A 144,179-nucleotide genomic window follows, 5' to 3' on the forward strand; every position below is an offset into this window, starting at 1 on the left:
CAGGAAAGAGTATTTGTTGTTTTTGTTTTTGGCCAAGTGTCCGCTCGAGGCAAATGTTATGATCCAGAAATAGTATTTGTTGTTGTAAGCTCGATTAATGTCTTACAGATGACGTCAAGTTAATGCATGTCTTTAGAGTTCGACAAGAATTGTGTCCAGGACACAGTTTAGATCAATCATGGCAGATGATGTCATGTTTGATTAATTGACAAGAAAGAATACTTAATTTGTAGTTTCTAAGGAAGATTGCTGATTTAATAAAGGGGAATTAATTTTTTGTTTCTATAGAGAATCGTTTTCGAGTTAATGTTTTGATCTTAGCGATGAAGTGATTAGCGCGCGAAAGGGTTTCTTTGTAATTTCAAATGTGAAAGCACAGGAAAGCCAAAAGCAAAAGGAACTCACTGAAATTGCGTTTAGGGATTATTTGGGCGAAACCGTTTTAGCCATTTCAGGGTATTATTTCGGCGAAACAGTTAGAGACATTTTAAAAGATGATTTTAGAAAAGGTTTTAGAAGAGAATTTGAGGGTAAAGCTCTGTGGTCGTTATAATACACAAGTTGTATTTTAACAGTGTCGTGAGGTCCCCTACCCCAACCCCCAAGGGTTCCGATCCCCCTACCCCAACCCCAAAGGGTTCCAATCCCCCTACCCCAACCCCGAAGGAAGCCCCCGGTCCTCAAAGGTCCCCCAAGCTCCCAAAGGGCCCTCCCGACCCCCAAAGGTCCACCGAGGCTCCCAAAGGACCAATTGACGCGCAAGGGCCCCCCAGACCCCCAAAGGCCCTCCCCCGGCCCCCAAAGGCCCCCCCCCGGTCTCCAAAGGCCCTCCCCGGGCTCCCAAAGGCCCTCCCCCAGTCTCCAAAGGTCCCCCGGGCTCCCAAAGGACCACCCAGCCCTCAAGGGCCCCCCAGACCCCCAAAGGCCCTCTCCGGTGCCCCAAAGGCCCCTGAGCCCCCATTTTTTTTAATAATTTTTTATTGATTTATTATATCTTTTCAGAACAAGTTATTTTCTTAATGTCCATCCTAAACCCATTTTACAAGTTGAAGTACCCACCCTTTTCACCCGCAACTTTACTATACTGCTTTTTTGAATGCTCCAACACTAAGAAATACTTTTCAAAGACCATTTCAGAACAAGTTTTTTTTCTTAATGTCCCTCCTAAACCCATTTTAGAAATTGAGGTAGCGATCCATTTTACACACAACTTTACTTTACAGCTTTTTGAATGCTCCAACACCAAGCAATATTTTTCAAAGACCATTTCAGAGCAAGTTACTTTCTTAATGTCCCTCCTAAACCCATTTTAAAACTTGAAGTACTTATCTTTTTTATCCACAATTTTACTTTAAAGATGTTTGGATACCTCAACACCAAGAAATACTTTTGAAAGACCATTTTAGAGCAAGTTACTTTCTTAATGTCCCTCCTAAACCCATTTTCCAACTTGGAGTACTTATCTTTTCCACCCACAACTATACTTTACTGCTTTTTGGATACCTCAACACCAAGAAATACTTTTCAAAGACCATTTCAGAGCAAGTTACTTTCTTAATGTCCCTCCTAAACCCATTTTACAACTTGAAGTACTTATCTTTTTTACCCAAAACTATCATTTACTGCTTTGTTGATACCACATCATAATAAAACTCTTTTCAAGAGATAAATTCAGGGAAAGTATCATTACTAATATCACTCCTACCCTCATTTTCCAGTATTTAGCTCATATTTCTTTAACTCCAAACTATACATCAAAGCTTTTTTGTCACATCATACCCAGGAAATACCTTTCAAAGACCATTTCAGAGCAAGTTACTTTCTTAATGTCCCTCGTAAACTCATATTCCAACTTGAAGTACTTATCTTTATCACCCACAACAATACATGACAGCTTTTTGTATACCTCAACACCAACAAATACATTTCGAAGACCATTTCAGAGCAAGTTGATTTCTTAATGTCCCTCCTAAACCCATTTTCCAACTTGAAGTACTTATCTTTTTCACCCACAACTATACTTTACAGCTCTTTGGTTGTTTCAACACCAATAAATACTTTTCAAAGAACATTTCAGAGCAATTTACTTTCTAAATGTCCCCCATAACCCCGTTTTCCAACTTGAAGTACTTATCTTTTTCTCACACAAATATAATTTACAGCTTTTTGTATACCTCAACACCAAGAAATACATTTCAAAGACCATTTCAGAGCAAGTTACTTTCTTAATGTCACTCCTAAACCCATTTTCCAACTTGAAGTACTTATCTTTTTCACCCACAACTATACTTTACAGCCTTTTGAGTGTCCCAACACCAAGAAATACCTTTCAAAGACCATTTCAGAGCAAGTTACTTTCTTACTGTTCCTCCTAAACCCATTTTCCAACTTGAACTACTTATCTTTTTCACCCACAACTATACTTTACAGCTTTTTGGATACCTCAACACCAAGAAATATCTTTCAAAGACCATTTCAGAGCAAGATACTTTCTTAATGTTCCTCCTAAACCCATTTTCCAACTTGAAGTACTTATCTTTTTCACCCATAACTGTACTTTACAGCTTTTTGAGTGTCCCAACACCAAGAAATACTTTTCAAATACCATTTTAGAGCAAGTTACTTTCTTACTGTTCCTCTTAAACACTTTTTTCAACTTGATGTACTTATTTTTTTCAGCCACAACTATACTTTACAGCTTTTTGGATACCTCAACTCAAAGAAATACTATTCAAACACCATTTAAGAGAAAGTTACTTTCTAAATGTCAAACCTAAACCCATTTTACAACTTAAAGTACTTATCTTTCTCATCACAACTATACTCTATAGCTTTTGGGTTACCTAAACACAAAGAAATACTTTTCAAAGACCATTTCAGTGAAAGTTCAATTCTTAATGTACCTTTTAAACCTATTTTGAGACATGAATTGCTTACATTATTCACCCAAAACTTTACTTTAAAGATTTTAGCATACATCAACACCAAGAAATACTTTTAAAAGACCATTTCAGAGCAAGTTATTTTCTTAATGTCCCTCCTAAAACCATTTTCCAACTTGAAGTAATTATCTCTTTTACACACAACTCTACTTTACAGCTTTTTGAATACCTCAACACCAAGAAATACTTTTCAAAGGCCATTTCAGAGCAAATTACTTTCTTAATGTCCCTCCAAAACCCATTTTCCAACTTGAAGTACTTATCTTTTTCACTCACAACTATACTTTACAGCTTTTTGGATACCTCAACATCAAGAAATACTTTTCAAAGACCATTTCAGAGCAAGTTTTTTTCTTAATGTACCTCCTAAACCCTTTTTACACCTTGAAGTACTTATCTTTTTCACAAACAACTATACTTTACAGAATTTTTTTTACCTCAACACCAAGAAATACTTTTCAAAGACCATTTCAGAGCAAGTTACTTTCTTAATGTCCCTCCTAAACCCATTTTCCAACTTGAAGTACTTATCTTTTTCATCCGAAACTATACTTTACAGCTTTTTAGATACCTCAACGCCAAGAAATACTTTTCAAAGACCATTTCAGAGCAAGTTACTTTCTTAATGTCCCTCCTAAACCCATTTTCCAACTTGAAGTACTTATCTTTTTCACCCTCAACTATACTTTACAGCTTTTTGGATACCTCAACACCGAAAAATACTTTTCAAAGACCGTTTCAGAGCAAGTTATTTTCTTAATGTCTCTCCTAAACCCATTTTCCAACTTGAAGTACTTATTTTTTTCACCACAACTAGACCTTACAGCTTTTTGGATACCTCAACGCCAAGAAATACTTTTCAAAAACCATTTCAGAGCAAGTTACTTTCTTAATGTCCCTCCTAAACCCATTTTCCGACTTGAAGTACTTATTTTTTTCACCCACAACTATACTTTACAGCTTTTTAGTTACCTCAACACTAAGAAATACTTTTCAGATAAAAAGTTCTAGTTCAATTTCAAATTTTCTGAAAAAATTGAAGAATAATTCAAGTTCCCTTCTGAACATTACCAAAGAACTCGCTTCAATTTTAATTTACTAATAGAAAACAAATATATAACAAATAACTTCATGATTTCACAATGTCACAAGGAAAATTAAAGTTCAAGTATAAATTTTCGATGGAAGATGGAAAAAGTAATACCATACTTGTGAATATTTTCACGGAAGATAAAAAGTTCTAGTTCAATTTTAAATTTTCTCAATGAAGTGAAGAAAAGTTCAAGTTCCCTTCTGAATTTTACCAGAGAACACAATTCAATTCTAATTTCACCAGAGAAAATCAAAATCTTCCACTTCAGTTCTTTATTTCCCAAAGACATAAAGAAATTTAAAGTTCAATTCTATTTTTCCAAATAATATAAAAATTTTCGACTTTAGTTCAGATTTGTCTCGAAGAGATGAAAAAGTTAAAATACAGTTCCAAATTTTTCACAGAAGATAAAAAAGTTTAAGTTCTCTTCGGAATTTTACCAAAGAATACAATTCAATTCTAATTTTTCCAAGAAAACAAAAATCTTCCACTTCAGTTCTTTATTTCACAAAGCCATAAAGAAATTTAAAGTTCAATTCTAAATTTTTCCGTGAAAGATAGAAAAAGTAATACCATACTTGTGAATATTTTCACGGAAGATAAAAAGTTCTAGTTCAATTTAAAATTTTCTCTACGAAGTGAAGAAAAGTTCAAGTTCTCTACTGAATTTTACCAAAGAACACAATTCAATTCTAATTTACCCAGAGTAAAATCAAAATCTTCCACTTCAGTTCTTTATTTCACAAAGCCATAAAGAAATTTAAAGTTCAATTCTAAATTTTTCGGTGGAAAATAGAAAAAGTAATACCACACTTGTGAATATTTTCCCAGAAGATAAAAAGTTCTAGTTCATTTTAAAATTTTCTCAACAAAGTGAAGAAAAATTCAAGGTCTCTTCTGAATTTTACAAAAGAACACAATTCAATTCTAATTTCACAAGAGAAAATTAAAATCTTCCACTTCATTTCTTTATTTCACAAAGACATAAAGAAATTTAAATTTCAATTCTAAATTTTTCGGTGGAAGATAGAAAAAGTAATACCATACTTGTGAATGTTTTCCCGGAAGATAAAAAGTTCTAGTTCCATTTTAAATTTTTTCAACGAAGTGAAGAAAAGTTCAAGTTCTCCTCTGAACTTTACCAAAGAATACACTTCAATTGTAATTTCTCCAGAGAAAAAAAAATCTTCCACTTCAGTTCGTTATTTTAATAAGACATAATGAAATTTAAAGTTCAATTCTAAATTTTTCGGTGGGAGATTGAAAAATTAATACCATACTTGCCATAAAGAAGCCATAAAGAAATATATATATATATATATATATATATATATATATATATATATATATATATATATATATATATATATATATATATGTTTATATATATATATATATATATATATATATATATATATATATATATATATATATATATATATATATATATATATATATATATATATATATATATATATATATATATATATATATATATATATATATATATATATATATATATATATATATATATAGATATATATATATATACTCATGATAAGACACCGGAACTTGTGTGTGGTTGTAAGTATGTCCTTGGGGCATATAAGTTTTTTATAGAAACATTGTCGTAAAAAAAACTTCAAAAAGAGTTCATTCGATTTTAAATTCAAAGGGCTAGTGGCCTTTTTAACTGTCGAGAGTGATTGGAGGTCAACTAACCCCCCTCTCACGCCCACCATTTCCCCAAACAAAACCAATCAAAATTTTGAGACATATATTTTGTTCAACGTAGTTGAAAGGTCCGGAAATTCTGTCTTTGAGGATTACACCCCCCCATAGCCCTCAGGGTAAGGGTTTTAAGTTATGCCCTGGGGGCATATAAGGTTTTTTTTATAGAAAGCGTTTCCGTAAATACTTCAAAAAGAGCTCACTCGATTGGAAATTGAAAGGGCTAGTGCCCTTTTTAATAGTTGTTTGTAATTGAAGGGCAACTACCCCCCCCCCTCATGCCCACCATTTCCCCAAGCACATGCAATCAAAATTTTGACATATCCATTTTGTTCGACGTAGTTTAAAGTTCTGGAAATTAGGTCTTTGGGGATGATAACCCCTTCAGAGCCCTGAGGGCAAGGGTTGTAAGTTTTGCCATGGGGGCATGTATGTTTTTTTATAGAAAGCGTTGTCGTAAAAACTTTAAAAACCTCATTTGATTGTATATTCAAAGGGCTAGTGCCATTTTTAATAGTCGAAAGTGATTGGAAGTAAACTAGCCCCCCTTTCACGCGCACCATTTCCCCAAACACATCCAATCAAAATTTTGAGATAGGCATTTTGTTCAACGTAGTTTAAAATTCTGCAAATTATGTCTTCGAGGATGAAAAACCCATGGGCACCCATATGGGGGGGAAGGGGAGGGGGCTCCCGCCGGGAGCCCCTGGCTGAATGATGCTGCCTTATTTTTATATTTTTGTTCTGAGATTTCTATTATATAGCATTAAAAGTACCAATTAGACGAGGTTTGCCCCCCCCTCCGGAATTCAGCTTATGGGCGCCCATGGACAAACCCCCACAACCCTCAGGGCAAGGGTTTTAAGTTATGTCCTGGGGGCATATAAGGTTTTTATAGGAGGCGTTGTCGTAGAAACTTCAAAAAGGGCTCATTCAATTGGAAATTGAAAGGGCTAGTGGTCTCTTTCATATTCGAAAGTGATTGGAGGGCAACTAATCCCCCTCTCACGCCCACCATTTCCACAAACACATCCAATCAAAATTTTGAGAGACATTTCGTTCTAATAAACAAAATGCTTAGCTTGTCGTAAGATATTTCTTCAGTAGTCTTAGAAAATTTCGCTTGTTGCTGTATTCTCAGACTGAGGCTGGAATTGAGTTCCAGATTTTTGGCCCAGTGTGACGGATGCTGAATCCCGCTCTCGATGTCGGGCGAATTTCGCACGAAAAGTCTGAACGATGCGTAGTAAGATAATTATGAAATATGGAATTAGTTGGAAAAACACCAGAGAAATTTACAGGTAAATTACTATCGATAATCGTGACAGTTACTAGAGATAGAAATTAAATGAAGTTGATCCAAAGAATAAATTCCTGAAGTCCCATATAGGTGTCTAACTGAAGATCTGCAATAAACATTAAAAATAATCCCATAGCTTTATATTGAAGTATTTGGAGAGATTTGAAAACAGAAGAAAAGGTAGATGCCCAAGTCGAAATGCAATAGAGAAAACATAGGTGGACGAAAGAATAATAAATAGGTTTTAGAATAGTTTTAGGAAAGAAATGACGAAGACAGGTTAGCATACCAATATTTTGGGAAGTTTTTAACGATAGTCTTTTACATATTTATGAAACAACAAATTTTCATCTAAAATAATCCCAAGATATTTAAACTGATCTACCGTTGTAATTCAAGACCATTCAAGAAAAGAGAGAAGCTATCTGACGCTACTGATCCAGTTCGCGAAAATAACATATATTGGCATTTTTTTTATTAAGAGCTAGTAAATTCCTTGAAGACCAATCAGATACAGTTAGTAATGTACTTTCGAGGTTCTGGAAAAGAACTGATAGGTCCCGGTGAGAAGCAAAAATTACTACATCATCAGCAAACATCATAATTTTACAAAGAAGCAAAACTTATGGCAAATCATTTATAAAAAGAAGAAATAGAATAGGCCCAAGGACAGAGCCCTGAGGTACTCCATAATTAATCGAAAAAGTTTCAGAACGGTGATCAAGAGATTTATCAACACAATCTAGTCGGCTCCCGGAAAGGTAAGATGCAAAAAAATTAACAGCTTGCGTTGAAAACCCATGAGACTTAAGTTTAGAAAAAAGCAACGGAGGATTTACACTGTCAAACACCTTAGCGACATCAAGAAAAATCCCCAAAGCGTGTTGACCTTCATCTAGTGAATCATTAATATTTAGTAAAAGCTCATGAATTGCCAGTTCAGTTGACTTTCCTTTCATAAAACCATATTGAGACGTGTGTAAAACCTTACTATCAAATAAATATTTTTGTAATTGACTATTTGCAAGTTTTTCCAAAATTTTGCTGAAAACAGAAAGTAGAGAAATGCCTCTATAATCTGAAGGGTCAGTTGAATTCCCCGCTTTAGGTAATGCTATAACATTTGCTTTTCTTAAAAGCTCATGAAAAACCCCATGCACAAGTGATAGATTAAAAACATATACCAACAAAGGTGAAATGCTTGTTTCTGCTTGCTTTACAGTTTGAGCCAAAAATCCAAATTCGTCCTTAGAAAAACTCTATTTAAGCTTCAGAATAACTTTCTCAATCTCCAAAAGCAGAATAATCTCTAAAAGCATTTAAAATTTCACTCGGCTTTGTGACATTTTCTCCAATTAAAACTAGTAACACTAGTTACTAGCTACTAGTTACTAGGTAAGTAACGCTAGTACTCTTATGACTATGAGGACGTATCTTTTCATTTATCAATTGCCATGTCTTTTTCATATCTGATTTATACTCCAAAAATTTCTGTGTATAATATTTTCTCTTCCCATGTCTGATATTTTATTTTTGCTTATTCCTATAAACTCTGTATTCTTCAAACGACTCAGGTGTCTGTAATTTCAAATAATTCTTAAACTTTCTATTTTCATGTTTTAACGACGTAAAAATACCTTCAGTAATCCATCGATCAAATTTCTGCGCAAACTTTTTTTCTGCACAAATTTCTGCACAAACGTCTTTCTCATATGTGATTTATACCCCAAAAATTTCTCTTATAATATTTTCTCTTCCCATGTCTGATAATTGAATTTACCTTATTCCTATAAACTCCGTATTATTCAAATGACTCAGGCGTCTGTAATTTTAAATAATTCTTAAACTTTCTATTTTTATGTTTTAACGATGTAAGAATACCTTCAGTAATCCATGGGTAAAATTTCTGCGCAAACTTTCCATACGAAACTCGTGTTGAAGAAGTCCGATCCCGCAGTCACATCATTTGATCCATAAAATCTGAAAACGCAGCATTCGCGTCATCTGAGCCATAAACCGAACTCCAATCATGGTCACCCATTGACTGACGTAGAACTTTACAATCAATCCATGTATATCGTTTTTTTGAATTATCCAGTGTTGAATCTCGATGTTGTTTATTACTATTATTTAAATTTAGAAGAACAGTCACCGGAAAATGATCTGACATATCAGACAAAATTACTGACGATTTTCAGCATCAAATAAAACAGGAGAGAAAAATGTTTTATCTAATAATGTAGCTGCGTTAGCTGTAACTTTTGTTGGCAGAGAAATATTTGGAAGAAAATTAGAACACAACATCATACTTAAAAACTCCTTATTATTTCCAACATCGAGATTCAAAAGATCAAAGTTAAAATCACCCGAAATAATAACCAGGTTTTTCAACGCTTCCAGATTTTTCAACAGCGGTTCAAAAACTTCCAAAAATCTTTTAGTTACCCGATTATTATTACCGATTAAAATGTGGTTTATTTCTATAATTTACATTTAGAAGAACCCTCACCGGAAAATGATCTGACATATCAAACAAAATTACTGACGATTTTCAGTACCAAATAAAACAGGAGAGAAAAATATTTTATCTAATAATGTAGCTGCGTTAGCTGTAACTTTTGTCAACAGAGAAATATTTGGAAGAAAACTATAATACAACATCATACTTAAAAACTCCTTATTATTTCCAACATCGAGATTCAAAAGATCAAAGTTAAAATCACTCGAAATAATAACCGGTTTTTTCAACGCTTCCAGGTTTTTAAACAGCGGTTCAAAAACAACTTCTGAAAATATTTTTGGGTTACCCGACAGAGGTCGATAAACAGACCCGAAAATAAATGGATTACAGCCCAAAGGTACAACTTCAACAAATTTAGTCTCACATAACCCTTCATCAAATACAGACAAATCACTGAGAACTCTAAAAAACCAGTCATCACGAATATGCATCATCTGACCTCCTCTCGCATTCTGACACCTTGTACGCGAAATATACTTCATCCCAGGCAGATCTAACATTGTCAGGGGTGTATTAGCAGACAAAAAGTTTCGCAAACTCCAAAAATATCAATAGGACTAAACCCAGGCAAGAGCTTCAGTTCATTGAATGCACTTTGTAACCCCTGGGCATTTACATGTAACGATCGGATCGAAGAATCACAATTTTAGTTTTATCAGATAGAAAGTCGCCTGAAGAATAATCACATTCAGTAAGATTATTTACATAAGGTATGTCTTCATCACTTCCGTTAGCTTAATTTAGAATAACATCTAATTTCAAACGAGAATTAAGAAAACACTGAAAACGATTCATAAGCCAAAAAAAGAAAAGAAAAATTCACCGCTTCTTAGTTTAAACGACAGGTTCATATGACACATTGCGAATCTGAATTACGTCAGAAATCGTTTTACACGGAATGATTTGCGAACCGCACTTGACATAAACCACATCTCGTGAGGTCCATACATTTTTCAATTCAAACTTATTGCGTGCAAGCTTGTAGATATCTTGCCTTTCTCTGGTTAGAGGCTCATTTACATGGATTGGGGAACCTTTCAAATTCTTGCGATTGCGTAGTATGTCAACTGCAGATGCCTCAGTAAAAAAGGTAAGTTCAATCGGAGTTTTTATTTCCGACGCAGCTCCCAAACGCCTTGCACCCTTGACAACGGATTCATCAAGATTGAGTCCCATTTCACTGTTAAGTCTAACTAATACTTTCTCACCAAGGTGAGGCAAATCACGCGCGGGAGAGTCTTACCCAGATACAATGACCTTAGTCAGAAGAGAAGACTGGTTTATATCATCCAGCTTAGTTTCAAGCTTTTGGAGCTTTGCGCCATTTTGAACAATTCTTGCCCGCAAATCACCAAGTGATTCCTCAATCAGTTCAAATTTACCCTTAAATTGCAGATCAATCGCCTCATAGACAGCTTGCGTAACAGTATCAAGAAAATCTGACCTAATCTGTGTCACCGAAGAGCTCCCTAATCTACAGCGCTGGTATTCCACTCTTCTACGAAATTCATCCTGTATACCGTCACGACAGTTTAAAATTTCTGACTGCATCAAGTTCACCGACTTAGATAAATCCCTGGCTAAACCTTCCGAGTCCTCCGTACACAGCCTTATCGCTCGCTGAACATTTTTTCTAGCATCTTTTAGCACTTCTTCATGTTTCTCCGCGTACGCCCATATATTCTCTGAAGTCACTATCTTAATTTCGTCAGTTCCGTAACAGCAAGATTCATAATTACTTCCATCATCTTTGACAGGTATCACCCGCGTAATCTTGCATGGACACAGCTTTAATATTTAGTGTGGACTATAAGGGTCAGATTCTTTCCAATTTTCTACTAAACTCCACCAACCCTGCTTCCACTCAGCATCTGCTTGCTTCCTGCATTTTGCTTGCTTTCTATATTCTGCTGTGCTTTGCTCATATTGCTCGTTTGAAATTTCTACCAGGAGCCAATCTGCTGCTGCTGCTACTTCTAGGCCTGCTAACTCAAGTAATCCTGTTGTTGCTACGCCTGAGATTCAGACAGATATTACTAATTTGAAGAAGATGGCGAAGTCCATTGAAGAAAATGTCTTTAAATCCCTGCTTACTTCAGTTACAAAGAGTATTTATTCACAAGTTCAATCCCTTGGTCTGCCTATGAAAGGTGACAAAGTTGATCTTGATTTGGCAGTAAAATACCTGATGTCAAGCTCCATCCAAGATGACATTAAACAGATAGTCAGTGCCCAGCTTCAAGAAACAAACTTTTCTTGCAAAATTGCAGATATTGAAAAGAAGCTTGCTGATCATGTTGTTGCTCAAACCGATCAACTTAAGCAGCAGGAATTAAAAAGTCCACTCATTGTTTTTGGATTACCGGAGGATGAGATATTTGAAAACCCTGAACCTAAGTTTTTGTCACTTTGTCAAGATAAGTTTCCTGGTATTAATCTTTTGAACAGTGACTTTGTGTTTGTGCAATGTATTGGAAAATGAGTAGGTAAAAAAAATCGACCTGTTATTATTGAGTACTACAACCTGAGAGTACGATTCCTGCTTCTCAAAAATAAAAAGGATCTGGTTTGTTCATTAATGAGCCTTTGTCTAAACCTAGGCTTACCTTACTTTTGCAAGCAAAACCCATTGTGGCAGGAATAATGCTTGGGCTGTGAATGGTGATATTCTTGTCAAAAGTGGAAGTAGGGTACTCAAAATCCCATCCCTTGGTGACATTAATGCCCTTCCTGCTTTGCAAGAATCTTTTGCCAGTATTGTTTCAGATTGACTAGTGCTGCTTAACATAATTCTTCTCTTTACAATAAAATTTCATCTGCTTGGTTATTTTTTGCCCATTCCTATTTTTTTTTCTTTTGCCCGTGCTTTTCCCATGTCATCAAAATTATTACATGCAATTCACTGGTTTTTTAACTTATTTTCCATACTGTATTCTTCTTGTCCGCACTACTTTAGCTCTATCTGTTTCACTACTTTTCCTACTATTTGATAATGAAAATGGATGATTCTCTAGATTCTTTTCTTTCCTTAATAAACTTTCTCTTCTTGATTCAGTGTGTTTTTATTCACCTTTTGTTTCTAGTGATCATAGTGAAAGAAAGTTGTTAAAATTTCTTCATCAGTCTGATTATTGTTACCATTCTTATCAACATTATTTTGAAAAAGTGCTGCCTTCAATGCCTTCTGCTAAAAACTTTAATGTGTTTACTTTGAATGTACAAGGTTTAAGGTGCAAATGGGATTATGCTGTGCAATATAATGGTGGTGATAATTGCCCTTGTGATGCAGTAGGTCTCACAGAGACCTGGCTGTCTTCAAGTGATGATATGTCTGTGTATGACATACCAGGTTCTACTGCATACCACACAGCTAGATCTCTAACTAAGTGTTCTGGGGAAATATATTTTTTTTGTCAGAAGTAATCTTAATGTTTCGAGACATCTAGATGTTTGGAAGATTTTTGATCCGGTTGTAAATAATAGAAGTGCGTATGCTTTGGTTGTTGACCTGTCATGGGATACAGTAAGTTGTGATACTATTTGTTTATTTTACAAGCCTCCACCTTTCCCAATAGCGACATTTTCTGAATTAATTGATGAACTTTGTTCAGTTGATAAGCTTGCTTTAAGAAATATTTATATGCTTGGAGACTTTAACTGCAATTTATTGAAAATTAGGTGTGATGATGAGTCTGAATGCAGATGGCTTCACGAATGCAGATGGCTCAACTATTGAAAAAGCCGCTGTACCTAATGCCTTCAACTCTTACTTTACCTCCCTACCATCCGCTTCGAAGTTCTGTTCACCAATTTTTTGCTGCCTAAAAGGGTATCCTCAGCAGCTCAGAGGTCACCAATTTATGGAGCAATTGCTCTTTGTAAGTCCATTCGCAGTGAACTTTCTCTTATTAAAAACTCTTCTTTCCTTTACAGAAAAATATTCTCGAAGTCTGGAAGTATTTTTGTTTTCTTTATTTGTTTATTGATTTTGTTTTAATCTTTTTCCACTTTACTTTATCTAGTTTTTTTCTTATTATGTTGAATCAGATTAGAACCCTGTTTTCTATATTATTATTAATGGTTTGGAATTTAAATAAAACACAGGAGATTTCAGTTTGGAGAAATTTAAGTTTAAGGTAATTGTATAGTGGTTGTTTGTCTCTTTTTTTTTGTTGGTTTTTCTCGTATTGTGGTTATAATTTCGAGGTATTGTTGTATTTTTTTTTTTTCTCTAATCTGTTTTGTGGGGATTTTGTGATTGATATGAGGTCATCCCCAAGCTATGTTTCTTGGGACCTTTGCCGCCCAAGTGTACCTATGTAATTGTTTTAGTAATTAATAAATTGACTTGATGGATTTATATATTTGGAATCAGTATAAAAATTCTTTTAATGCACATATTGCTATCAAAAATCCTTTTTTTAGAGTTATGATTACTAATATCCCAAGCGGCTGCTTATTAACATATTTCGCTGCCACGAGCTAAAATCAATTACAGCTACTTTAGATACGCAACGTTTCTATTGTTTGTTCCTAAGTGGCACAAAAATACCCGTTTTGAAAAGTTTGGGATAACGAATCCAGTTAAACAGTGGTCGAGAATTCGTGGAAAGTTTTTTATTACTTTTGGTTACGTTACACCTTACTTACAGTTCGTTAATACAAACTGTTTGATCTACAATTTCACATTGTAAGCTATTAAATACCGGTATCTAATCGACGCTCTCAATTAGGCTACATATAGAAAATCTTGTATCCAAAGAATCTAACACTTTCGTAGAATTATCTTATATTTAAAATATATTTAAGCATTTAATATTTAAATCATAAGCATTTAGCGTCAAATGTCGTACTATTTAGCATCATGGTAAATCTGATTTGTTTGAATCAACTTCAACTGATTACTGTTGTAATAGGTGCATATGTTTATTCACAAGCCAATTGGCCTCTAAACAACAATGTAGACGAGCTAGAAGTTCTCATCAAACAGACGAGTTGCCCGATTGGAGTTGCTACTGAATGCTAGAAAATTACTGACGAAACTGGCCGTATAAACGGTTATATAAACTTTTTAAATACAAGACGCGTTCGAGGCTTTCAGCGCTTTGGTGGAGGTTTTGGCGTGCATATTCGGCAAGGCATACCGCGCAAACTGTTAAGCCACTTGTCATGAAGTATATGACACTACTTCGGCTGAATGAAAGCGGAGCTTTCTCTCTAGACGATTTTTGTGTCTTATACTCGCAGTTGTGTACTATCCTGAAACTGCTAAGAGCAGTAAAGACCTGATACATTATTATTTATAAACGTTTATTGGCAATGTGTACTTTATTGGCAACGTTTATTGGCAATGTGTACTTTGTTGGCAACGTTTATTGGCAATGTTTATTGGAAATGTTTATTGGCAATACTCGGCTCCTGCGTTCGTAATTACCGGCGATTCCAATCAAACTCATAAACAATGGGTGTCCAGCATGCTTGACTTACAGCAAGCTGTGAAACTTCCCACACACCAGAGTGGTATTACACTGGATTTTATACTTACCAACTTTACGGACTTACCAACTAACCTCTCTAACTACTACCTCCCTCCCCGTTTCGTAGGTCATCTATAAAGCTTTGATGACTTCATCATTCTGAGGCAATCTAAGACTACTTTCCTCAGACCAAAGAAAAAGAAGTTTACAACTTGACCCCTGATTAAGGAGTGTGTCTATTTGTTTGGGAGATGGATAAGAAACTTCGACTTTGACGAAATTTGTTCATTAATAGATATCAACCTGAAAGTTGAGACGCTAACGTTGTCACTCCTGCAGAAATATTATGAACGGTTCCCCACTAAAATAGTTGTGGTAAGCGACAGTGACAAGTCTTGGATAACGAAGGAATTTAAACCCTAATCATGACCCGCTGTAAGCTGCCCGCGAGTAGTCAAACCGTTGCTGCGAAGAAACTTCGTGATGACATCGTTAAAGTAAACAGGGCGATACAGAAACCACACGTTTGCGATAAGGTGTCATCACTTCTGAAGACTGACCCCCGAAAATGGCACTCCCAGGCCAAGCGACTTTCTGGAAAGAGTGTTAGCAGTGACCTGAAGGTGCAAAAAGACGATGACACTTTTCTATCGTCAGCCAAAGTGAAAACATTCTTCGAAAATATAAGTTCGTCTTACTCATAAGTCACTGAACCATATGTCGAAAGTCTCGAAGACGACTTTTCGGACTACCAGTTTGTTGAAATACCTGAATATGTAGTATGTAGGGAACTGCAAAAGTTAAAAATGAACAATGTTTAATTTTTTTGAGAACTGCCAGTCAAACTTCTAATTGATTATGCACCATTCCTGGCCAATCCTTTGGCACCCGTAATAAATCAGTGCTTCAAAGATCAAATCTTCCCTCAAGCATGGAAGAAAGCCTATGTTCGGGATAAACCTATAGTCAAAAACCAAAAACAATGTAAACAGCTCCGTCCAATTTCCAAACGTTCGAACCTTACTAAGGTCACTAAATCTTTCATATACCGTGAACTCCTGAAGGAAATAAACTATTCTCTAGACCCTTTCCAGTATGGCTGTTTGAAAGGAAGCAGCCCCATCCATTATCCTCTGCGTCTCCATCACCTCATAACTGAATGGATAGGCAGGCGAAACATCATTAGTAGACCTTCTGCTCTTTGATTATAGTAAAGCGTTCGATTTAATCCGCCATATCACTGTTGTACAAAACCTGAAGCAAATGGGGGATATAGAAAGCACCAGTCACAAGTGTCTCTATGCACTTTTTACTAGACATTTCAACTCTAAATGGACTGAAATAATGTGTCGTGCTTCCCAAGGTACCAAGCTGACTGCCTCACTGTTCTTGGCTGTGATCAACTACGTTCTCGTTGACTTTGATGAATGCTTTGAATACGTCAATGATCCGTCCGCCTTGCTCAAATTCTCGTGGATAAATTCCAAGCAATATCCCAGTTCCAATATGAATTGAAAGACAGTTTCACTGATCCTTGCAGGAATAATGGACTTCAAATTAACGTCAATAAAACAAAAGTGATGCGTTTTAATCGGCTTAAAAGGGACATAGCTTGTCCTAGACCCTGGTTCCCTGCCACTTCAACTGCAATTGTTCTTGGTGCGACTTTCAGTACTGACTGTTCTTTCAGCTACCGTGTTTCTAACCATGTGAAAAAGGGCAACTATGCTTTGCGATGACTGAATATACTTCGACGATTAGGTTTCCAAGTGAATCAGTTATTACTAGCGTATATTTACAGTATATTTCCCTTGTTAGAATACACGTGCCCTGTTTGGGGACCAGGTGCACAATATTGACTGTTTAAGTGAGGATCTCGAGGCTGTTCAAAAGCGACGACAAAAATCATACTGGGCCCCAAATATGATACGTATGCAACTGCAACGTTAAAAATAGTAACGCTGAGAGAACAGAGATTGCATCTCATGTGCCAATTTGGATAGTCGCTCATCGCTAGTAAAAAACACAGTACGTTGTTGCCTCCTCGTATTGCCACCAAATCCAATAACACAATAACGCCAATAAAGCCAATACCGACAGACGGACTAGCTCGAGCCAATAAGATGCAGAAAGAATCGATTCAGCAATTCTTTTATTCCGTTCTATACAAGTGTCATTAATCATACTTTTTTTCCTGTGTTGTTAGAGATAGGTTAATTTAGTTGAGGCTTTTTCCAATACTACAAAAGCTGTTTTAAATAAATGAATCTTGATATTGCCTTAAGAATGGTTTTTAGTGGACCTGCCATAAATTGCACAGGAGAAATATCCTTCTCCGCCCTTCTTTTGGGTGAAAAACTACTTAAGATCTTTAACCAGCCACGAATAATTGATATCATTATCCCCACTCATTATTGAGGGATGGGTGACTTAAGAGGTGCCGGGAATTATATATCGGGGGAAATAGAGGTTGATGAAAAAGGATATGAAAAGTGTAATTTAACGTCACGATGGAAGGGGTGCCCTAAGGGGGAAGGACAGCCTGAGATATCGGATGAACCTAAAGGGTATAAGAAAATTGAAATGTAGTATACCTCTATTTTTATACCCTGATATATTTTGGAATGCTCAATTTTGTATAAATTTAATAATTTGAAATTTTTGAAGAACTTTTATTATTAAGAAAAAGTAAGTGACATTAGATAAATTATGAAATATTGTTTAAAGAAAATTTGAAAGTCACCGAGAGGAGAGGAGGTGGGATTATTAAAAAAAAGAAAAAAAAGAGGTGCCGTACAGTGACATCGTAGACACCTTCACACGAAAATCAGCAAGGAGGAAGGTTTTATCGATTGACTTTGGATATAAATAGACCTACTTACAAAATAATGTATAAAGCGTACACGAGTTTATGTGTTGCTATCTACCAATGGAATAATCTTATTTCCAACACCTTGTTGGTTTATTTAGTTTACATGATAACTTACCAATATAACTTACTTACCAATATAACAGAATAACTTACGCCCGTATCTTACCAATATTTGACTCTTAAATTATTATCATAAGTGATGTCATTTTGCAATAAAATAAAAACTGTAGTAATAAAGATTATTTTCTTAAGGAATATGACCTTTCCCCCGATGGTATGAATAAAGAGCAGTAAAAATTCTTGGGCCTAGAAGCGTCAAAGCTTTAAATCTGGTTCTGCTTGTACCTAGAGAGTCTCGAAGTATTTGAGAATAATTTAACATTTAAAATATCTTTAAAAAAGTTATATTTAAAGAATCAATATTTAGCGTTACACCAAAATTATAAATTATAAGATAGTGATTCTCTAAAAAAAATTGAGATTCTTGAATATAAATTACAAAAAAATTACTAAAAATTTTTGTAAGACTATAAGTTTTGACCTTTTACTGCTAGATATATTCCATGTAGATAGCAAAAAAAACTGTGTGACGACATTGAAAGGAAACAACTATATGTACTTACTACTAACCAGTGGCAGTTCTGGCATATCTTGCGCCTGGGGCAAAACCTCAATTAGTGCCCCCCTTTGCTCCCACAAAATTTTCAGGCCAATTTTTTGGCAAAATTTTCATTTATTAATGGAATTGTTTTTAATTAATTAATTGATTAATATTTACTACTAATTTTTATTTATTATTTATATTATTTAATTATCATTCTTTGTTTTAATTGTTATTATTTAATTTTCTTAAGTCATTTTATTTTTAACTATTTAGTTATTTATTAATTATTTTAACAAAAATGTAATTTAAAAGATTAAAAATGATTATAGCCGTTAGATTATTTATCTGAATTTTTTCGTCCCAAAAATTTTTGCGCCCGGGGCAAGTACCCCCTCCCCTAAAACTGCGAGCGGCGGTGCTCTCCACGCTCTTGTCATAATGCAATTCCTAATGACATACTCTGGCGAAGTTTCTCCACGTCGTTCCCTCCACACGTACTCTGGAGAAGTTGCTTCAGGTTGACAATGACGAGAAAATGGATCCACATTCTTGTCGATCCATTCTTGTGGATCCACAAGAAAGTATGATCAAAATATTTCATTCAAATTACTTCCCAAAGCATTTCAACCCGGATAACAATAAGGAAAAGGCTACTAAATACATCTATTCTGATACCACATGTCTTTCACTATGATATTTAATTCAGCGGTGCCAATTCATATTGAAGTGGTGGGGGGCAAAAGTATATATATAATTCTAGGGGAGCAATAGTTGTTTTTCAAATTGAAAATACCAAAAAAGTATTTTTCAGAATTTAGCAGGGGGGATAGCCCCTACGCCTCCAATCGACGCACACCTGCTGAGTAGCATATTTAGTGCACCACTCTTGCCATTTTGGACCCTCAGTTCTTAAACAGATGTGCAAAAAGTATCTTTTAATTTAAGAAAGCTTTCATGGGATTCTAATGCAGATTTTTAACGAAAATTAGAATATTTCTGTCTCCCCAACTACATAGAGTATTGCATTCCCTAGTAGATGTAGATGTTCTAAATGTCGGAAGTAAATGTTTGACAACCTTTTTGTAACTGCGAAATTCAACATCTACATCAGAACACCTTTATTAGATTTACAACATCTTCAGAACAGTACTGTTCTAAATGTCGAAAGTAAATCTTTGGGAAATCTATTTGTAACTACGATATTTAGAACATCTAAATCTACAGGGGAATAACATCTACAAGGGATATAGTACTCTATATAGGCGTGGTGACCGAAATATAATAATTTCCTTTAAAAATTGCCGCGAAAAAATTCAATCCTAAATGCGGAGAAGCTTATGCATATTTGTGTTTTGTCAGCCAACGTAACCATGGCGTCAGGCTAGAAAATAATTTTCAAAGGTACGAAATATTAGTTAAACAATAATTTATTAATCTTCGTTCGCATAAAATAACAATTTCCTATTTACAATCTGTTCAACAGTAAAAACCTTCATAAATTAAAACAACATTTCTCTGTTAGGAATCTGGACGGATCGTTTCAGTTGACAGCCCAAACAGAAGGCACATTTACATAGGTCTATCATATAATAATTGATTATTATGGCATTCCATAAGTCACGCAAGTTCGGTTAACACTCTGAAAACTCTTCTTCTACAACAAGTTGTTGGGTATCTTTTCCTGTATCTACTTCATTGACATCTAGCTCTCTTCGTTTTAAGTTGATTCGTGGGGATGATTTGTGCACCACACTAGATGGCGTCAGTACAGCAGTTTCAAAAACCGGGTTTACACTACCTGCTGGTATATCTTGCATTGCTTCATAAACTGGGTTGGTAAAATCTCTTGGTTTGTCTACTTCTGTAGCAGCTTCAGGGTTTTGAGGTGCGGTCGGACCAAGCTCAACATTTGTGCCCTGTCGGAACGCAACACTTGGGCTACTGAGAGGGCCAAAAGAGCTGCCCTTTCCCCTATATCTTTTCACATAAATGAAGCCACCAGCAACTCCTAGAGCTAATAGAATTATGACCAAAACAATTGGTATTGCAATGGCAGCGCTGATAGTAGACTCTTCTGGCACAAGTCTCTTCTGAACAAAAAATTCGCAGTATCTACCTTGGAAGTCAGTTGGACATTTGCACATCATATTGCCGTTCTCATCTACATCACATGTGCCACCGTTTTGACAGGTACAGCGGAAAGTCAGAGCTTTCACTTTCTCGTACGGTGCATCACATAATACTTCACTTGCCATCTGTGTTCCAGTACTGTCTGGGCAAACACATTTATGTCCTCCGGGTACTAGTAAGCACAAATGAGAACACTGGGCGTTTAAGCATGCATTGCTTAAGGTAGTGTTGTATCTGAAGTCTGTAAATATTTTCACAGAGCTGGGTGATGTTATATCTTTAGCCAAACGGACGTAAACTCCTCTTCCAAACTTATCTTGTTTTCTCAATTCTCCTTTGTCACGAGTCACCCAGAATACAGATAATTCATACACATCTAAAGCAATTGGATGATCTAAATAGTCACCTCGAAGAACCACAGTTCTGCCACTACCATCCGGTTTCATACTCTCAATAATATTGAGTTTAGCATCTGCCCAGTAGACATTACCACCCATGCTGTGATCAACGGTAAGACCGGTTGGGTGACCTAGACGATCTGAAACAAGAACACGTCGCTTACTTCCGTCCATCCAAGAGGACTCAATACGTGGAGCAGTGCCAGCATCAGCCCAGAACATTGTTCCTGGAATAAAAAACATATATTATATGTCTGAGTATTTTCGTTATAAAGAACTTTAATACGGTAATTTAATATTTTAACGACATTTAGTATTTTTATATTTTAGTATATTTATAATAATAGTTATTAATGATCATTGTCACTCAAATAAAACCAGCCTCTTTGTGTCTTTCTGTCTCTTTGACTTTTTGAAATGCACGTTTTCTGAAATTTAAGTTTGCATGAGCATATTTTGTACTGTGTCATTTTGACTAAAAGCAGAATGCGCCAATTTTCCCTCAAAATACATCATGTCACTCAGCATAAAAAAGCGATAAATCAAATTTAATTTAGATAAGAAACTTAGTAATTAACTTAGTAAATTAAAATCTAATTAAATTAATAAATTAAAATAGTAAATTGAAATCTGAGCAACCCATTCTCGGAAAATCAAGAAGTATTATGCATCATTATTTAAAAAGTTGGATTTATTTTTAGTTTGGATTAAGAAAAAGTTAGATTAGTTTTGACTAACAGCAGAATGGTAGTCAATTTTCCCTCAAAATACATCATGTCACTCAGCCTAAAAACCAATAAATCAGATTTAGTTCAAATAAAAAACTAAGTGTCAGTCATTTAATAAACAAATTACAAGAAAAAGGCAATAATTATAGTTCAAATTTTAAGGTGTTTAAATCCCTAGCCTTTCCTTAGCCGAGTGGTTGGCACGCTAGACTTGAAATCCTTAGTCCATGAGGACAGGGTCAAATCCTGGTGTTGCTGGTTATTATGCTTGGAACGGAGGTCAGCGGCATGAATCTGTAAGCTCAGTCAGGGTCAACCCAGCTCTAAATAGGCACCTGGAGAAATCTGGGGAAATTAAACAGGAATATTTTGCACAAGTACAGGATGGTTGACCCCAGCCTCCACTCCACTTCCTGGCCAAAGGGCCTTAAAACGGAGATCAGCACTGCAGGTAGGGACTGTAAAGTCCAATGCCGTGCTCTTTGCCGTGCGTTATGACCTTTCATTAGTAGTCAATATTAATTTACAATTAATTTAATAATTATAACTTATATTAATTTACAACGCTAGTCATCATGACCTCTCATTAGTAGTCACTATTATTTTATTATAACGCTATAATATAATATAATTATTTATAATTTATGTTAATGTATAATGCTAGTCATTATGACCTTTCGTTAGTAGTCAATATTAATTTAATATAACGCTATAATTAATTATCATATTATAATATAATATAAATTAATTTTAACGCTAGTAGTTTTGACCTTTCATTAGTAGTCAATATTAAATTATAATTAATTTATTTATTATAATTTATAATGATTTATATTTATTCAATATTATTTTGTAGATACAAATTGGCGCAACAATTTATTAACAAACCATTAAAGTAGCTAGTAGCAGGCCAGTTAGACAACAAGCATAATAAAGAAAAGGCGCATACTCTCCTGTAAAGACCAGAATCCTTATAGCTCTGACTCTACAATGCTCGCTTCAGATGCCAATCGCATACTGTCAAATAATTTTTTTTTCTTTCTTCGGATTAATGATTGGTTAAAAGTTAATGACATTTATACAGATAATAAGTTCAACTTGATCTGAGCTATGCGACATATTTTTCTAAGTGAGAACGAGCAAAGCTAACAGTTTCCTTTTCTTTCTAAAAGAAAAAGATTTTGTGAAGAAAAAGATTTTCTTTTTTTAGTGCTCCACTATAATCTATTTTTGTAGATGGAGGGTGAATAAATGTTATTATTATAATTTGTTAATTTTGTTGTAATGGTTGTTAAGTTAATGTAAATTATTAATTTGTTATTTTTGTGGTGTATCTTTTGTTCTGTTTTTTACTTTTCCATATTTTCCATCATTATTCTTATTTTACTTTTCTTAATTCTCTTTTTATAACTCCATTATCTTCAATTTTTAAGCGGGTTATGATACAAAAAGTATATATTTATTGATACTAATACACAGTTAATTATTTTTAAGAGAAAAGTATTATGAATAATTTATTAATTATCTGAATATAATAAAGTGTTATAATATAATTATGGTATGATTGAACCTTTTTTTAGTATTTTGCATAGCCTATTTAACAAATTATCATCTTAGATGGAGTTTTTGAGAAAAAGGAAAAAAAATTGAAAGTAAAATCAACGGTTCCCAGGAAATATAACAAACACTAAACGAACTGTTTCTTTTGTGCAAGAAAGAGAAACAATTTTCCTAACAAAATTTTCAGATGTTTAACATTTTTGTTTAGAAATAACAAATTTAAAAAACAAAAATTAAATAAAAATTATGTTTGGGTAATTTTCAATCTTTAATATTAGATTTTCAATTAAATTTTAATTTTTCTGCATCATTTGAAAAAGTCAGCGAGGAATTTTCTTTCAAACTGATATTTAAGAAAATGTACATCTTGAATTTTGTATTTTTATTTTATATTTTGTTTGTATTTTTTTTGGTATTTTGCATTTATGAGCTTTGCGAATTTGATCTGCTATTATCATGACTATTCACCATTAAGTTTTCATCTTCTTATTTATGTTTGATGATTTTTTTGTGTTTTTTGGTACTTATTTATTAACCAGAAAACACGCGAGAAGTGGATCGCGAAAAACTAGCCAAGCAACGTCTTTAACAAGACAATTCTTTTGTCCCACAAAGCAAACAGGGGTTTCTCACTCCATGAACAATATTTAAACTTTTGTTATTTGGAGTAGAGGGGCAAAAAAGTACCTAGGTTAGGTTAAGTATTTAATATATGCTATGCTTCCCCCCCCCCATCTAATGTGCAAATATATAGCCCAAATTTGTTTCTAAACTATTATATTTTTATCCTATTTTGTTTTATTCCATAAGCATTAACCAAACTTCACTTCTCGCGTATTTTCTGGCTAATACATAAGTACCGTTATTTTTTTTTAACCATACTCTCTAAAAAAAAGTCTTTTTCAACACACTTTTTTAAATGCCATAATAAAAAAAAAACTTAGAAAAAATATAAACAAGCAAGGAATAAAATTTTAGAAAAAACAATTAGCAAAAAAAAACTTAGAAAAAACATAAACAAGCAAGGAATAAAATTAAAAAAAAAATAATAAGTTTCAATTTGAAAAATAACTTATAAGCAATAAATGCTAAATTTATGCTGCTTGTTAAACGAACAAAATAGTTGGAAGAATTAATTATCAAGCTTGATACCAAATGTTTCATTAATGGAGTGACCATACTTTAAATATGAAAGAAAGAAAAACTATGCCTCTCGTCACTAAGAAGAGAATTGACCAATTACTAAGAATTTCCCTATCCAAATTTTCACCTCTAATAAATTCCAGGGCTATAAGAGATAAAAACAAAAACAGTGCCTAAATATACAAGAAGCAGTCAAATGATAAAAAGCACCCACAAGACAAAATAAATAAAAAACAAAAAATAATCAAAAATAAAAAGGAACCAAACGGCCAAATCTATTAATAAAGGTGGGTAAGGGTACAATCTAGATGAGTGGATATTTTGGCCAAAAAATGATACATAGTTAAAAAAAAAATCCTCAAGCATTTAATGAAAGTACGCCAAACCGTAAATTCGACCAGTATACCTTCTTATAGTGTAAACTTTTATCTATTTTATAAGTATCTATATTTGTTTTACCTACATACTATTTCTACAGTACAGAGTTTCTACTAAGACTTCAGAAAAAAACAGAAAATATGTTGCATTTTATACATATAGATTTTTATCTGTACTTCAAATATCTATATTTTTAATCTATACACATATGTACATAGATATCTATAGTGTAATATATACCTAAGTATCTATAGTGTAGATATAGCATAGATTTGTCAACAACAACCCCAGATCGAAAAAGAAATTTTCAAGTATAGATATCTATAATTTTATTTTTTACTACATCTATAGCATAAATATAGCCCTTCTATATATAGAATATAGAGTCTTCTACTAAATCAGAGAACGTGTAGCATTCTTATACATACAAATTTGTATCTTTACTTCAGACATATGTGACTTTTATCGTTATCTATATACCACATTTATAGAAAGCATTTTGCATAATCGCCTCCCTACTTTTTTTTTACAATTAAAAAAATAAATCTTTTTAATGTAATTTCTGATCATTTTTCAGATCGTGCCCATGCCTGTCCAAGATATAATGGGGACTACCATAAACCCCGTGGGTTCTTACATTTTTCTTCAAAAACACTAGAACAAAAACAGAAATCATATTGCATAATCGCTTGTTCAATGTTTGCAAATTAGCAGAAAGTTATTAAAAAAGTTCAGAAAGTTCTACAGAAAGTCCCGAGATTAATTGAAAGAAATTTTTGTTGGTAATATTTCAATAAGTTCTTCCAGTGTTGCATAAAACGCTAATATTTTCCAAGTAGGCGTAATTGGGGTAATTTCAAATTATTTTTGTATTTCACGTATGTTTCTGTCGCACAATATTTTCCACAAAACTATGCTTCAGTATTGAAAACGACTGAAATAAATATAGCTATACAATTAAGCTAAAAATATCTCAGAAAATTCTTGAAAAAAAATATACCAACTAAAATAAAATCCAAATATAATTTGCGCATATCCAACACCCATGATGGGTGTCATATTCGAAGCTCCTCTGTCCGAAAGCGGATCAGGGGGGGGGGGGGGGCAGGATAGAGGCTCCCCCGTCCGACACGGGATAGGGGGAGGGGGAAGAGGAAGCCCCCCCGTGTCCGAATCCTATACTTATCAAAAAAGTAAGTTGAGCTTAAAAACTAGGGGCCCCAAAAATTGCAAAATAATTCTGATCCATGCTATAGGTCTTAAAATGTTTTTAAAATTTTTCTATAGTATATTATGTTTTGTTACAATTTGTCCTTTTTTTTTTTTTTAGCGTTTGTTGTAGTTTTTTTTTGTCTATAATAGGCCATCTATTATACGGGCTAATATATATGCTAGTCTATAGTTGCAGTATATATTTTTTTTGTATTTGGGCAAAAATAAAGAATAATTAAGAGAAATGAAATAAATTATATTATAGAAAAAACATTTTTTTTCAGTTTTTACCATTATTCTTATGATTTCATCATATTGCGTCATATGGTGTTGGATGTTCTATTCTGAAAATCGAACTTGAATTTTACATCTTGTCAGTTTCCAATGCTCTTTGGTTAAAACCCACCAGAGGAGAAGAACTATTAACCCTTCTTCTAATACTCCCGAAAAATTCGCTTTGGCACCATCTTTAGTTTTATCTAAACAACTGTATTTTCGTAATCGATGTTCTTGAATGGAAGATGATCTTGTCCTTAAACTACTAAATGTCAATCAGATTATCGAACACATTTAACAAACAGCATAGTTAATTGAAAGTTAATATTTTCTTAAACCCCCGCCTCCTCAATTCTCAGCTATGACCCCATATATTATATAAACCATAGGTTTATTTTACTATACATACCAATAGATTTTTTTAAAAAAAAAAAAAAAAGAAAAAAAAAGAGCTACAGGTTAAGTAATAGTCAAAAACACGGACTCACTTCTAATTGCTCCCAAAAAGTACACTTTGCAACTAATTCAGCGGCACCTTGCTTAGCTTTCTAATTGTATGTATTTTTGGAACGCTAGTTCTGGATTAAGACCCAAAGATTCTGAACCATCTCTAATTACATCCAAAGATATATTTTGTTGTCCATTTAGGGACACTATTTTTTTTTTATATTTTTTTGCGACTTCCTAAATCAAAAATAGTTAAGTACATAAGAAAATTTTTTAGCCTATTACGGTAATAGTTTTAGAACAAGCAAACTGGAGGGGGGGGGTACACAAAAATTATAATCGCGACAATATTTTAGTCAATTAAGTACCTTAATAGGCGTGTAAAACCGTAAAATAAAAGGCATGTAATGTTTACTTATGTAGTACAGAAAAACTGGAGGGGGGCACCTGCACCCTCCCCCTTTCCCAGACCTAGAACCGCCAGTGGTAGAATCCTTAGACTACTATACGTAAATTCAAACATCATATACAATTAAGGAACAATACAATTAGTTGTAAGTTCGTATTTCTCAAAATACCCCGTCATCCTCAATTCTCACCTATTACTTGATTTACAATCTAAGCCTCAAAAGTCGGTACTATGTTGAGCTTTGGATGTTGATTAGAAAAATGAATTGCACTTGTAGCTGGATTCAGTTATAATTACTCCCAAAAATTATACTTTGTTACCAATTCAGGGGCCCCTTTAGTGTTTTTTTCTTCATACATTTTTGTATAAAACGATAAAAACGGCAAAGAAGAGAGAAACGAGGATATTTTTTTAATCTTTACATTTTGTAATTATTTACATTTTTGTAATTTTTAAATTTAATTAAGTAAAATGTTATTTAAGGAAATTTAAATTTAATGAAAAACAAAATTAATTTATGAAAAATGGATCTATTGGGAAAAAGTTAATGAACAATATAATAAAAACTAAAAATAATACATCATCAATTCTTATGCTTATTTGATCTGACTCCTTTTTTAGGAACTATGGGTTTTTATATTTCTTAACATTGGACGTGATCGTCTCTTACTAGGTTGCTAGCTACCGCTGCAACCCGGATTACTATTGGCTAGAGTCTGTTCTTCATTATAAATCTTTAAAATTGATTACAAACAGGAAAAAGCCTACGGCTTTTTTCTTCTTTGAAATAGTAAGAGACTAGCCTTAAGCAATCAAATAGGTAACTAAATCAAATGTGTGTAATGGGTTTTTATTCCAATGGTCGTCTTTTAATGGAAAATTTTAATATATTGGCCTTAAATATAACTGTACTAGCCTACACTATAGTTAAGTGGCCTATAAAATTTAGTAGAGGCAAGAGGTCGTTGTTTATTATAAAAACTCAAAGAATCAGGCAGCTAACTAAGTCCAATATAAGCAATTGTTTGTTCTTCTAATGATCATCTTTTAATTTGAAGTTTCTTACTAGGTTGCTAGCTACCACTTAAACCCAGATTGTGTAATAGGTTGCTAACTAGCGCTGCAACCTAGATATTCTTGTTTCTGCTACTATGAGCTAAGGTTCGTTCTTTCATGTAAAACTAGCAAAACATTTTTTAAGTCTGATGAAGATTTAACTAATGTGTCAAAAGTAAGGTTGCAAGTCGACGATTTTGTTTTGGCCTTATTATAAATTGTATGGTGAAATAATAATATGCATATGGCTCTTAAATCATACTTCTTTATGGTCCCATATGGTTTAGTGCCTAGGATAGTTAACTTACACTTAACAGGCCCGGGTTCGATTCCCGGTGTGGGAAAATTTTTAACTCTATAATCTTCGAACATTTGAACCTTTTATAATTTATAATGATGTATAATATAAATACTGTAATCTTAACTATAGTGAAGTTACCTATGCAAGTTAGTATAGGGAAGAGTTCGATCTTTATTATAAATTTTCTCAGGCGCGTAACTTTTGATGGGTAGCACTAAACTTGATGAAAGTTATATATTTGAAACCAGCATTGAAATCAAGGTTTTATGTAATTACTTATTTTAATATTTTAGTTACTATAGGCTAGAGTTCGTTCCTTATTATACATAGCTCTAATATAAAACTATGATGACGTTCATTATTTATCTAGTAGGGTTTCAGACAAGGTATTTCTAATGATGTACTTTTGTTTTGATCTGACTCTATTTTTAGGAGTTTTGGGTTTTTATATTTCTTAGCATTGGACTGATCGTCTATTACTAGGCTGCTAGCTACTGATGCAACCCAAATTCACATATATATTTATTTATGAGAGGCAGCCTGGCCGAGTGGTCCAAGGCACTGGTGTTAGCCACCAGTCTCTTCAGAGGCGTGGGTTCAATTCTTACCGCTGGTATACGATTATGTTTGAAAGACTGCAGTGTGAAAAGACATCAAAATGCAGTTTTTGGTGGAAAATTTTATTCTCTTTTAGAAATAATTTATTTTAGTTACTATAGATTTTTAACACAATTAATTTACTTTAAAATGAGCTATTGAACAACCCTCTACGATGTTCCAGTGACAAGATATCTCTGTATACAAAAGAAGAAAAAAAAAAGAAAAAAAGAAAAAAATATACCGTTTAGGCAGAATGTTGTAGTAGCTGCCACTTTTCTTGATTTTCAAGCCAATATATTTCCCTTGCTGTTCAAGCCAAGGGACAGAAATTTACTATGCAGGGGTTTCGGACAAGGCGGTTCTAATGGTGTACTTTTTGTTTTGATCTGACTCTTTTTTTAAGAACTATGGGTTTTTATATTTCTTAACATTGGACGTGATCGTCTCTTACTAGGTTGCTAGCTACCGCTGCAACCCGGACTAGCTACCGCTGCAACCCGGAAATATAAATACTGTAATCTTAACTATAGTGAAGTTGCGTATGCAAGTTAGTATAGGGAAGAGTTCGATCTTTATTATAACCGTCGGGGAGAACTTTTAATATGTTGAATTAAAAGCACTATCTTTTCAATTTAAAATTTAAAAAAGAAACTTGTTTATTTACATTCTAGCTAAAATAATGAAGATAATATGAATGAACCACAGTGTTTAGTTTCTTTGGACTTGAGTTCGTTTTTTAACTATAAATACAAACAGGAAAAAGCCTACGGCTTTTTCTTCTTTTAAATAGTAAGAGACGAAACTCAAACCATCAAGTAGCTAACTAAGTCCAATGTATGGAATGGTTTGTTATTTCAGTGATCGTCTTTTAATGTAACCCGTTTGTGGAGAATAACGTGGTTAAAGTCAATTTTCTTGATTATCAAGCCAATATATTTTCTTTGTTATTCAAGCCGCAGGGCGGTAAGTTTCCTTTATAGGGGTTTCGGACAAGGCGGTTCTAATGGTGTACTTTTTGTTTTGATCTGACTCTGTTTTTAGGAGTTAGGGGTTTTTATATTTCTTAACATTGGACGTGATCGTCTCTTACTAGGTTGCTAGCTACCGCTGCAAACCGGATCTTTATTCTAAGTTTTAATATATTGACTTTACATATAACTGTACTAGCCGATACTATAGTTAACTTGTCTATAAAATTTAGCACAGGCAAGAGGTCGTTTTTTATTATATTTTCATAGTGTGAAATTGTTACTCAAACATTCTAAATATTTTTACAGTTTACAGAGTTTTGCACTTTTTTCTCATACCTTTTGCATTGTCATAATATAAATACTGCAATCATAACTAGAGTGAAGTTGCCTATGCAAGTTAGTAAAGGGAAGAGTTCGATCTTTATTATAACCTTGATCTTTTGTTTGGCTGTCTCAATTTTTGCATGTCTATAATCTTCATCATTGTGATAACACATCTTGCTGTTTTCTTTTGCTCTCTCAATTATTACTTCTCGATACGCCTGGTCGGTTGAATACCTTTGTTTTGCTCTCTCAATTATTACTTCTCGATACACCTGGTCGGTTGAATACCTTTGCTTTTTTCTTTTCAAGTTACTATCTCTGTTGTTTGTGTAGTACTCTTTTTCAACTTGCATATAACCTGCTTTGATCTAACCATTATTCTCATCAAGAATGAGAGAATTTTCAGTTTTGACTTTCCTTATATACTAATTATGACGTCACTCTATTCACGTCATAGCTCTAATATAAAACTATGATGACGTTCATTATTTATCTAGTAGGGTTACAGACAAGGTATTTCTAATGATGTACTTTTGTTTTTATCTGACTCTATTTTTAGGAGTTTTGGGTTTTATATTTCTTAGCATTGGACTGATCGTCTCTTACTAGGTTGCTAGCTACTGCTGCAACCCAAATTCACATATATATTTATTTATGAGAGGCAGCCTGGCCGAGTGGTCCAAGGCACTGGTGTTAGCCACCAGTCTCTTCAGAGGCGTGGGTTCAATTCTTACCGCTGGTATACGATTATGTTTGAAAGACTGCAGTGTGAAAAGACATCAAAATGCAGTTTTTGGTGGAAAAATTTATTCTCTTTTAGAAATAATTTATTTTAGTTACTATATATTTTTAACCAAATTAATTTCAATTAAAATGAGATATTTAAAAACCCATTAATTTTTTCAATTTCAAATCTAAATCTGTAAAAAAAAAAATAAAAAAAAAATAAAAAAAAAAAGAAAAAAATATCCCGTTTAGGCAGAATGTTGTAGTAGCTGCCACTTTTCTTGATTTTCAAGCCAATATATTTCCCTTGCTGTTCAAGCCAAGGGACAGAAATTTTACTATGCAGGGGTTTCGGACAAGGCGGTTCTAATGGTGTACTTTTTGTTTTGATCTGACTCTTTTTTTAAGAACTATGGGTTTTTATATTTCTTAACATTGTACGTGATCGTCTCTTACTAGGTTGCTAGCTATCGCTGCAACCCGGATATACTATAATTCAGTGGCGTATAAAATTTAGTATAGGCATGAGGTCGTTCTTTATTATAGTTAACATTGGACGTGATTCTCTCTTACTATTAATTATTATTATTATTATTACCGGATTATTATTATTATTATTATTATAATTATTATTATTATTATTATTATTATTATTATTATTATTATTATTATTATTATTATTATTATTATTATTATTATTATATTATTATTATTATTATTATTATTATTATATTAATAATTATTACTAGGTTGCTAGCTACCACTGCAACCCGGATGTTTCACTTAACATGGGCTAGATGTCGTTCTTTACTATATGTTCTTTTATACAATTTAGGAATATGTATTGCTTATTTTCATAAAGTGAAATTGTTACTCAAACATTCTAAATATTTTTGCAGTTTATAGAATTTTTCAATTTTTTCTCATACCTTTTGCATTTTCTTAATATAAACACTTTAATCTTAACTATAGTTAAGCTGCCTATAGAAGTTAGTATAGAGAAGGGTTCGTTCTTTATTATAAATAAATACTGTAATCTTCCCTATAGTGAAGTTGCCTATGCAAGTTAGTATAGGGAAGAGTTCGATCTTTATTATATATTTTATTTTTAATTACAAAAGTGACTAGATGTTGCAATTGCCTTTAAAATGAACTATTATACAACTCTCTATGATTTTCCAGTGCCCAGCTAGCTGAGCAGAAAAAAAAAGTGGAAAGAAAAAAATATCCCGTTTGTGGAGAATAACGTGGTAAAAGTCTATTTTCTTGATTTTCAAGCTAATATATTTTCTTTGTTATTTAAGCCAAAGGGCGGTAAGTTTCCTTTATAGAGGATTCGGACAAGGCGGTTCTAATGGTGTACTTTTTGTTTTGATCTGACTCTTTTTTTAGGAGTTGGGGGGTTTTATATTTCTTAACATTGGAGGTGATCGTCTCTTACTAGGTTGCTAGCTACCGCTACAACCCGGATTTCAATATCATTTGAAAACAATTTGCACTAGTTTTTAATTGCGTCATGAGTCGCTTCAAGCTAAAAAAAAAACTAAAATAATTTTAAAATTTTCAGGTATATTTTTGGTTTGAATTAAAAAATTAAAATTATTGCTCAGAAATCATAAATATTTGTGCAGTTTGCAGTTAAATAAAACTATTTTATTAAAGGTTTTTAGGAATTATTCTAGTTTCAATTGACGAATCAGATTTTTTAATTCCCTCCCCCCCAAAATTACTGCATTATATATATATATATATATATATATATATATATATATATATATATATATATATATATATATATATATATATATATATATATATATATATATATATATATATATATATATATATATATATATATATATATATATATATATATATATATATATATATATATATATATATATATATATATATATATATATATATATATATATATATATATATATATATATATATATACATACATATATATATATATATATGTCTACATATATATATATATATATATATTTATATATATATATATATGTCTACATGCTTTTTATAATGGAATTACTTCACATAAGACGTAAAAAATGAATGCAATATTTATACACGTTTATATTTCGACAAGATAATTTTATTTTATTTTACTTCTCAGTTTAGGATCGCTAAAGTTATTATTTAACTGCAAAAATATTTATGGTGTCTTTGCAGTAATATCAATTTTTAAATTCAAACTAGAAAAATACCTGAAAATTTTAAAATTACTTTCATTTATTACGTCATATAAAACGTAATAAAATAATGCAATATTTATGTACACACGTTTATCTCTGGACGAGATAATTCTATTTTATTTTAGTTTTCAGTTCAGGATCTTTAAAGTTATTATGTAAGCTGCAAAAATATTTATGGTGTCGGAGCAATAATTTTTAATTTTTTAATTAAAACTAGAAAAATACCCAAAAATTTAAAAATTAGTTTTGTTTTTTGCTAAGTTCTAACTGCACTATTAAGGGCTAGATGTCGTTCTTTACGATAAAATTTTTTCTGTAGTTCTCTTTCCTCAAAGTACATATTTGGATTACATTACTCTTATAGTTTTCTCTTTCGCACCTCCTTCTTTTCGTTCACTTGAGACCATTTTTTTCAATTTTAAAACTCAATACATTTGTTAATTTAAAATCATGTTTTAATTAGCAGGAACTTATCAAAAAACAAAACTGATTTAAAAATTTTCAGGTATTTTTCTGGTTTTAATTAAAACATTAAAATTATTCATCAGACATCATAAATATTTTTGCAGTTTACAAAATAACTCTAGCAATCCTGAACTGAGAACTAAAATAAAATTTAATTATCTTGTCGAAAGATGAACGTTTATTAATATTGCATAAAAGAACTTAAATAGTGCTGTTAGAACTTAGCAAAAAACAAAACTAATTTTTAAAATTTATACAACATAGTTATTCCAATTAACAAAATTTGTCATTGACATGAAAATAATAAAGAATTTTTTCCGTACTGAGGTCGAAATTTTGGTGCATCGAGTAACATCCATCGAACAAGGATGTTAGCCAGCCGAGGCAGACCTGGAAGAGGTAATTTGACTTACCTTTGATCCTTTAGCCCGTCTGGATGTTCTGCATACTCTTGAAAAAAGAATAAGCAGTTTCCTTTTGGATTATTTCACAAAATAAAATCCAAGTTCTTATTTTTTAAGCTGTTAAAAATAACAAATTTATTATTAAAAATAATTGACACAGGTCACATTAAATGCTTAAATTCACTAAAAGGAAAATATTTCGATCCTAATAATGAACTCTTACTAGGTTGCTAGCTACCGCTGCAACCCGGATACTATAACAACCAGGATGACGTCAGTTACAACTTGGGTTTCTTTTTATGCTATACATTACAAACAGGAAAAAGCCTACGGCTTTTTCTTCTTTGAAATAGTAAGAGACGATCCTCAAGCAATCAAGTAGCTATCTAAGTCCAATGTATGCAGGGGTATGTTATTGCAATGATCGTATTTTAATGTAATTTTCTTGATTTTCATGCCAATATATTTCCCTTGCTGTTCAAGCCAAGGGACTGAAAGTTTTCTATACAGGGGTTTCGGACAAGGCGGTTCTAATGGCGTACTTTTTGTTTTGATTTGACTCCTTTTTAGGAACTTTGAGTTTTTATATTCCATAACATTGGACGTGATCGTCTCTTTCTAGGTTGCTAGCTACCGCTGCAACCCAGACTAGGTTGCTAGCTACCGCTGCAACCCAGATAATTGACAAACACCATTTATAATGAGCTATATTCGTCCTTTATTTAACTACACCTTGAACCACCATATATCAGTTAATTTGGAGAGAGATCGTTCTTTACTGTAATACTAGGTTGCTGGCTACCGCTGCAACCCGGATAATTTATATGTTTTAACATTGAACGTGATCGTCTCCTACTAGGTTAATAGCTACCGCTGCAACCCGTATATATGATAAACCCAATTGACAAACCCCATTTATGATGAGCTTTATCGGTCCTTTATGTAATTTTGTTTTGATCTGAGTCTTTTTATTAGGAGTTATGGGTTTTTATATTTTTTAACATTGGACGTGTTCGTCTCTTACTAGGTTGCTAGCTATCGTGGCAACCCGGAGTTTATATATTGGTCCTTTATGTAAATTACTATGGGGCGTGATCGTCTCTAACTAGGTTACTAGCTACCACTGCAACCGGGATCATTTAAAAAACCTAATTGATAAATACTATTTGTGATGAACTATATCGGTCGTTGTTGCTAGCTACCGCTGTAACCCGGATAACAAACTGATTACAAACAGGAAAAAGCCTACGGCTTTTTCTTCTTTGAAATAGTAAGAGACGAACCTCAAACAATCAAGTAGTAATAGCTACCGCTGCAACCCGGATAATTGACAAACACCATTTATGATGAACTATGTTTGTCCTTTATGTAACTACACCTGGAACCACCATATATCAGTTAGTATGGGAGAGAGGTCGTTCTTTACTGTAAATTCCCTTGCTGTTCAAGCCAAGGGACAGAAAGTTTCCTATACAGGGGTTTCGGACAAGGCGGTTCTAGAGGTGTACTTTTTGTTTTGATCTGACTCCTCTGTTAGGAACTATGGGTTTTTATATTTCTTAACATTGGACGTGATCGTCTCTTACTAGGTTGCTAGCTACCGCTGCAACCCGGATGTTTGGCTGTCTCAATTTTTGCATGTCTATAATCTTCATCATTGAGATAACACATCTTGCTGTTTTGTTTTGCTCTCTCAATTGTTACTTCTCGATACGCCTGGTCGGTTGAATACCTTTGTTTTGCTCTCTCAATTATTACTTCTCGATACGCCTGGTCGGTTGAATACCTTTGCTTTTTTCTTTTCAAGATACTGTCTCTGTTCTTTGTGTAGTACTGTTTTTTCAACTTGCGTATAGCTTGCTTGATTGAAACCATTATGTAATTATGAATGAGAACATTTACAGTTCTGACGCTTCTTATATAGTAATTATGACGTCGCGGAGTAATGATTTTATTGACGTCATAGCGCAATGATATTATTTCATGACGTCTTCAGAAACAACAATATATTTTCGTGTTTTTCTATTCACGTCATAGCTCTAATATAAAACTATGACGACATTCAATATTTATCTAGTAGGGTTTCAGACAAGGTAATTCTAATGATGTACTTTTGTTTTGATTTGACTCTATTCTTAGGAGTTTTGTTATATTTCTTAGCATTGGACTGATCGTCTCTTACTAGAAACCTCGCAGAGAATTTAATTTTTTCATTATAGATATTGTCACCCCAGTAACGCTCCTTGATCTTTTGTTTGGCTGTCTCAATTTTTACTTCTCGATACACCTGGACGGTTGAATACCTATGCTTTTGGTTTTTCTTATATTTGATGCGGTAATCTTCATCATTGTCATAACTATCCTTGAACTTTTGTTTGGCTGTCTCAATTTTTGCATGTCTATAATCTTCATCATTGAGATAACACATCTTGCTGTTTTGTTTTGCTCTCTCAATTATTACTTCTCGATACGCCTGGTCGGTTGAATACCTTTGTTTTGCTCTCTCAATTATTACTTCTCGATACGCCTGGTCGGTTGAATACCTTTGCTTTTTTCTTTTCAAGATACTATCTCTGTTGTTTGTGAAGTACTGTTTTTTCAACTTGCGTATAGCTTGCTTGACTGAAACCATTATGTAATTATGAATAAGAACATTTACAGTTCTGACGCTTCTTATATAGTTATTATGACGTCACGGCGTAATGATTTTATTGACGTCATAGCGCAATGATATTATTTCATGACGTCTTCAGAAACAACAATATATTTTCGTGTTTTTCTATTCACGTCATAGTTCTAATATAAAACTATGACGACATTCAATATTTATCTAGTAGGGCTTCAGACAAGGTAATTCTAATGATGTACTTTTGTTTTGATTTGACTCTATTTTTAGGAGTTTTGTTATATTTCTTAGCATTGGACTGATCGTCTCTTACTAGATTGCTAGCTACTGCCGCAACCCAGATTCACATATATATTTATTTATGAGAGGCAACCTGACCGAGTGGTCCAAGAAACTGGTGTTAGCCACCAGTCTCTTCGGAGGCGTGGGTTCAAATCTTACCTTTGGTATGCGATTATGTTTGAAAGACTGCAGTGTGAAAAGACATCGAAAATGCAGTTTTTGGTGGAAAAATTTATTCTGTTTTAGAAATAATTTATTTTAGTTACAAAAGGTTTTTAACCCAATTAACTTCCTTTAAAATGAGCTATTGAACAACTATCTACGATGTTCCAGTGCCAAGCTATCTCTGGATACAAACAGAGAAAAGAGAAAAAAATATCCCGTTTGGGGAGAATAACGTGTTAAAAGTCAATTTTCTTGATTTTCAAGCCAATATATTTTCTTTGTTATTCAAGCCAAAGGGCGGTAAGTTTCCTTTATAGAGGTTTCGGACAAGGTGGTTCTAATGGTGTACTTTTTGTTTTGATCTAACTCCATTCTTAGGAACTATGGGTTTTTATATTTCTTAACATTGGACGTGATCGTCTCTTACTAGGTTGCTAGCTACCGCTGCAACCCGGATTTTTTAGGAGTTAGGGGTTTTTATATTTCTTAACATTGGACGTGATCGTCTCTTACTCGGTTGCTAGCTACCGCTGCAACCCGGATTGCTAGCTACCACTGCAACCCAGATTTTAAATGAGCCATTAAACAACTCTCTACGATGTTCCAGTGCCAAGCTATCTGTGGAATTACTAACCTATACTATAATAACATTGGACATGATCGTCTCTTACTAGGTTGCTAGCTACCGCTGCAACCCGGATTTACTATAGAATTTTGGGTGTACCGAAAGGGGTAGTACTGGTCATATGGATGAATGGATGGAAATTCTGAGTGACTTTGGATCTTCTACCCGACTGAAGCCATCGTGACCTCTGCATTAGGGTTGTCTTATGTTTAAATACTTTGTTTATGTTACCGTGAATCTTCGATATTCGTAAATGCCGACATTCAACGGTAAATTTCAGAAATAAATTTTCTTCTCTAGGATTTAGTCAGCGTTGCCAGTCAACTTTTTGAATTTAGTGCAAGGTTTGATGATGACAGGTTAGGTTAGATTGGGTTCAGCTATTTCAGGGTTTTAACCAATTTCTGATAGTTATTTCGGACAAGGTGATTCTAATGGTGTTCTTTTTGTTTTGATCTGATTCTATTTTTAGGACATATCGGTTATTACATTTTTAACATTGGACTTGATCGTCTCTTACTAGGAGGATGCTGTCTCCCGCTGCAACCCGGATTAACATGTAAAAAGATGTATTAAGAAATTTAATATCATGACTTATATGTAACTTATGTTTTATAAGTCTTCGATAGTACAGTGGTAAGTATCCCTGCCGGTCACGCGGAAGACCGGGGTCGGATTCCCCGTCGGAGAGAATCTTTAACATATTAAATTTGAAGCAATATATCTTAAATTGAAAATTTCAAAGTTTAGCTACCTCCTAGCCAAATATAAAAACTTTCATATAAATTAATATAGGCAAGAGGTCGTTCTTTATTATATCTTCACTATAAAATAGCAATTTATTCTGTTTTTTAGGTGTTTCAATTGAATTTGATAATTTTTTTTATTAATTTTCCCCATTTTATTTTCATTCAAAAAGATATTAAATTGTTCAGGTACAATATAAACTATATCCTTTCTAGTAAAAAAGAAGATGAAGTTATGGAGAATTTTCCACTTTTAAAATAAACAATTCAATTATATTTTTAGATGTTCGTTACCACACAGTGTTTTCAACTCAAATCCTTCTTAGCAGAATGACAAATCCATCTCCACTGGACCGTGGTAACTGCTTATATAAATATACCATTCAGTATATGGTGTCTAAGATTTAATAAAAAAAAGTGTGAAAATTATCCCATACGATTTAGGAGTAATTAATTTTTTCTGCTCAATTATTATTTTTATAGAATGAACTATATAAGAAAACAAATATGTTTCGTTAAAAAATGTCTAGTAAAGAACGAACTCCAGCTAATAGTAACCCATTTAAAAACAAATATAAAAAGTAACTGCCAACTGAGGAAGAATCCTAATTTGAAGCTGATTTAGGAATGTGTAGCTTTATATATAAGTTTTTGCTTTTTTTTGTCCAAAATAAATTAAATATAGAGACTTCTCTGATATATATATAACCTGGTCATAAACAGGAAAAATCCTACGGCTTTTTCTTCTTTGAAATAGTAAGAGACGAACATCAAACAATCAAGTAGCTAACTAAGTCCAATGTTTCCAATGGTTTGTTATTCCAATGATTGTATTTTATTGTAATAATTGACAAATAATATTTATGATGAACTATATTGGTCCTTTATATAGCTTTAAAATGAGCCATTAAACAAATCTCTATGATGTACCAGTGCCAAGTTATCTGTGGAATTACTAACCTATACTATAATTAAGTGGCGTATAAAATTTAGTATAGGCAAGAGGTCGTTCTTTATTATAATAATATTTTTAACTCCATTAATTTCCTTTAAAATGAGCCATTGAACAACTCTCTACGATGTTCCAGTGCCAAGCTATCTGTGGAATTACTAACTATAATTCAATTCAGTGATAAACTATAATATAATTCAGTGGCGTATAAAATTTAGTATAGGTATGAGGTCATTCTTTATTATAAATACAAATAGTAAGAGACGAAACTCAAACAATCAAGTAGCTAAATCCAATGTATGGAGTGGTTTACTATTTCAGGGATCGTCTTTTAATGTAACCTACTTTTTTTAGGAGTTATGGTTTTTATATTTCTTAACATTGGACTTGATCGTCTCTTACTTGGTTGCTAGCTACCGCTGCAACCCGGATAACCTTTACTATAGTAAAGTGGCCTATGAGATTTAGTTTAGGCAAGAGATCGTTCTTTACTATAATGTTTTAAAAATAATTTGTTTAAGTTACAGAAGGTTTTTAACCCCATTAATTTCCTTTAAAATGAGCCATTGAACAACTCTCTACGATGTTCCAGTGCCAAGCTATCTGTGGAATTACTAACCTATACTATAATTAAGTGGCGGATAAAATTTAGTATAGGCAAGAGATCGTTCTTTATTATAATTTTGGTGGAAAAATTTATTCTCTTTTAGAAATAATTTATTTTAGTTACAAAAGGTTTTTAACCCAATTAATTTCCTTTAAAATGAGCCATTGAACAACTATCTACGATGTTCCAGTGCCAAGCTATCTCTGGATACAAAGAAAAGAGAAAAAAAAACATATACCGTTAAGGCAGAATGTTGTAGTAGCTGCCACTTTTCTTGATTTTCAAGCCAATATATTTCCCTTGCTGTTCAAGCCAAGGGACAGAAAGTTTCCTACACAGGGGTTTTGGACAAGGCGGTTCTAATGGTGTACTTTTTGTTTTGATCTGACTCCTCTGTTAGGAACTATGGGTTTTTATATTTCTTAACATTGGACGTGATCGTCTCTTACTAGGTTGCTAGCTACCGCTGCAACCCGGATCTCTTACTAGGTTGCTAGCTACCGCTGCAACCCGGACTAAAACTAATGACTAAAGTTCGTTCTTTAATGTATGTAAAACTGATAAACCCTGATAACCCTGATAAAAAACAGGAAAAAGCCTACGGCTTTTTCTTCTTTGAAATAGTAAGAGACGAGCAACCCGGATGCAACCCGGATTGACAACCCAGATTTAGGGGTTATGGATTTTTATATTTCTTAACATTAGACGTGATCGTCTCTTACTAGGTTGCTGGCTACCGCTGCAACCCGGTTGCATATGCAAGTTAGAATAGGCAAGAGTTCGTTCTTTATTGTAACATATACTATAATTAAGTGGCGTATAAAATTTACTATGGGCAAGAAGTCGTTCTTTATTATAATTCTGGTAGCAACTTTTTTCTTATATATTTTTTGGTAATCTTCATCATTGTGATAACACTCCTTGATCTTTTGTCTAGCCTGCTCAATTGTTGCTTTTCTATAAAGTTTATCACTTTGATAACGCTCCTTGATCTTTTGTTTGGCTGTCTCAATTTTGTATCCAATCTATCTCTGGGTACAAAAAGAGAAAAGAGAAAAAAATATCCTGTTTGGGGAGAATAACGTGTTAAAAGTCAATTTTCTTGATTTTCAAGCCAATATATTTTCTTTGTTATTCAAGCCAAAGGGCGGTAAGTTTCCTTTATAGAGGTTTCGGACAAGGTGGTTCTAATGGTGTACTTTTTGTTTTGATCTAACTCCTTTTTTAGGAACTATGGGTTTTTATATTTCTTAACATTGGACGTGATCGTCTCTTACTAGGTTGCTAGCTACCGCTGCAACCCGGATTTCTTAGGAGTTAGGGGTTTTTATATTCCTTAACATTGGACGTGATCGTCTCTTACTCGGTTGCTAGCTACCACTGCAACCCGGATTGCTAGCTACCACTGCAACCCGGATTTTAAATGAGCCATTAAACAACTCTCTACGATGTTCCAGTGCCAAGCTATCTGTGGAATTACTAACCTATACTATAATAACATTGGACGTGATCGTCTCTTACTAGGTTGCTAGCTACCGCTGCAACCCGGATTTACTATAGAATTTTGGGTGGACCGAAAGGGGTAGTACTGGTCATATGGATGAATGGATGGAAATTCTGAGTGACTTTGGATCTTCTACCCGACTGAAGCCATCGTGACCTCTGCATTAGGGTTGTCTTATGTTTAAATACTTTGTTTATGTTACCGTGAATCTTCGATATTCGTAAATGCCGACATTCAACGGTAAATTTCAGAAATAAATTTTCTTCTCTTGGATTTAGTCAGCGTTGCCAGTCAACTTTTTGAATTTAGTGCAAGGTTTGATGATGACAGGTTAGGTTAGATTGGGTTCAGCTATTTCAGGGTTTTAACCAATTTCTGATAGTTATTTCGGACAAGGTGATTCTAATGGTGTTCTTTTTGTTTTGATCTGATTTTATTTTTAGGAGATATCGGTTATTACATTTTTAACATTGGACTTGATCGTCTCTTGCTAGGAGGATGCTGTCTCCCGCTGCAACCCGGATTAACATGTAAAAAGATGTATTAAGAAATTTAATATCATGACTTATATGTAACTTATGTTTTATAAGTCTTCGATAGTACAGTGGTAAGTATCCCTGCCGATCACGCGGAAGACCGGGGTTGGATTCCCCGTCGGAGAGAATCTTTAATATATTAAATTTAAAGCAATATATCTTAAATTGAAAATTTCAAAGTTTAGCTACCTCCTAGCCAAATATAAAAACTTTCATATAAATTAATATAGGCAAGAGGTCGTTCTTTATTATATCTTTACTATAAAATAGAAATTTATTCTGTTTTTTAGGTGTTTCAATTGAATTTGATAATTTTTTTTATTAATTTTCCGCATTTTATTTTCATTCAAAAAGATATTAAATTGTTCAGGTACAATATAAACTATATCCTTTCTAGTAAAAAAGAAGATGAAGTTATGGAGAATTTTCCACTTTTAAGATAAACAATTCAATTATATTTTTAGATGTTCGTTACCACCCAGTGTTTTGAACTCAAATCCTTCTTAGCAGAATGACAAATCCATCTCCACTGGACCGTGGTAACTGCTTATATAAATATACCATTCAGTATATGGTGTCTAAGATTTAATTTCACTTAACAGGCTCGGGTTCGATTCCTGGTGTGGGAAAATTTTTAACTCTATAATCTTCGAACATTTGAACCTTTTATAACCTATAATGATGTATAATATAAATACTGTAATCTTAACTATAGTGAGGTTGCGTATGCAAGTTAGTATAGGGAAGAGTTCGATCTTTATTATATCTTTTACCCCAAACAAGATTTTAATTTATGTCTAATATTAATCATTAAGGAAAATGCATTATCTACATAATGATTTCTTATAATACTTCAATTACTATGGATGAAAGTTCGTTCTTTAATGTAATATATTTCCCTTGCTGTTCAAGCCAAGGGACAGAAAGTTTCCTATACAGGGGTTTCGGACAAGGCGGTTCTAATGGTGTACTTTTTGTTTTGATCTGACTCCTTTTTTAGGAGCTATGGTTTTTTTCATTTCTTAACATTGGACGTGATCTTTTCTTAATAGGTTGCTAGCTACCGCTGCAACCCGGATAACCAAAAATAAAACTAATTTTAACATTGAAGGTATTTTTATAGCTTGAATTGAAATATTCAAACTATTGCTCGGATACCATGGATATTTTTGAAGTTTACACAAGCTGCAAAGAACGCATAAGAACAAAAGTAAAAATTATATTCAGAATGTACTAACGACATCGAACGACTATGACGTCATTGATCAGTATTGTATATAAAAAATTAAGTTTTTTGTAAAAAATTATTAATTTTTAAAAACAAATTAAATACAAATGGCACTATATCTAGAGATTTCCTTTAAAATGAGCCATTGAACAACTCTCTACGATGTTCCAGTGCCAAGCTATCTGTGGAAGAAAAGAAGAAAGAAACAAATATGCCGTTTAGGCAAAATGTTGTAGTAACCGCCACTTTTCTTGATTTTCAAGCCAATATGTTTCCCTTGATGTTCAAGCCAAATAACAGAAAGTTTACTATACAGGGGTTTCGGACAAGGCGGTCCGAAACCCGGATCTACTATAAAAACCATGTAGACATAGTTATGTAAAATGAAGTAATTTTTTGGGATTTTACAAAAAATTCGATTTGTCGCCTGATGCTAGAATAATTCCTGAAAATTTAAAATCAAATAGTATTTTTTAACTGCAAACTGCAAAAATATTTATGGTGTCAGAGCAATAGTTTTAATTTTTCAATTTAAACCTGAGAAATACCTGAAAATTTTTAAATTAGTTTTGTTTTTTGTTAGGTTCTATTTACTCGACGCGTGGGTATTCTTATTTGAAATAAAGCAATTTAAAAAATGTCATTCCCTCTGATTTCTACTCCTATAAGCTATGCTCCTCCGGTGGCATTAGTGCCACCTGGACGAGATCCTACTCATATGGTGTGTCCACATTGTAATACTGAAATTGATACGTCTATTAGAGAAGAACCAAGTCTCCTTGCCTGGATAAGCGGAGGCATTCTTGCTCTCATTGGATGTGTGTTTGGCTGCTGTTTAATTCCATGTTGTATTCCATCTTGCATGAACGTTGTTCATTCTTGCCCAAACTGCAAAGCCCATTTGGGAATCTTCAAGTCACACTAGGGATATTTGCAGAGGTACAGCTAAGGAGCCCTTTTCTAAATTTATTTTGGTTGTGAAATAGCTTTCTGGATTTTCTATTTTGATCTGTAATAAAGAAGTATTAAAACGAGAAGGTCCCCTTAAATGTATTGTGTTTGTGGTTTATTTCAGCTATATTCTATGAAACTTGCATGAACTGAAACTTACTTAGTCCCCATTTATAATGAACCTTATTGATTCTTTGTGTTCATCAGAGAATTAGCCAGCTACAAAAGTTAAATAAATGTTCTTTTCTAGGTTTTGGCTATCTCCACAGCCATAATACCAATGAAGGTTGCGTAACCTCCATTTATAACTGACTATAAGGATCCTTTACATAATTCATTGATTCAATTACTTTTAGGGGTAGTTTTTTCTTTTTTCGAAAATATGGCAAATTTTCTCAGGATCGTAACTTTTGATGGGTAAGACTAAACTTGATGAAAATTTTTGCTTTATCATAATATAAATACTTTAGTCATAACTATAGTTAAGTTTCCTATGCAAGTTAGTATAAGCAAGAAATACTTCATCATTATAATGACGTCATATACACAATATACCTCTTTTTCTTACCCCTGTTGCATCAATTACTATGAGATAGACTTCGTTCCTTACTGAAAATTAAGCACACAAAATCCCGTGTCGAGTATCTAAAACCTAGCATAAAACAAAACTAATTTTAAAATTTTCAGGTATTTATCTTGTTTGAATTACAAAATTAGTATTATTGGTTAGACACCATAAATATTTTTGCAGTTTAAATAATAAGTTTAGTGATTCTGGACTGAAAACTAAAATAATTGCAATTATGAGACAATAATATGGAGATATGTACTTTACGGGTTACAGGATACAATAATAAATTTGAACTGAGATGAAAAAAAAATTTCTTCCAGGAGACAAAAAGCAAAACTAATTTTAGAATTTTCATGTATTTTTGTTGTTTAAATTAAAAAATTACTATTACTGATTAGGCATCATAAATATTTTTGCAGTTTACATAATAATTTTAGCGATTAAGCCAAAAAAGAAAATTTTGGTTCCAGGAGTTTCGGTTACTATTGAGACAAGTAGCTATTATTACTATAGAGTTCATTACATGGACTGTTTTATTGCTTCAAAATTCAAATATCTTTGAAAAGACTGCAGTATGAAAATACATCAAAAATGCAATTTTTTTGACAAAATTGATTCTACTTTAAAAAGTATTTTATTTTTAAATACAAAAGTGACTAGATGTTGCAATTTCCTTTAAAATGAGCTATTATACAGCTCTCTATGATTTTCCAGTGCCCAGCTAGCTGAGCAGAAAGAAAAAGCGGAAAGAAAAAAATATCCCGTTTGTGGAGAATAACGTGGTAAAAGTCAATTTTCTTGATTTTCAAGCCAATATATTTTCTTTGTTATTCAAGCCAAAGGGAGGTAAGTTTCCTTTATAGAGGATTCGGACAAGGCGGTTCTAATGGTGTACTTTTTGTTTTGATCTGACTCTTTTTTTAGGAGTTGGGGGGTTTTATATTTCTTGACATTGGAGGTGATCGTCTCTTACTAGGTTGCTAGCTACCGCTGCAACCCGGATTGCTAGCTACCGCTGCAACCCGGATTAAGTGGTGTATAAAATTTAGTATAGGCAAGAGGTTGTTCTTTATTATATGAAATTAATTAGCTAATTTGACAAAACATAGGTAACTAAGGGCAAGAGTTCGTTCTTTACTATATGTCAAGCTATCTACGGAAAACAAGAAAAAAAAGAAAAAAAAATATCCCGTTTAGGCAGAATTTTTTAGTAGCTGCCACTTTTCTTGATTTTCAAGCCAATATATTTCCCGTGCTGTTCAAGCCAAGGGACAGAAAGTTTCCTGTACAGGGGTTCGGACAAGGCGGTTTTAATGGTGCACTTTTTGTTTTGATCTGACTCTTTTTTTAGGAACTATGGGTTCTTATATTTCTTAACATTGGGCGTGATCGTCTCTTACTAGGCTGCTAGCTACCGCTGCAACCCGGATTTTATTTAAAATTTTCAGGAATTATTCTAGTTTCAGTTAACAAATAATTTTTTTGTTAAAACCCTCAAACATTACTGCATTTTACATGATAATGGATAATTACATGAAATGAAACCGTATTGACAAACACCATTTATGATGAACTAAATCGGTCCTCTATGTAAGCTTTACTAACCTATACTATAGTTAAGTGGCCTAAAAATTTATTATAGGCAAGAGGTCGTTCTTTATTATAAAAGGTTTTTAACCCAATTAATTTCCTTTAAAATGAGCTATTGAACAACCCTCTACGATGTTCCAGTGCCAAGCTATCTCTGGAAAAGAAAGAAAAAAGAAAAAAATATCCCGTTTGGGGAGAATAACGTGGTAAAAGTCAATTTGCTTGATTTTCAAGCCAATATATTTCCCTTGCTGTTCAAGCCAAGGGACAGAAAGTTTCCTATACAGGGGTTTCGGACAAGGCGATTCTAATGGTGTACTTTTTGTTTTGATCTGACTCCTTTGTTAGGAACTATGGGTTTTTATATTTCTTAACATTGGACGTGATCGTCTCTTACTAGGTTGCTAGCTACCGCTGCAACCCGGACAAGCAGCTAACTAAGTCCAATGTATGGAATGGTTTGTTATTTCAGTGATCGTTTTTTAATGTAATCCAGTGCCCAGCTAGCTGAGCAGAAAGAAAAAGCGGAAAGAAAAAAATATCCCGTTTGTGGAGAATAACGTGATAAAAGTCAATTTTCTTGATTTTCAAGCCAATATATTTTCTTTGTTATTCAAGCCAAAGGGAGGTAAGTTTCCTTTATAGAGGATTCGGACAAGGCGGTTCTAATGGTGTACTTTTTGTTTTGATCTGACTCTTTTTTTAGGAGTTGGGGGGTTTTATATTTCTTGACATTGGAGGTGATCGTCTCTTACTAGGTTGCTAGCTACCGCTGCAACCCGGATTTATTTATTTAGTAATTTAGGTATCAGTAAAATCATATCATTACTATATCATTGACTAGTATAGGCTTATTTAGTATAGGAAAATGTTCGTTCTTTATTATAAATGACCTTAAATATAATAACTGTACTAGCCTATACTATAGTTAAGTGGTCTATAAAATTTAGTATAGGCAAGAGGTCGTTCTTTATTATAATTAAAACACAGTTAGAAATGCTTTTTTCTTGAGTCGGTGTTCCAGGAATTTGTTCTAAATCATTAGTCTTACAAACACATTTACTAATAACCCTAACAGACTCATTTTCGCCATAATTGAAAAACATTGCTTTTCCTTCGCTGTTGATAGGTATGCTTGTATATATATTTTTATTGCTGCTACATAAACTGCAATTGCTCCTTCCAAAATTAATATACGAATTTTCTAAGAAGTACGCCTCCGTATATTCACTGTGTTGTCGAACATTTTCCATTGCATCTATAAACTGTTCCGCAGTTGCCAATCCATACCTTGGAAGCTTTTCGTTAAACTGACAACATTTCTTTTGGATATTGCCATGAAGCTTTGCCAAAGCATTTCTAGCCGACTTTTCAACAGCATCCGCTCTTTCAAAGAGAATTTTAATCTGTAATTTCGAATACTTTTCGTGATCCCGATAAAACATGCGTAAAATGTTTCTCAATTTACAAAGATCAGCCTGCATTTTTGCCATCTTCTTGTATTTCTGAATGTAATTTTTCCCTTTGTCCTTATGCGTTCTTCGGTACAACCTCGCAGAGAATTTAATTTTTTCATTATAGCTTTTGTCACCCCAGTATCTACCCATTATTCTGGTAGCAACTTTTTTCTTATGTTTGTTTCGGTAATCTATATCGTTATCATACCGTTCCTTGCTCTTTTGTTTCGCTGTCTCAATTTTCCCTTCTCGATACCCCTGATCCGTAAGATACCTCTGTTTTGCTCTGTCATATTTCATTTTCTTAAATCCTGGATCACAAGACATCTTAGTAGCAATCCTTACGCGTGCTCGAGCTTTATTGCGTTTGGTAGCATTTTTATCTCTTTTAAATAAACTTTTCTTATATTTCAGGATGTTAGCTTTATTTTTTGTGTAGTAAAGTTTTCTATTAGTAGAAATTTGGATTGTTCTATTTTGATATTGTTTTTGGTTATTCTTTCTTTTTTTCCACTCGCGTGAGACCATATTTTTTCAAGATTTAAAATTATTAAGCACACAAAATCCCGTGTCGAGTATCTAAAACCTAGCATAAAACAAAACTAATTTTAAAATTTTCAGGTATTTATCTTGTTTGAATTACAAAATTAGTATTATTGGTTAGACACCATAAATATTTTTGCAGTTTAAATAATAAGTTTAGTGATTCTGGACTGAAAACTAAAATAATTGCAATTATGAGACAATAATATGGAGATCTGTACTTTACGGGTTACAGGATACAATAATAAATTTGAACTGAGATGAAAAAAAAATTTCTTCCAGGAGACAAAAAGCAAAACTAATTTTAGAATTTTCATGTATTTTTGTTGTTTAAATTAAAAAATTACTATTACTGATTAGGCATCATAAATATTTTTGCAGTTTACATAATAATTTTAGCGATTAAGCCAAAAAAGAAAATTTTGGTTCCAGGAGTTTCGGTTACTATTGAGACAAGTAGCTATTATTACTATAAAGTTCATTACATGGACTGTTTTATTGCTTCAAAATTCAAATATCTTTGAAAAGACTGCAGTATGAAAATACATCAAAAATGCAATTTTTTTGACAAAATTGATTCTACTTTAAAAAGTATTTTATTTTTAAATACAAAAGTGACTAGATGTTGCAATTTCCTTTAAAATGAGCTATTATACAGCTCTCTATGATTTTCCAGTGCCCAGCTAGCTGAGCAGAAAGAAAAAGCGGAAAGAAAAAAATATCCCGTTTGTGGAGAATAACGTGGTAAAAGTCAATTTTCTTGATTTTCAAGCCAATATATTTTCTTTGTTATTCAAGCCAAAGGGAGGTAAGTTTCCTTTATAGAGGATTCGGACAAGGCGGTTCTAATGGTGTACTTTTTGTTTTGATCTGACTCTTTTTTTAGGAGTTGGGGGTTTTTATATTTCTTGACATTGGAGGTGATCGTCTCTTACTAGGTTGCTAGCTACCGCTGCAACCCGGATAAAAAAAAGTGTGAAAATTATCCCATACGATTTAGGAGTAATTAATTTTTTCTGCTCAATTATTATTTTTATAGAATGAACTATATAAGAAAACAAATATATTTCGTTAAAAAATGTCTAGTAAAGAACAAACTCCAGCTAGTAGTAACCCATTTAAAAACAAATATAAAATGTAACTGCCAACTGAGGAAGAATCCTAATTTGAAGCTGATTTAGGAATGTGTAACCTTATAAATAAGTTTTTGCTTTTTTTTATCCGAAATAAATTAAATATAGCGACGTCTCTGATATATATAACCTGGTTACAAACAGGAAAAAGCCTACGGCTTTTTTTCTTTGAAATAGTAAGAGACGAACATCAAACAATCAAGTAGCTAACTAAGTCCAATGTTTCCAATGGTTTGTTATTCCAATGATCGTATTTTATTGTAATAATTGACAAATAATATTTATGATGAACTATGTTGGTCCTTTATATAATTTTAAAATGAGCCATTAATCAACTCTCTATGATGTACCAATGCCAAGTTATCTGTGGAATTACTAACCTATACTATAATTAAGTGGCGTATAAAATTTAGTATAGGCAAGAGGTCGTTCTTTATTATAATAATTAGCTAATTTGACATGACATAGTTGGTAACTAAGGGCAAGAGCTCGTTCTTTACTATAACAACCAGGATGAAGTCAGTTACAACCTGGAATTTGTTTTATGCTAATTCATTACAAACAGGAAAAAGCCTACGGCTTTTTCTTCTTTGAAATAGTAAGAGACGAACCACAAGTAACTACCCTTGGAACCACCATATATCAGTTACTATGCATGAGCGATCGTTCTTTACTGTAAACAAGTAGCTAACTAAGTCCAATGTATGGAATGGTTTGTTATTTCAGTGATCGTCTTTTAATGTAATGCTCTTGACTTGCAACGTTTATGACCGTCCTTTATGTATGCAACTGACGTCATCATAAAGTACTTACAGAACTCCCATTTAAAGTATCGATCTTTTATGTATAAACCATAGGCATCTTATCATTCTTTATTATACTGCAACCCGGATGATTACAAACAGGAAAAAGCCTACGGCTTTTTCTTCTTTGGAATAGTAAGAGACAACCTGGCTAGAAACTATGATTATGGCATCAATGATCAATCTTTAACATGAAATGTTCTTTTTGTAATGGTTTGTTCTTTACTAGGTTTCAGACACCTCTGCAGCCATGATACTGATGGAAATTACATAATCCCTAGTTATGTTTCTTTTAACATGGGCTAGGTGTCGTTCTTTATTGTAATAATTTTAAAATTTTCAGGTATTTATCTTGTTTGAATTACAAAATTAGTATTATTGGTTAGACACCATAAATATTTTTGCAGTTTAAATAATAAGTTTAGTGATTCTGGACTGAAAACTAAAATAATTGCAATTATGAGACAATAATATGGAGATATGTACTTTACGGGTTACAGGATACAATAATAAATTTGAACTGAGATGAAAAAAAAATTTCTTCCAGGAGACAAAAAGCAAAACTAATTTTAGAATTTTCATGTATTTTTGTTGTTTAAATTAAAAAATTACTATTACTGATTAGGCATCATAAATATTTTTGCAGTTTACATAATAATTTTAGCGATTAAGCCAAAAAGAAAATTTTGGTTCCAGGAGTTTCGGTTACTATTGAGACAAGTAGCTATTATTACTATAGAGTTCATTACATGGACTGTTTTATTGCTTCAAAATTCAAATATCTTTGAAAAGACTGCAGTATGAAAATACATCAAAAATGCAATTTTTTTGACAAAATTGATTCTACTTTAAAAAGTATTTTATTTTTAAATACAAAAGTGACTAGATGTTGCAATTTCCAACCTACTTTTTTTAGGAGTTATGGTTTTTATATTTCTTAACATTGGACTTGATCGTCTCTTACTTGGTTGCTAGCTACCGCTGCAACCCGGATAACCTTTACTATAGTAAAGTGGCCTATGAGATTTAGTTTAGGCAAGAGATCGTTCTTTACTATAATTTCTGCCGTAATTCTTCCTTTTCAAAATTAAATTTGTTACTATGGCCTAGAGTTAGTTCTTTACCATGTCGTGACAATTTATTTTATAATAATAACTATTTTAGTTAATTACAAAAGGTTTCTATATGTTTCTATATAAGGTTTCTACAGCAATTTCCTTTAAAATGAGCCATTACACAGCTCTTTATTATGACCACGAGCTGTTTAATTTAATACTTCAGTTACTAGGGGTTACAGTTCGTTCCTTATTTAATTTGTCCTTATGCGTTCTTCGGTACAACCTCGCAGAGAATTTAATTTTTTCATTATAGCTTTTGTCACCCCAGTATCTACCCATTATTCTGGTAGCAACTTTTTTCTTATGTTTGTTTCGGTAATCTATATCGTTATCATACCGTTCCTTGCTCTTTTGTTTCGCTGTCTCAATTTTCCCTTCTCGATACCCCTGATCCGTAAGATACCTCTGTTTTGCTCTGTCATATTTCATTTTCTTAAATCCTGGATCACAAGACATCTTAGTAGCAATCCTTACGCGTGCTCGAGCTTTATTGCGTTTGGTGGCATTTTTATCTCTTTTAAATAAACTTTTCTTATATTTCAGGATGTTAGCTTTATTTTTTGTGTAGTAAAGTTTTCTATTAGTAGAAATTTGGATTGTTCTATTTTGATATTGTTTTTGGTTATTCTTTCTTTTTTTCCACTCGCGTGAGACCATATTTTTTCAAGATTTAAAATTATTAAGCACACAAAATCCCGTGTCGAGTATCTAAAACCTAGCATAAAACAAAACTAATTTTAAAATTTTCAGGTATTTATCTTGTTTGAATTACAAAATTAGTATTATTGGTTAGACACCATAAATATTTTTGCAGTTTAAATAATAAGTTTAGTGATTCTGGACTGAAAACTAAAATAATTGCAATTATGAGACAATAATATGGAGATATGTACTTTACGGGTTACAGGATACAATAATAAATTTGAACTGAGATGAAAAAAAAATTTCTTCCAGGAGACAAAAAGCAAAACTAATTTTAGAATTTTCATGTATTTTTGTTGTTTAAATTAAAAAATTACTATTACTGATTAGGCATCATAAATATTTTTGCAGTTTACATAATAATTTTAGCGATTAAGCCAAAAAAGAAAATTTTGGTTCCAGGAGTTTCGGTTACTATTGAGACAAGTAGCTATTATTACTATAGAGTTCATTACATGGACTGTTTTATTGCTTCAAAATTCAAATATCTTTGAAAAGACTGCAGTATGAAAATACATCAAAAATGCAATTTTTTTGACAAAATTGATTCTACTTTAAAAAGTATTTTATTTTTAAATACAAAAGTGACTAGATGTTGCAATTTCCTTTAAAATGAGCTATTATACAGCTCTCTATGATTTTCCAGTGCCCAGCTAGCTGAGCAGAAAGAAAAAGCGGAAAGAAAAAAATATCCCGTTTGTGGAGAATAACGTGGTAAAAGTCAATTTTCTTGATTTTCAAGCCAATATATTTTCTTTGTTATTCAAGCCAAAGGGAGGTAAGTTTTTTTTATAGAGGATTCGGACAAGGCGGTTCTAATGGTGTACTTTTTGTTTTGATCTGACTCTTTTTTTAAGAGTTGGGGGTTTTTATATTTCTTAACATTGGACGTGATCGTCTCTTACTAGGTTGCTAGCTACCGCTGCAACCCGGATTTACTCAGATTGTTATAGGTGACTTCAGCCATCATAATTTCCTTGTCAGATCTGGTTCTAGAGCATTTTTCAATAGTTGTCTCGTACTTTTCAGGACAGTTTGTTCTACTACACAGAGAATTTTTTGCCAAATATTCAGTAGAACTAAACGAACTGTTTAAAACACAGTTAGAAATGCTTTTTTCTTGAGTCGGTGTTCCAGGAATTTGTTCTAAATCATTAGTCTTACAAACACATTTACTAATAACCCTAACAGGCTCGTTTTCGCCATAATTGAAAAACATTGCTTTTTCTTCGCTGTTGATAGGTATGCTTATATATATATTTTTATTGCTGCTACATAAACTGCAATTGCTCCTTCCAAAATTAATATACGAATTTTCTAAGAAGTACGCCTCCGTATATTCACTGTGTTGTCGAACATTTTCCATTGCATCTATAAACTGTTCCGCAGTTGCCAATCCATACCTTGGAAGCTTTTCGTTAAACTGACAACATTTCTTTTGGATATTGCCATGAAGCTTTGCCAAAGCATTTCTAGCCGACTTTTCAACAGCATCCGCTCTTTCAAAGAGAATTTTAATCTGTAATTTCGAATACTTTTCGTGATCCCGATAAAACATGCGTAAAATGTTTCTCAATTTACAAAGATCAGCCTGCATTTTTGCCATCTTCTTGTATTTCTGAATGTAATTTTTCCCTTTGTCCTTATGCGTTCTTCGGTACAACCTCGCAGAGAATTTAATTTTTTCATTATAGCTTTTGTCACCCCAGTATCTACCCATTATTCTGGTAGCAACTTTTTTCTTATGTTTGTTTCGGTAATCTATATCGTTATCATACCGTTCCTTGCTCTTTTGTTTCGCTGTCTCAATTTTCCCTTCTCGATACCCCTGATCCGTAAGATACCTCTGTTTTGCTCTGTCATATTTCATTTTCTTAAATCCTGGATCACAAGACATCTTAGTAGCAATCCTTACGCGTGCTCGAGCTTTATTGCGTTTGGTGGCATTTTTATCTCTTTTAAATAAACTTTTCTTATATTTCAGGATGTTAGCTTTATTTTTTGTGTAGTAAAGTTTTCTATTAGTAGAAATTTGGATTGTTCTATTTTGATATTGTTTTTGGTTATTCTTTCTTTTTTTCCACTCGCGTGAGACCATATTTTTTCAAGATTTAAAATTATTAAGCACACAAAATCCCGTGTCGAGTATCTAAAACCTAGCATAAAACAAAACTAATTTTAAAATTTTCAGGTATTTATCTTGTTTGAATTACAAAATTAGTATTATTGGTTAGACACCATAAATATTTTTGCAGTTTAAATAATAAGTTTAGTGATTCTGGACTGAAAACTAAAATAATTGCAATTATGAGACAATAATATGGAGATATGTACTTTACGGGTTACAGGATACAATAATAAATTTGAACTGAGATGAAAAAAAAATTTCTTCCAGGAGACAAAAAGCAAAACTAACTTTAGAATTTTCATGTATTTTTGTTGTTTAAATTAAAAAATTACTATTACTGATTAGGCATCATAAATATTTTTGCAGTTTACATAATAATTTTAGCGATTAAGCAAAAAAAGAAAATTTTGGTTCGAGGAGTTTCGGTTACTATTGAGAGAAGTAGCTATTATTACTATAGAGTTCATTACATGGACTGTTTTATTGCTTCAAAATTCAAATATCTTTGAAAAGACTGCAGTATGAAAATACATCAAAAATGCAATTTTTTTGACAAAATTGATTCTACTTTAAAAAGTATTTTATTTTTAAATACAAAAGTGACTAGATGTTGCAATTTCCTTTAAAATGAGCTATTATACAGCTCTCTATGATTTTCCAGTGCCCAGCTAGCTGAGCAGAAAGAAAAAGCGGAAAGAAAAAAATATCCCGTTTGTGGAGAATAACGTGGTAAAAGTCAATTTTCTTGATTTTCAAGCCAATATATTTTCTTTGTTATTCAAGCCAAAGGGCGGTAAGTTTCCTTTATAGAGGATTCGGACAAGGCGGTTCTAATGGTGTACTTTTTGTTTTGATCTGACTCTTTTTTTAGGAGTTGGGGGGTTTTATATTTCTTAACATTGGAGGTGATCGTCTCTTACTAGGTTGCTAGCTACCGCTGCAACCCGGATTGATTTTCAAGCCAATATATTTCCCTTTCTGTTCAAGCCAAGGGACAGAAAGTTTCCTATACAGGGTTTTCGGACAAGGCGGTTCTAATGGTGTACTTTTTGTTTTGATCTGACTCCTTTTTTAGTATCTATGAGTTTTTATATTTCTTAACATTGGACGTGATCGTCTCTTACTAGGTTGCTAGCTACCGCTGAAACCCGGTTACTGTCAAACCCAGAAACCTTACTGTATTACAAACAGGAAAAAACCTATGGCTTTTTCTTAATTGGAATAATAAGAGACGACCTGGCTACAACCTACGATTATGACATCATTGATAAATCTTTGACATGAAATTATAATCTTATTTTAGTTACTATGGGCTGGAAGTTCGTTCTTTACTGTAAAAACAGGAAAAAGCCTACGGCTTTTTCTTCTTTGAAGTAGACAGAGACGACTCTCAAAGAATCAGACAGCTAACTAAGTCCAAGTTATATAATGGTTTGTTTTTCTAATGATCGTCTTTTAATATAATCAACGACACAAAGTATTAACACCAACAACCAGAACACTACTATTACCACACCATATACCAAAACAGCAATGTACACTCCTCTATACTCATTAAAGCAGACATCCGATCGGTAGCAACTGACTGGTCCGAGACCCTGAGAACGTCTTCTCACATAAAAAACCGGTTGAAATCCGGCCTGAACTTCTTCCATAGTTAACATCAAAAATACCAGCAAAAAACATAAAATGAAATTCTTATTACAGCAAAACATCTTTTGATTCATTTCCTGAAGAAACATAAATTCTGCTATCGTATCAAGTTGCAAATTGGAATGTTGATTTTACTAATCTACAAACTTTTTATTTTTCCTTTTGTTTTCTTTGAATTGTTTTAATTCCATATCAAAACATTTAAAAATAGTTTTGCAATTACCAGTTTTTTGGTAATTAAGCCTTTTGAAGTTAAATTCTCTATCCACTAATTGTGAAACCAAATTTAATATATATTACCTTGCTACTAAGTTCAATTTAAAAAGTAAAATTATTGCTTTGCAAGATATTTGTATAGTAACTTTGAAATATTAAGTCAAATAAGACATAATACCCTTGAAAAATTTACCGATGATAATACTACCATTAAAGCTAAGGCTACACACTATTATTTTATATTTCAGTTACTATCAGCTAGCGTTCAGTCCATATTATATCAAGTAACAAAAACCTAACAAAAAGAGTATTGCTCAGATATCATAATTATTTTTGCAGTTTATAACTTTAACGATTCTGAACTGAAAAATAAAATAAGATAAAAATTAATTTTTACAACACATCACTCATTACGTCATATATGGTTATTAGTACACAATTGGTGTTAAGTATTATGTCATGTCACTTATTACGTCATATATGGTTATTACTACACAATCGGTAGAACATTCGTTCATTGTTATAATTATATATGAACGTTTCTTGGTGTAATGGTTAGCACTTAGGACTTTAAATCCTGCAATCTGAGTTAAAATCTCAGTAGAGGTTTTTTATAACTTGTAGCTTACTAATACAACCATTTAGGTTTCTCAATTAATTCCTTCTTTTCAAAATTAAATTTGTTACTATGGTCAAGAGTTCGTTCTTTACCTTATGATTTATTAAGGAATATAATTAAAATAACAATGTATATAAGGAATCCTTTTATTACTTCAGTTACTGGGGGCTACAGTTCGTTCCTTAATGAAATTTGTTATTCCAACGTTTGTCTTTTAATGTAATTTTATAACTTCAGTTACTATTACTTCAGTTACTTCAGTTACTATTTATTACTTCAGTATTTATTATAAATGTTGAAAAATCGGCTAGAGATGCTTTCGCAAAACTTCATAGTAATATCCAAAAGAAATGTTGCATGTTTAATGAAAAGCTTCCAAGGTATGAACCGGCAGCTGTGGAACAGTTTACAGATGTAATGGGAAATCTTATACATCACTGTGAATATATGGAGGCATAATTGTCCTTTACTTAGTTTCAGCTTAAATTCGATGATCGAGCCTTTATGTACTAACTACATCCAACGACTATGACGTCATTGATCAATATTGTATATAAAAAGTTTTTCGTAAAAAATTATTAATTTAAAAAAAAAAGTACGAATGGCAAAAGATCTAGAAATTTCTTTTAAAATGGGCCATTAAACAACTCTCGACGATGTTCCAGGGCTAAGCTATCTGTGGAAGAGAAAGAAAGAAAAAAATATGCCGTTTAGGCAGAATGTTGTAGTAACCGCCACTTTTCTGGATTTTCAAGCCAATATATTTCCCTTGCTGTTCAAGCCAAATAACAGAAAGTTTACTTTACAGGGGTTTCGAACAAGGCGGTTCTATTGGTGTACCTTTGTTTTGATCTGACTTTTTTTATTATGAGTTATGGTTTTTTTTATTTCTTAACATTGGAAGTGATCGTATCTTACTAGGTTGCTAGCTACCGCTGCAACCCGGAAAACAGGAAAAAGCCTACGGCTTTTTCTTCTTTGAAATATTGAGAGACGAACGTCAAACAATCAAGTAGCTAACTAAGTCCAATGTATTCAATGGGTTGTTATTCAAAGAATCGTCTTTTATTGTAAAGAGAAAAAATATCCCGTTTAGGCAGAATGTTTTAATAGCTGCCACTTTTCTTGATTTTCAACCCAATATTTTTCCCTTGCTGTTCAAGCCAAGGGACAGAAAGTTTCCTATACAGGGGTTTCGGACAAGGCGGTTCTAAAGGTGTACTTTTTGTTTTGATCTGACTCCTTCTTTAGGAACTATGGGTTTTTATATTTCTTAACATTGGACGTGATCGTCTCTTACTAGGTTGCTAACTACCGCTGCAACCCGGATATTTATGTTTCAGTTAACATGGGCAAGGTGTCGTTCTTTATTGTAAATATGAAAATACATCAAAAATGCAATTTTTTTGACAAAATTGATTCTACTTTAAAAAGTATTTTATTTTTAAATACAAAAGTGACTAGATGTTGCAATTTCCTTTAAAATGAGCTATTATACAGCTCTCTATGATTTTCCAGTCCCCAGCTAGCTGAGCAGAAAAAAAAAGCGGAAAGAAAAAAATATCCCGTTTGTGGAGAATAACGTGGTAAAAGTCAATTTTCTTGATTTTCAAGCCAATATATTTTCTTTGTTATTCAAGCCAAAGGGCGGTAAGTTTCCTTTATAGAGGATTCGGACAAGGCGGTTCTAATGGTGTACTTTTTGTTTTGATCTGACTCTTTTTTTAGGAGTTGGGGGGTTTTATATTTCTTAACATTGGAGGTGATCGTCTCTTACTAGGTTGCTAGCTACCGCTGCAACCCGGATGTTTTAAAAATAATTTGTTTAAGTTACAGAAGATTTTTAACCCCATTAATTTCCTTTAAAATGAGCCATTGAACAACTCTCTACGATGTTCCAATGCCAAGCTATCTGTGGAATTACTAACCTATACTATATTTAAGTGGCGGATAAAATTTAGTGTAGGCAATAGATCGTTCTTTATTATAATTTTGGTGGAAAAATTTATTCTCTTTTAGAAATAATTTATTTTAGTTACAAAAGGTTTTTAACCCAATTAATTTCCTTTAAAATGAGCCATTGAACAACTATCTACGATGTTCCAGTGCCAAGCTATCTCTGGATACAAAGAAAAGAGAAAAAAAAACATATACCGTTTAGGCAGAATGTTGTAGTAGCTGCCACTTTTCTTGATTTTCAAGCCAATATATTTCCCTTGCTGTTCAAGCCAAGGGACAGAAAGTTTCCTACACAGGGGTTTTGGACAAGGCGGTTCTAATGGTGTACTTTTTGTTTTGGTCTGACTCCTCTGTTAGGAACTATGGGTTTTTATATTTCTTAACATTGGACGTGATCGTCTCTTACTAGGTTGCTAGCTACCGCTGCAACCCGGATCTCTTACTAGGTTGCTAGCTACCGCTGCAACCCGGACTAAAACTAATGACTAAAGTTCGTTCTTTAATGTATGTAAAACTGATAAACCCTGATAACCCTGATAAAAAACAGGAAAAAGCCTACGGCTTTTTCTTCTTTGAAATAGTAAGAGACGAGCAACCCGGATGCAACCCGGATTGAAAACCCAGAGTTAGGGGTTATGGATTTTTATATTTCTTAACATTAGACGTGATCGTCTCTTACTAGGTTGCTGGCTACCGCTGCAACCCGGTTGCCTATGCAAGTTAGTATAGGCAAGAGTTCGTTCTTTATTGTAACATATACTATAATTAAGTGGCGTATAAAATTTAGTATGGGCAAGAAGTTGTTCTTTATTATAATTCTGGTAGCAACTTTTTTCTTATATATTTTTTGGTAATCTTCATCATTGTGATAACACTCCTTGATCTTTTGTCTAGCCTGCTCAATTGTTGCTTTTCTATAAAGTTTATCACTTTGATAACGCTCCTTGATCTTTTGTTTGGCTGTCTCAATTTTGTATCCAAGCTATCTCTGGGTACAAAAAGAGAAAAGAGAAAAAAATATCCCGTTTGGGGAGAATAACGTGGTAAAAGTCAATTTTCTTGATTTTCAAGCCAATATATTTTCTTTGTTATTCAAGCCAAAGGGCGGTAAGTTTCCTTTATAGAGGTTTCGGACAAGGTGGCTCTAATGGTGTACTTTTTGTTTTGATCTGACTCCATTCTTAGGAACTATGGGTTTTTATATTTCTTAACATTGGACGTGATCGTCTCTTACTAGGTTGCTAGCTACCGCTGCAACCCGGATTTCTTAGGAGTTAGGGGTTTTATATTCCTTAACATTGGACGTGATCGTCTCTTACTCGGTTGCTAGCTACCACTGCAACCCGGATTGCTAGCTACCACTGCAACCCGAATTTTATATGAGCCATTAAACAACTCTCTACGATGTTCCAGTGCCAAGCTATCTGTGGAATTACTAACCTATACTATAATAACATTGGACGTGATCGTCTCTTACTAGGTTGCTAGCTACCGCTGCAACCCGGATTTACTATAGAATTTTGGGTGGACCGAAAGGGGTAGTACTGGTCATATGGATGAATGGATGGAAATTCTGAGTGACTTTGGATCTTCTACCCGACTGAAGCCATCGTGACCTCTGCATTAGGGTTGTCTTATGTTTAAATACTTTGTTTATGTTACCGTGAATCTTCGATATTCGTAAATGCCGATATTCAACGGTAAATTTCAGAAATAAATTTTCTTCTCTTGGATTTAGTCAGCGTTGCCAGTCAACTTTTTGAATTTAGTGCAAGGTTTGATGATGACAGGTTAGGTTAGATTGGGTTCAGCTATTTCAGGGTTTTAACCAATTTCTGATAGTTATTTCGGACAAGGTGATTCTAATGGTGTTCTTTTTGTTTTGATCTGATTCTATTTTTAGGAGATATCGGTTATTACATTTTTAACATTGGACTTGATCGTCTCTTACTAGGAGGATGCTGTCTCCCGCTGCAACCCGGATTAACATGTAAAAAGATGTATTAAGAAATTTAATATCATGACTTATATGTAACTTATGTTTTATAAGTCTTCGATAGTACAGTGGTAAGTATCCCTGCCGGTCACGCGGAAGACCGGGGTTGGATTCCCCGTCGGAGAGAATCTTTAATATATTAAATTTAAAGCAATATATCTTAAATTGAAAATTTCAAAGTTTAGCTACCTCCTAGCCAAATATAAAAACTTTCATATAAATTAATATAGGCAAGAGGTCGTTCTTTATTATATTAGTGGAAAAATTTATTCTCTTTTAGAAATAAATTATTTTAGTTATAAAAGATTTTTAACCCAATTATTTCCTTTAAAATGAGCCGTTAAACAATTCTCTACGATGTTCCAGTGCCAACCTATCTGTGGAAAAGAAAGAAAAAAAGAAAAAAATATGCCGTTTGTGGTAAATAACGTGGTTAAAGTCAATTTTCTTGATTTTCAAGCCAAAATATTTTCTTTGTTATCAAACAGTTCGTGGTAACGAACTGTAAGTAAGGAGCGACCCGGCTCAATGGTAACCGAAACTCTAGAAAACGCTCTTTACGCTAAAGTTTTTTATTGTTTTAAAAAATAAAGTTGTGAGACAGAGTCAAACTTTAGCGTAAAGAGCGAGGCGTTGAGGAGGGGACAGCCCCTTTCATATACGGAATAATTTCTGTTCGTTTTAAGTTTTAATGTCGCTCCTTACTTTCAGTTTAAAAAACTTGTTTTTTTTATTTAATTTCTGATCGTTTTTTAGTTAATGCAGCTTTTATTTGCATAAAAATTTTACTTTTCTTTTGCTAAATGGATGTCTTTACAAATTAACTTACGTAACTAACTTCTATATTCGTATATTTTTCTTCTGGCGAAAAATACAAAGTTGGAGATTTTTGCAGATTTGAGCTTGAAACCTATGTAATAGGGTTTTCAGATACGCTGAATCTGACGGTGTGATTTTCATTAAAATTCTTTCACTTGTAGGGGATGTTTCCCCCCTCTTTAAAAAATCGAGTAAATTTTCTCAGGCTGGTAGCCTTTGATGAGTAATACTAAACTTAATAAAATTTATATATTTAGAATCAGCATTATAAACACATTCTTTTGATACATTTATTGACATCAAAATTCCGTTTTTAAAAGTTTTGATTACTATTGAGCCGTATCGCTTGTTTTTTTATTTTTTTTTATTACGTATATGTTATTACGTATATGAGGGGTTCTCCCTTAGTCAATACCACACTCTTTACTTTAAAATTTAAAAAAAAATTTGATTCACAAACCCCTGAATCACAAAGGCCGTTTAATGCGAAGAGACAGCTCTTTTGAAAACACTCAAAAAAAATTGTAGCTTAAAGAGCGAGGTATTGACTTGGGGGAGAACCCCCTCACCGACGTTATAATTTCTGTTCGTTTTATGTTCTAATATTTCTTCTTACCTTTCAGTTGAAATATAATTATTCCGTATATGAAAGGGGCTGTCCCCTCCTCGACGCCTCGCTCTTTACACTAAAGTTTTTTATTGTTTTAAAAAATAAAGTTGTAAGACAGAGTTAAACTTTAGCGTAAAGAGCTAGGCGTTGAGGAGGGGACAGCCCCAAACCCCGGAATCACAAAGGCCGTTTAATTAGAATAGATAGCTCTTTTGAATGCACTAAAAAAACTGTAGCGTAAAGAGCGAGGTATTGACTTGGGGGAGAACCCCCTCACATACGTTATAGTTCCTGTTCGTTTTAAGTTCTAATATTCCTTCTTACATTTCAGTTGAAATGTAATTATTCCGTATATGAAAGGGGCTGTCCCCTCCTCAACGCCTCGCTCTTTACGCTAAAGTTTTTTATTGTTTTAAAAAATAAAGTTGTGAGACAGAGTCAAACTTTAACGTAAAGAGCAAGGCGTTGAGGAGACAGCCCTTTTCATATAGGGAATAATTTCTGTTCGTTTTAAGTTTTAATGTCGCTCCTTACTTTCAGTTTAAAAAACTTGTTTTTTTATTTAATTTCTGATCTTTTTTTAGTTAATGCAGCTTTTATTTGCATAAAAATTTTACTTTTCTTTGCTAAATGGATGTCTTTACAAATGAACTTACGTAACTAACTTCTATATTCGTATATTTTTCTTCTGGCAAAAAATACAAAATTGTAGATTTTTGCAGATGTGAGCTTGAAACCTATGTAATAGGGTTTTCTGATACGGTGAATCTGACGGTGTGATTTTTATTAAAATTCTTTCACTTGTAGGGGATGTTTCCCCCCCTCTTTAAAAAATCGGGTAAATTTTCTCAGGCTCGTAGCCTGTGATGAGTAATACTAAACTTAATAAAATTTCTATATTTAGGATTAGCGTTATAAACCCATTCTTTTGATACATTGACATCAAAATTCCGTTTTTAAAAGTTTCGATTACTATTGAGCCGCATCGCTTGTTTTTTTTTTTTTTTTTATTACGTATATGTTATTACGTATATGAGGGGATTCTCCCCTTAGTCAATACCACGCTCTTTACATTAAAAGTTTAAAAAAATTTGATTTACAAACCCCTGAATCACAAAGGCCGTTCAATTAGAATAGATAGCTCTTTTGAAAGCACTAAAAAAACTGTAGCGGAAAGAGCGAGGTATTGACTTGGGGGAGAACCCCCTCACATACGTTATAATTTCTGTTCGTTTTAAGTTCTAATATTCCTTCTTACATTTCAGTTGAAAAAACTTGTTTTTTTTTATTTAATTTCTGATTGTTTTTTAAATAATGCTTAGAAATCCGGCGCCCCTTCATAGAAATGTCCCTCACCCCAAAGAAACATCCTCCACGAAAATCTTTTCCAGAGTAACCCCGCCTCGAGCCCCCCCTCCAGAAAAAATCCATCCTGAAAATGGTTGTATACTTCCCAATAACCAAGAAATAATGCTGGCAAGTCTGGCGCCCCCGTCATGGCAATTTCTCTTCCCCCATGAAAAATTCCTTCATGAAAAGATCCTCCAACATAACCACTGACCCACCCTTACCTCCCACAACCCGAAAAAAACCTCCTGAAAACCTCTGTATACTTCCGAATAACCAATACAATATGTTAACATTGGGTAAAGTTCATAACTTTTAGCCCTCCCTCTGGGTACTTCGGGGGATTAAGTCATCCTAAAAGACATATTTATCATATTTTCGACCATGCTGAACAAAATGGCTATCTCAAAATTTTGATCAGGTGTCTTTGGGAAAAAAATAAGCGTGGGAGGGGGCCTAGTTGCCCTCCATTTTTTTGGTCACTTAAAAAGGGCATTAGAACTTTTAATTTCCGTTCCAATGAGCCCTCCCACGATATTCTAGGACCAAGGGGTCAATACGATCTCCCCTGGGAAAAAAAAACAAACAAACAAACAAATAAACACGCATCCATTATCTTTCTTCTGGCAAAAAAAAAAGTGTAAAATTCTACATTTTTCCAGATAGCAGCTTGAAACCTCTAAAGTAGGGTTCTCTGCTACGCTAAATCTGATGGTGTGATTTTCATTAAGATTCTATAATTTTTAGGGGGTCTTTCCCCCTTTTTTTGAAAATCAGCCAAATTTTCTCAGGCGCGTAACTTTTGATGGGTAGCACTAAACTGGATGAAATTTATATATTTGAAATCAGAATTAAAATATAATTCTTTTGATATATCTATTGGCATCAAAAACCCGTTTTCTAGAGTTTCGGTTACCATTGAGCCGGGTCGCTCCTTACTTACAGTTCGTTACCACGAACTGTTTGACTTTAAAGATGTAAAATCACACCTGCTAAGGTTTATAATAGTGCCACATATAGTTCTAAAGATTTTACTATCAAGGATTGTGTCACAGCACTGGGAAGGAAAACAAATTCATAATCATATAATACTCAATTATTTCAAGACAGTAAAAGTTATAGTCGTATAAATTTGACATCTTTTCCACGAGCTATCTGGAGTTCAGATTCCCTGGGAACGTACCTTGGAGATATGCGAACTAATTACCTGTCGTTAGACTAGATACAGACATATAAAATGAAATCAACACAGGTAAAAAGCAATAGATTTATTGAGACTTACATATTTAGGTGAACAGCAGTTGGTCACTTCAAATGACAACAACGGTGACTGAGATAACAACAATGATAACAAAAAACACTTTTCTTCACTATACATTCTAAATCCTGATCATGTGCCGTGGGAGCTACCCCACGATTGGCCTAAGTCCTCAGGCAGGCCAAACCCTCTGTCCAATAATCTGTCTTAATTATTTCTGATGATTCAAACGTTCACATGGCTCTTATAATTTTAACTTCCTTAGAAATATTGTGTGTAGTATCTGTTTTATTGCCCACTCTCTTAGCGAAATCCAAATCTGAATGGCGCCTTTCTTTGTCTGAGGCTAATTGCAATTTTTCTCTTTGCTCATTAAGGATTTTTCTTTCTTTTTGCGACTAGATTTAAACCTAATTTGAGGAAGTCGAAATTATCTTTAGAAAGAAGGAACTTTATTTTATATTTTAAATATATCGCATCCATATTTCATGGATGATAATCCCTGTTTATTAAAGGTAGAAAGAATTCGAGACATAGTAGCTTAAGCCCCTGGAACTTTGGAGAAATAGTGAGACTTTGTAGAACGGATTCAACCTCATGTACTTTAAACGTTGTCATATCTATCATTCCTACAATTTCCAAAGCCGCAACTGATCTTTTTTCAGAGTCTTTGGATAGCCAACTGTAAAGTGTCTTTAAAAAACATTGATATCTAGAAAATTGACTGTTTTTCAACGCAGCACAGCAACATTTAGCTAATTCTAAAAAATCATGAGTATTAAAATTGGTAACAAATTGGGGAACGTCTTTCCCTTCCGCAATCATAAGAGTCATCTCTCGTATAACAAACATTTTTCAATTTGGTTTCCACAAGTGAAAAAAACACTTTCAAGAATTGTTAAATCTTGCTTCACACGATAACTTTGGAGCAAATATTGAGCAATTTCCTCTTTAATAGCAAGAAAGTTGTACTTTTCTACAATGTATGTAAATGCATCTCTGTTTGTTGTTTCGAAAAAGAAGCCTTGTTCCAGAAACCTGTTTTGAAACCTTCTTTATAGTAATCCATAATACTTTTCATAGTTTCAAAGTTCAAATCATGGGCCAGCACAAAATTGGTTCGTTTTTCAAGCATGTCCGTTTCTAGCATAGCCTTGAAGACATCACTAACAGCTGTTAAAAGTGATTTCTGGACTTCAATGTCCCCATTATCACATTGAATAGTAATCACAGGGCTTTGTTCCATATTGAAATTGGTCAAAATTTGTGTAAGCCCAGAAATTCGACTCATTTCTGAAACCGAATTTGTCTTATTCTCTTTGTCTTGTGGTTGTGTTTCTTTATGTTTGAAGACTTTCCTTTCTTTTCTTTCTTTATTTATTTCTTTCTTTCCTTTTAATTTTTTATTTCTTAAATCGGAGAATTTTCGTAGAACGTTCAATAATGATATAGTCATATTAAATTGAAACCTCACCTTAGATAAAGGATGTTTAGTTCTCGTATCAAGTAACAAAAACCCAACAAAAAATCAAATTAGTTTAGAGTTTTCAGGAATTTTTCTAGTTTTAAATTAAAAGATTAAAAATATTGCTCAGATACCATAAATATTTTTGCAGTTTATAACTTTAGCAATTCTGAACTGAAATCTAAAAAAAAAATATTTTTCTCAGTTTTTACGTTACGTCACTCGTTACGTCATATATGGTTAATAGTACATAATTGGTGTTAGATGTTACGTCATGTCACTTAATACGTCATAAATGGTTATTAGTAGACAATCGATAGAATATTTGTTCTTTATAAAATATTCTGCATTCCTAATCCGAAATGGTCTTGCCTTGTCACGCAAGCCATATTTGCTTTTCGGGAAAAGATTTGGAAACACTTTTAGATCAAGTTCTTCCTGAAATAAGTCTTCGCTCTCACCTTTTAGTTTCTTTATTTGAAATTGGTCAGTACCAAGATCTTTCATCTGCCTAAAATCTTCAATGAAGTCTTTTGGAACCGCTGAATTGAGAGGCTGGACAGAAAAATGTTCAACCAATGTAGATTTTGCGCTTTCTGTCAGTTTCTGAAGGATTGCAGCTTCCGGTATTTCAGGTAAATTATCAACACCAACCGCTTTTTTAGCAAGACGTGCTTCAAGTATTTTATTTAAATCTTCTAGGGTGTATGCATGTATTGTTTTATAGAGACTGTTGTTCTCTCTTAACCACAACAGTGCTTCATGGACTTTTCTCAGATCTATTAGTGCAGTCCAAACATTCTTGTTGTAAGTAGGCTGACCATTGACAATGACTACAAAACTATCAATGTTAAGAAGTTTTTCAGGCTGAATATCTGCATTTGCTTGCACATCAACAGGTAGATATACTATTCTCCCCTTAAGAGCGTCAACAAGTTCTGTTCTAGGTCTCTTCAATGCAGTTACTTGCCCTAATCTGACGATCGTAAGACAAGGCATTACAAATCGAATCATTGCCATTTCAAAATTATTTAAACACTTTATACATTCCGGTGTACAGTCTATATGAAGATTATTTAATACTGATCGGACATTCTCCTGACTTTTCAACATTTTCCCAGCATAGTAATCACAGACAAAGAATGAATCTATGACGTCCTCTTTCCAACCTGTACATTGAATTAGTTGTTCTCTGTCATCTTTGGGTATGTCCTGTTGTAGGTGTTCTAAAATCGTGGCCATCATTACATCAAAACCTTTCCTATTTGAAAGGGATCTTAGACTCTTCAATTGGTATTTTGTCTTTATCTGCTCACAACTGTTACAATGCATTGGGGGGTATACATCCCTGATGTTAGCTACCTTATCAAGGCTCTCACCAAATAGTTTTATTATTGTATTTTCATCCACAGAAACTCTAATATTGCTATCACCGTAAATGAAGTCTTGACTATTATTACGACAGAGTCTACTTGACACTTCTTCTATGTAATGACTTAGTTCCTTGTACGAACCCTCAACTTTTAGTAGATTAATATGTTGTATAATCTTATATTTTGATACAGCCTTATATACACTATTAATGAAACAGGTCAAGACAGGAAAAGGTGGACCTAGTGCCCTTAGAGAACGAAAAAAGCTCTGACATCCCTAATTTGGGCTACAGTATCACGAATGCCCGTGCTTTCTTGTGTCCCTGCAATTGATTTCACAATAATCCAAGCCGCCAAGGTAGAAATTAACCGCTTTGTCAGTTGAAAATTTTAATGCTATATTATTTTCAAGGATATCAAAAATAATTTGACATAATTCAATATCCGTCGGATAGAGCTTGCAGATATCAGGGTGACATTGCCAAGTAACCTTCTGCCCAATTTTTGGTTTTGAATGTTTACTCAGATTGTTATAGGTGACTTCAGCCATCATAATTTCCTTGTCAGATCTAGTTCTAGAGCATTTTTCAATAGTTGTCTCGTACTTTTCAGGACAGTTTGTTCTACTACACAGAGAATTTTTTGCCAAATATTCAGTAGAACTAAACGAACTGTTTAAAACACAGTTAGAAATGCTTTTTTCTTGAGTCGGTGTTCCAGGAATTTGTTCTAAATCATTAGTCTTACAAACACATTTACTAATAACCCTAACAGGCTCGTTTTCGCCATAATTGAAAAACATTGCTTTTCCTTCGCTGTTGATAGGTATGCTTGTATATATATTTTTATTGCTGCTACATAAACTTCAATTGCTCCTTCCAAAATTAAAATACGAATTTTCTAAGAAGTACGCCTCCGTATATTCACCGTGTTGTCAAATATTTTCCATTGCATCTATAAACTGTTCCGCAGTTGCCAATCCATACCTTGGAATCTTTTCGTTAAACTGACAACATTTCTTTTGGATATTACTATGAAGCTTTGCCAAAGAATTTCTAGCCGACTTTTCAACAGCATCCGCTCTTTCAAAGAGAATTTTAATCTGTAATTTTGAATACTTTTCATGATCCCGATAAAACATGCGTAAAATGTTTCTCAATTTACAAAGATCAGCCTTCATTTTTGCCATCTTCTTGTATTTCTGAATGTAATTTTTCCCTTTGTCCTTATGCGTTCTTCGGTACAACCTCGCAGAGAATTTAATTTTTTCATTATAGCTTTTGTCACCCCAGTATCTACCCATTATTCTGGTAGCAACTTTTTTCTTATGTTTGTTTCGGTAATCTTTATCGTTATCATACCGTTCCTTACTCTTTTGTTTGGCTCTCTCAATTTTCGCATCCTCGATACGCCTTGTCGGTTGAATACCTTTGCTTTTCTCTTTTCAAGATGTTGTCTCTGTTTTTTGTATAGTAATGTTTTTTTAAATTACGTATAACTCTATTAGAACGCATCTTATTACAAAACAAGAAATAATATTCTCATCTAATTGAAACTTTTTAAGACTCATATCATGTACCCATAACCTAACAAAAAATTAAACTAATTTTTTAAATTTTCAGGTATTTTGTTAGTTTGAATTAAAAGATTAAAATTATTGCTCATATATCATAAATATTTTTGCAGTTTACATAATAACTTTAGCGATTCTAAACTGAAAAATGAAATATATTAAAAAATTGAATTTTTTGGTCTGAAAATACATAGTAAATTCCACATCGGGTAGTTAGAACCTAACTAAAAATAAAACTAATTTTAACATTTTCAGGTATTTTTCTAGCTTGAATTGAAATATTCAAACTATTGCTCGGATACCATGGATATTTTGCAGTTTACACAAGCTGCAAAGAACGCATAAGGGCAAAATTAAAAATTATATTCAGAAGTCCAAAAACATGGCAACAATGCTGACTGATCTTAGTAAATTTAGAAAAATTTTACGAATTTTTTACCGGGATTACGAAAAATATTCAAAATTAAAGATTAAAATTATCTCTGAAAGAATGGATTTTGTTGAAAAGTCAGCTAGAGATGCTTTCGCAAAACTTCATAGTAATATCCAAAAGAAATGTTGCATGTTTAGTGAAAAGCTACCAAGGTATGAACCGGCAACTGTGGAACAGTTTATAGATGTAATGGGAAATTTTATAGATCACTGTGAATATATGGAGGCATAATTGTTCTTTACTTAGTTTCAGCTTTATCGAATTACATCCAAAGACTATGACGTCATTGTTTAATATTGTATATAAAAAATTAAGTTTTTCGTAAAAAAATTAATTAAAAAAAAAAATTAAGTACAAATAGCGCTAGATCTAGAGATTTACTTTAAAATGAGCCATTGAACAACTCTCTACGATGTTCCAGTGCTAAGCTATCTGTGGAAAAGAAAGAAAAAAATATCCCGTTTGTGGAGAATAACGTGGTTAAAGTCAATTTTCTTGATTATCAAGCCAATATATTTTCTTTGTTATTCAAGCCGCAGGGCGGTAAGTTTCCTTTATAGGGGTTTCGGACAAGGCGGTTCTAATGGTGTACTTTTTGTTTTGATCTGACTCTGTTTTTAGGAGTTAGGGGTTTTTATATTTCTTAACATTGGACGTGATCGTCTCTTACTAGGTTGCTAGCTACCGCTGCAACCCGGATTACAATAAAATAGCAATTTATTCTGTTTTTTAGGTGTTTCAATTGAATTTGATAAATTTTTTTATTAATTTTCCGCATTTTATTTTCATTCAAAAAGATATTAAATTGTTCAGGTACAATATAAACTATATCCTTTCTAGTAAAAAAGAAGATGAAGTTATGGAGAATTTTCCACTTTTAAGATAAACAATTCAATTATATTTTTAGATGTTCGTTACCACCCAGTGTTTTGAACTCAAATCCTTCTTAGCAGAATGACAAATCCATCTCCACTGGACCGTGGTAACTGCTTATATAAATATACCATTCAGTATATGGTGTCTAAGATTTAATAAAAAAAGTGTGAAAATTATCCCATACGATTTAGGAGTAATTAATTTTTTCTGCTCAATTATTATTTTTATAGAATGAACTATATAAGAAAACAAATATGTTTCGTTAAAAAATGTCTAGTAAAGAACGAACTCCAGCTAATAGTAACCCATTTAAAAACAAATATAAAAAGTAACTGCCAACTGAGGAAGAATCCTAATTTGAAGCTGATTTAGGAATGTGTAGCTTTATAAATAAGTTTTTGCTTTTTTTGTCCAAAATAAATTAAATATAGAGACGTCTCTGATATATATAGCCTGGTTACAAACAGGAAAAAGCCTACGGCTTTTTTTTCTTTGAAATAGTAAGAGACGAACATCAAACAATCAAGTAGCTAACTAAGTCCAATGTTTCCAATGGTTTGTTATTCCAATGATTGTATTTTATTGTAATAATTTACAAATAATATTTATGATGAACTATGTTGGTCCTTTATATAATTTTAAAATGAGCCATTAATCAACTCTCTATGATGTACCAATGCCAAGTTATCTGTGGAATTACTAACCTATACTATAATTAAGTGGCGTATAAAATTTAGTATAGGCAAGAGGTCGTTCTTTATTATAATAATATTTTTAACTCCATTAATTTCCTTTAAAATGAGCCATTGAACAACTCTCTACAATGTTCCAGTGCCAAGCTATCTGTGGAATTACTAACTATAATTCAATTCAGTGATAAACTAAAATATAATTCAGTGGCGTATAAAATTTAGTATAGGTATGAGGTCATTCTTTATTATAAATACAAATAGTAAGAGACGAAACTCAAACAATCAAGTAGCTAAATCCAATGTATGGAGTGGTTTGCTATTTCAGTGATCGTCTTTTAATGTAACCTACTTTTTTTAGGAGTTATGGGTTTTTATATTTCTTAACATTGGACTTGATCGTCTCTTACTTGGTTGCTAGCTACCGCTGCAACCCGGATAACCTTTACTATAGTAAGGTGGCCTATGAGATTTAGTTTAGGCAAGAGATCGTTCTTTACTATAATGTTTTAAAAATAATTTGTTTAAGTTACAGAAGGTTTTTAACCCCATTAATTTCCTTTAAAATGAGCCATTGAACAACTCTCTACGATGTTCCAGTGCCAAGCTATCTGTGGAATTACTAACCTATACTATAATTAAGTGGCGGATAAAATTTAGTATAGGCAAGAGATCGTTCTTTATTATAATTTTGGTGGAAAAATTTATTCTCTTTTAGAAATAATTTATTTTAGTTACAAAAAGTTTTTAACCCAATTAATTTCCTTTAAAATGAGCCATTGAACAACTATCTACGATGTTCCAGTGCCAAGCTATCTCTGGATACAAAGAAAAGAGAAAAAAAACATATACCGTTAAGGCAGAATGTTATAGTAGCTGCCACTTTTCTTGATTTTCAAGCCAATATATTTCCCTTGCTGTTCAAGCCAAGGGACAGAAAGTTTCCTACACAGGGGTTTTGGACAAGGCGGTTCTAATGGTGTACTTTTTGTTTTGGTCTGACTCCTTTGTTAGGAACTATGGGTTTTTATATTTCTTAACATTGGACGTGATCGTCTCTTACTAGGTTGCTAGCTACCGCTGCAACCCGGATAATGACTAAAGTTCGTTCTTTAATGTATGTAAAACTGATAAACCCTGATAACCCTGATAAAAAACAGGAAAAAGCCTACGGCTTTTTCTTCTTTGAAATAGTAAGAGACGAGCAACCCGGATGCAACCCGGATTGACAACCCAGATTTAGGGGTTATGGATTTTTATATTTCTTAACATTAGACGTGATCGTCTCTTACTAGGTTGCTGGCTACCGCTGCAACCCGGTTGCCTATGCAAGTTAGTATAGGCAAGAGCTCGTTCTTTATTGTAACATATACTATAATTAAGTGGCGTATAAAATTTAGTATGGGCAAGAGGTCGTTCTTTATTATAATTCTGGTAGCAACTTTTTTCTTATATATTTTTTGGTAATCTTCATCATTGTGATAACACTCCTTGATCTTTTGTCTAGCCTGCTCAATTGTTGCTTTTCTATAAAGTTTATCACTTTGATAACGCTCCTTGATCTTTTGTTTGGCTGTCTCGATTTTCGCTTCTCTATAATCTTCATCATTGTAATAACATATCTTGCTGTTTTGTTTTGCTCTCTCAATTATTACTTCTCGATACGCCTGGTCGGTTGAATACCTTTGTTTTTTCTTTTCAAGATACTATCTCTGTTTTTTTTTTGTAGAACTGTTTTTTTAACTTGCGTGTAGCTCGCTTTGATCTAACTATTATGTATTCATGAACGAGACCATTTAAAGTGTTGACGTTCCTTATATAGTAAATCAATTTCTTCCTGAAATAAGTCTTCGCTCTCACCTTTTAGTTTCTTGATTTGAAATTGGTCAGTACCAAGATCTTTCATTTGCTTAAAATCTTCAATGAAGTCTTTTGGAACCGCTGAATTGAGAGGCTGGACAGAAAAATGTTCAACCAATGTAGATTTTGCGCTTTCTGTCAGTTTCTGAAGGATTGCAGCTTCCGGTATTTCAGGTAAATTATCAACACCAACCGCTTTTTCAGCAAGACGGGCTTCAAGTATTTTTTTTAAATCTTCTAGGGTGTATGCATGTATTGTTTTATAGAGACTGTTGTTCTCTCTTAACCACAACAGTGCTTCATGGACTTTTCTCAGATCTATTAGTGCAGTCCAAACATTCTTGTTGTAAGTAGGCTGACCATTGACAATGACTACAAAACTATCAATGTTAAGAAGTTTTTCAGGCTGAATATCTGCATTTGCTTGCACATCAACAGGTAGATATACTATTCTCCCCTTAAGAGCGTCAACAAGTTCTGTTCTAGGTGTCTTCAATGCAGTTACTTGCCCTAATCTGACGATCGTAAGACAAGGCATTACAAATCGAATCATTGCCATTTCAAAATTATTTAAACACTTTATACATTCCGGTGTACAGTCTATATGAAGGTTATTTAATACTGATCGGACATTCTCCTGACTTTTCAACATTTTCCCAGCACAGTAATCACAGACAAAGAATGAATCTATGACATCCTCTTTCCAACCTGTACATTGAATTAGTTGTTCTCTGTCATCTTTGGGTATGTCCTGTTGTAGGTGTTCTAAAATCGTGGCCATCATTACATCAAAACCTTTCTTATTTGAAAGGGATCTTAGACTCTTCAATTGGTATTTTGTCTTTATCTGCTCACAACTGTCACAATGCATTGTGGGGTATACATCCCTAATGTTAGCTACCTTATCAAGGCTCTCACCAAATAATTTTATTATTGTATTTTCATCCACAGAAACTCTAATATTGCTATCACCGTAAATGAAGTCTTGACTATTATTACGACAGAGTCTACTTGACACTTCTTCTATGTAATGACTTAGTTCCTTGTACGAGCCCTCGACTTTTAGTAGATTAATATGTTGTATAATCTTACATTTTGATACTGCCTTATATACGCTATTAATGAAACAGTTCAAGACAGGAAAATGTGGAGCTAGTGCCCTTAGAGAACGCAAATAGCTCTGACATCCCTCATTTGGGCTACAGTATAACGAATGCCCATGCTTTCTTGTGTCCCTGTAATTGATTTCACAATAATCCAAGCCGCCAAGGTAGAAATTAACCACTTTGTCAGTTGAAAATTTTAATGCTATATTATTTTCAAGGATATCAAAAAGAATTTGACATAATTCAATATCCGTCGGATAGAGCTTGCAGATATCAGGGTGACATTGCCAAGTAACCTGCTGCCCAATTTTTGGTTTTGAATGTTTACTCAGATTGTTATAGGTGACTTCAGCCATCATAATTTCCTTGTCAGATCTAGTTTTAGAGCATTTTTCAATAGTTGTCTCGTACTTTTCAGGACAGTTTGTTCTACTACACAGAGAATTTTTTGCCAAATATTCAGTAGAACTAAACGAACTGTTTAAAACACAGTTAGAAATGCTTTTTTCTTGAGTCGGTGTTCCAGGAATTTGTTCTAAATCATTAGTCTTACAAACACATTTACTAATAACCCTAACAGGCTCGTTTTCGCCATAATTGAAAAACATTGCTTTTCCTTCGCTGTTGATAGGTATGCTTGTATATATATTTTTATTGCTGCTACATAAACTGCAATTGCTCCTTCCAAAATTAATATACGAATTTTCTAAGAAGTACGCCTCCGTATATTCACTGTGTTGTCGAACATTTTCCATTGCATCTATAAACTGTTCCGCAGTTGCCAATCCATACCTTGGAAGCTTTTCGTTAAACTGACAACATTTCTTTTGGATATTACTATGAAGCTTTGCCAAGGAATTTCTAGCCAACTTTTCAACAGCATCCGCTCTTTCAAAGAGAATTTTAATCTGTAATTTTGAATACTTTTTGTGATCCCGATAAAACATGCGTAAAATGTTTCTCAATTTACAAAGATCAGCCTGCATTTTTGCCATCTTCTTGTATTTCTGAATGTAATTTTTCCCTTTGTCCTTATGCGATCTTCGGTACAACCTCGCAGAGAATTTAATTTTTGCATTATAGATTTTGTCACCCCAGTAACGCTCCTTGATCTTTTGTTTGGCTGTCTCAATTTTTGCATGTGTATAATCTTCATCATTGTGATAACACATCTTGCTGTTTTGTTTTGCTCTCTCAATTATTACTTCTCGATACGGCTGGTCGGTTGAATACCTTTGTTTTTCTCTTTCAATTTTTATTTCTCGATGCACCTGGTCGGTTGAATACCTTTGCTTTTCTCTTTTAAAGATACTATCTCTGTTGTTTGTGTACTACTGTTTTTTCAAATTGCGTATAGCTTGCTTCGATCTAACCATTATTCTAATCAAGAATGAGAGAATTTACATCTGTGTCGTTCTTAAGTAGTAATTATGACGTCACGGCGTAATGATTTTATTGACGTCAAGGCGCAATGATATTATTTCATGACGTCATCAGAAACAACAATATAATTTCGTGTTTTTCTATTCACGTCATAGCTCTAATATAAAGCTACGACATTCATTATTTATCTAGTAGGGTTTCAGACAAGGTAGTTCTAATGATGTACTTTTGTTTTGATCTTACTCTATTTTTAGGAGTTTTGTTATATTTCTTAGCATGGGACTGATCGTCTCTTACTAGGTTGCTAGCTACTGCTGCAACCCAAATTCACATATATATTTATTTATGAGAGGCAGCCTGGCCGAGTGGTCCAAGACACTGGTGTTAGCCACCAGTCTCTTCGGAGGCGTGGGTTCAAATCTTACCGCTGGTATACGATTATGTTTGAAAGACTGCAGTGTGAAAAGACATCAAAAATGCAGTTTTTGGTGGAAAAATTTATTCTCTTTTAGAAATAATTTATTTTAGTTACTTTAGATTTTTAACCCAATTAATTTCCTTTAAAATGAGCTATTGAACAACCCTCTACGATGTTCCAGTGCCAAGCTATCTGTGGAAAAGAAAAAAAAAGAAAAGAGAAAAAAATATCCCGTTTGGGGAGAATAACGTGGTTAAAGTCAATTTTCTTGACTTTCAAGCCAATATATTTCCCTTGCTGTTCAAGCCAAGGGACAGAAAGTCTTCTATACAGGGGTTTCGGACAAGGCGGATCTAATGGTGTACTTTTTGTTTTGATCCGACTCCTTTGTTAGGAACTATGGGTTTTTATATTTCTTAACATTGGACGTGATCGTCTCTTAGTAGGTTGCTAGCTATCGCTGCAACCCGGAAAAAAAACACATTGTGCCCACATCGTTCTTTACTCAGGCAGTGCTAGCGCGCTGCCTATGATAATAAACTGATTACACACAGGAAAAAGCCTATGGCTTTTTCTTCTTTTAAATAGTAAGAGACGAGTCTCAAATAATCAAGTAGCTAGCTAATTCCAAAGGTATGCAATTTTTGTTATTCCAATGATCGTTTTTTATTGTAACTAGGTTTCAGCCATCTCTAAAGCCATGATACTATTGGAAATTACATAATCCCTATTTATGTTTTAGTTAACATGGGCAAGGTGTCGTTCTTTATTGTATATATATGGACTAAGGTTCGTTCTTTCTTGTAAAACTAGCAAAACATTTTTTAAGCCTGATGAAGATTTAACTAATGTGTCAAAAGTAAGGTTGCAAGTCGACGATTTTGTTTTGGCCTTATTATAATTGGTATGGTGAAATAATAATACGCATATGGCTCTTAAATCATACTTCTTTATGGTTCAATATGGTCTAGTGGCTAGGATAGTTAACTTTCACTTAACAGGCTCGGGTTCGATTCCCGGGGTGGGAAAATTTTTAACTCTATAATCTTCGAACATTTGAACCTTTTATAATTTATAATGATGCATAATATAAATACTGTAATCTTAACTATAGTGAAGTTGCGTATGCCAGTTAGTATAGGGAAGAGTTCGATCTTTATTATAATTAGAAATAATTTATTTTAGTTACTATAGATTTTTAACCCAATTAATTTCCTTTAAAATGAGCTATTGAACAACCCTCTACGATGTTCCAGTGCCAAGCTATCTTTGGAAAAGAAAAAGAAAAAAGAAAAAAGAAAAAATATCCCGTTTGGGGAGAATAACGTGGTTAAAGTCAATTTTCTTGATTTTCATGCCAATATATTTCCCTTGCTGTTCAAGCCAAGGGACAGAAAGTTTCTTATACAGGGGTTTCGGACAAGGCGGTTCTAATGGTGTACTTTTTAATTTGATCTGACTCCTCTGTTAGGAACTATGGGTTTTTATATTTCTTAACATTGGATGTGATCGTCTCTTACTAGGTTGCTAGCTACCGCTGCAACCCGGATAACTGGTATACGATTATGTTTGAAAGACTGCAGTGTGAAAAGACATCAAAAATGCAATTTTTGGTGGAAAAATTTATTCTCTTTTAGAAATAATTTATTTTAGTTACTATAGATTTTTAACCCAATTAATTTCCTTTAAAATGAGCTATTGAACAACTCTCTACGATGTTCCAGTGCCAAGCTATCTGTGGAAAAGAAAAGAAAAGAAAAAAATATCCCGTTTGGGGAGAATAACGTGGTTAAAGTCAATTTTCTTGATTTTCAAGCCAATATATTTCCCTTGCTGTTCAAGCCAAGGGACAGAAAGTTTCCTATACAGGGGTTTCGGACAAGGCGGTTCTAATGGTGTACTTTTTGTTTTGATCTGACTCCTTTGTTAGGAACTATGGGTTTTTATATTTCTTAACATTGGACGTGATCGTCTCTTACTAGGTTGCTAGCTACCGCTGCAACCCGGATTCAATATCATTTGAAAACAATTTGCACTAGTTTTTAATTGCGTCATGAGTCGCTTCAAGCTAAAAAAAAACCAAAATAATTTTAAAATTTTCAGGTATATTTTTGGTTTGAATTAAAAAATTAAAATTATTGCTCAGAAATCATAAATATTTGTGCAGTTTGCAGTTAAATAAAACTATTTTAATAAAGGTTTTTAGGAATTATTCTAGTTTCAATTGACGAATCAGATTTTTTAATTCCCTCCCCCCAAATTACATGTATATATATATATATATATATATATATATATATATATATATATATATATATATATATATATATATATATATATATATATATATATATATATATATATATATATATATACACTACTACTACATCACACTACTACTACTACTACTACTATATATATATATATATATATATATATATATATATATATATATATATATATATATATATATATACATATATATATATATATATATCTACATATATATATATATATATATATATATATATATATATGTCTACATGCTTTTTATAATGGAATTACTTCACATAAGACGTAAAAAATGAATGCAATATTTATACACGTTTATATTTCGACAAGATAATTTTATTTTATTTTACTTCTCAGTTTAGGATCGCTAAAGTTATTATTTAACTGCAAAAATATTTATGGTGTCTTTGCAGTAATATCAATTTTTAAATTCAAACTAGAAAAATACCTGGGAATTTAAAAATTACTTTCATTTATTACGTCATATAAAACGTAATAAAATAATGCAATATTTATGTACACACGTTTATCTCTGGACGAGATAATTCTATTTTATTTTAGTTTTCAGTTCAGGATCGCGAAAGTTATTATGTAAACTACAAAAAGATTTATGGTGTCTGAGCAATAAATTTTAATTTTTTAATTAAAACTAGAAAAATACCCGAAAATTTAAAAATTAGTTTTGTTTTTTGCTAAGTTCTAACTGCACTATTAAGGGCTAGATGTCGTTCTTTACGATAAATTTTTTCTGTAGTTCTCTTTCCTCAAAGTACATATTTGGATTACTTTACTCTTATAGTTTTCTCTTTCGCACTCCTTCTTTTTGTTCACTTGAGACCATTTTTTTCAATTTTAAAAACTCAATACATTTGTTAATTTAAAATCATGTTTTAATTAGCAGGAACTTATCAAAAAACAAAACTGATTTAAAAAATTTTCAGGTATTTTTCTGGTTTTAATTAAAACATTAAAATTATTCATCAGACATCATAAATATTTTTGCAGTTTACATAATAACTCTAGCAATCCTGAACTGAGAACTAAAATAAAATTTAATTATCTTGTCGAAAGATGAACGTTTATTAATATTGCATAAAAGAACTTAAATAGTGAAGTTAGAACTTAGCAAAAAACAAAACTAATTTTTAAAATTTATACAACAGAATTATTCCAATTAACAAAATTTGTCATTGACATGAAAATAATAAAGAATTTTTTCGTACTGAGGTCGAAATTTTGGTGCATCGAGTAAAATCCATCGAACAAGGATGTTAGCCAGCCGAGGCAGACCTGGAAGAGGTAATTTGACTTACCTTTGATCCTTTAGCCCGTCTGGATGTTCTGCATACTCTTGAAAAAAGAATAAGCAGTTTCCTTTTGGATTATTTCACAAAATAAAATCCAAGTTCTTATTTTTTAAGATGTTAAAAATAACAAATTTATTATTAAAAATAATTGACACAGGTCACATTAAATGCTTAAATTCACTAAAAGGAAAATATTTCGATCCTAATAATGAACTCTTACTAGGTTGCTAGCTACCGCTGCAACCCGGATACTATAACAACCAGGATGACGTCAGTTACAACTTGGGTTTCTTTTTATGCTATACATTACAAACAGGAAAAAGCCTACGGCTTTTTCTTCTTTGAAATAGTAAGAGACGATCCTCAAGCAATAAAGTAGCTATCTAAGTCCAATGTATGCAGGGGTATGTTATTGCAATGATCGTATTTTAATGTAATTTTCTTGATTTTCATGCCAATATATTTCCCTTGCTGTTCAAGCCAAGGGACTGAAAGTTTCCTATACAGGGGTTTCGGACAAGGCGGTTCTAATGGCGTACTTTTTGTTTTGATTTGACTCCTTTTTTAGGAACTATGAGTTTTTATATTCCATAACACTGGACGTGATCGTCTCTTTCTAGGTTGCTAGCTACCGCTGCAACCCAGACTAGGTTTCTAGCTACCGCTGCAACCCAGATAATTGACAAACACCATTTATGATGAGCTATATTCGTCCTTTATTTAACTACACCTTGAACCACCATATATCAGTTATTTTTGGAGAGAGATCGTTCTTTACTGTAATACTAGGTTGCTGGCTACCGCTGCAACCCGGATAATTTATATGTTTTAACATTGAACATGATCGTCTCCTACTAGGTTAATAGCTACCGCTGCAACCCGTATATATGATAAACCCAATTGACAAACCCCATTTATGATGAGCTTTATCGGTCCTTTATGTAATTTTGTTTTGATCTGAGTCTTTTTATTAGGAGTTATGGGTTTTTATATTTTTTAACATTGGACGTGTTCGTCTCTTACTAGGTTGCTAGCTATCGTGGCAATCCGGAGTTTATATATTGGTCCTTTATGTAAATTACTATGGGGCGTGATCGTCTCTAACTTGGTTACTAGTTACCACTGCAACCGGGATCATATAAAAAACCTAATTGATAAATACTATTTGTGATGAACTATATCGGTCGTTGTTGCTAGCTACCGCTGCAACCCGGATAACAAACTGATTACAAACACAGGAAAAAGCCTACGGCTTTTTCTTCTTTGAAATAGTAAGAGACGAACCTCAAACAATCAAGTAGTAATAGCTACCGCTGCAACCCGGATAATTGACAAACACCATTTATGATGAGCTATGTTCGTCCTTTATGTAACTACACCTGGAACCACCATACATCAGTTAGTAAGGGAGAGAGATCGTTCTTTACTGTAATTCCCTTGCTGTTCAAGCCAAGGGACAGAAAGTTTCCTATACAGGGGTTTCGGACAAGGTGGTTCTAATGGTGTACTTTTTGTTTTGATCTGACTCCTTTTTTAGGAACTATGGGTTTTTATATTTCTTAACATTGGACGTGATCGTCTCTTACTAGGTTGCTAGCTACCGCTGCAACCTGGATGGTGGAAAAATTTATTCTCTTTTAGAAATAATTTATTTTAGTTACAAAAGGTTTTTACCCAATTAATTTCCTTTAAAATGAGCTATTGAACAACCCTCTACGATGTTCCAGTGCCAAGATATCTGTGGAAAAGAAAAAAGAAAAGAAAAAAGAAAAAAATATACTGTTTTAGTCAGAATTTTGTAGTAGCTGCCACTTTTCTTGATTTTCAATCCAATATATTTCCCTTGCTGTTCAATCCAAGGGACAGAAAGTTTCCTATACATGGGTTTCGGACAAGGCGGTTCTAATGGTTTACTTTTTGTTTTGATCTGACTCCTTTGTTAGGAACTATGGGTTTTTATATTTCTTAACATTGGACGTGATCGTCTCTTACTAGGTTGCTAGCTACCGCTGCAACCCGGATTGCTAGCTACCACTGCAACCCGGAAAGAAAATATCCCGTTTAGGCAAAATGTTGTAATAGCTGCCACTTTTCTTGATATTCAAGCCAATATATTTCCCTTGCTGTTTCAAGCCAAGGGACAGAAAGTTCCCTATACAGGGGTTTCGGACAAGGCGGTTCTAATGGTGTACTTTTGAATTTGATCTGATTCCTTTGTTAGGAACTATGGGTTTTTATATTTCTTAACATTGGACGTGATCGTCTCTTACTAGGTTGCTAGCTACCGCTGCAACCCAGAAAATATCCCGTTTAGGCAGAATGTTTTAGTAGCTGCCACTTTTCTTGATTTTCAAGCCAATATATTCCCCTTGCTGCTCAAGCCAAGGGACAGAAAGTTTCCTATACAGGGGTTTCGGACAAGGCGGTTCTAATGGTGTACTTTTTGTTTTGACCTGACTCTTTTTTTAGGAGTTAGGGTTTTTATATTTCTTAACATTGGACGTGATCGTAGCTTACTAGATTGTTAACTACCGCTGCAACCCGGATATAGGATTTACTATAATTAACAAAATACCCCTGATTACAAACAGGAAAAAGCCTACGGCTTTTTCTTCTCTGAAATAGTAAGAGACGAACCTCAAAAAATCAAGTAGCTAACTAAGTCAAATGTATGCAATGGTTTATTATTCTAATGATCGTCTTTAAATGTAAAATTATCAAGGCTCTCACCAAATAATTTTATTATTTTATTTTCATCCACAGAAACTCTAATATTGCTATCACCGTAAATGAAGTCTTGACTATTGTTACGACAGAGTCTACTTGACACTTCTTCTATGTAATGACTTAGTTCCTTGTAAGAGCCCTCGACTTTTAGTAGATTAATATGTTGTATAATCTTACATTTTGATACTGCCTTATATACGCTATTAATGAAACAGTTCAAGACAGGAAAATTTGGAGCTAGTGCCCTTAGATAACGCAAATAGCTCTGACATCCCTCATTTGGGCTACAGTATAACGAATGCCCATGCTTTCTTGTGTCCATGTAATTGATTTCACAATAATCCAAGCCGCCAAGGTAGAAATTAACCACTTTGTCAGTTGAAAATTTTAATGCTATATTATTTTCAAGGATATCAAAAAGAATTTGACATAATTCAATATCCGTCGGATAGAGCTTGCAGATATCAGGGTGACATTGCCAAGTAACCTGCTGCCCAATTTTTGGTTTTGAATGTTTACTCAGATTGTTATAGGTGACTTCAGCCATCATAATTTCCTTGTCAGATCTAGTTTTAGAGCATTTTTCAATAGTTGTCTCGTACTTTTCAGGACAGTTTGTTCTACTACACAGAGAATTTTTTGCCAAATATTCAGTAGAACTAAACGAACTGTTTAAAACACAGTTAGAAATGCTTTTTTCTTGAGTCGGTATTCCAGGAATTTGTTCTAAATCATTAGTCTTACAAACACATTTACTAATAACCCTAACAGGCTCGTTTTCACAATAATTGAAAAACATTGCTTTTCCTTCGCTTTTGATAGGTATGCTTGTATATATATTTTTATTGCTGCTACATAAACTGCAATTGCTCCTTCCAAAATTAATATACGAATTTTCTAAGAAGTACGCCTCCGTATATTCACTGTGTTGTCGAACATTTTCCATTGCATCTATAAACTGTTCCGCAGTTGCCAATCCATACCTTGGAAGCTTTTCATTAAACTGACAACATTTCTTTTGGATATTACTATGAAGCTTTGCCAAAGAATTTCTAGCCGACTTTTCAACAGCATCCGCTCTTTCAAAGATAATTTTAATTTGTAATTTTGAATACTTTTCGTGATCCCGATAAAACATGCGTAAAATATTTCTCAATTTACAAAGATCAGCCTGCATTTTTGCCATCTTCTTGTATTTCTGAATGTAATTTTTCTCTTTGTCCTTATGCGTTTTTCGGTACAACCTCGCAGAGAATTTAATTTTTTCATTATAGATTTTGTCACCCCCGTAACGCTCCTTGATCTTTTGTTTGGCTGTCTCAATTTTTGCATGTCTATAATCTTCATCATTGTGATAACACATCTTGCTGTTTTGTTTTGCTCTCTCAATTATTACTTCTCGATACGCCTGGTCGGTTGAATACCTTTGTTTTGCTCTCTCAATTATTACTTCTCGATACGCCTGGTCGGTTGAATACCTTTGTTTTGCTCTCTCAATTTTTACTTCTCGATGCGCCTGGTCGGTTGAATACCTTTGCTTTTCTCTTTTCAAGATACTATCTCTGTTGTTTGTGTAGTACTGTTTTTTCAAATTGCGTATAGCTTGCTTCGATCTAACCATTATTCTAATCAAGAATGAGAGAATTTACATCTTTGTCGTTCTTAAGTAGTAATTATGACGTCACGGCGTAATGATTATATTGACGTCATGGCGCAATGATATTATTTCATGACGTCATCAGAAACAACAATATAATTTCGTGTTTTTCTATTCACGTCATAGCTCTAATATAAAGCTATGACGACATTCAATATTTATCTAGTAGGGTTTCAGACAAGGTAGTTCTAATGATGTACTTTTGTGTTGATCTTACTCTATTTTTAGGAGTTTTGTTATATTTCTTAGCATGGGACTGATCGTCTCTTACTAGGTTGCTAGCTACTGCTGCAACCCAAATTCACATATATATTTATTTATGAGAGGCAGCCTGGCCGAGTGGTCCAAGACACTGGTGTTAGCCACCAGTCTCTTCGGAGGCGTGGGTTCAAATCTTACCGCTGGTCTACGATTCTGTTTGAAAGACTGCAGTGTGAAAAGACATCAAAAATGCAGTTTTTGCTGGAAAAATTTATTCTCTTGTAGAAATAATTTATTTTAGTTACTATAGATTTTTAACCCAATTAATTTCCTTTAAAATGAGCTATTGAACAACCCTCTACGATGTTCCAGTGCCAAGCTATCTGTGGAAAAGAAAAAAAAAAGAAAAGAGAAAAAAATATCCCGTTTGGAGAGAATAACGTGGTTAAAGTCAATTTTCTTGATTTTCAAGCCAATATATTTCCCTTGCTGTTCAAGCCAAGGGACAGAAAGTTTCCTATACAGGGGTTTCGGACAAGGCGGTTCTAATGGTGTACTTTTTGTTTTGATCTGACTCCTTTGTTAGGAACTATGGGTTTTTATATTTCTTAACATTGGACGTGATCGTCTCTTACTAGGCTGCTAGCTACCGCTGCAACCCGGATGACTAGCAATTGACATCAATATGTCATGATGTCATATGACATCATATGACTATCAATATGACATCAATTCTCATGCTTAGACTACTACACGTATTGCAACCAAATAAGAAAGGTCATAGTTTTTTTAAAGCTAACTTTTTCTGAAACTATTCAACCCCCTCCCCTCCTCCTCAAAAATCAACTATAACTTGATTTATGATCTGAGTCTCAAAAACCTTTACTAGATAGACCTGTAGATGTTGGTAAGAAAAGGAACAGGTCGTTGGAAAGAAAAAGAAGATAGAGAAAGGATATTGGTAAGATGAAGAAGAAGAAATATTACCTGTAGCAGGATTAAGAGCCAAAGACGTTGGGTTCTCCAGCGCCCCTGTAACAACTGATCTTTTATATCTGCCATCTAGGGTTGTAGCCACAATTCTTGTTTTTCCCTTGGCTCCTTGTTTATCAGCCTCAATAAAATATAAAACCTCCGAAACCCAATCTATAGATATAGATGTTGGTCTGGCGCTATTCCCAATTGGTATATTCAAATTTTGCGCATGGCCAATTTGCACATCAGACCCATCTGGGATGAAAGAGCGTTTAATAACGCGGTCAGCGCCATCTGCCCAATAAACAATTCTGCTATTTATGTCGTAATCAAGACTGTCAATACGACGCTCTCTGCGAACGACCTGGAAAAGTGAAAGGCTCTCTTTAGTTTTTTAAAATATGAAATTCCCCAAATTAATGAGTTAACCTAGCTAGTTAATAAAAATATATAAATAAGCATTTTTAATATCTCGATATTTGAAAACTAATTCAAGGATTTTAAAATTTACTTTAATAGAAACTTTGTTTTTTCTTTATAGATTTTTCAAACGACACGGCATATTTTATTATTTCTACCAGAACGAGACTAAGATAGTTTTGAATTTCTGATTATTCCAGGTTGTTATTTTAATTGTCTATTAATTATTTTGATTGTTTTAATTTTCTTTTAATTATTATTTATTTATTTCAATTATTATCGTACAAACTGAAAATGACTCTGGTACACATATGACAATCACTCTTGAGACCTTGACAATCAGCTATCCGCTGTGTCATAATCTTTTTTTATAAATCTTTTTAAACAGCATATAAATTGACAATACAATTACCTTGACCTTATTTTATGTAGTAGCTAGTCAATGATATTACTGATTACTGATTATTTTAACTCTGATTAACTTTAATAAGTTAGCTAAGTAATATCTAAGACTAAAAAGTAAATTAATTAACCCCTATTAATTTGTTTTAATTAATCATAATAAATGTCCGATTACTTTTATTTTAATTGTTTCAATTCCTACAGCTTAACAATTTCTCAGGTGACAATTAGTCCTGATATTTTGAAAATGATCCATCTGGTGTCTTACGATCTTTTCGTTTCTTTTTCAAAAATAAACAAAATAAACAGAAAATAGAAAAAATAAGATAAAGAAATTAAAAACACAAAATAGTTCGAACATATAACTTGATTCTTGGAGCAAATGCTTGTATACGATCCTATTATACAAATAAAACCCACTTAGGTTCCTGCAACATATTAAAAGAAAAAAGAATAAAAAAAAAATAAAGCAAAATAAAGGTAAGCAAAAATTCCATCTTCAACTGTCTTGCTTTACTAAGCTAGCCAAAAATATACATAGTTTTTTTAAAGTTTAGTTAGAAATTACTCTAAATTTTTAAAAATTATAAGAAAAAAACTCTGTCTTCGTCAAGATGAATGAAATAAAGAAAAACGGTAAAGAATAAAAGCCTCAAAAATAGAACAAGAGCGGAAAATTGTTGTGGTATTGCGGTAGAGTAAAAAGAAAAAAAATACAAAAGAGAACATGAAGAGGTTGGAAACAAGAAGAAGATGGAAACACGAGAGGTGGGAGACTTGCTAAAGATTGAACGTATTTGGATATTGGAAATCCCTTCCTTCAACCCTACCCTCCCAAAAAAGAATTCATGCGGAAATATGGATGACAATATTAGAAAATAATTACCAAGATATAAAAAAGATACAAAGAGATAAAGCGACAAAAAAAGAGCCTTGGACAAGCCTATATGAGCTTACTTGCTATCTCTGCTTTTCATCTCACTATCTATTCTATCTATATCGTTTTTTCTATATCGTTTTATCTATTCTATCTATATTCACTATCTATATCGTTTTTTGTTTAACAAAAAACGCAATATATTTCATACCTTATTCCAATAGGAAATCTAGGAACATGTAAATCGACAAGATAGATTTAAAACACACAGATTATTACCCATAAATTGAAAAATGTGTTATTTTTCAAGGAGGAAGGGGGGTATTTTTCAGGGAGGAAAGGGGGGTCAAAATCAATAAGGCTAAAATGTTCAATTAACTATATACTTTCATCCTACATGAAAGTATTTGCAAAATAAATGAACTTTTAGAGGTTTTGCAAGTTCAGGGTGCAACGATAGGTTTGAAAATTAACGTTAAGAAGACTAAGTCGCTAAGGCTGGGAATAGGTGAAGATGGAGAGGTGACGCTGGGTTACGAAAAGATCGACCAACAGAGACCGAACAAAGATCGATCAACTCAACAGCTTCACTTGCCTTGGCAGTATTATAGGTAAAGACTACTAGTAAGTAATATTGCCTACGGACTGTTTTGGGTACCCTACTGACTGCCCGTATCTCAAACAGTAGCTGTACGAAAAGTGTGGTTCAACCTCTTTTTCTAGTGACACAATGAGAGAAATGTTGAGATTGCTAGGGAACGTTCTGCGGATGAAGGTCTTTTATTGATTTAGTGTAGTTGAATTATTTACACTTTTTTAGTGTCCCTTTTAATTTATATGTATTTATGTCTCGTTCTTTTTTTGTGTTTATTCGCTTAATTTCTCCCCCTCCCCCTTTTTATACTCCTTTAATTCTGTTTCTGATTTGTATTTGTGTAAGTTTAGTTTGACCAGTTTTTATCTTTTTAACTTTTCAATTGACTTTTTACAGTTTTAATTATTGACTTTTAAATGATTGTTCATTATTATCTTTCTATTTCGTTGTTGTTTTTTTGCATTTTTGCCAGTTTTAGTGCAACCATTTATATTGTCGATTCTGAAGTCCGAATTCGGCCCTTTGTGGGCTTGTCATAGTGATCTTTTTGAAATAAATATCTTATCTCTATCTCACGGCAGGTTGCCAAAGTTTTTTCTTTTTCGACCAACCGTCTAGGACAAAACGAAAAGCAGGTCTTCCCGGTTTGGGGTGGGAGGATGTTGTAAGGGACATGGCAACTTCCTGGGAGGGTGTACAGAGGGAGGTTTTGAATAGGTTGGGATAGAGGAGGAGCGTGCGTAGCTGTGTTGGCCTCAAGTGGCTTGGTGCTGCAGTGAGTTGTTAGTAGTAGTAGTAATAAAAGAATATAAATTACTTCCACTTGATGATTTCTTCCAGTTACATTGACGGCTGTTATATCATCACCAGATGCTATGAGCACAACCAAAGGTGAATCAGCCTTGTATATGCTTCTTTGAGGATCAACTGGTGTGAATCCCTCAAGGCAACTGCACATATACGAGCCTTTAAGGTTAGTACACACTTGAGAACAATTATGACCAAAGGTTGCGCATTCATCAATATCATCACAAATTTTGGGATTGCTTCTCGATATAATGTACCCTTTATTGCAAACACATATGTAACCACCTCCAGTGACATTATGACAGCTATGTTCACAACCACCGTTATCTTCCACAGAGCAAGATTTCGCCTTATGACAGCCCCTTTCGTCACTTTCATCACCGCAGTCATCCTTCAAGTCGCATAACATTGACCTAATAATTCAAGAATTTGAAAAGTCTCCTTTTACCAAATATATCTTAATATAACAATAATACACTTTTCAAGCAAGTGAATTAAAATTTTTAATATATATTTTTTAATGATTTCAAAACTAGCAGAAAATATATTAGAAGGGCAAGAATTAGCTTATCTTCCTTTATATTACATAAAAAAAACTCATAATTTAGACGTCTACCGTGATTTTTCTATGACAAGAAAATATAGATAGCAGTAGATATTTAGGAAATGCCTAAATCTTAGAGATGTTTACCATATTATCTATATGGAAGGTCAAAGCAGCTATCTCACCTGGCAAGTCGTCTCTACAAAATATCTATTCGTTTTTATTGGGGGATAAGGACTAAAAAAAAATTTAGAAGGGGATGCTAAATAAACCCTTTCTCGTACTTCATATTATCACCTTCTTCGTATGGTCGATATAAAGACCTGAGACTTCAGATGGCCATTCCACCAAGTCCTCTAAAAACTATATCCCTAACACCCGTCATTATTATTCTTACGATTTAAAATTTACAGTTTTACTAGCAAAAGTAGTAAAACTGACTTGTCAATGCAGTTTTGATTTTAGCGTTGGAATTATGTGGTTAAGTAAAGTTCCTTGTACTTGAGGCCCAGGGAACCTTGGGATAAGTCCCAAGAAATTAAATTAATCAAGAAATTAATTAGAAATTAAAAAATACAATTGATGAATAAAAATTATTTTTGATTTTATGAGTAATATGGTTATATGATTTAGGAAAAAAAAGTGGTGAAACTTACTTGTGAAGACAGTTGTGATTTGAGCATCGGAATTCAGTGGTAAAGTCACATTCTCTGTGTTTGAGGTAAAGTGAGTTATACGATTCTCATCAAATCATTCGATTTCACGAATTAAAAAAATACGATTTATGAAATACGAATTATTTACTCTTTGAGGAATTATATAATTAAATTCTTTATGGATTTAAAGCTAGCTTGTCAATACAGTTGTGGTTCCCGCATTAGAATTCTATAGTAAAGTCACATTCTCGGTGTTTCTAGAATAGGGAACCCATCTGACCTTCTATGAATTAAGTAATTTTACCAATTTTACGATTTACGAATTAAAAAACACGATTTACAAATTACGAATTATTCACAATTTAAAAGGATTATGCGATTACAAAATTACACAGTGTATGAACTAAAGTGCTAGGACTTACTTGTCAATACAGTTGTGATTTGCGCATTGGAATTCTGTGGTGAAGTCACATTCTCTGTGCTTGAGGCACATTGTTATATTATTCTCATCAGATCCATCACTACAATTATCAACGCCATCACAGGTCTGCCATTGTGGAATGCATCTGAAATGTATATATTCTCAGTTATCCCTGATTACGATTACGATTTACGATTTTTACTGACTTTTATTAGAATAACTAAAAAAACTTTTTCCACAAAATATGGTTTTAAAATAACAATGAAGAGCTACCTTAAACAAAAAATTAGCAAAGCTAAAATCATATAATCTACAAAGACCGAAACTACCCAAAATCATCAATTATAATAAATGAAACCAAATCCAGTCAAAAATCATAATTAATTACCAGGTCAGACTGAAAATGAGCAGAAATTAACATAAGTTCGGCTCAAAATCCCTATACCTTCCAAAGACCAGAACAAAGTGTGCATTTTACTGAAAAAAATACAAATGAATATGCATTGTCAGTTTAATATACATATACTGATAGTTAGTAATCAGATTGTTAATCTTTTTTGATCTATTAAAGTTATAAAAGTAAAAACATTTATATTTTTTCAGTAAAGTGCAAATTTTGTTCTGGCCTTGGGAAGGCATATGGGTTTTGAGCCCTACTCATGTTAATTTCTGCTCGTTTAGAGTTTGTAAAAGTTTGCTAAAGTTTGCCAAGTTTATAAATGGTCGTAAATGGCCGAAAACAACGACTTTCGTTGGCCTGTAGTAAAATGTTTCTGTTGTAATATATATTACTCCGAACAATTTCTTCAAGTACTGTCAGGAGTAATTTACTGTATTAGAAGAGAAAGTGCAAATTTTGTTCTAGCCTTGGGAAGGCATAAGGTTTTGCGCCCAAATTATATTTATTTTAAGTTTGCATTGCTCGATGGGATTTATTAGTGTGCTTATTATTATATAATACATACTTTATAATATAGAACACAGATAACCGTAAGAGTTCATTTCAAATTTTTAAAGTTAAATCAGGATAGTCTTACATTATTTTGCGTCCTATTATTTTCCGTGAGATTTTGCGTGAACTACTTTACGTACGTAAGCTACTATGCAGGTTCCTAAACTACTACTACATTTTGCTTAAATATTTAAGATATAGAGAGGGCCCCGCAAAAAATCTAATTGGGCCCCACAAATATTCAATCCGATTGCGCTTATCATGGCCTCTTCTGCACATAACTTTATAAATTCTTGATTTATACTTTAATAAAATTAATTTTAATAAAATTATTACTTTACACCATGCAGAGAAATTGAATTAAACAGGTTTTTTTAACTAACAATTAACTAAAATTAATTAAACACTTCTTTACTGCCAAGGTCCTTGCGTCAGACCTGCAAGGTATTTGCCACAGCAGGTATGAACTCCTGGCTCTGTATTACCAAACTGAGATCAAACTCACTCCGCCTTCACAAGACCATTTTAATTCTATTTTCCAGATAAAATAAAACTTGGTTGGAAAATATTGGTGCACTCCGCCGCCGCGCTGCCTGTTCACAGAAAAGTGATTTTAAAACAACACAGGAATTCCGTGGCCCCTTATAAACTGTCAGGTGTTTCCCAGGAATGGCAACTGAAAATTCGATATCACCCGTCCCTAACATTAATTTTGGAAGTCATTACTTGAAATTTTAATTAATTTATTAATTATTAATTAATTTTGAAAGTCATTAACATAAATTTGAAAATTTTCGGGGATTTCCCTGAAAATCTTGCAAAAACGGAACGGCAAAACGCTTAGGCCTATAACAGCAAAGCTTTAAATTCAGCCCTAACCATGACATCCTATTGGACTTATTGTTTTTGCACAGTTGTAAAGCAAGATAAAAGACCGAATGTAATGCCAAGTTATCAAAATAGCGTATCTGCAATAGCTCAGGAACGGTTTGGGATATCAAGTTGAAGCTTTCAGTGGGGTTTTGGAGGAGGAAGAGACACGTGGATGTTTAACTCGGTAAAATAAAACTTAGTTTTAGCTTTGTTTTAGTTACCCTATTTTAGATGTTTAGAACTATTTCTTCGTCAACAAACATTCGCAAATACTTTTTCAAAGATTATAGAATTTTAAAACAGGCTTTTTTGCTATACATTCAGTCAAGCCTAAAGGGGACTGTTTTTTTATGGAATATTTGAATTTGCCAATATTCCAAATACAAGTATATACAAAAAAATAAATGATTAAAAAATATAATGGATAAAACGTAAATTGAAGTGGAGCGACCAAGAAAATAAAAAAACAAGAAGCAATAAAATTTGTAGAATAACTACAGAATAAAAAGTAAAGAGAAAAAAAGGACCTGCTAAAACTAAAAACGGTGAATTAAATAATAATTTCTCTAAATTTCTGTTCCTACAAAATGAATGACAACGAAGGCAGGATGAGTTTTAATAGCCAAAGGGAAAAAAACAAGAAAAGAAAGATTGGTTATTCTAATAAAAAAGTGAAATAGATTCAAGAAAAAATGTTAAGAAAAGATAGTTTAATGCAAATAAATGATAGTAGAAGCGGAAATAATAAAATGTATCCTTAATACATAGTTGGAAAGAATCCCCCCCTTACTACAAAACATTGCTTTCCTTATCCCATTGCTATCCCATCTCCCAGTATTTAAGCAGGGTTATGGAAATGATTATCCCTCATTTCTGTGTTAGTTACGCGTGTCCATGGCAGGGCGGGAATTCCCAGTTTTTCTTCCAAGTCTGCCCCTCTTCGACCAGATTTATAAGGATCCATACGATTTATACGAGTTATAAGGATCCTACGATCAAGGTTAAAATACTTCTTTATTACTGCCCCATATTACACAGACTTATTTTAATACTTTTAAAATTTATCGGAAACTCATATCCCAGGGTTAAGAATCATGAGATTAGGTGCTATAGAAGTTTTTTACTTGGGCAGGAAGTATGGGGTACATAGACAGGGAGTAGGGCTCATGACGAATAAGGAAGCTGCTTAGTCTTGTTTAGGCGGGGAAGGTATTAATAAAAGAATATTAAATGCTCATTTTATGACTGAAAAGTTCAGGGTATCAGTTAAAGTAGTATATGCCCCTGTAGAACCGACTGACGGAGATACGTACTAGTGACTCAGATGAATTTTAGCTACAGTTATAGGAGCAAATGGACAGGGTCCCAGGTAGAAATATGGTGTTTTTACTGCGAGATTTTAATGCCCAGGTTGGTAGACATAGGGATAGATGGTATCCTAGCCTAGGTAAATTTGGTGTAGGAAAAGAAAGCAGTAATGGCTACAGACTTTTGCAATTCTTTAGGTATAACAACCTAGTTATAAGCAACACGATGTTTGGCCATAAAGTGACCCATAAGTTAACATAGTATCCACGTGATGGTAAGACAGAAAACCTTATTGATTATGTTATAGTAAACCGAAGACTGGCAGGATCAATACAAGATATTAGGGTGTATAGGAGTGCTGCCATTGATGTTGAAAGTAAAGATCACCACCTAGTAGTGTCAAGGGTCAATTTAAAGCTGAAATATTGGAAGGGTAACTACCTCCCGGGTAGTTATGATGTTGGTAGACTCCAGGATGAGAACCTGAGAGAAACTTCCCAGGAACAGTTGAACACTAAACTTGAGAGTTTAAAATTTGACAATGTAGAATATGGTTCAAATAATTTTAGAAAAAAAATTTGTGTAGTTGCTGATGGTGTCTCAATGAAGAAGGTTTGGAGAGCAGCTGGAAACATCGATAAAAAAACCTTTTGTTCAACAGAGAGGAGAAGGGGCTTGAACAGGAATTATTAGAGTTATGAATCATATAAAAACAAAAGAACTGTATCGGAAGTACAGAGAGCATTAAATATGAACTAAGGAGGTGTGAAGTGCAGGTCATAGATAAAATTCCCAAGGATCCGGAAAATGCAGCTAGACGGCATAATATAAAAAGTAATAGTAAAATATTGTACTGACATGTTAATGAATTGAGAGGGAGCAGTCAGTCCAGACTTGTCCCAGTTAAAGACAGAAACGGGGCTACCATTAGTGATAAGGAAAGAGTTGAAAAGAGATGGGCAGAACATTTTGAGGATATGCTAAACTGAGAAAGAGTTGCAAGAAAAGATTGAAAAAAATGAAAGAGTTTGTGATACCTCGGATGTGAAGTTATTTTTGTGAGGAAGAATTAGCGGCAGTATTAAAAGGATTAACAAATAATAAGGCATCAAGTGCTGATAGTATGGTAAATGAGTTTCTTAAATACGATGGCTCTGAGGTTCGAAATAAGTTACTGAAGATTATGAATATGACTTGAAAAAGGGGAAGTACCTAGCGAAACTTACACACACACATAAACTTACACACACAAAAAAAACTTACACACACACAAAAACTTACACACACACACAAAAACTTACACACACAAAAAAACTTACACACACACAAAAGCTTACACACACACAAAAACTTACACACACAAAAAACTTAAACTCACACAAAAAATTTTTCAAGGAAAACCTTAATTAAACCACTGTATAAGAAAGTTGACAGGAGTGAGGGTGGTAATTATTGAGGCATTAGTCTGGACTCTGTAGGTAGAAAATTACTTAGTAATATGATACTTTTTAGATTGGGACATGCTGTAGAAAAATTTTTAAGAGAGGAACAGTGCAGTTTTAGAAAAGTTAGAGAACGTGTCGACCAAATTTTCACTCTTAGGCTAATAATTGAGAAGTGCCTGAGTTTTCAAACACCTTTGGTCCTCAGTTTTATAGATTATGAGCAACAGTTCGATTCTGTTAATAGAAGAGCTTTAACAAAGGTCTTATCCTTGTCAGGTACACCAGATAAATACATAAAAGTGATTAGTGTTATGTGCGAGAATAACACTGCTGCGGTTAAGGTAGGAAATGAGGTTAGCAACTGGTTTTGTATTAAATCAGGAGTTAAGCAAGGTTCTCTTCTATCCCCCTTTATATGGGTCATTTTGAAGAACTTTATCTTAAGGAGCACAGGAAAGGCAATGGGAGATCACGGAACCAAACGGGGAGGAAAAATTCTCCTGGACTTAGATTATTAAGCATCCTAGATGAAAGTGTGGACAAAATAAATGAACTTTTAAAGGATTTGCGAGTTCAGGGTGCTAGAATAGGTTTGAAAATTAATGTTAAGAAGACTAAGTCACTAAGGATAGGAACAAGTGAAGACAAAAAGGTGACATTGGGTAACGAAAAGATTGATCAGCTTCACTTACCTTGGTAGTATTATTAGTAAAGACGGTGGGAGCAGTGAATATGTTAAAAGTAGAATAGCCAAAGCTTGGGGTTTTTATTCACAGTTAAAAAATTTTGGAAGAATAGGAAGACAAGTCTTTAAACCAAGATTACAATAATGGAAGCTAGACAGTGGTCAAATATGGCTGATTTACCGTAAAACTTGTAACGTGTAGCGAAGACCCATCTAATGTATTTAGCTGGCGGTCCAAATTGTCGATACCAAAGGTAGAGAAAAGTCCTTTCTACATATTCGAATTAAGAAAAATCTGGCCTTCACAAATCTCGTTCAGCTCCACCACCTTGGTATTCAAAATTCGTCTGACAGTACTGCTGCACAAAGAAATAATAAGTGGGTTTATTATCTGGAGAAAGTCACTACTTTTTGTACCATGATACAGAACGACTCCCAGTGATGTTATTGCAGGAGATTCTGCGCCAACAGCAAACATGATTGCTTGACAGATCATCAGAATTTAGGACTGAAGTTGTTCAGGAGCTGGTATTTTTCCTGACTCCGGCAGGCATTCAAACTCAACTTGATCAAGGACTATCATACAAACGAAGTTGTTTAGGAAGTCGGGGACAATCTTCATAGCTTTAGAAAAGTTGACATCATAAGCATCTTGTCCTTCTTCACTTTTCCAGCAGTCTGCAGCAGTGACTATTTCTTTTCGCATGTACCTGCCGTAGTACAAGTTTGAATAACCTTCGCTTAAGGAGTGAGAACAAGAATCCCCTAAAGATGTCCCCGACCTAGTTCTCCTCCTTGTCACTGGCCAATCGCTTCCTTTGACTCGACAAGATAGAGGAATGTCCTCTTCGTCGGACCTGCTCAAAACAGTCATAGAGCTTACCTCTGGTAAGAGTTTAGCGCCATATTTGTCTATGGCCGTCTCAACATTGACCTGCCTAGCGTCTTCATCACATGAACTTGAATCTTCGGTATCCATGGTCTCTATCCGTACATATTCCTCGTCAATATTTCGCCGAAGTGACAGGATCTGTTCCAGAAAGGAGGAAGCCGTCAGTGAGCGCCCAAAAAACACCAATAACATCTGTCCTTCTCCTTCCCGCCAGAACTCAACTTCGCCTTCAAATCGATTTAAAACTTTCTGCTTGAGCCTATAACTCCTGATGGGATTTGCCCCTTGAAATAAACGAGTCAAACGTTGCAACACCCCTTTGAGAGCCAATGACTTCTTTGTGCTTACAGACCAGAAACTTCTTCATGCACCTGTCATGGTATCGTTGCTGGTATCATGCACGTCCTTTGCTGGCATATCGATTGACACTTTTCCATCTCCTTTAATTCATAGTAGAACATGAGGATATTAGTCACGAACTGCCTTTGCTAGCTTCCATATCTTTTCTTGCCCGTTTAAAGTTTCTACACGACGCAACTGTTCTCTTATCGTACCGAGCTTACTGAAGTTCTCGCCTGCGCTTCCTCTCGTGGTCGGACGTGCAACCTCCGTGCTTGGAGCTACAGTGGCAAGCCAAGAAACTCTTTTATCGCACTCAATATGGTTTGTGAATTTTTGCTACATGAATAATGTCACTGAGGGTATAGTTCATCACTGTCTGAATCTATTAGTTTCATTACAGTTCCCGAAAAATTATCTTTTCTTTTAAGAACGGATCATTTGAATGATTGTGTGTTCGTTCTTGTCACCTTTCTAGTTGGGTCCTGTCACATCACGCATCTCGAGAAGTCAAAAGATTCTGTAATACCCATGGTCTTGCTGGTCTTCACCGGACTCGGGAAGAGCGCTATTTGACCGCAGTCAACCCAGCCTAGAAGAAAAGCACAAACTAACTCGAAAGCAATTAATGGCCTTTAAGTTTTTTCTTGCGCCGGTAGAGCAAGAGCTACTACTACTAACAACAACTCGCCGCAGCACCAAGCCACCTGAGACCAACAAAGCTACGCACGCTCCTCCTCCATCCTAATCTATTCAAATCCTCTCTTTTTATACCCGCCCACGAAGTTTCCATTTCCTTTAAATCTTTCTTTATGACGTCCTCCCACTCCAGAACGGAACGACCTACTTTATGTTTAGCTTTAGATAATTGGTCGAAAAGGAAAATTTTTAGCAGTCTGTCTTCCTTCAGCCACCAAGCATTCCCAATCCCTCACAGCCTTTCTTTCTTCATATCCCTAGAATGCCGCATTGAACCACATTTTTCGTATAGCCTATTGTTTGAAATACGGTCATTCCGCCGGGTACCCAGAACAATCCTTGAGTAATTTCTCTGGAAAATATCTAGCAAATCTTCATCGACGTTTCTGAGCGCCCATGCTTCAGAGCCATATTAGAACCATTGTCATCACTGTAGCTTCTAGTATTCCAATCTTGGCTTGCAGACTTATCTTCCTATTCTTCCAAAACTTTTTTAACTGTGAAAAAACACCCTGAGCCTTGGCTAGTCTACTTTTAACATCTTCACTGCTCCCACCATCTTTACTAATAATACTACCAAGGTAAGTGAAGCTGCCCACCTAATTAATCTGTCGTTACCCAACGTCACCTTTTCATCTTCATTTATTCCTAGCCCCAGTGACTTAGTCTTTTTAACATTAATTTTCAAACTTATTCTAGCACCCTGAACTCGCAAAAGCTCTAAAACTTCATTCATTTTGCTCACACTTTCATCTAGGATGCTTAAAATTATCAGCATAATCTAAGTCCAGGAGACTTTATCCTCCCCATTTGACTCCGTGGTCTCCTATTGCCTTTCCTGTGCTTTTTGAGACAAGGTCCATCAAAAAAATCCATATAAAGCGGAATATACCTCAACCCTGCTTAACTCCTGATTGAATACAAAACCAGATGCTAACCTTATTTCCTACCTTAACTGCAGCAGTGTTATTCTCGTACATAGCACTATTCACTTTAAGGTGTTGGTCTGGTATACCATACAAGGATAAAACCTTTACTAAAGCTCTTCCATCATCAGAATTGAACGTTTGCTCATAATCTATAAAACTGAGGAAAAAAAGTGTTTGACAACTCAGGCACTTCTCAATTACTAGCCTAAGAGTGAAAATTCGGTCGACCCATCCTCTACCTTTTCTAAAACCGCACTGTTCTTCTTTTAAAACTTTGTCTACGGCATCTCTCAATCAAAAAAGTATCATATTACTAATTAATTATGATACTTTTCTTATAAAGTGGCTTAATTAAGGTTTTCTTAAAATCGTTAGGTACTTCCCCTTTTTCAAAAATCATATTCATAATGTTCAGTAGCTTATTTCTAACCTCAGAACCACCATATTTAAGAAACTCATTTACCACCCTATCAGCAGATGGAGCCTTATTGTTTCTTAATCCTTTAAGTACTGTCTCTAATTCTTCCTCACAAAACAAATCTTCCTTCACATCCTAGGTATCACAAGCTTCCTGCAACTCTATCTCGGTTAAGCAAATTCTCAAAATGTTTGGCCCATATCTCTTTAGTTCTTTTTATATCGCTAATTGTGGCCCCATTCCAATCTTTCACTGGACCAAGTCCAGATTGACTACTCCCTCTCATTTTATTAACATGCCAGTACACTATTTTACTGTTGTGCCGTCTAGCTGCATCTTCCAGATCCTCGGCAGTTTTATCCATGGCCTCCACTTCATACCTCCTTAGTTCATATTTTAATGCTTTCTCCACTTTCTTTACATTCCTTTTGTTTTCATATGATCTATCACTCAGAAAATTCTTGTACAAATCCCTTCTCCCTTCTATTAAACATAAAGCTTTTTCACTAATATCTTTGACTGTAGTTTTAGCTTTCTTCCCTAAGACACCTTAAGCAACTTCACAAATTAATTTTCTAAAATTATTCCAACCATTTTCCATATTATCAAATTTTCTAAAACCCTCGCAAAATTTTCTAAGCACGCAAATTTCCTAAACTCTCAAGTTTTAGTGCGTGCTGATGTACTGTCGCCCAGTAAAAAGTCGCCAGTCTCTCATATTGGAAGGCTTGAAGGGGGCTTTGAGGATTCAGGCTTTGGAAATTTGACTCATAGGCCTATGTGAATTTTTCAAACTAGAAAACCCCATGCTCCACTAAACTCGAGCTGAAACCGTGGTATTTACTAAAGTGACTAAGTGACTTTCAAGTTATTTCATTGTTTTTGTTTTTTTTTCGGGCGATAATATATCTTATTAAACGTCTGGCCGTTCAAGTCAGCCTCGAGTGAGTCTGTGTGTAGTCCAGCATGAATCACGGTTATACCTTTATAATCAAGGTCTACACTTCGATTTACGTCATAGATTTTATTATTTTAATTTATGTATACAACGCATTAAATCTGTGGCTGGACAGTAAATTAAATCTCTGCTTGGCACCAAGGTGCCTGGGGATTGGTTCCAGCTACTGCAAGGTCGGGCAACAGATTTACTACCTGTCCCTGTAAAAAGACCCAGCAACTGAACACAGATTTGACACCATATATGGCATCAATGGCTCTTGAAGATCTTTACTGTAATTTTTTACAGTATTGTTGAAATTTAAAACACATAAAAAGAATCAGCACATAAAAACATAAAAAGAAATTTAGTTTAAATATAAAAGATCCATTAAGTTTTAAATTACTGAAAAGTTATTCGAACGCGCAAAATGTGTTGACTTTATAGTTTATATAAATTTCATTACGTTCTGATTCAGCGAATCAGATAAGTCAAGTATAAAGGTTTCACTACAAAATAAAGATTACCTGGACTAGAGCTTGTCTGTGAATAGAAAAAGTGTAAAAACGCTATTTTTACTATTACACAATCAGGCCAGTATAAGCAATATAAAAAATTAATATTGAAATACATTCACGAAACAAAGTTCCTTCTGCCGCGCGGAATTGAACCACAGATCATTCGCATCAGAAGTCTCAGCTTCTTCCACTACGCCGGCACAAGGTAGCTATTTACTTCATTTTGGGTCGATATGATGTAAACTATTTGCAAATATAGTGTAAACAGGTATGTTCTTGCTCTTGTAATTAATGCAGTTATCAGGCCTCGTGTTTTCTACTTATCACCTTTGCACCGCATTAAGCCATTAAAAAGAAGTAGGCGTATCCAGAAATTAAGGTAAATTTTTGAGGGGTTTTTAGCTCTAAAAAATTGTAAATTTATATTTACAATATGTAAATATAAAGGTATTTAGGTATTCAGAGGTAAGGATATTCAGAAATTTAGGTAAATTATTGAGGGGTTTCTAGCTCTAAAAAAATTGCATATTTATATTCAGAAAAACATTTTATTATTAAGACTAAGAAAACTAATAACTACCATTCCTGAATCAGCTATAAATGACCATTTTTTGGGGGGACCACGATGATTATGATTTAAACTTATGGGGACCACGGGCTGTTTTGAACCCTCTTAGCCCTTTTGGGGCTAAAAACAGAATATGCCCCAGAAGCCATTGTCGTATTATAAAGAAGTGTAAAAAAAAAGAATCAAGTGATAGTGGCAAGGGGTTAGGAAGTTGAGACAAAAAAAGTTGTGTTGAGGGGGCGGGGGTCTTTTCTACTTTTGTTGTATAGTTTTTCGTGAAAATTTGTCCCTTTTTTCGAACAAAAAAAGACACTAGTTAAAAAAGTACGAATAGTAAACATAGATATTGTAAATTGTAAAATTATCATATTTATTTGGGCATCATATTATTATCATATCATATTATATATCATATTATTATCATATTTATTTATATGGGCATGGTACAAAATAATCTTGTTCCAGGAAATATTTCAAAAATAGTATTTCCTTACACTAACCTAACCTAGGTACCTTTCCCCCCCCCTCCTCAAAAAAAAACAAAATACAACAGTCTAATTATTGTAAACGCAATAAGAAATCACGGTTTACGATCTATTTATCCATTGCAAATGCCTGTTTGACTTGTTAGCTGTAATATTTCCTTGTACAGTCTATAGCGCTGTGTAGAATATAATGCCCAAGTACCAGATTTTTTAAACGCATGATTTATAGGGTATTTATCAATTTATAAATCTTTATTAAGGATATTTTCAGTCTTAAAATTTAATTCTGATTCCTGTCAAATTTCATATTGAAATCTGAATAAAAGTCTAATTTCTTGTTTTTAGAATAAAATCTTTGTTATTGATGATTCAAACGTTAATTTGACGTTTTGTTCAAAAGTTCATGTCACGTCCTCATCACTTTAGGAAATCCAGCTTTAGATGTTGAATTACAGATATGTGTGCAACGGTTTCGAGGTGTTACCATCGCTTTTTCTGAGAATTAGATAAAAAAAATGAAAGTTTTTCCTACTGAAAGTATGAAGCAACATTAAAACTTAAAAAAATGAACAAAAATTATTCCGTATTTCAATAGCTCTTGTGTTTCAGGAGTCGTTCTCAAAGAATTGGGAAAAAAGTACATTTTACTGATCACTCGAATACTGATCACTGATCTACTAATCAGTAGAGTAATTCTACTGATGACGGTCGCTGTAAGTGTGATCGGAATATCTGGATTTTTGTACATGTTTTTTTTCTGTCTAAATAAATAGATTTTATTTCCATTTGAAAAACTATTTGTTCCTTTAGGAAGTCAATGAAAGCTACTATGATCTTGGTCTCCCATTCATTCGATTAATGAATTAGTACTATCATAGGCAGCGCAATAGCGCTACCTTAGTAAAGAACGATGTTGGCACAATGCATCATTTTTTTTCCTTTAGAACAGGGCACTTCGTATCGAATGAGTTGTCGTAGAAACTTCGAAAAGGGCTCATTCAATTGGAAATTGGAGTGGGTAGAGCCCTTTTTAATAGCCGAAAGTGATTGGACAACTAACACCCCTTCCACGCCCACCATTTCCCAAAACACATCCAATCAAAATTTTGAGATAGCCATTTTGTTTAACGTAGTTAAAAGATCTGTAAATTATGTTTTGAGGAGGCGCTCAACCACGGCCCTCAGGGCAAGGGTTGTAAGTTATCCCCTAAGGGCATAAAAGATTTTATTGAAAGCATTGTCATAGAAGATTCAAAAAGGGCTCATTTGATTGGAAATTCAAATGGCTAGTGGCCTTTTTAGAAGTCAAAAGTGACTGGAGGGAAACTAACCCCAGTGTCACTCCCACAATTTTCCCAAACAAATCCAATCAAAATTTGGAGATACACATTTTGTTCAACGTATTTGAAAGATCTGGAAATTAGGTTTTGAGGAGGACACTCTCCCCACAGCCTTCAGGGCAAGGGTTGTAAGTATGTCCTTGGGGCATATAAGTTTTTTATAGAAAGCATTGTCGTAAAAAAAAACTTCAAAAAGAGCTCATTCGATTTTAAATTCAAAGGGCTAGTGGCCTTTTTAACTGTCGAGAGTGATTGGAGGTCAACTAACCCCCCTCTCACGCCCACCATTTCCCCAAAAAAAAACAATCAAAATTTTGAGATATTCATTTTGTTCAACGTAGTTGAAAGGTCCGGAAATTCTGTCTTTGAGGATTACATCCCCCCATAGCCCTCAGGGTAAGGGTTTTAAGTTATGCCCAGGGGGCATATAAGGTTTTATTGAAAGCATTGTCGTAGAAGATTCAAAAAGGGCTCATTCGATTGGAAATTCAAATGGCTAGTGGCCTTTTTAGAAGTCAAAAGTGACTGGAGGGAAACTAACCCCCGTCTCACACCCACAATTTTCCCAAACAAATCCAATCAAAATTTGGAGATACACATTTTGTTCAACGTATTTGAAAGATCTGGAAATTAGGTTTTTGAGGAGGACACTCTCCCCACAGCCTTCAGGGCAAGAGTTGTAAGTATGTCCTTGGGGCATATAAGTTTTTTATAGAAAGCATTGTCGTAAAAAAAAAACTTCAAAAAGAGCTCATTCGATTTTAAATTCAAAGGGCTTGTGGCCTTTTTAACTGTCGAGAGTGATTGGAGGGCAACTAACCCCCCTCTCACGCCCACCATTTCCCCAACAAAAACAATCAAAATTTTGAGATATACATTTTGTTCAACGTAGTTGAAAGGTCCGGAAATTCTGTCTTTGAGGATGACACCCCCCCCATAGCCCTCAGGGCAAGGGTTGTAAGTTATGCCCTGGGGGCCTCTAAGGTTTTTTTTTATAGAAAGCGTTTCCGTAAATACTTCAAAAAGAGCTCACTCGATTGGAAATTGAAAGGGCTAGTGCCCTTTTTAATAGTTGTTTGTAATTGAAGGGCAACTACCCCCCCCCCCTCATGCCCACCATTTCCCCAAGCACATGCAATCAAAATTTTGACATATCCATTTTGTTCGACGTAGTTTAAAGTTCTGGAAATTCGGTCTTTGGGGATGATAACCCCTTCAGAGCCCTGAGGGCAAGGGTTGTAAGTTTTGCCATGGGGGCATGTATGTTTTTTTATAGAAAGCGTTGTCATAAAAACTTAAAAACCTCATTTGATTGGAAATTGAAAGGGCTAGTGCCCTATTTAATAGTCGAAAGTGATTGGAGAGAAACCAACCCCCCTCTCACGCCCACCATTTCCCCAAACACATCCAATCAAAATTTTGAGATAGGCATTTTGTTCAACATAGTTGAAAATTCTGGAAACTATGCCTTTGAGGATGAAAAACCCATGGGCACCCATATGGGGGGAGGGAATGGGGGGGGGGGAGCCCCTGGCTGAATGATGCTGCCTTATTTTTATATTTATGTTCTGAGATTTCTATTATAAAGCATTAAAAGTACCAATTAGACGAGGTTTGCCCCCCCCTCCTGGAATTCAGCTTATGGGCGCCCATGGACAAACCCCCACAACCCTCAGGGCAAGGGTTTTAAGTTATGCCCTGGGGCATATAAGGTTTTTATAGGAGGCGTTGTCGTAGAAACTTCAAAAAGGGCTCATTCAATTGGAAATTGAAAGGGCTAGTGGTCTCTTTCATATTCGAAAGTGATTGGAGGGCAACTAATCCCCCTCTCACGCCCACCGTTTCCACAAACACATCCAATCAAAATTTTGAGAGACATTTCGTTCTAATAAACAAAATGCTTAGCTTGTCGTAAGATATTTCTTCAGTAGTCTTAGAAAATGTCGCTTGTTGCTGCATTCTCGGACTGATGCTGGAATTGACTTCCAAATTTTTGGCCCAGTGTGACGGATGCTGAATCCCGCTCTCGATGTCGGACAAATTTCGCACGAAAAGTCTGAGCCATGCGTAGTAAGATAATTATGAAATATGGAATTAGTTGGAAAAACACCAGAGAAATTTACAGGTAAATTACTATCGATAATCGTGACAGTTACTAGAGATAGAAATTAAATGAAGTTGATCCAAAGAATAAATTCCTGAAGTCCCATATAGGTGTCTAACTGAAGATCTGCAATAAACATTAAAAATAATCCCATAGCTTTATACTGAAGTATTTGGAGAGATTTGAAAACTGACGAAAAGGTAGATGCCCAAGTCGAAATGCAATAGAGAAAATATAGGTGGACGAAAGAATAATAAATAGGTTTTAGAATAGTTTTAGGAAAGAAATGACGAAGACAGGTTAGCATGCCAATATTTCGGGAAGTTTTTAACGATAGTCTTTTACATATTTATGAAACGACAAATTTTCGTCTAAAATAATCCCAAGATATTTAAACTGATCTACCCGTTGTAATTCACGACCATTCAGGAAAATAGAGAAGCTAGCTGACGCTACTGATCCAGTTCGCGAAAATAACATATATTGGCATTTTTTTTATTAAGAGCTAGTAAATTCCTTGAAGACCAATCAGATACAGTTAGTAACGTACTTTCGAGGTTTTGGAAAAGAACTGATAGGTCCCGGTGAGAAGCAAAAATTACTTCATCATCACCAAACATTACAATTTTACAAAGAGGCTAAACTTCTGGCAAATCATTTATAAAAAGAAGAAATAGAATAGGCCCAAGGACAGAGCCCTGAGGTACTCCATAATTAATCGAAAAAGTTTCAGAACGGTGATCAAGAGACTTATCAACACATTCTAGTCGTCTCCCAGAAAGGTAAGATGCAAAAAAATTAACAGCTTGTGTTGAAAACCCATAAGACTTAAGTTTAGAAAGAAGCAACGAATGATTTACAGTGTCAAACGCCATGGTGACATCAAGGAAAATCGCCAAAGCGTGCTGACCTTCATCTAGTGAATCATTAATATTTAGTAAAAGCTCATGAATAGCCAGTTCAGTTGGCTTTCCTTTTATAAAACCATAATGAGACATGTGTAAAACCTTACTATCAAATAAATATTTTTGTAATTGACTATTTGCAAGTTTTTCCAAAATTTTCCTGAAAACAGAAAGTAGAGAAATGCCTCTATAATCTGAAGGGTCAGTTGAATTCCCAGCCTTAGGTAATGCTATAACATTTGCTTTTCTTAAAAGCTCATGAAAAATCCCATGCACAAGTGATAGATTAAAAACATATACCAACAAAGGTGAAATGCTTGTTTCTACTTGCTTTACGGTTTGAGCCAAAAATCCAAATTCGTCCTTAGAAAAACTCTGTTCAAGCTTCAGAATAACTTTCTCAATCTCCAAAAGCAGAATAATCTCTAAAAGCATTTAAAATTTCATTCGGCTTTGTGACATTTTCTCCATTTAAAACTAGTAACACTAGTTACTAGCTACTAGTTACTAGGTAAGTAACACTAGTACTCTTATGACTATGAGGACGTATCTTTTCATTTATCAATTGCCATGTCTTTTTCATATCTTATTTATACTCCAAAAATTTCTTTGTATAATATTTTCTATTCCCATGTCTGATAATTGAATTTAGCTTATTCCTATAAAATATGTATTCTTAAAACGACTCAGGTGTCTGTAATTTCAAATAATTCTTAAACTTTCTATTTTCATGTTTTAACGACGTAAAAATACCTTCAGTAATCCATCGATCAAATTTCTGCGCAAACTTTTTTTCTGCACAAATTTCTGCACAAACGTCTTTCTCATATGTGATTTATACCCCAAAAATTTCTCTTATAATATTTTCTCTTCCCATGTCTGATATTTGAATTTACCTTATTCCTATAAACTCCGTATTATTCAAATGACTCAGGCGTCTCTAATTTTAAATAATTCTTAAACTTTCTATTTTTATGTTTTAACGACGTAAAAATACCTTCAGTAATCCATGGATCAAATTTCTGCGCAAACTTTCCATACGAAACTCGTGTTGAAGAAGCCCGATCCTGCAGTCGCATCATTTCATCCATAAAATCTGAAAACGCAACATTCGCGTCACCTGAGCCATAAACCGAACTCCGATCATGGTCACCAATTGACTGACGTAGAACTTTACAATCAATCCATGTATATCGTTTTTTTGAATTATCCAGTGTTGAATCTCGATGTTGTTTATTACTATTATTTAAATTTAGAAGAACAGTCACCGGAAAATGATCTGACATATCAGACAAAATTACTGACGATTTTCAGCATCAAATAAAACAGGAGAGAAAAATGTTTTATCTAATAATGTAGCTGCGTTAGCTGTAACTTTTGTCGGCAGAGAAATATTTGGAAGAAAACTAAAACACAACATCATACTTAAAAACTCCTTATTATTTCCAACATCGAGATTCAAAAGATCAAAGTTAAAATCACTCGAAATAATAACCGGTTTTTTCAACACTTCCAGGTTTTTAAACAGCGGTTCAAAAACAACTTCTGAAAATATTTTTGGGCTACCCGACGGAGGTCGATAAACAGACCCGAAAATAAATGGATTACAGCCCAAAGGTACAACTTCAACAAATTTAGTCTCACATAACCCTTCATCAAATACAGAAAAATTACTGAAAACTCTAAAAGACCAGTCATCACGAATATACAGCATCTGACCTCCTCTCGCATTCTGAGACCTTGTACGCGAAAAAAAACTTCATCCCAGACAGATCTAACATTGTAAGGGGTGTATTAGCAGACAAAAAGTTTTGCAAACTCCAAAAATATCTATAGGACTAAACCCAGGCAAGAGCTTCAGTTCATTGAATGCACTTTGTAACCCCTGGGCATTTACATGTAACGATCGGATCGAAGAATCACAATTTTAGTTTTATCAGATAGAAAGTCGCCTGAAGAATAATCACATTCAGTAAGATTATTTACATAAGGTATGTCTTCATCACTTCCGGTAGCTGAATTTAGAATAACATCTAATTTCAAACGAGAATTAAGAAAACACTGAAAACGATCCATAAGCCAAAAAAAGAAAAGAAAAATTCACCGCTTCTTAGTTTAAACGACAGGTTCATACGACACATTGCGAATCTGAATTACGTCATAAATCGTTTTACACGGAATGATTTGCGAACCGCACTTGACATAAACCACACCTCGGAAAGTCCATACATTTTTCAATTCAAACTTATTGCGTGCAAGCTTGTAGATATCTTGCCTTTCCCTGGTTAGAGGCTCATTTACATGGATTGGGGAACCTTTCAAATTCTTGCGATTGCGTAGTATGTCAACTGCAGATGCCTCAGTAAAAAAGGTAAGTTCAATCGGAGTTTTTATTTCCGACGCAGCTCCCAAACGCCTTGCACCCTTGACAACGGATTCATCAAGATTGAGTCCCATTTCACTGTTAAGTCTAACTAATACTTTCTCACCAAGGTGAGGCAAATCCCGATTTGGAGAGTGTTACCCAGATACAATGATCTTAGTCAGAAGAGGTTTATATCATCCAGCTTAGTTTCAAGCTTTTGGAGCTTTGCGCCATTTTGAACAATTCTTGCCCGCAAATCACCAAGTGATTCCTCAATCAGTTCAAATTTACCCTTAAATTGCAGATCAATCGCCTCATAGACAGCTTGCGTAACAGTATCAAGAAAATCTGACCTAATCTGTGTCACCGAAGAGCTCCCTAATCTACAGCGCTGGTATTCCACTCTTCTACGAAATTCATCCTGTATACCGTCACGACAGTTTAAAATTTCTGACTGCATCAAGTTCACCGACTTAGATAAATCCCTGGCTAAACCTTCCGAGTCCTCCGTACACAGCCTTATCGCTCGCTGAGCATTTTTTCTAGCGTCTTTTAGCACTTCTTCATGTTTCTCCGCGTACGCCCATATATTCTCTGAAGTCACTATCTTAATTTCGTCAGTTCCGTAACAGCAAGATTCATAATTACTTCCATCATCTTTGACAGGTATCACCCGCGTAATCTTGCATGGACACAGCTTTAATGTTTAGTGTGGACTATAAGGGTCAGATTCTTTCCAATTTTCTACTAAACTCCACCAATCCGGCTTCCACTTAGCATCTGCTTGCTTCCTGCATTTTGCTTGCTTTCTATATTCTGCTGTGCTTTGCTCATATTGCTCGTTTGAAATTTCTACCAGGAGCCAATCTGCTGCTGCTGCTACTTCTAGGCCTGCTAACTCAACCAATCATGCTTTTGCTACGCCTGAGATTCAGACAGATATTAGTAATTTGAAAAAGATGGCCAAGTCCATTGAAGAAAACGTCTTTAAATCCCTGCTTACTACAGTTACAAAGAGTATTTATTCACAAGTTCAATCCCTTGGTCTGCCTATGAAAGATGACAAAGTTGATCTTGATTTGGCAGTAAAATACCTGATGTCAAGCTCCATCCAAGATGACATTAAACAGATAGTCAGTGCACAGCTTCAAGAAACGAACTTTTCTTGCAAAATTGCAGATATTGAAAAGAAGCTTGCTGATCATGTTGTTGCTCAAACCGATCAACTTAAGCAGCAGGAATTAAAAAGTCCACTCATTGTTTTTGGATTACCGGAGGATGAGATATTTGAAAACCCTGAACCTAAGTTTTTGTCACTTTGTCAAGATAAGTTTCCTGGTATTAGTCTTTTGAACAGTGACTTTGTGTTTGTGCAATGTATTGGAAAATGAGTTGGTAAAAAAAAATCGACCTGTTATTATTGAGTACTACAACCTGAGAGTACGATTCCTGCTTCTCAAAAATAAAAAGGATCTGGTTTGTTCATTAATGAGCCTTTGTCTAAACCTAGGCTTACCTTACTTTTGCAAGCAAAACCCATTGTGGCAGGAATAATGCTTGGGCTGTGAATGGTGATATTCTTGTCAAAAGTGGAAGTAGGGTACTCAAAATCCCATCCATTGGTGACATTAATGCCCTTCCTGCTTTGCAAGAATCTTTTGCCAGTATTGTTTCAGATTGACTAGTGCTGCTTAACATAATTCTTCTCTTTACAATAAAATTTCATCTGCTTGGTTATTTTTTGCCCATTCTTATTTTTTTTTTATTTTGCCCGTGCTTTTCCCATGTCATCAAAATTATTACATGCAATTCACTGGTTTTTTAACTTATTTTCCATACTGTATTCTTCTTGTCCACACTACTTTAGCTCTATCTGTTTCACTACTTTTCCTACTATTGGATAATGAAAATGGATGATTCTCTAGATTCTTTTCTTTCCTTAATAAACTTTCTCTTCTTGATTCAGTGTGTTTTTATTCACCTTTTGTTTCTAGTGATCATAGTGAAAGAAAGTTGTTAAAATTTCTTCATCAGTCTGATTATTGTTACCATTCTTATCAACATTATTTTGAAAAAGTGCTGCCTTCAATGCCTTCTGCTAAAAACTTTAATGTGTTTACTTTGAATGTACAAGGTTTAAGGTGCAAATGGGATTATGTTGTGCAATATATTGGAGGTGATAATTGCCCTTGTGATGCAGTAGGTCTCACAGAGACCTGGCTGTCTTCAAGTGATGATATGTCTGTGTATGACATACCAGGTTCTACTGCATACCAAACAACTAGATCTCTAACTAAGTGTTCTGGGGAAATATATTTTTTTGTCAGAAGTAATCTTAATGTTTCGAGACATCTACATGTTGGGAAGATTTTTGATCCGGTTGTAAATAATAGAAGTGCGTATGCTTTGGTTGTTGACCTGTCATGGGATACAGTAAGTTGTGATACTATTTGTTTATTTTACAAGCCTCCACCTTTCCCAATAGCGACATTTTCTGAATTAATTGATGAACTTTTGCTCAGTTAATAAGCTTGCTTTAAGAAATATTTATATGCTTGGAGACTTTAACTGCAATTTATTAAAAATTAGGTGTGATGATGAGTGTGACAGTTTTTTTTAATCTATTTCTACTTCTGGCCTTCTTCCTTGCATTTTCTTTCCTACTTGTGTTGATCCAGTCAGATCTTCTGCAACAGTGATTGACAACATTTTTTTGTCTTCTAAAAATGATATTAAATTTTCCTCTGGCATTATTTTTTCAGATGTTTCTGACCACTTTCCAATTTATTGTCCTGTTACCAAAATAAAATTCCTGAGCCAAAAGGATGCCAAAGGCGAGTCTTACAGAAGAATTTACAGTCAGAGGAATTTTTACGACCATGTGTCTGACCATGTGTCATGACAATGTGTCTGAAGATGTTATTTGGGTATAGGCCACATTAATGAGTCTGTTGCAAACACTAATTGAAATTTCTTTCAATAGTAAAATCTTCAAGTAAATATAAACCCAAGATGTTTTAATGTCTCCTAGCCTTGTGAAATCGAAACTGCAGAAGTCAGAGCTTTTCAAGCTGGCTTTCAAAAGCCTTGAACCTGAGGATTTATCAAATTATAAGCATTATAAGAATGTATTAACATCAACAATTAGACTAGCTAAGAATAATCATTTTTTGTTGAAAATTTGGGAATGCAAAGGTAATTTAGAGAAAGTTTAGAGTGTAGTTAATGAAGCTTTATCTTGTAGGAAACAAACAAAGAAACATCCTATCGCCTTCAAGAATGCATGTGGTTCAACTATTGAAAAAGCCGCAGTACCTAATGCCTTCAACTCTTACTTTACCTCCCTACCATCCGCTAAGATGTAAGTGCGAGACTTTGCTTCGGAGTTCTGTTCACCAATTTTTTGCTGCCTAAAAGGGTATCCTCAGCAGCTCAGAGGTCACCAATTTATGGAGCAATTGCTCTTTGTAAGTCCATTCGCAGTGAACTTTCTCTTATTAAAAACTCTTCTTTCCTTTACAGAAAAATATTCTCGAAGTCTGGAAGTATTTTTGTTTTCTTTATTTGTTTATTGATTTTGTTTTAATCTTTTTCCACTTTACTTAATCTAGTTTTTTTTACTATGTTGGATCAGATTAGAGCCCCGTATTCTATATTATTATTAATGGTTTGGAATTTAAATAAAACACAGGAGATTTCAGTTTGGAGAAATTTAAGTTTAAGGTAATTGTATAGTGGTTGTTTGTCTCTTTTTTTTCTTTTTTTTTGTTGATTTTTCTCGTATTGTGGTTATAATTTCTGTGTCTTATACTGTGTCGATTTTTGTGTCTTATACATGCAGTTGTGTACTATCCTGAAACTGCTAAGAGCAGTAAAGACCTGATACATTATTATTTATAAACGTTTATTGGCAATGTGTACTTTATTGGCAACGTTTATTGGCAACGTTTATTGGCAATGTGTACTTTGTTGGCAACGTTTATTGGCAATGTTTATTGGCAATGTTTATTGGCAATACTCGGCTCCTGCGTTCGCAATTACCGGCGATTCCAATCAAACTCATAAACAATGGGTGTCCAGCATGCTTGACTTACAGCAAGCTGTGAAACTTCCCACACACCAGAGTGGTATTACACTGGATTTCATACTTACCAACTATACGGACTTACCAACCAACCTCTCTAACTACTACCTCCCTCCCCGTTCCGTAGGTCAACTACAAGGCTTTGATCACTTCATCATTCTGAGGCAATCTAAGACTACTTTCCTCAGACCAAAGAAAAAGAAGTTTACAACTTGACCCCTGATTAAGGAGTGTGTCTATTTGTTCGGGAGATGGATAAGAAACTTCGACTTTGACGAAATTTGTTCATTAATAGATATCAACCTGAAAGTTGAGACGCTAACGTTGTCACTCCTGCAGAAATATTATGAACGGTTCCCCACTAAAATAGTTGTGGTAAGCGACAGTGACAAGTCTTGGATAACGAAGGAATTTAAACCCTAATCATGACCCGCTGTAAGCTGCCCGCGAGTAGTCAAACTGTTGCTGCAAAGAAACTTCGTGATGACATCGTTAAAGTAAACAGGGCGATACAGAAACCACACGTTTGCGATAAGGTGTCATCACTTCTGAAGACTGACCCCCGAAAATGGCACTCCCAGGCCAAGCGACTTTCTGGAAGGAGTGTTAGCAGTGACCTGAAGGTGCAAAAAGACGATGACACTTTTCTATCGTCAGCCAAAGTGAAAACATTCTTCGAAAATATAAGTTCGTCTTACTCATAAGTCACTGAACCATATGTCGAAAGTCTCGAAGACGACTTTTCGGACTACCAGTTTGTTGATATACCTGAATATGCAGTATGTAGGGAACTGCAAAAGTTAAAAATGAACAATGCTTAATTTTTTTGAGAACTGCCAGTCAAACTTCTAATTGATTATGCACCATTCCTGGCCAATCCTTTGGCACCCGTAATAAATCAGTGCTTCAGAGATCAAATCTTCCCTCAAGCATGGAAGAAAGAGTATGTTCGCGATAAACCTATAGTCAAAAACCCAAAACAATGTAAACAGCTCCGTCCAATTTCCAAACGTTCGAACCTTACTAAGGTCACTAAATCTTTCATATACCGTGAACTCCTGAAGGAAATAAACCATTCTCTAGACCCTTTCCAGTATGGCTGTTTGAAAGGAAGCAGCCCCATCCATTATCCTCTGCGAATCCATCACCTCATAACTGAATGGATAGGCAGGGGAAACATCATTAGTAGACCTTCTGCTCTTTGATTATAGTAAAGCGTTCGATTTAATCCGCCTTATCACTGTTGTACAAAACCTGAAGCAAATGGGGGATATAGAAAACACCAGTCACAAGTGTCTCTATGCACTTTTTACTAGACATTTCAACTCTAAATGGACTGAAATAATGTGTCGTGCTTCCCAAGGTACCAAGCTGACTGCCTTACTGTTCTTGGCCGTGATCAACTACGTTCTGGTTGACTTTGATGAATGCTTTGAATACGTCAATGATCTGTCCGCCTTGCTCAAATTCTCGTGGATAAATTCCAAGCAATATCCCAGTTCCAATATGAATTGAAAGACAGTTTCACTGATCCTTGCAGGAATAATGGACTTCAAATTAACGTCAGTAAAAAAAGTGATGTGTTTTAATCTGCTTAAAAAGGGACATAGCCTGTCCTAGACCCTGGTTCCCTACCACTTCAACTGCAATTATTCTTGGTGTGACTTTCAGTACTGACTGTTCTTTCAGCTACCGTGTTTCTAACCTTCTGAAAAAGCGCAACTATACTTTGCAATTACTGAATACACTCCGAAGACTAGGTTTCCCAGTGAATCAATTATTACTAGCGTATATTTACAGTATATTTCCCTTGTTAGAATACACGTGCCCTATTTGGGGACCAGGTGCACAATATTGAGTATTTAAGTGAGGATCTCGAGGCTGTTCAAAAGCGTACGACGAAAATCATACTTGGCCCCAAATATGATACGTATGCAACTGCAACGTTAAAAATAGTAACGCTGAGAGAACGGAGATTGCATCTCATGTGCCAATTTGGATAGTCGCTCATCGCTAGTAAAAAACACAGTACGTTGTTGCCTCCTCGTATTGCCACCAAAGCCAATAACACAATAACGCCAATAAAGCCAATACCGACAGACGGACTAGCTCGAGCCAATAAGATGCAGAAAGAATCGATTCAGCAATTCTTTTATTCCGTTCTATACAAGTGTCATTAATCATACTTTTTTTCCTGTGTTGTTAGAGATAGGTTAATTTAGTTGAGGCTTTTTCCAATACTACGAAAGCTGTTTTAAATAAATTAATCTTGATATTGCCTTAAGAATGGTTTTTAGTGGGTCTGCCATAAATTGCACAGGAGAAATATCCTTCTCCGCCCTTCTTTTGGGTGAAAAACTACTTTAGATCTTTAACCAGCCACGAATAATTGACATTATCCCCAGTCATTATTGAGGGATGGGTGACTTAAGAGGTGCCGGGAATTATATATCAAGGGAAATAGAGGTTGATGAAAAAGGATATGAAAAGTGTAATTTAACCTCACGATGGAAGGGGTGCCCTAAGGGGGAAGGACAGCCTGAGATATCGGATGAACCTAAAAGGTATAAGAAAATTGAAATGTAGTATACCTCTATTTTTATACCCTGATATATTTTGGAATGCTCAATTTTGTATAAATTTAATAATTTGAAATTTTTGAAGAACTTTTATTATTAAGAAAAGGTAAGTGACATTAGATAAATTATGAGATATTTTTTAAAGAAAATTTGAAAGTCACCGAGAGGAGAGGAGGGGGGATTATTAAAAAAAAGAAAAAAAAAGAGGTGCCGTACAGTGACATCGAAGACACCTTCACACGAAAATCAGCAAGGAGGAAGGTTTTATCGATTGACTTTGGATATAAATAGACCTACTTACAAAATAATGTATAAAGCGTACACGAGTTTATGTGTTGCTATCTACCAATGGAATAATCTTATTTCCAACACCTTGTTGGTTTATTTAGTTTACATGATAACTTACCAATATAACTTACTTACCAATATAACAGAATAACTTACGCCCGTAACTTACCAATATTTGACTCTCAAATTATTATCATAAGTGATGTCTTTTTGCAATAAAATAAAAACTGTCGTAATAAAGATTATTTTTCTTAAGGAATATGACCTTTCCCCTATGGTATGAATAAAGAGCAGTAAAAATTCTTGGGCCTAGAAGCGTCAAAGCTTTAAATCTGGCCCTGTTTGTATCTAGAGAGTCTCGAAGTATTTGAGAATCATTTAACATTTAAAATATCTTTAAGAAAGTTATATTTAAAGAATCAATATTTAGCGTTACACCAAAATTATAAATTATAAGATAGTGATTCTCTAAAAAAAATTGAGATTCTTGAATATAAATTACAAAAAAATTACTAAAAATTTTTGTAAGACTATAAGTTTTGACCTTTTACTGCTAGATATATTCCATGTAGATAGCAAAAAAACTGTGTGACGACATTGAAAGGAAACAACTATATATACTTACTACTAACCAGTGGCAGTTCTGGCATATCTTGCGCCTGGGGCAAAACCTCAATTAGTGCCCCCCTTTGCTCCCACAAAATTTTTAGGAGAATTTTTTGGCAAAATTTTCATTTATTAATGGAATTGTTTTTAATTAATTAATTGATTAATATTTACTATTATTTTTTATTTATTATTTATATTATTTGATTATCATTCTTTGTTTTAATTGTTATTATTTAATTTTCTTAAGTCATTTTATTTTTAACTATTTAGTTATTTATTAATTATTTTAACAAAAATGCAATTTAAAAGATTAAAAATGATTATAGCCGTTAGATTATTTATCTGAATTTTTTCGTCCCAAAAATTTTTGCGCCCGGGGCAAGTACCCCTCCCCTAAAACTGCGAGCGGTGGTGATCTCCACGCTCTTGTCATAATGCAATTCCTAATGACATACTCTGGAGAAGTTTCTCCACGTCGTTCCCTCCACACGTACTCTGGAGAAGTTGCTTCAGGTTGACAATGACGGGAAAATGGATCTACATTCTTGTGGATCCACAAGAAAGTATGATCAAAATATTTCATTCAAATTACTTCCCAAAGCATTTCAACCCGGAGAACAATAAGGAAAAGGCTACTAAATACATCTATTCTGATACCACATGTCTTTCACTATTATATTTAATTCAGCAGTGCCAATTCATATTGAAGTGGTGGGGGGCAAAAGTATATATATAATTCTAGGGGAGCAATAGTTGTTTTTCAAAATTGAAAATACCAAAAAAGTATTTTTAAGAATTTAGCAGGGGGGATAGCCCCTACGCCTCCAATCGACGCACACCTGCTGAGTAGCAAATTTAGTGCACCACTCTTGCCATTTTGGACCCTCAGTTCTTAAACAGATGTGCAAAAAGTATCTTTTAATTTAAGAAAGCTTTCATGGGATTCTAATGCGGATTTTTAACGAAAATTAGAATATTTCTGTCTCCCCGACTATATAGAGTATTGCATTCCCTAGTAGATGTAGATGGATTCTAATGCAGATTTTTAACGAAAATTAGAATATTTCTGTCTCCCCGACTATATAGAGTATTGCATTCCCTAGTAGATGTAGATGTTCTAAATGTCGGAAGTAAATGTTTGGGCAACCTATTTGTAACTGCGAAATTCAACATCTACATCAGAACACTTTTATTAGGTTTACAACATCTTCAGAACAGTACTGTTCTAAATGTCGAAAGTAAATCTTTGGGAAATCTATTTGTAACTACGATATTTAGAACATCTAAATCTACAGGGGAATACATCTACAAGGGATATAGTACTCTATATAGGCGTGGTGACCGAAATATAATAATTTCCTTTAAAAATTGCCGCGAAAAAATTCAATCCTAAATGCGGAGAAGCTTATGCATATTTGTGTTTTGTCAGCCAACGTAACCATGGCGTCAGGCTAGAAAATAATTTTCAAAGGTACGAAATATTAGTTAAACAATAATTTATTAATCTTCGTTTGCATAAAATAACAATTTACTATTTACAATCTGTTCAACAGTAAAAACCTTCATAATTTAAAACAACATTTCTCTGTTAGGAATCTGGACGGATCGTTTCAGTTGACAGCCCAAACAGAAGGCACATTTACATAGGCCTATCATATAATAATTGATTATTATGGCATTCCATAAGTCAGGCAAGTTCGGTTAACACTCTGAAAACTCTTCTTCTACAACAAGTTGTTGGGTATCTTTTCCTGTATCTACTTCATTGACATCTAGCTCTCTTCGTTTTAAGTTGATTCGTGGGGATGATTTGTGCACCACACTAGATGGCGTCAGTACAGCAGTTTCAATAGCCGGGTTTACACTACCTGCTGGTATATCTTGCATTGCTTCATAAACTGGGTTGGTAAAATCTCTTGGTTTGTCTACTTCTGTAGCAGCTTCAGGGTTTTGAGGTGCGGTCGGACCAAACTCAACATTTGTGCCCTGTCGAAACGCAACACTTGGGCTACTGAGAGGGCCAAAAGAGCTGCCCTTTCCCCTATATCTTTTCACATAAATAAAGCCACCAGCAACTCCTAGAGCTAATAGAATTATGACCAAAACAATTGGTATTGCAATGGCAGCGCTGTTAGTAGACTCTTCTGGCACAAGTCTCTTCTGAACAAAAAATTCGCAGTATCTACCTTGGAAGTCAGTTGGACATTTGCACATCATACTGCCGTTCTCATCTACATCACACGTGCCACCGTTTTGACAGGCACAGCGGAAAGGCACAACTTTTGCTTTCTCGTACGGTGCATCACATAATACTTCACTTGCCATCTGTGTTCCAGTACTGTCTGGGCAAACACATTTATGTCCTCCGGGTACTAGTAAGCACAAATGAGAACACTGGGCGTTTAAGCATGCATTGCTTAAGGTAGTGTTGTATCTGAAGTCTGTAAATATTTTCACAGAGCTGGGTGATGTTACATCTTTAGCGAAACGGACGTAAACTCATCTTCCAAACTTATCTTGTTTTCTCAATTCTCCTTTGTCACGAGTCACCCAGAATACAGATGATTCATACACATCTAAAGCAATTGGATGATCTAAATAGTCACCTCGAAGAACCACAGTTCTGCCACTACCATCCGGTTTCATACTCTCAATAATATTGAGTTTAGCATCTGCCCAGTAGACATTACCACCCATGCTGTGATCAATGGTAAGACCGGTTGGGTGACCTAGATGATCTGAAACAAGAACACGTCGCTTACTTCCGTCCATCCAAGAGGACTCAATACGTGGAGCAGTGCCAGCATCAGCCCAGAACATTGTTCCTGAAAAAAAACATATATTATATGTCTGAGTATTTTCGTTATAAAGAACTTTAATACGGTAATTTAATATTTTAACGACATTTAGTATTTTTATATTTTAGTATATTTATAATAATAGTTATTAATGATCATTGTCACTCAAATAAAACCAGCCTCTTTGTGTCTTTCTGTCTCTTTGACTTTTTGAAATGCACGTTTTCTGAAATTTAAGTTTGCATGAGCATATTTTGTACTGTGTCATTTTGACTAAAAGCAGAATGGTAGCCAATTTTCCCTCAAAATACATCATGTCACTCAGCATAAAAAAGCGATAAATCAAATTTAATTTAGATAAGAAACTTAGTAATTAACTTAGTAAATTAAAATCTAATTAAATTAATAAATTAAAATAGTAAATTGAAATCTGAGCAACCCATTCTCGGAAAATCAAGAAGTATTATGCATCATTATTTAAAAAGTTGGATTTATTTTTAGTTTGGATTAAGAAAAAGTTAGATTAGTTTTGACTAACAGCAGAATGGTAGTCAATTTTCCCTCAAAATACATCATGTCACTCAGCCTAAAAAGCAATAAATCAGATTCAGTTCAGATTCAGTTGACCCCAGCCCCCACTGCACTTCCTGGCCAAAGGGCCTTAAAACGGAGATCAGCACTGCAGGTAGGGACTGTAAAGTCCATTGCCATGCTCTTTGCCGTGCGTTATGACCTTTCATTAATAGTCAATATTAATTTACAATTAATTTAATAATTATAACTTATATTAATTTACAACGCTAGTCGTCATGACCTCTCATTAGTAGTCACTATTATTTTATTATAACGCTATAATATAATATAATTATTTATAATTTATGTTAATGTATAATGCTAGTCTTTATGACCTTTCGTTAGTAGTCAATATTAATTTAATGTAACGCTATAATTAATTATAATATTATAATATAATATAAATTAATTTTAACGCTAGTAGTTTTGACCTTTCATTAGTAGTCAATATTAAATTATAATTAATTTATTTATTATAATTTATAATGATTTATATTTATTCAATATTATTTTGTAGATACAAATTGGCGCAACAATTTATTAACAAACCATTAAAGTAGCTAGTAGCAGGCCAGTTAGACAACAAGCATAATAAAGAAAAGGCGCATACTCTCCTGTAAGGACCAGAATCCTTATAGCTCTGACTCTACAATACTCGCTTCAGATGCCCATCGCATACTGTCAAATAATTTTTTTTCTTTCTTCGGATTAATGATTGGTTAAAAGTTAATGACATCTATACAGATAATAAGTTCAACTTGATCTGAGCTATGCGACATATTTTTCTAAGTGAGAACGAGCAAAGCTAACATTTTCCTTTTCTTTCTAAAAGAAAAAGATTTTGTGAAGAAAAAGATTTTCTTTTTTTAGTGCTCCACTATAATCTATTTTTGTAGATGGAGGGTGAATAAATGTTATTATTATAAGTTGTTAATTTTGTTGTAATGGTTGTTAAAATAATGTAAATTATTAATTTGTTATTTTTGTGGTGTATCTTTTGTGCTGTTTTTTACTTTTCCATATTTTCCATCATTATTCTTATTTTACTTTTCTTAATTCTCTTTTTATAGCTCCATTATCTTCAATTTTTAAGCGGGTTATGATACAAAAAGTATATATTTATTGATACTAATACACAATTAATTATTTTTAAGAGAAAACTATTATGAATAATTTGTTAATTATCTGAATATAATAAAGTGTTATAATATAATTATGGTATGATTTAACCTTTTTTTAGTATTTTGCATAGCCTATTTAACAAATTATCATCTTAGATGGAGTTTTTGAGAAAAAGGAAAAAAAATTGAATGTAAAATCAACGGTCCCAGGAAATATAACAAACACTAAACGAACTGTTTCTTTTGTGCAAGAAAGAGAAACAATTTTCCTAACAAAATTTTCAGATGTTTAACATTTTTGTTTAGAAATAACAAATGTAAAAAACAAAAATTAAATAAAAATTATGTTTGGGTAATTTTCAATCTTTAATATTAGATTTTCAATTAAATTTTAATTTTTCTGCATCATTTGAAAAAGTCAGCGAGGAATTTTCTTTCAAACTGATATTTAAGAAAATATACATCTTGAATTTTGTATTTTTATTTTATATTTTGTTTGTATTTTTTTTGGTATTTTGCATTTATGAGCTTTGCGAATTTGATCTGCTATTATCATGACTATTCACCATTAAGTTTTCATCTTCTTATTTATGTTTGATGATTTTTTTGTGTTTTTTGGTACTTGTTTATTAACCAGAAAACACGCGAGAAGTGGATCGCGAAAAACTAGCCAAGCAACGTCTTTAACAAGACAATTCTTTTGTCCCACAAAGCAAACAGGGGTTTCTCACTCCATGAACAATATTTAAACTTTAGTTATTTGGAGTAGAGGGGCAAAAAAGTACCTAGGTTAGGTTAGGCATTTAATATATGCTATGCTTTAACCCCCCCCCCTCTAATGTGCAAATATATAGCCCAAATTTGTTTCTAAACTATTATATTTTTATCCTATTTTGCTTTATTCCATAAGCATTAACCAAACTTCACTTCTCGCGTATTTTCTGGCTAATACATAAGTACCTTTTTTTTTTTAACCATACTCTCTAAAAAAGTCTGTTTTTCAACACACTTTATTAAATGCCATAATAAAAAAAAAACTTAGAAAAAACATAAACAAGCAAGGAATAAAATAAAAAAAAAATAATAAGTTTCAATTTCAAAAATAACTTATAAGCAATAAATGCTAAATTTATGCTGCTTGTTAAACGAACAAAATAGTTGGAAGAATTGAGCTTGATACCAAATGTTTCATTAATAGAGTGACCATACTTTAAATATGAAAGAAAGAAAAACTATGCCTCTCGTCACTAAGAAGAGAATTGACCAATTACTAAGAATTTCCCTATCCAAATTTTCACCTCTAACAAATTCCAGGGCTATAAGAGATAAAAACAAAAACAGTGCTTAAATATACAAGAAGTAGTCTAATGATAAAAAGCACCCGAAAGACAAAATAAATAAAAAAACAAAAAATAATCAAAAACAAAAAGGAACCAAACGGCCAAATCTGTTAATAAAGGTGGGTAAGGGTACAATCTAGATGAGTGGATATTTCGGCCAAAAAATGATACATAGTTAAAAAAAAAATCCTCAAGCATTTAATGAAAATAGGCAAAACCGTAAATTCGACCAGTATACCTTCTTATAGTGTAAACTTTTATCTATTTTATAAGTATCTATATTTTTTTTACCTACATACTATTTCTACAGTACAGAGTTTCTACTAAGACTTCAGAAAAAAACAGAAAATATGTTGCATTTTATACATATAGATTTTTATCTGTACTTCAAATATCTATATTTTTAATCTATACACATATGTACATAGATATCTATAGTGTAATATATACCTAAGTATCTATAGTGTAGATATAGCATAGATTTGTCAACAACAACCCCAGATCGAAAAAGAAATTTTCAAGTATAGATATCTATAATTTTATTTTTTACTACATCTATAGCATAAATATAGCCCTTCTATATATAGAATATAGAGTCTTCTACTAAATCAGAGAACGTGTAGCATTCTTATACATACAATTTTTGTATCTGTACTTCAGACATATGTGACTTTTATCGTTATCTATATACCACATTTATAGAAAGCATTTTGCATAATCGCCTCCCTACTTTTTTTTTACAATTGGGGACTACCATATACCCCGTGGGTTCTTACATTTTTCTTCAAAAACACTAGAACAAAAACAGAAATCATATTGCATAATCGCTTGTTCAATGTTTGCAAATTAGCAGAAAGTTATTAAAAAAGTTCAGAAAGTTCTACAGAAAGTCTCGAGATTAATTGAAAGAGCTTTTTGTTGGTAATATTTTAATAAGTTGTTCCAGTGTTGCATAAAACGCTAATATTTTCCAAGTAGGCGTAATTGGGGTAATTTCAAATTATTTTTGTATTTCACGTATGTTTCTGTCGCACAATATTTTCCACAAAACTATGCTTCAGTATTGAAAACGACTGAAATAAATATAGCTATACAATTAAGCTAAAAATATCTCAGAAAATTCTTGAAAAAAAATATACCAACTAAAATAAAATCCAAATATACAACTGAATTGCGCATATCCAACACCCATGATGGGTGTCATATTCGAAGCTCCTCTGTCCGAAAGCGGATCAGGGGGGGGGGGGGCAGGATAGGAAGCTCCCCCGTCCGACACGGGATAGGGGGAGGGGGGAAGAGGAAGCCCCCCCCGTGTCCGAATCCTATACTTATCAAAAAAGTAAGTTGAGCTTAAAAACTAGGGGCCCCAAAAATTGCAAAATAATTCTGATCCATGCTATAGGTCTTAAAATGTTTTTAAAATTTTTCTATAGTATATTATGTTTTGTTACAATTTGTCCTTTTTTTTTTTTAGCGTTTGTTGTAGTTTTTTTTTGTCTATAATAGGCCATCTATTATAAAGGCTAATATATATGCTAGTCTATAGTTGCAGTATATATTTTTTTTTGTATTTGGGCAAAAATAAAGAATAATTAAGAGAAATGAAATAAATTATATTATATAAAAAACATTTTTTTTCAGTTTTTCCCCATGATTCTTATGATTTCATCATATTGCGTCATATGGTGTTGGATGTTCTATTCTGAAAATCGAACTTGAATTTTACATCTTGTCAGTTTCCAATGCTCTTTGGTTAAAACCCACCAGAGGAGAAGAACTATTAACCCTTCTTCTAATACTCCCGAAAAATTTGCTTTGGCACCATCTTTAGTTTTATCTAAACAACTGTATTTTTGTAATCGATGTTCTTGAATGGAAGATGATCTTATCCTTAAACTACTAAATGTCAATCAGATTATCGAACACATTTAACAAACAGCATAGTTAATTGAAAGTTAATATTTTCTTAAACCCCTCCTCCTCAATTCTCAGCTATGACCCCATCTATGATATAAACCATAGGTTTCTATTACTAGACATACCAATAGATATTGGTATAAAAAAAAGAAAAAAAGAGCTACAGGTGAAGTAAGAGTCAAAAACTCGGACTCACTTCTAATTGCTCCCAAAAAGTACACTTTGCAACTAATTCGGCGGCACCTTGCTTAGCTTTCTAATTGTATGTATTTTTGGAACGCTAGTTCTGGATTAAGACCCAAAGATTCTGAACCATCTCTAATTACATCCAAAAATATATTTTGTTGTCCATTTAGGGACACTCTTTTTTTTTTTATATATGTTTTTGCGACTTCTTAAATCAAAAATAGTTAAGTACATAAGAAAATATTTGAGCCTATTACGGTAATAGTTTTAGACCACGCAAACTGGAGGGGGAGGTACACAAAAATTATAATCGCGACAATATTTTAGTCAATTAAGTACCTTAATAGGCGTGTAAAACCGTAAAATAAAAGGCATGTAATGTTTACTTATGTAGTACAGAAAAACTGGAGGGGGGCACCTGCACCCTCCCCCTTTCCCAGACCTAGAACCGCCAGTGGTAGAATCCTTAGACTACTATACGTAAATTCAAACATCATATACAATTAAGGAACAATACAATTAGTTGTAAGTTCGTATTTCTCAAAATACCCCGTCATCCTCAATTCTCACCTATTACTTGATTTACAATCTAAGCCTCAAAAGTCGGTACTATGTTGAGCTTTGGATGTTGATTAGAAAAATGAATTGCACTTGTAGCTGGATTCAGTTATAATTACTCCCAAAAATTATACTTTGTTACCAATTCAGGGGCCCCTTTAATGTTTTTTCTTCATATATTTTTGTATAAAACGACAAAAACGGCAAAGAAGAGAGAAACGAGGATATTTTTTTAATCTTTACATTTTGTAATTATTTACATTTTTGTAATTTTTAAATTTAATTAAGTAAAATGTTATTTAAGGAAATTTAAATTTAATGAAAAACAAAATTAATTTATGAAAATTGGATCTATTGGGAAAAAGTTAATGAACAATATAATAAAAACTAAAAATAATACATCATCAATTCTTATGCTTATTTGATCTGACTCCTTTTTTAGGAACTATGGGTTTTTATATTTCTTAACATTGGACGTGATCGTCTCTTACTAGGTTGCTAGCTACCGCTGCAACCCGGATTGCTAGCTACCGCTGCAACCCGGATTACTATTGGCTAGAGTCTGTTCTTTATTATAAATCTTTCAAATTGATTACAAACAGGAAAAAGCCAACGGCTTTTTCTTCTTTGAAATAGTAAGAGACTAGCCTTAAGCAATCAAATAGCTAACTAAATCTAATGTATGTAATGGGTTTTTATTCCAATGGTCGTCTTTTAATGGAAAATTTTAATATATTGGCCTTAAATATAACTGTACTAGCCTACACTATAGTTAAGTGGCCTATAAAATTTAGTAGAGGCAAGAGATCGTTATTTATTATAAAACCTCAAAGAATCAAGCAGCTAACTAAGTCCAATATAAGCAATTGTTTGTTCTTCTAATGATCATCTTTTAATTTGAAGTTTCTTACTAGGTTGCTAGCTACCACTTAAACCCGGATTGTGTAATAGGTTGCTAACTACCGCTGCAACCTAGATATTTTTGTTTCTGCTACTATGGGCTAAGGTTCGTTCTTTCATGTAAAACTAGCAAAACATTTTTTAAGTCTGATGAAGATTTAACTAATGTGTCAAAAGTAAGGTTGCAAGTCGACGATTTTGTTTTGGCCTTATTATAATTTGTATGGTGAAATAATAATATGCATATGGCTATTAAATCATACTTCTTTATGGTCCCATATGGTTTAGTGCCTAGGATAGTTAACTTTCACTTAACAGGCCCGGGTTCGATTCCCGGTGTGGGAAAATTTTTAACTCTATAATCTTCGAACATTTGAACCTTTTATAATTTATAATGATGTATAATATAAATACTGTAATCTTAACTATAGTGAAGTTGCATATGCAAGTTAGTATAGGGAAGAGTTCGATCTTTATTATAAATTTCAATATCATTTGAAAACAATTTGCACTAGTTTTTAATTGCGTCATGAGTCGCTTCAAGCTAAAAAAAAACAAAATAATTTTAAAATTTTCAGGTATATTTTTGGTTTGAATTAAAAAATTAAAATTATTGCTCAGAAATCATAAATATTTGTGCAGTTTGCAGTTAAATAAAACTATTTTATTAAAGGTTTTTAGGAATTATTCTAGTTTCAATTGACGAATCAGATTTTTTAATTCCCCCCCCCAAAAAATTACTGCATTATATATATATATATATATATTATATATATATATATATATATATATATATATATATATATATATATATATATATATATATATATATATATATATATATATATATATATATATATATATATATATATATATATATATATATATATATATATATATATATATATATATATATATATATATATATATATATATATATATATATATATATATATATATATATATATATATATTACACGTTTATATTTCGACAAGATAATTTTATTTTATTTTACTTCTCAGTTTAGGATCGCTAAAGTTATTATTTAACTGCAAAAATATTTATGGTGTCTTTGCAGTAATATCAATTTTTAAATTCAAACTAGAAAAATACCTGAAAATTTTATAATTACTTTCATTTATTACGTCATATAAAACGTAATAAAATAATGCAATATTTATGTACACACGTTTATCTCTGGACGAGATAATTCTATTTTATTTTAGTTTTCAGTTCTGGATCGCGAAAGTTATTATGTAAACTACAAAAATATTTATGGTGTCTGAGCAATAAATTTTAATTTTTTAATTAAAACTAGAAAAATACCCGAAAATTTAAAAATTAGTTTTGTTTTTTGCTAAGTTCTAACTGCACTATTAAGGGCTAGATGTCGTTCTTTACGATAAATTTTTTCTGTAGTTCTCTTTCCTTAAAGTACATATTTGGATTACATTACTCTTATAGTTTTCTCTTTCGCACCTCCTTCTTTTTGTTCACTTGAGACCATTTTTTTCAATTTTAAAACTCAATACATTTGTTAATTTAAAATCATGTTTTAATTAGCAGGAACTTATCAAAAAACAAAACTGATTTAAAAATTTTCAGGTATTTTTCTGGTTTTAATTAAAACATTAAAATTATTCATCAGACATCATAAATATTTTTGCAGTTTACATAATAACTCTAGCAATCCTGAACTGAGAACTAAAATAAAATTTAATTATCTTGTCGAAAGATGAACGTTTATTAATATTGCATAAAAGAACTTAAATAGTGCAGTTAGAACTTAGCAAAAAACAAAACTAATTTTTAAAATTTATACAACAGAGTTATTCCAATTAACAAAATTTGTCATTGACATGAAAATAATAAAGAATTTTTTCCGGACTGAGGTCGAAATTTTGGTGCATTGAGTAACATCCATCGAACAAGGATGTTAGCCAGCCGAGGCAGACCTGGAAGAGGTAATTTGACTTACCTTTGATCCTTTAGCCCGTCTGGATGTTCTGCATACTCTTGAAAAAAGAATAAGCAGTTTCCTTTTGGATTATTTCACAAAATAAAATCCAAGTTTTTATTTTTTAAGATGTTAAAAATAACAAATTTATTATTAAAAATAATTGACAAAGGGCACATTAAATGCTTAAATTCACTAAAAGGAAAATATTTCGATCCTAATAATGAATACTATAACAACCAGGATGACGTCAGTTACAACTTGGGTTTCTTTTTATGCTATACATTACAAACAGGAAAAAGCCTACGGCTTTTTCTTCTTTGAAATAGTAAGAGACGATCCTCAAGCAATCAAGTAGCTATCTAAGTCCAATGTATGCAGGGGTATGTTATTGCAATGATCGTATTTTAATGTAATTTTCTTGATTTTCATGCCAATATATTTCCCTTGCTGTTCAAGCCAAGGGACTGAAAGTTTCCTATACAGGGGTTTCGGACAAGGCGGTTCTAATGGCGTACTTTTTGTTTTGATTTGACTCTTTTTTTAGGAACTATGAGTTTTTATATTCCATAACATTGGACGTGATCGTCTCTTTCTAGGTTGCTAGCTACCGCTGCAACCCAGACTAGGTTGCTAGCTACCGCTGCAACCCAGATAACTGACAAACACCATTTATGATGAGCTATATTCGTCCTTTATTTAACTACACCTTGAACCACCATATATCAGTTAGTATGGGAGAGAGATCGTTCTTTACTGTAATTTGTCAAGACGAAACTTAGTATGTCTGCTAAGAAGCCTTGATTTAAAATATTCTGGATTCCTAATCCGAAATGGTCTTGCCTTGTCACGCAAGCCATATTTGCCTTTCGGGAAAAGATTTGGAAACACTTTTAGATCAAGTTCTTCCTGAAATAAGTCTTGGCTCACACCTTTTAGTTTCTTGATTTGAAATTGGTCAGTACCAAGATCTTTCATTTGCTTAAAATCTTCAATGAAGTCTTTTGGAACCGCTGAATTGAGAGGCTGGACAGAAAAATGTTCAACCAATGTAGATTTTGCGCTTTCTGTCAGTTTCTGAAGGATTGCAGCTTCCGGTATTTCAGGTAAATTATCAACACCAACCGCTTTTTCAGCAAGACGGGCTTCAAGTATTTTTTTTAAATCTTCTAGGGTGTATGTATGTATTGTTTTATAGAGACTGTTGTTCTCTCTTAACCACAACAGTGCTTCATGGACTTTTCTCAGATCTATTAGTGCAGTCCAAACATTCTTGTTGTAAGTAGGCTGACGATTGACAATGACTACAAAACTATCAATTTTAAGAAGTTTTTCAGGCTGAATATCTGCATTTGCTTCCACATCAACAGGTAGATATACTATTCTCCCCTTAAGAGCGTCAACAATTTCTGTTCTAGGTCTCTTCAATGCAGTTACCTGCCCTAATCTGACGATCTTAAAACAAGGCATTGCAAATCGAATCATTGCCATTTCAAAATTATTTAAACACTTTATACATTCCGGTGTACAGTCTATATGAAGGTTATTTAATACTGATCGGACATTCTCCTGACTTTTCAACATTTTCCCAGCACAGTAATCACAGACAAAGAATGAATCTATGACATCCTCTTTCCAACCTGTACATTGAATTAGTTGTTCTCTGTCATCTTTGGGTATGTCCTGTTGTAGGTGTTCTAAAATCGTGGCCATCATTACATCAAAACCTTCCTTATTTGAAAGGGATCTTAGACTCTTCAATTGGTATTTCGTCTTTATCTGCTCACAACTGTCACAATGCATTGTGGGGTATACATCCCTAATGTTAGCTACCTTATCAAGGCTCTCACCAACTAATTTTATTATTGTATTTTCATCCACAGAAACTCTAATATTGCTATCACCGTAAATGAAGTCTTGACTATTATTACGACAGAGTCTACTTGACACTTCTTCTATGTAATGACTTAGTTCCTTGTACGAGCCCTCGACTTTTAGTAGATTAATAAGTTGTATAATCTTACATTTTGATACTGCCTTATATACGCTATTAATGAAACAGTTCAAGACAGGAAAATGTGGAGCTAGTGCCCTTAGAGAACGCAAATAGCTCTGACATTCCTCATTTGGGCTACAGTATAACGAATGCCCATGCTTTCTTGTGTCCTTGTAATTGATTTCACAATAATCCAAGCCGCCGAGGTAGAAATTAACCACTTTGTCAGTTGAAAATTTAATGCTATATTATTTTCAAGGATATCAAAAAGAATTTGACATAATTCAATATCCGTCGGATAGAGCTTGCAGATATCAGGGTGACATTGCCAAGTAACCTGCTGCCCAAGTTTTGGTTTTGAATGTTTACTCAGATTGTTATAGGTGACTTCAGCCATCATAATTTCCTTGTCAGATCTAGTTTTAGGGCATTTTTCAATAGTTGTCTCGTACTTTTCAGGACAGTTTGTTCTACTACACAGAGAATTTTTTGCCAAATATTCAGTAGAAGTAAACGAACTGTTTAAAACACAGTTAGAAATGCTTTTTTCTTGAGTCGGTGTTACATTAATTTGTTCTAAATCATTAGTCTTACAAACACATTTACTAATAACCCTAACAGGCTCGTTTTCGCCATAATTGAAAAACATTGCTTTTCCTTCGCTGTTGATAGGTATGCTTGTATATATATTTTTATTGCTGCTACATAAACTGCAATTGCTCCTTCCAAAATTAATATACGAATTTTCTAAGAAGTACGCCTCCGTATATTCACTGTGTTGTCGAACATTTTCCATTGCATCTATAAACTGTTCCGCAGTTGCCAATCCATACCTTGGAAGCTTTTCGTTAAACTGACAACATTTCTTTTGGATATTACTATGAAGCTTTGCCAAGGAATTTCTAGCCGACTTTTCAACAGCATCCGCTCTTTCAAAGAGAACTTTAATCTGTAATTTTGAATACTTTTTGTGATCCCGATAAAACATGCGTAAAATGTTTCTCAATTTACAAAGATCAGCCTGCATTTTTGCCATCTTCTTGTATTTCTGAATGTATTTTTTCCCTTTGTCCTTATGCGTTCTTCGGTACAACCTCGCAGAGAATTTAATTTTTTCATTATAAATTTTGTCACCCCAGTAACGCTCCTTGATCTTTTGTTTGGCTGTCTCAATTTTTGCATGTCTATAATCTTCATCATTGTGATAACACATCTTGCTGTTTTGTTTTGCTCTCTCAATTATTACTTCTCGATACGCCTGGTCGGTTGAATACCTTTGTTTTGCTCTCTCAATTATTACTTCTCGATACGCCTGGTAGGTTGAATACCTTTGTTTTGCTCTCTCAATTTTTACTTCTCGATGCACCTGGTCGGTTGAATACCTTTGTTTTGCTCTCTCAATTATTACTTCTCGATACGCCTGGTCGGTTGAATACCTTTGTTTTGCTCTCTCAATTTTTACTTCTCGATGCGCCTGGTCGGTTGAATACCTTTGCTTTTCTCTTTTCAAGATACTATCTCTGTTGTTTGTGTAGTACTGTTTTTTCAATTTGCGTGCAGCTTGCTTGACTGAAACCATTATGTAATTATGAATGTGAACATTTACAGTTCTGACGCTTCCTATATAGTAATTATGACGTCACAGCGTAATGATTTTATTGACGTCAAGGCGCAATGATATTATTTCATGACGTCATCAGAAACAACAATATAATTTCGTGTTTTTCTATTCACTTCATAGCTCTAATATAAAGCTACGACATTCATTATTTATCTAGTAGGGTTTCAGACAAGGTAGTTCTAATGATGTACTTTTGTTTTGATCTTACTCTATTTTTAGGACTTTTGTTATATTTCTTAGCATTGGACTGATCGTCTCTTACTAGATTGCTAGCTACTGCTGCAACCCAAATTCACATATATATTTATTTATGAGAGGCAGCCTGGCCGAGTGGTCCAAGGCACTGGTGTTAGCCACCAATCTCTTCGGAGGCGTGGGTTCAAATCTTACCGCTGGTATACGAATATGTTTGAAAGACTGCAGTGTGAAAAGACATCGAAAATGCAGTTTTTGGCGGAAAAATTTATTCTCTTTTAGAAATAATTTATTTTAGTTACAAAAGGTTTTTAACCCAATTAATTTCCTTTAAAATGAGCTATTGAACAACTATCTACGATGTTCCAGTTCCAAGCTATCTGTGGAAAAGAAAAAGAAAAAAAAAGAAAAAAATATCCCGTTTGGGGAGAATAACGTGGTTAAAGTCAATTTTCTTGATTTTCAAGCCAATATATTTCCCTTGCTGTTCAAGCCAAGGGACAGAAAGTTTCCTATACAGGGGTTTCGGACAAGGCGGTTTTAATGGTGTACTTTTTGTTTTGATCTGATTTCTTTGTTAGGAACTATGGGTTTTTATATTTCTTAACATTGGACGTGATCGTCTCTTACTAGGTTGCTAGCTACCGCTGCAACCCGGATACTAGGTTGCTGGCTACCGCTGCAACCTGGATAATTTATATGTTTTAACATTGGACGTGATCGTCTCATACTAGGTTGATAGCTACCGCTGCAACCCGTATATATGATAAGCCCAATTGACAAACCCCATTTATGATGAGCTTTATCGGTCCTTTATGTAATTTTGTTTTGATCTGAGTCTTTTTATTAGGAGTTATGGGTTTTTATATTTTTTAACATTGGACGTGTTCGTCTCTTACTAGGTTGCTAGCTATCGTGGCAACCCGGAGTTTATATATTGGTCCTTTATGTAAATTACTATGGGGCGTGATCGTCTCTAACTAGGTTACTAGCTACCACTGCAACCGGGATCATTTAAAAAACCTAATTGATAAATACTATTTGTGATGAACTATATCGGTCGTTGTTGCTAGCTACCGCTGCAACCCGGATAACAAACTGATTACAAACAGGAAAAAGCCTACGGCTTTTTCTTCTACGGCTTTTTCTTCTGAAATAGTAAGAGACGAACCTCAAACAATCAAGTAGTAATAGCTACCGCTAAAACCCGGATAATTGACAAACACCATTTATGATGAACTATGTTTGTCCTTTATGTAACTACACCTGGAACCACCATATATCAGTTAGTATGGGAGAGAGGTCGTTCTTTACTGTAAATTAAGCCAACAGTTGCATCTCAAATTAAGCCAACAAATGCTGACAATTAAGCCAACAGTTACATCTAAAACTAAGCCAACAGCTGCAGACAATTAAGCCAAACAGTTGCAAGTAAAACTAAGCCATTAGATGCGGGTACAGCTAAACCAAAAGCTGCAGACAATTAAGCCAACATTTTCATTTAAAACTAGGCCAACTGCTGTAGAAAATTAAGCCAACAGTTGCATCTGAAACTAAGCCAACAGCTGCAGACAATTAAGCCAACATTTGCATGTAAATACCTAAAAGGATCTCCGTTCATTGAACAAATATATTTATTCCTCCGCGTAAATTAAGTATTTTCTTAAACATTCTGGCATATTTAATCCATTAACGATGTCACTTATTTTTGTATTATCTATATTTTTCCAAATTACATCCCGGCAAATTGATTTAAGTGAGCCGTCAGATTTTTCAGAGGTAATTCTGCACATTGTCGGATGCCATTGTGCTAATTTTTGAAAATCGTGTTTTGAAACTTGCTTGAATGTTTCCCTATATTCATCTTTGACTTTTTTTTTCAATTCGGAATTATAAACTACTTCATTTTTCAAAAAATACTAAGCTATGACTAAATTGTATCCAGGGTGCTTTTTAGATGGAAGGATATTGTTCAATTTATCTAAGTCTGAAAACCATAGAGGTGAAAGGTTGTTTTTCAGAGCTATCATCAAAGGTGTCTCGTAATTTGAAGTCAAACAATTTATATTGGCTCCCTTTGAAACTAGCAGCTGACAAATGTCCAAATTGCGTTGTCTAACAGCAACATGCAACACCGTTTGTCTGTCTCTTATGTCTTCTTCGTAGTCTTCTAAAAAAAATTCATATTCGATACTTATACAATAGTGGCACCATAGACACTTTATATTTGGGTTGGCACCATTCTCTAATAAATACCTAGTCACATCTAATCGCTCTGAAGCTACGGCGTAATATAAGGGTGTTCTACCACCCGAATCTAAGGCATCTATAGTGGCACCCTTGGCAACTAGTAGTTGACAAATTTCTAAACTGGAAAACCGAGCAGCAGCATGTAAGATTGTTTCCTTTTCAAAGTCGACACCCCCTTGTTTTGTTTTATGTTGGCTCCATTCTCTAATAGATACCTTGTCACTTCTAATTGATTCGAATTAACAGCGTAGTATAAGACTGTTCTCCCGTATTTATCTAAAGCATCTATAGTAGCACCCTTGGCAACTAGTAGCCGACAAATTTCTAAACAGCCTATCAAAGCAGCAACATGTAAGGCTGTTATTTTAAAAGACAAAAAATATTTGGCATTTGGGTTTGCTCCATTCTCTAATAGATACCTAGTCACATGTAATTGATCTGAAGTAACAGCGTAATATAAGGCTTTTCTTTTTTGCTTTTTGGAATCTAATGCATCTATAGTTACACCCATTGAAACTAGCAGTTCACAAACCTTCAAATTACCTTTCACAGCCGCACAGTGTAAGGCTGTTTCTAACTTCACAGGTAATTTTTTCAGTGTTGCAAAAAAAATCAACAGTGTCACAATGTTGCCAAGCAGCGAGATACATTTCTCGGTCGTCAATGTAATGTAATCACATATTCTGTTTAGCAAACCTGTGAGTTCACACCAAAGGTGACCAGTTCCGTCCCATGGTACAAAGAACATCCTTCGGTAGTATGTTTGAACCCAGCTAGTGATTCTAACTCTTTTGTCCAAATACTGAATAGAGTCCCTAATTTTAATCAGTATAGCCCTAGGACGACTGGTTTCTTGTTCTATTTTAATTTTCTTAGCTTCGCTGTTTTTGTGGGCGCGTTTTTTTTAGACTTTATTTTTCGCAGTAGCTTTCGTGTTTATATTTTGCTGTTTAAGTAAACTTGTGCAGTTTATTAGTTCGTTCTTTGCAAAATGTAGGCTTTTCATTCCATTTTCTGTTTTTGCATAATTTTCTTTTTCTGCAACATTTTCTTTTTCTACAGCATTTTCTTTTTCAGCAGTATTTTCTTTTTCTGAAGCCATTTCTTTTTCAGAGGTATTTTCTTCTTCCACAACATTTTCTTTTTCTTCAGCATTTTCTTTTTCTGTAGCCATTTTTTTCTCTACAGCATATTCTTTTTCTGTAGCCTTTTTTTTCTCTACAGCATATTCTTTTTCTGTAGCGTTTTCTGAAGTAATTTGGTTTTCCGCAGCATTTCCTTTTTCAACATAATTTTTTTTTTCAGAAGCATTGTCTTTATTTGAAGTATTTTCTTTTTCTGAAACATTTTCTTTTTTGTTATTCTCTCCACCAGTCTTTGCTTCAGTCTTTCGAATTTTTCGCGAGTCCGGTATTTTTTTTTCGATTTTAAATTTTTGTTCCCTGCACCTTGGAGTTTCATTTATAGAAGGTCCAAAGATTTGTTCTTCAGAAGGCTTAGTCTTATTGGCTTGTTTGAGTTCACTCATCTTCTTAGAAGAAGAGTTGGTGTCTTTATTATCTTCTTCGCTTAAGCCTTTATCCATTTTGGTTTTTCTATACTTTCTAAAGAGTTGCCATCCAGCACAGGAAATTGGAATACCGATAGCTAAGCACTTAAAAACGTTTTTATAAGAGATCATTATATTTTTTTTATGTAATATACCGTTGCGACCCAGATACCAGGCTGCTAGCTACATGTCGAGTAGTTAGAACCTAGCAAAAAACAAAACTAATTTTAAAATTTCAAGTACTTTTCTATTTTAATTAAAAAATAAATATTATTGCTCAGACACCATGAATATTTTTGCAGTTTACATTATAGCTTTAGCGATCCTGAACTGAAAATTAAAATCAAAAATTATTTTTTTTAATGGAAATACACATTGAATGACATGTCGAGTAATTAGAACCGAACAAAAAATAAAACTAATTTTAAAATTTTCAGGTATTTTTCTAGTTTTGATTAAAAAATTTAAATTACTGCTCAGACACCTTAAATATTTTTGTAGTTTACATAATAACTTTAGCGATCCTGAAATTAGAACTAATATAATATAAAACTATCTTGTCGAAAGATGAATGTGTATAAATATTGCATTCACTTATTTGGCCACATATGGTCATCTTTTAATGCAAATAAATAAAAAAAACAAGTTTTTTTAACTGAAAGTAAGGAACGACGTTAAAACTTAAAACGAACAGAAATTATTCCGTATATGAAGGGGGCTGTCCCCTCCTCAACGCCTCGCTCTTTACGCTAAAGTTTTTTTATTGTTTAAAAAAATAAAGTTGTGAGAAAGTCAAACTTTAGCGTAAAGAGCGAGGCGTTGAAGAGGGGACAGCCCCCTTCATATACGGAATAATTTCTGTTCGTTTTAAGTTTTAACGTCGTTCCTTACTTTCAGTTAAAAAAACTTGTTTTTTTTTTTAATTTTTGAACGTTTTTGAATTAATGCAGGTTTTGATTTTGGCTCACCGTACATGAATAATTAAAACAAAATTTGCATATTATATTTGGTTAAATGGCTTTCTCGAAACTTGTTTAATTTTATTTACGAACGTTTTTATTAGTAATAAATATACGTAACTTAGAATTAACTTACGTAACGAACTTCTATATTCATAAATTTTTAACACGTATATTAGAGGGTTCGCCCCTAGTCAATACCCTGCTATTTAAACTATGTTCGAATTTTTTCCAGTTCTTTAAAAATGACCTCTTAATCACAATCAGTTGATCAGTTGAAAAACTTGTTTTTTTTTATTTAATTCCTGATCTTTTTCTTTAATAATGAGGGGAAATCCGGCGCCCCCTTCATAGCAAAGTCGCTTACACCATGAAAACTTACTTCATGGAAGGATCCTTCCATCTGGACCACGACCCACTCCAACCCCCACCTACCACAAAAAATTTCCTCTGAAAAAGTCTGTATACTTCCCAATAACCAATACTGTATGTTAACATTGAGTAAAGTTCATAACTTTCAGCCCTCCCCCTGGGGACTTTGGGGGATCAAGTCATACTAAAATACATTTTTATCATATTTTCGACCATGCTGAACAAAATGGATCTCTCAAAATTTTGATCAGATGACTTTGGGAAAAAAATGAGTGCTGAAGGGGGTCAAGGTGCACTCCATTTTTTTGGTCACTTAAAATTGACACTCAAGCATTCAACATACAGTCCAATGAAGTCCTATCACCATGTATTATAATAACTGGGTTGATGCGATCACCCCTGGGGAAAAAAAACAACAAACAAACAAACAAACAAACAAACAAACAAATAAACACGCATCCGTCATCTTTCTTCTGGTATCAAAAGTAAAATTCCACATTTTTGTAGATAGGAGCTTGAAACCTTTACTGTAGGGTTCTCTGATACGTTGAATTTGATTGTGTGATTTTCAGTAATGTTCCATGATTTTTACGGGTGTTTCCCCTTTTTTCGAAAATAAGGCAAATTTTCTCAGGCACGTAACTTTTGATGGGTTAGATTAAACTTAATGAAACTTATATATTTGAAATCAGAATTAAAATTTGATTCTTTTGATGCATCTATTGGTATCAAAATCCCGTTTTTTAGAGTTTCGGTTACCATTGAGCCGGGTCGCTCCTTACTTACAGTTCGTTACCACGAACTGTTTGACATTGAATGACACGTCGGGAAGTTAGAAACCAACAAAAAATAAAACTAATTTTAAAATTTTCAGGTATTTTTCTAGTTTTAATTAAAAAATTAAATTATTGCTCAGACACCTTAAATATTTTTGCAGTTTACATAATAACTTTAGCGATCCTAAACTTAAAACTAAAATAAAATAAAACTATCTTGTCGAAAGATGAACGTGTATAAATATTGCAGTCACTTATTTGGCCACATATGGTTATCTTTTAATGCAAACATTGAATGACACGTCGGGAAGTTAGAAACTAACAAAAAATTAAACTAATTTTAAAATTTTCAGGTATTTTTCTAGTTTTAATTATAAAATTAAAATTATTGCTCAGACTCCATAAATATTTTTGCAGTTTACATAATAACTTTAGCGATCCTGAAATTACAACTAATATAAAATAAAACTATCTTGTCGAAAGATGAATGTGTATAAATATTGCATTCACTTATTAGGTCACGTATCTTTTAATGTAAACATTGAATGACACGTCGGGTAGTTAGAAACCAACAAAAAATAAAACTAATTTTAAAGTTTTCAGGTATTTTTCTAGTTTTGATTAAAAAATTAAATTATTGCTCAGACACCTTAAATATTTTTGCAGTCTACATAATAACTTTAGCGATCCCGAAATTACAACTAATATAAAATAAAACTATCTTGTCGAAAGATGAATATGTATAAATATTGCATTCACTTATTAGGTCACATATGGTCATCTTTTAATGCAAACATTGAATGACACGTCGGGAAGTTAGAAACCAACAAAAAATAAAACTAATTTTAAAGTTTTCAGGTATTTTTCTAGTTTTGATTAAAAAATTAAATTATTGCTCAGACACCTTAAATATTTTTGCAGTCTACATAATAACTTTAGCGATCCTGAAATTACAACTAATATAAAATAAAACTATCTTGTCGAAAGATGAATATGTATAAATATTGCATTCACTTATTAGGTCAACTTTTTTCTTATGTTTGTTTCGGTAATCTTCATCATTATCATACCGTTCCCTGCTCTTTTGTCTAGCCTGCTCAATTCTTGCTTCTCTGTAATGTTCATCATTACCATACCGTTCCTTGATCTTTTGTTTGGCTGTCTCAATTTTTGCATGTCTATCATCTTCATCATTGTGATAACGTTCCCTGCTCTTTTGTCTAGCCTGCTCAATTGTTGCTTCTCTATAAAGTTTATCATTGTGATAACGCTCCTTGATCTGTTGTTTAGCTTGCTCAATTCTTGCTTATCTGTAATGTTCATCATTACCATACCGTTCCTTGATCTTTTGTTTGGCTGTCTCAATTTTTGCATGTCTATAATCTTCATCATTGTGATAACACATCTTGCTGTTTTCTTTTGCTCTCTCAATTATTACTTCTCGATACGCCTGGTCGGTTGAATACCTTTGTTTTGCTCTCTCAATTATTACTTCTCGATACACCTGGTCGGTTGAATACCTTTGCTTTTTTCTTTTCAAGTTAATATCTCTGTTGTTTGTGTAGTACTCTTTCTTAAACTTGCGTATATCCTGCTTTGATCTAACCATTATTATAATAAAGAATTAAAGAATTTTCAGTTTTGACTTTCCTTATATACTAATTATGACGTCACTCTATTCACGTCATAGCTCTAATATAAAACTATGATGACGTTCATTATTTATCTAGTAGGGTTTCAGACAAGGTATTTCTAATGATGTACTTTTGTTTTGATCTGACTCTATTTTTAGGAGTTTTGGGTTTTTATATTTCTTAGCATTGGACTGATCGTCTATTACTAGGTTGCTAGCTACTGCTGCAACCCAAATTCACATATATATTTATTTATGAGAGGCAGCCTGGCCGAGTGGTCCAAGGCACTGGTGTTAGCCACCAGTCTCTTCAGAGGCGTGGGTTCAATTCTTACCGCTGGTATACGATTATGTTTGAAAGACTGCAGTGTGAAAAGACATCAAAATGCAGTTTTTGGTGGAAAAAGTTATTCTCTTTTAGAAATAATTTATTTTAGTTACTATAGATTTTTAACCCAATTAATTTCCTTTAAAATGAGCTATTGAACAACCCTCTACGATGTTCCAGTGCCAAGCTATCTCTGTATAAAAAAGAAAAAAAAAAGAAAAAAAGAAAAAAATATCCCGTTTAGGCAGAATGTTGTAGTAGCTGTCACTTTTCTTGATTTTCAAGCCAATATATTTCCCTTGCTGTTCAAGCCAAGGGACAGAAATTTTACTATGCAGGGGTTTCGGACAAGGCGGTTCTAATGGTGTACTTTTTGTTTTGATCTGACTCTTTTTTTAAGAACTATGGGTTTTTATATTTCTTAACATTGGACGTGATCGTCTCTTACTAGGTTGCTAGCTACCGCTGCAACCCGGATTCCCTTCCTGTTCAATCAGAGGGACAGAAAGTTTACTTGACAGGGGTTTAGGACATGGCGGTTCTAATGGTGTAATTTTTGTGTTTATCTGACTCCTTTGTTAGGAACTATGGGTTTTTATATTTCTTAACATTGGACGTGATCGTCTCTTACTAGGTTGCTAGCTACCGCTGCAACCTGGATGGTGGAAAAATTTATTCTCTTTTAGAAATAATTTATTTTAGTTACAAAAGGTTTTTAACCCAATTAATTTCCTTTAAAATGAGCTATTGAACAACCCTCTACGATGTTCCAGTGCCAAGCTATCTGTGGAAAAGAAAAAAGAAAAAAAGAAAGAAAAAAATATCCCGTTTAGGCAGAATGTTGTAGTAGCTGCCACTTTTCTTGATTTTCAAGCCAATATATTTCCCTTGCTATTCAATCCAAGGGACAGAAAGTTTCCTATACAGGGGTTTTGGACAAGGCGGTTCTAATGGTGTACTTTTTGTTTTGATCTGACTCCTTTGTTAGGAACTATGGGTTTTTATATTTCTTAACATTGGACGTGATCGTCTCTTACTAGGTTGCTAGCTACCGCTGCAACCCGGATTGCTAGCTAACGCTGCAACCCGGAAAAAAAAATATCCCGTTTAGGCAAAATGTTGTAATAGCTGCCAATTTTCTTGATATTCAAGCCAATATATTTCCCTTGCTGTTTCAAGCCAAGGGACAGAAAGTTTCCTATACAGGGGTTTCGGACAAGGCGGTTCTAATGGTGCACTTTTGAATTTGATCTGATTCCTTTGTTAGGAACTATGGGTTTTTATATTTCTTAACATTGGACGTGATCGTCTCTTACTAGGTTGCTAGCTACCGCTGCAACCCGGAAAATGTCCCGTTTAGGCAGAATGTTTTAGTAGCTGCCACTTTTCTTGATTTTCAAGCCAATATATTCCCCTTGCTGCTCAAGCCAAGGGACAGAAAGTTTCCTATACAGGGGTTTCGGACAAGGCGGTTCTAATGGTGTACTTTTTGTTTTGACCTGACTCTTTTTTTAGGAGTTAGGGGTTTTTATGTTTCTTAACATTGGACGTGATCGTAGCTTACTAGATTGTTAGCTACCGCTGCAACCCGGATATAGGATTTACTATAATTAACAAAATACCCCTGATTACAAACAGGAAAAAGCCTACGGCTTTTTCTTCTCTGAAATAGTAAGAGACGAACCTCAAAAAATCAAGTAGCTAACTAAGTCAAATGTATGCAATGGTTTATTATTCTAATGATCGTCTTTTAATGTAAAATTATCAAGGCTCTCACCAAATAATTTTATTATTTTATTTTCATCCACAGAAACTCTAATATTGCTATCACCGTAAATGAAGTCTTGACTATTATTACGACAGAGTCTACTTGACACTTCTTCTATGTAATGACTTAGTTCCTTGTACGAGCCCTCGACTTTTAGTAGATTAATATGTTGTATAATCTTACATTTTGATACTGCCTTATATACGCTATTAATGAAACAGTTCAAGACAGGAAAATGTGGAGCTAGTGCCCTTAGAGAACGCAAATAGCTCTGACATCCCTCATTTGGGCTACAGTATAACGAATGCCCATGCTTTCTTGTGTCCCTGTAATTGATTTCACAATAATCGAAGCCGCCAAGGTAGAAATTAACCACTTTGTCAGTTGAAAATTTTAATGCTATATTATTTTCAAGGATATCAAAAAGAATTTGACATAATTAAATATCCGTCGGATAGAGCTTGCAGATATCAGGGTGACATTGCCAAGTAACCTGCTGCCCCATTTTTTGTTTTGAATGTTTACTCAGATTGTTATAGGTGACTTCAGCCATCATAATTTCCTTGTCAGATCTAGTTTTAGAGCATTTTTCAATAGTTGTCTCGTACTTTTCAGGACAGTTTGTTCTACTACACAGAGAATTTTTAGCCAAATATTCAGTAGAACTAAACGAACTGTTTAAAACACAGTTAGAAATGCTTTTTTCTTGAGTCGGTGTTCCAGGAATTTGTTCTAAATCATTAGTCTTACAAACACATTTACTAATAACCCTAACAGGCTCGTTTTCACCATAATTGAAAAACATTGCTTTTCCTTCGCTGTTGATATGTATGCTTGTATATATATTTTTATTGCTGCTACATAAACTGCAATTGCTCCTTCCAAAATTAATATACGAATTTTCTAAGAAGTACGCCTCCGTATATTCACTGTGTTGTCGAACATTTTCCATTGCATCTATAAACTGTTCCGCAGTTGCCAATCCATACCTTGGAAGCTTTTCATTAAACTGACAACATTTCTTTTGTATATTACTATGAATCTTTGCCAAAGAATTTCTAGCCGACTTTTCAACAGCATCCTCTCTTTCAAAGATAATTTTAATCTGTAATTTTGAATACTTTTCGTGATCCCGATAAAACATGCGTAAAATGTTTCTCAATTTACAAAGATCAGCCTGCATTTTTGCCATCTTCTTGTATTTCTGAATGTAATTTTTCCCTTTGTCCTTATGCGTTCTTCGGTACAACCTCGCAGAGAATTTAATTTTTTCATTATAGATTTTATCACCCCAGTAACGCTCCTTGATCTTTTGTTTGGCTGTCTCAATTTTTACCTCTCGATACACCTGGACGGTTGAATACCTTTGCTTTTGGTTTTTCTTATATTTGATGCGGTAATCTTCATCATTGTGATAACTCTCCTTGAACTTTTGTTTGGCTGTCTCAATTTTTGCTTGTCTATAATCTTCATCATTGTGATAACACATCTTGCTGTTTTGTTTTGCTCTCTCAATTATTACTTCTCGATACGCCTGGTCGGTTGAATACCTTTGTTTTGCTCTCTCAATTATTACTTCTCGATACGCCTGGTCGGTTGAATACCTTTGTTTTGCTCACTCAATTTTTACTTCTCGATGCGCCTGGTCGGTTGAATACCTTTGCTTTTCTCTTTTCAAGATACTATCTCTGTTGTTTGTGTAGTACTGTTTTTTCAAATTGCGTATAGCTTGCTTCGATCTAACCATTATTCTAATCAAGAATGAGAGAATTTAAATCTTTGTCGTTCTTAAGTAGTAATTATGACGTCACTGCGTAATGATTTTATTGACGTCATGGCGCAAGGATATTATTTCATGACGTCATCAGAAACAACAATATAATTTCGTGTTTTTCTATTCACGTCATAGCTCTAATATAAAGCAATGACGACATTCATTATTTATCTAGTAGGGTTTCAGACAAGGTAGTTCTAATGATGTACTTTGGTTTTGATCTTACTCTATTTTTAGGAGTTTTGTTATATTTCATAGCATGGGACTGATCGTCTCTTACTAGGTTGCTAGCTACTGCTGCAACCCAAATTCACATATATATTTATTTATGAGAGGCAGCCTGGCCGAGTGGTCCAAGACACTGGTGTTAGCCACCAGTCTCTTCGGAGGCGTGGGTTCAAATCTTACCGCTGGTATACGATTATGTTTGAAAGACGGCAGTGTGAAAAGACATCAAAAATGCAGTTTTTGCTGGAAAAATTTATTCTCTTGTAGAAATAATTTATTTTAGCTACTATAGATTTTTAACCCAATTAATTTCCTTTAAAATGAGCTATTGAACAACCCTCTACGATGTTCCAGTGCCAAGCTATCTGTGGAAAAGAAAAAAAAGAAAAGAGAAAAAAATGTCCCGTTTGGAGAGAATAACGTGGTTAAAGTCAATTTTCTTGATTTTCAAGCCAATATATTTCCCTTACTGTTCAAACCAAGGGACAGAAAGTTTCCTATACAGGGGTTTCGGACAAGGCGGTTCTAATGGTGTACTTTTTGTTTTGATCTGACTCCTTTGTTAGGAACTATGGGTTTTTATATTTCTTAACTTTGGACGTGATATATGGGCATAGAGTCCCTAGAGAGAACACCTCTGCTGTCAGTCCCGATCCCACACTATATATGGGCATGGAATCCCCAGGGAGAACACGTTTCCAAGAAATTGATTGCGTAACCTAGCCTAACCTCATGAGCTCGTGACGGGGCACCATATATGGTTTGTAACCCGTAAAGTACGTATCTCTATATTATTGTCTTATAATTGCAATTATTTTAGTATTCAGTCCAGAATCGCTAAACTTATTATGTAAACTGCAAAAATATTTATGGTGTCTAACCAATAATACTAATTTTGTAATTCAAACAAGATAAATACCTGAAAATTAAAAAATTATTTTTTTTATGCTAGGTTTTAGATACTCGACACGGGGTATTGTGTACTTAATAATTTTAAACCTTGAAAAAATATGGTCTCACGCGAGTGGAAAAAAAGAAAGAATAACCAAAAACAATATCACAATAGAGCAATCCAAATTTCTACTAATAAAAAACTTTACTACACAAAAAATAAAGCTAACATCCTGAAATATCAGAAAAGTTTATTTAAAAGAGATAAAAATGCCACCGAACGCAATAAAGCTCGAGCACGCGTACGTATTGCTACTAAGATGTCTTGTGATCCAGGATTTAAGAAAATGAAATATGACAGAGCAAAACAGAGGTATCTTACGGATCAGGGGTATCGAGAAGGGAAAATTGAGACAGCCAAACAAAAGAGCAAGGAATGGTATGATAACGATATAGATTACCGAAACAAACATAAGAAAAAAGTTGCTACCAGAATAATGGGTAGATACTGGGGTGACAATAGCTATAATGAAAAAATTAAATTCTCTGCGAGGTTGTACCGAAGAACGCATAAGGACAAAGGAAAAAATTACATTCAGAAATACAAGAAGATGGCAAAAATGCTGGCTGATCTTTGTAAATTGAGAAACATTTTACGCATGTTTTATCGGGATCACGAAAAGTATTCAAAATTACAGATTAAAATTCTCTTTGAAAGAGCAGATGCTGTTGAAAAGTCGGCTAGAAATTCTTTGGCAAAGCTTCATAGTAATATCCAAAAGAAATGTTGTCAGTTTAATGAAAAGCTTCCAAGGTATGGATTGGCAACTGCGGAACAGTTTATAGATGCAATGGAAAATGTTCGACAACACAGTGAATATGCGGAGGCGTACTTCTTAGAAAATTCGTATATTAATTTTGGAAGGAGCAATTGCAGTTTATGTAGCAGCAATAAAAATATATATACAAGCATACCTATCAACAGCGAAGGAAAAGCAATGTTTTTCAATTATGGCTAATTATAATAAAGAACAACCTCTTGCCTATACTAAATTTTATAGGCCAATTAACTATAGTA

General features: G+C 33.7%; 3 protein-coding genes and 1 pseudogene across 3 annotated transcripts; all 4 read right to left on the reverse strand.

Annotated features, from left to right (window-relative positions):
• Positions 1–20,171: 20,171 nt before the first annotated feature.
• LOC148944166 (low-density lipoprotein receptor-related protein 2-like) lies at positions 20,172–90,229 on the reverse strand. The gene is made up of 4 exons (XM_089100499.1): positions 90,090–90,229; positions 88,478–88,880; positions 85,379–85,730; positions 20,172–21,295 (listed from the first exon to the last, which is right to left on the reverse strand). The coding sequence occupies exons 1-4, from the start codon at positions 90,158–90,160 to the stop codon at positions 20,172–20,174; spliced, it is 1,950 nt and encodes a 649-aa protein (XP_088956625.1). The 5' UTR covers positions 90,161–90,229.
• Positions 65,518–66,322, reverse strand: LOC148944167 (uncharacterized; annotated as a pseudogene).
• Positions 90,230–117,111: 26,882 nt separating the features above from the next.
• Positions 117,112–117,735, reverse strand: LOC148944168 (low-density lipoprotein receptor-related protein 2-like). Its single transcript, XM_089099844.1, has one exon. The coding sequence runs from the start codon at positions 117,733–117,735 to the stop codon at positions 117,112–117,114; it is 624 nt and encodes a 207-aa protein (XP_088955970.1).
• A 174-nt stretch (positions 117,736–117,909) lies between these two features.
• On the reverse strand, positions 117,910–118,230 carry LOC148944169 (low-density lipoprotein receptor-related protein 5-like protein). The gene has a single exon (XM_089099845.1). It carries the CDS (start codon positions 118,228–118,230, stop codon positions 117,910–117,912), a length of 321 nt encoding a protein of 106 aa, XP_088955971.1.
• Positions 118,231–144,179: the final 25,949 nt, after the last annotated feature.

Source organism: Artemia sp. Qi Xiang Cuo, chromosome 14 (genome assembly GCF_049724085.1).
Source record: "Artemia sp. Qi Xiang Cuo chromosome 14, ASM4972408v1, whole genome shotgun sequence".
In the NCBI taxonomy this organism is placed as follows: Eukaryota; Metazoa; Arthropoda; class Branchiopoda; order Anostraca; family Artemiidae; genus Artemia; species Artemia sp. Qi Xiang Cuo.

Excerpts from the sequence above, each read along its gene's own strand:
- LOC148944166 (XM_089100499.1), bottom strand. The coding sequence starts at position 90,160 with ATGTGCCTCAAGCACAGAGAATGTGACTTCACCACAGAATTCCAATGC. Across the intron at positions 85,731-88,477 it reads GAAGAAATCATCAAGTGGAA|GTCGTTCGCAGAGAGCGTCG; the intron begins GTAATTTATATT and ends TCACTTTTCCAG. Across the intron at positions 21,296-85,378 it reads GGCTCTTAATCCTGCTACAG|GAACAATGTTCTGGGCTGAT; the intron begins GTAATATTTCTT and ends TTTTTATTCCAG.
- LOC148944168 (XM_089099844.1), bottom strand. The coding sequence starts at position 117,735 with ATGGCAAGTGAAGTATTATGTGATGCACCGTACGAGAAAGCAAAAGTT.
- LOC148944169 (XM_089099845.1), bottom strand. The coding sequence starts at position 118,230 with ATGTTCTGGGCTGATGCTGGCACTGCTCCACGTATTGAGTCCTCTTGG.